Genomic DNA, 136,492 nt, shown 5'->3' on the forward strand with positions numbered 1-136,492 from the left:
ATAGATAGATAGATAGATAGATAGATAGATAGATAGATAGATAGATACATGGTAGGAACTATAGAGCTCATGCTTTCTCTTCCTTTTTCACTCAGCATTATACTTTCAGAGTTGTCCAGGGCTTGATGCACAGTGTTCCATATTTACTTACCCATTCCCCAGTGGTGGACACAGAGCTAGATCATCAAGCGTAATGGTTAGGACTTCATCCTCAGGAAGCAGGCTGCCTGGCATCACACCCTATTCACCAGCTGTGTGAATTTAGCCCATTTACTCCACCTCCCGCACCTCAGTTTTCTCATTTCTAAAATAAAGATAGTAAGAGTATTGAGAAGATGTAAAGTGTTTAGCACACATAAGTACCCAGCAAGTGTTAGCCATCAGCATCAGTATCATCATTGTTTTCATTCCCACACCCAGTGCTGCAATGAACACCCTCATACACATCCCTTTATGAGTCCATGCCTGGGTTTGTCTGGGGTGTAGGCTCTAGAAAGGGATGGTTGGGTCACAGGGCGTAGACACACTTCATTTCACCATGTACTGCCAAATTGCTCTCCAGAATGACTACCCCAGTCTACAATCCCACCATCAGGTCCTGAGCATTCCGGGAAAGACTTTTGCAGCCAGAGAGAGCACAGATTTTTAACGTCTTCCCTCCAGTTGCACTGACATCATCTGTCTGAGAGATTTCTGTCCAAGTTGAATGGAGAAACAGCTCTAAGACACGTGGCTGATGTAGCAGTCTGTGCTATTCTGCACTCTACAGTCCTAGGCCCTGTGGGGATTATGAAACAAGGGGGAATCAGAATCATCCTAATGGGGAGGAGAGGTTCAACGTGCTTCCCCAGGGGTTTCTGACCTGCACACTCTAGAAGGATGTGGACCTCCAGTTCATTCCCTGTGGGTAAAATCCCTGCCTCTGGGAAGCATTGTCACTGATGGATGATGTCAGCCCAGGACAAAAGGCAGAGAACCAAGAAGGGAGAACAGCCCTTCAGTGGCTCAAGGTCCTGGAGAAGTTGGAAGATGCTGATGCAACTTGATGGGTCAGGGGCACTGAATGTCCCTTATTCCAGAAAATTATTCTATTGTCTAAGATCTCTCCACAGCCTGGAGAATACCAGAAATGCCACTGTTTAACTCAGTCTTTGGAATTAAGGCCACATTTTCTCTGGAAGACCATGTACTATCAACCGTTACCTTGGAGGGCTCTGGGCTCAATGCCTGTTAGTACCAGAGAGTGTAAAAGATCTAAGCGGTAGTTGCTGAAGAACTTGGACATCTGATAATATTTTGGTAGGTGAAGCAGGAGATGTGTGTCTCGGGCTCCCTGGAGATAACGAATATAGCTCCGGGAGAGATGCTGAGGCTCATGTAAGTGTGCCATTTAAATCCAGTCTGGCATCCACATCACCATAAAGATATTAAACCTAATAGCTTCTAGTAATACCAAATCTAGGTCTGGAATTAAATACCCTCCAAAATACTCCTTTTTATGAGAGGCAAGTCAGTAAAATTTTGTTTCCTCTGTGTATGTCTCCCTCATAAGAGTTCATTAAACTTCAAAAGCAGAAACCATTCAATTCACCCATTGCCTCATCCACTGGTGAACTGTTTCTTACTTGGTCCTCCTCCCCTTCTAAAAAGTAATGCTCTGGGTCCCAATTGTGCTGAAGCTGCTAGGAAGTGAAATTGACACTTGGATATATGAAGGTTTGTAGCCCCTAGGGATGAGAAGCGGAGAAAGAAACTTTGAATCAGGTGATGAGCAAGCAGCTTCCTGCCTAGTGAAGCAACAATCATGTGATGCTGGTGGGCTCTGGGCTTTCACTCTCTGGTCTCAGCACTGTCTGCTAAGTATTCAAATTTTTGGATGCTAGAGAAGATAGTGAAAAAGGATTTAAATTGGCATAGCAATAGATCATCAATTTTAAACATTGTTTATTTTTCATTACTTTTTATTCCATGTAATTTTTTTCTGTGCAGCAATAAACTGTCATCTAGCAACAGATATTTGTTGATGAGTTAGAAGTCAGTAAAGGACAGGGCTCCTCACTCAGTTCTCAGATCTCACTGAGGGTTGAGACCACTCTCACTTTCCCACATGGCCATTGATACCATAAGGTAAATATAGATTAAAATTAAAGAAATGGGCCGGGTGCGGTGGCTCATGCTTGTAATTCTAGCACTTTGGGAGGCCAAGATGGGCAGATCACGAGGTCAGGAGTTCAAGACCAACCTGGCCAACATGGTGAAACCCCGCATCTACTAAAAATACCAAAAAAATTAGCTGGGTATGGTGGCAGTAGTCCCAGCTACTCGGGAGGCTGAGGCAGGACAATTGTTTGAACCAGGGAAGCAGAGGTTGCAGTGAGCCAAAATGGCACCACTGCACTCTAGTCTGGGTGAAAAGAGCAAAACTCTGTCTCAAAAAAAAAAAAAAAAAAAAAAAAAATTTAAAGAAATGTTGAAATCTGCCGGGCGCGGTGGCTCAAGCCTGTAATCCCAGCACTTTGAGAGGCCGAGACAGGCGGATCACAAGGTCAGGAGATCGAGACCATCCTGGCTAACACGGTGAAACCCCGTCTCTACTAAAAAATACAAAAAACTAGCCGGGCGAGGTGGCGGGTGCCTGTAGTCCCAGCTACTCGGGAGGCTGAAGCAGGAGAATGGCATGAACCCAGGAGGTGGAGCTTGCAGCGAGCCAGGATCCGGCCACTATACACTCCAGCCTGGGTGACAGAGCGAGACTCCGTCTCAAAAAAAAAAAAAAAAAAAGAAATGTTGAAATCTGATATAAACATCTCAGCTGGAGGGTGGTTAAGCTATGGTTGAAGCATTAGTCTGAGGTGTGGCAGGATGGGAATCCGGGGGCCCTGAAACCTAGGCCAACAGCTGGCTTAAGAGGGAGAGAGATCAAGGTCCTGTGAGGACCAGGGTTAGAAAGTGGGTCAGCCTAAGAAACAATGATGCTTACAATGAACCCCTTAAAAAAGGCAGGGATTGATATTGCAAAGGAAAAGATGATTTAAACAAGGAACATCTGATGGAAGAGGCAGGTTGAAAGCTGACAGTGGTGCTGGATTTAGGGGCAGGGATCTGATGTACAGGCAGTGGAGGGTGCTAGGATGAGTAAAATCAAAAGGAATAAAAGAAGTAGAGGCTTGAGATCTGGGTCTAGAAGGAGCTTTGTTACAGTTTCCCCTTGCCCATGTTTTCTCCCTTTATAGCATATTTCATCCCCATCTCCTCCTGCCACTCCTGCATATAGGCAGCGGGGCTCAAGCTAGACCCCATGGCATCCAGAGGAAGGCATCTTCGGGGGGTTTGTCTCTCCAATTTGGTGTCAAATTGATATTAATGAGTGTCCTTGTCTCTACCTTCTGGAACCAGGCCCAGCTGGATTCCAAGCCTCTGGGGCCCTCCAAGTGAGGCCCCCAAACCCACCCAAAGGTTTTCCCTGCCCCAGAATAGACAGGCCCAAGAAGAGAAATTTACCCAATCTTGCCCAGCCATCTGGGTCCTGGACCCAATCACTTTGGCCTCTAATCTATCTCTGACTTTGACCCCTAGCTCTAAAAACTGCGCCAGATTCTTCACTCGAAAACATTGATGGACCTTCTGCTATGAACCAGGCATGCTCCTCCTTCCTCCTTCCTGGAGATAGAGTTGTGAACAAGACTCTGTCCCTATGGTCATGGAGACTGTGGCCTAGTGAGAGACAGAACTCAGTAAATAGGCAATTTCAGGAAGATGTGATAAATACTGGGATGGGGAAGTGGAAACTCTTAGGAGGGCAGGGGGAGGCAGGGTGGGGCAGAAAAGACTTCCTAGAGGAAGTGAGAGCTAAATCCAGATGCAAAGGACCAGTAGAAGTGAACCAAGCAAAGAAGAGGTCTGTGGGTGTGGGCAGGGCAGTGATTTTGGAGGAAGGAATGGCAAGTTCAATGGTTCAAAGGCTAAAGTGTAGGACAGGTTCAAGGCTCTGAAAATCATATGGCTGAACCAGAGGATCATGGAGATGCGGCTGGAAATGTGATGGCTTCCTAGAGAGCTGTGTGGAAAAAGAGTGTCCACTGAGCATCCAGGCTTGGAAAGAAAAAAAGAGTCATGTCTGCCCTGGATTGGACTATAAATTTCTTGAAAAAAACTGCTTATTCATCTCTGCATCCCCAGCACCTTGCAAAGTATGCATAGTAATCCGTCAATAAACTTTCATTCAAGTGTTCAATTATTGCATGGGCTGGCTAATGGCTTTTCTGTCCCTACAATTCCATATGATGGATCACTGCAATGACAGTGTTATGGTTGCATAGTAAGTATTAGAGCAAACGCTAGTCTCAGTCAGTGGTAGTGGTATGTTAAGAATACACAGACTAAAACGAAGATATTCTACATTCTATACATTCAATACATTCCAAGAGGGATTAAAGATATATCAGGATCCTCCCTGCCACCACATAGTACTACACATGGACACTTTTGATTTACATGTCTCTTTTCTTCTTCAGAAGTTCTTTTTTCTACCCCAATTTGAAATGTTTTATAAAAATTATTTGAGGATATTGCAGTTTTGTGGCAGTAATATGGCAATGACTCACCTATATTTCACAATAAAATACTGTAAAAAGCAACACCCACAACTTGCCAATGAATTCCTCAGTTATCTTCTCTATGACCTATGAATGACCTTCTCTATGACCATTTTCTTTAATCATCAGCATAGAGATTATTGAAGACTTTGTCTACAATTAAAAAAAAAAATTCAGCACTAAAATATTAGAACAGAACTGGATTACCTTAGTTTTTAATCTCTAAACACAAATTCCAGATTATGTCAAAACATATAAGTATTCCTGAGTTACTACTAGGGTCATAGAAGAAAGAATATTTCTAGTAGGTTCTAGGAAAGTGATGATTATTAGAAATGAGGTCGTATGCCATAAATAGAAGAAAATGTAAATTGGGGTAACACTAAGCTCTTGGATTTAGGTGACAATTGCTCCTGACCTTCTCAAAGAATGATTACCCACAAGCTCAGGCTACCCTGCTTAAAATTCTGCAAGTCAAGCTGGTTTATTCAGGATACAGCAGGTAGGATGTATCTGAGGAATCTCACTCTGAACTTATTGTGGGTACTGGTTAGGATAGGAATAGGGTGAAAGATGAGGCCTGGCTCATTTGGAGTTAATAAAAGCTGGTGAACTATAAGAGGAAAGGGATGGATATTCAAGCAAAAGATCAGCAACACTTTGGTCTTTGCAACCAAGCAATCATCTTTATATAGCACCCTCTTCTTGGGAAAAAGAAACTGTATTCAAAAGATCAAAAATTTAAATCAGAAGAATTATATGGTTAAGCATGAAATTAGTGTGAAGTCAATGATTAGAAATTCTTCACGTATATTTCTATTTTACAGCAGCATATCTATTTTAAAAGCTATTTAATTCAGAAATGTTTAGATAAGGGATACATTAGTAGAAACTAAACAAACTTTAAAATTGCTGGTGCGGGCAGATTTATTTTCTTAAAACTTGAATGATTTTGCTGCTAATATGTTCTCTTCAGCAGTCCGGAACAAAATAAGTATATAAATTCTAGCTTCAAATAACAGAATTATTACTCCTTGAAAGACAGAAAAACTGAATCAAGAAAACTCTCATGGTTTTTCCCTAGAGCCAGGGAAAGTGGAAGGTTCCCAAACAATGAGAAAGGCCAGCCTGACTTGTTCTGTGAGAAACAGAACCATGCAGATAGTAGTCAGATGAGGCTTCAGTTTCCAAGAGCCCTACCCTGAGTGCCCTATTTTAAATTGAGAACAGTCTGCCCTGAAACTTCCCATCCCAACCACTTTACTCTGTTTTTTTCCACAGCACTTACTTCCTTCTAACATGCTATTTACTTTTGATTGTCTGTCTCCACTCACCAGAATGTAAGTTCTACAGAGGTTAAGGATTTTTTTGCCAGTTTTGTTCACTGATGTATCTCACCTTCTTAGAACAATGACTGGTACATAGTAGATACTGAATTTGTCCTTATGTAATCAAAACTGGGAGACAGTAGACTAAAGAAGGAAGGTCAGAGTATTAAGGACAAGTGCTAGTGCTTCAAACTAGGTTATGAGCAAATAGTGAAATACCTAACAGGGAGGGGCCAACAGTTAAAATTCAGTGAGGCCCAGGATAACAAGCTGCTCAGAAGCTTTAAAGTCCAAAGTAAGTCAGCAAAGATTGAGAGTCCAGAAGACATTTAATTCTTTGACAGACACTTTAGTTACCTACTCACTTTCCACTTCCCACTTCTACTCACCAGCTGAAACCTTATTTTGGTTATAATAACATTATGCACCACTTCAGATGGGGAGAAATGGACTAAGCCAATTCTGACCATTCTTTTCCCAGTTTCTTAGCTGCTCAGTCCAGGCCGGTGAGAACCAAACAGAAGTCAACTGGGCACATTTTGGAAAATAGAAATTGGTTTTGCTGGTAAATGGAGACGTAAATGATTGGCATAGCCTTTCCCTCTTCGTCCTACCTTGTGCATGGACGTTAGAGCTGGAGCTGTCCTAGCCACCTCATTCTCTTTATTTAATTCACTGTACAGGTTATTTACCTGCTTGTTCCAAAATTTATTTTGCACTCTTACCTGTAAATAAAATTTCCCAACTCCCTTGCCAACTGCCTTCCAGCTAGATATAGTCATTGGCAGCACTAGGAGGAAACTGAGGAATAAGAGGAAGGGAGAAGCCAGGGAATTTATCTTCCCTTCCTCTGCTTCCAGCAGTATCTCCAGTGTTGACATGGTCTTCTCCATAATCCCGGCCAATGGCAACAGGCCGTCTTCCACGGTCCTAGCTCCTACCAAGCAGCCATCTTACACATCTTACACATCCGGCTCCAGGTGACTCTGACTTCCAAGCTCTGGTACACACTATCTCCTTTCTTTGTCCCTTCAGTCCTGTGGGTGGTAGTGGCTTCCTGCTGTTACTAATCATTAAGCTGCTAATCTTTAAGAAGCTCTATTTGGCTTCTTAGCTCTTCCAGTCTTTTTGTACCTAGTGCCCTGTGTTAAATTATTTCTATTGGACACCTGCATGAACTGAGCTTTCCTCTTTGGATCCTGATTTATATTACATCTTATTTGGCTTGTTCATTGCTTGACACAAACCACTTTTCAAATTGACTCAAACCTTAAGAAATAATTACAAATTTCTTATCTTGTGGACTGGTAGATTTTGTAGTCTATCCCCTTTTACAGGGTACTCATGGCCTCAGTGGGTAAGAAGATAGTAAAGACAGCAAGTTGGTGTGGTCATATAAGTGTGGATACATATACACACATATGTTTACATATATACATGTATGTATATATATGTGTGTGTATATATACATATATAACCACATGGTTATATATGTCTTTACTATCTCTGTACCCACTGAGGTCATGAGCACCCTCTAAAAGTCACGGCTGCTCCCTGTCTGGGAGATTCCAAAATCTGACTCTTTCATGTTATACTTGGAACATTCTTTCTTATTTTATCTCTGACTCGCTCCATCCCAATGGCTCTATACTCTGACTCACCCTTTCTGCCAAGCGCCTTAAGACAGATAACATATTTAGATAGTCTATCATCTCACCCCAAGATTTCCCCTCCCCAATTTCTCCCTTGGATATACTCACCTTCAGCCATAAAGCAAATGATGTACTCTTCTACAGTTCACCAGTAGTCTCTTGGAACCAAAAACAGCCAGGACCTAAAAGTATCTGGCCTTCTACCCCTGCAAAGAAAGATCCAAACAGTATGTATGTGTGTATATGTGTGCACATGTATTGCAGGATGAATTTAAAATTTCCTTCTTCTCATGGGTGCAGGACAGGATGGATGCTTTGGAGGATAAACAAATTTATTATTTCAACCAATATATATTTAGCTTTTGCTTTGTGCTTATTCCTCTTCTATAAGCCAGGGATACAGCAAGTGAACAAAGCAGATAAATCTCTGCCCTCTGACCTCCTAGAGCTGATTCTGACTCTCCAGAATGGCAAAGAGAGCCATTTACAGCCAGTAGGTCCTGTTATTAAGGTTATTAAGGTCATGTTTCCATAAGAGAAGGGGTCAAAGTTTTGGTTTCAAAAGGAATACCCTTTCTCCTCATGAGATTAGATAGTGTTTTCCACCCGAAAAATGACTGCTCATTCTAGCAAGGTGTGGCTTGCTTCCTGGGAAAATCAGCAAGAAAATAAACCAGAATGCTAAGTGATAAGTAGACCAAAATAAAGTGAAGTCAACACTTTTACTTTCTCTCATTAGCTGGAATTCAAACCCTCCTCATCTATGATCAGCAACTTGGGGGCTCAGAACATGATACTGCAAAGGATGGTGCCTTGGCATGCTAAGTACTTTGAACTGAAGGAGATTGGGAGGACCTCAGAAGCAAGGTCTCTATGACCTTCCCCCGCCCTCCTGTCTTCCACTTCTCTTTCTTCCCTGAAGGGAGTCAGAGAAACCAGAATTCCTCTTCCCCAAGGCAGATCATAAAAACTAGAACTCCACTTGCCCAAAGCAAGCTATGAAAACTAGAAAGGTCATGCTGTCTCTCTCTTCACCCTGCAAGACCCTCACTCCAGAGGGTCCTGCCCCAGGGAAAGGAATGCTACAGAGAGAGGCCAGAAAGAATCTGAGCAGACAGCCCTTGCTAGGTTTTCCCCTCAGTCTATTATCATTAGATCATACCTTTTTGCCTAGGCATGTTTCTACACAGCTGTCCTTTCTTCATCAAACTTAAGTGTAAAAATGGACACTTTTCCCTGGGTCTTTGGGTCTTCATTTCTGAAAGTTCCCATGTGACATAAGATTTTGTATTATGCTTTTTGCTTCTTAAACTGTCTTTTGCTATAAGAATATTGGTCGTGACCCTTATGATGGGTAAGGAAAGGCATCACACCTTTCTGCCCTGATGCAGTACCTGAGTTAGAGTCTTCATCAGCATTCGGTCCAGGACTGAGGCACCTAAAGTGTGAAGGATGTGTGAAGGGAAAATAAATCTAGGGACACCAAATTCACTAAGCCAAAGTGAAAAGTCAAGCTAGGAATTGCTTTGGGCAAGCTTGTCTCTCATTCTATTTCTAAAAAAGATAGCTACTAAGAAAAAAAAAAAAAAAAAAAAACTACATACCTCCTTCACAATTTCTCCACAAGGCAATTCCTTGCAGACGAAGGACAGACAGGTTCAAAGTTATCCCTCAGCTCACCGAGAGAAATGCACATCGAATTGCTTCCTTTGGAAATACTAATCAGAAACTCAAAAGAATGCAATCATTTGTCTCTTGTCTATTTAAGACCTGGAAGCCCCCTCCCTGCTTCGAATTGTCCTGCCTTGCTGAAATGAACCAATATATATCTTACATATATTGATTGATGTCCTCTGTCTCCCTAAAAATGTATAAAACCAAGCTGTGCCCCGACTACCTTGGGCACATGCCGTCAGCACTTCCCAAGGCTGTGTCATAGGCGAGTCCTTAACCTTGGCAAAATAAACTTCCTAATTTGACTGAGATCTGTCTCTGATATTTGGGGTTTACAGATGCAGAAAGGGACCGTGACAGGGAGGAGGACGACAGAATCTGTTTCTTACTGAGAAAGAGTGGAATTGTCAGAGAAAATAATAAGAGAGAGAAAGAGTGGGAGGGAAAAAGAAAGGGAGAAAAAGAAAGAGACAGAAAAAGAGAGAAGAGAGTGCCTTCATGGGACTGCCTCCTTTTGAAAGCTTGAATATATTACTCCCTCCACAGCGACACTCGAAGATGTCATGCGTCCGTGTGAAGAGACCACCAAACAGGCTTTGTGTGAGCAATAAAGCTTTTTAATCACATGGGTGCAGGCGGGCTGAGTCTGAAAAGAGAGTCAGCAAAGTGTGGTGGGATTATCATTAGTTCTTATAGGTTTGGGATAGGCGGTGGAGTTAGGAGCAATTTTTTGCGGGCAGGAGGTATATCTTCTTACAAAGTACATTCTTAAGGGTGAGGAGAATATTACAAAGGACCTTCTTAAGGGCAGGGCGATAATATTACAAAGTACCTTCTTAAGGGTGGAGAGGGTGTATTGTCACAAAGTCAATTGATTAGTTAGGGTGGGGCAGGAACAAATCACAATGGTGGAGTGTCATCAATTAAGGCTATTTTCACTTGTTTTGTGAAGGTTCAGTTGCTTCAGGCCATCTGGATGTATACGTGCAGGTCACAGGGGATATGATGGCTTAGCTTAGGCTCAGAGACCTGACAGAGGATATGTTCTTTAAAATTCTAGTTAGCATCAACATTCCAGGATCGAAGATCTACAGCAGAATGGAAAAAATCTCAAGTTCATTAACTGGATTATATCTCATTTGATAAGGTTCAACATTTCTTAAGGAAGAACACTGTATTTTTATTAGTTCTCATAAAGAAATAAAAAGTACGTTCTAATTTTCAAAAGTAGTTATGAATTTTATGCATTATATGTCTCAAGAAAGGTCTAAGTTCAACCAACTTTGTTGAACTGGTTTCTATAATCAAGATAAACATTCCTTCTAAAAGTAAAAAATAACTGCTATATTAAACTGAAGTGAGATCTTTGAAATATTTTAATACTTACTTTGCCTTTATGATCTGGCTTAATCTTCACATCTACTCTATGAGGTAAACAGTATTTTAAATTTTGCATTTATAGGTGTGGAGATCGAGCTTTGGAAAAGCTGAATAACCTGCTCAAAGCCACTTTGCCAGTGGTGATGGAGCTGGGATCTGAACTCTGGCAAGCTGATAGCTAGCTATTTATTCCACTATCCTATATTGCCTCAGATACACTAGAGGATGTTAAAGTGGCAAAAGACAGTAAGAGTCTCGAACTGTGCTTGCTTTAATCTTCCCTATGAAATTTAAAACAAAAATCCTTTGTGTTTCTTTTTCTCTAACGAACACATATTGCTTCAGTTTATAAAATGTGTACTTGTGATATACATATCAATCCACTTTCATCAACTGAATGGATATTCAGAGCAGAAAAAAATTTCTAAACAACAATGCCAAAAAACATTTTGAGCAAATAATTGTAAAGCTAAGCATAACTCAAGATACTGTTTCCCAAAACAGACTGCTATGGGTTGAATGTGCCCCTTGAATTCATATGTTGGGAACTTAACCCCCAATGCAACAGTGTTAAGAGGTGAGATCTTTAAGAGGTAACTGGGTCGTGCAGGCTCTGCTCTGCCCTGATGCGGTGATTAACGTGGTTAGGATGAATTCAGTCCCCTTCCACCGTCCCCCGAACTTGTGCTCTCTTGCGTCTGCTTTCCTCCATGTGATGATGCAACAAGAAGTCCCTTGCCAGATGTGGGCCCCAAGACCTTGGACTTCCCAGCCTCCAGAACTATGAGAAATAAATCTTTATTCTTTATTTATTTATTTATTTACTTATTTATTTTGAGATGAAGTCTCACTCTTTGGCCCAGGCTGGAGTGCAGTGGCGCTATCTCGGCTCACTGCAAGCTCCGCCTCCCTGGTTCAGCCATTCTCCTGCCTCAGCCTCCCGAGTAGCTGGGACTACAGGCGCCCGCCACCACACCCGGCTAATTTTTTGTATTTTTAGTAGAGACGGGATTTCACCATGTTAGCCAGGATGGTCTGGATCTCCTGACCTCATGATCCGTCCGCCTCAGCCTCCCAAAGTGCTGGGATTACAGGCGTGAGCCATCGCGCCCAGCCTAAATCTTTATTCTTTATAAATTACCCAGTCTCAGTCAGGTATTCTGTTACAGGGGCACAAAGTGAATCATGACTCAAACAACTTCATATTTAATTAGAGCAGCACACATCCCAACCATATACAAAAACAGCTGTGTGCGTGTTTTCCAAGAGCAGAATCACCATTTTCATGGTTTTATCATCATCACTGAGACACTTAAGAGCAAAGTAGACTATATTATCCAGGTTTCAGAAGAGAGGCAGGAATTTTAGCAAATACTTCCATGTTAAATTTTTGTTTAGCTTACTTACCAGGATTTTCAACCTGCATGGTAAATAAACTTTTTGGATACTGGGCTGTTTACATTTTTCCTCTACAAGTTTGAAAGATGATTTCCTCCAGTGAAATGGATGTGAAAATAATGGATGAAAGAAGTTTTAAGTGCTCCAGCACCTAATGTGAAGGCACCGTAAGATTGTACCCCACACACATTCTGTCCAGGAATGAGCTTATCAGGTGCCAGCCTCAAGGCAACTAGTCTGAAAGGACACTGAAGAGCTTTCCATTCTAAAGACTCTTGTTTTCCACCTTCCTTATCTTTAAGTGAGGAGATAAGTAGCAACAAAACTATGTATATCACTTCCTACAGAATTCTTGCTCCCTTATCCACATAGCTTCATCCAGTTTCAAAAAGGAAATACAACGGACTTTATCACCCTCACTCAATGGCCCCATTGCAGCAAATCTTTGTGGTCTACAGCATAATTTTCCAGATTATTGGAATAGATCTGTTTTCCAGATATTTGTGAACACAGCTGCTGACTGCCTTATCAGTGGGAGCAAGCAACAGGCAGCATAACCCGAGTTTATTTTTTTTTTTTTTAGTTAAAAATAGGATCATAGCCAGCTAGCACTCTGGGGTTGGGATGGTGAATGAAAGGATACAGAAACCACAAAGAAAAGGGGAGAGAGAAAGAATGGCAAAACTCCGCTATAGGGGGCTGGCTTTTAAACAAAATATTTTTTAGTGCCTTTAACCTGACAGCTACTGATCGAGTTTATGAGTTCAACTGCTTCCATCTGTGTTGCATATACAATGAAGATCAGTCCTATCCTAAATTCCCAAACTCCTCCAGCGAAGTGTCATATTCCACAGGTTAGGAGATTTATAGCGCTGGTTCACTAACGTTGTATGTAGAAATTGGGAACGGTGGTTCTCAACTTGACTTATGTAATGGAATCCCTTAAAAGCTTTAAAAACTGCTGAAGCCTGGACCCTCACCCCCAGCATTTTGGATTTAATTAGGCTAGATACAGTCTTGACCTCAGAATTTTGAAACTCTCCCCAACTTTCCTGGTCCTAGACAACAGTGTGAGGCCCAATGCTCTCAAACCTGTTTCTTGAAACCACCTTTGCAAAATTATGACTAAGACAGTGAAAGAGATCTAACTTAATCAATTCCATCCTGCTTCTTACCTCCAAGCTGTCCTTGTTCATTCCTGGGTGTAGGCTGAACTAACTTTGGAATAAATGTAGTTTATGTTTTATAGTTTAAAACAAAAATGATAACAATCCTTTCCCAAAGCAGACCTCCTCCTTGCCTGGGGATTAGATTGCCTTTGTAGGACTAGTGATAGCCACAAGATTAGAAATTATGATTTAGGAGTCATGCCATTGGAGGCTACAAGATTCTGACCCTCCCTAAAATGCACCGAAGATCAGGGCTTGAGATGTTTTGCAGAGCCTGCACTTAATGGATCAGCTGGCACCACCCAGAGCAATAAACCGGATCACCTGATCTTGTGGCCCCACCCAGCAAATGACTCAGCACAAGAAGACAGCTGCGACTCCTTATGATTTCATCCCTGACCAGTCAGCACTCCTGGCTCACTGGCTTCCCCCCACCCACCAAATTGTCCTTAAAAACTCTGCTCCCTGATTGCTTGGGTAATCTGATTTGAGTAATAGTAAGACTCCTGGTCTCGTGCACAGCTGGCTCTGCATGAATTACTCTTTCTCTATTGCAATTCCCCTGTCTTGAAACGGCTGTCTAGTCAGCGGGCAGGGTGAACCCCTTGGGCAGTTACATTCTGAGGCCCAGACTCTCTACCTGAAAATCAGGATTCTTTGGGACACAGTAAGGATTACACAGGTTGTCAGTGAATATGGTCTTGGCCATCTGGGGGTCTCCTGTGGCTCTACAAGTCACTTCTTTAAATGAAGACTGGGGCTTTAGGTCAGAAGTTTCCTCTAGCATACCCACAGTGCTGCACTTTCTTTTTGTTTCTTTATTTTGAGACAGAGTCTTGCTCTGTCACCCAGGCTGGAGTGCAGTGGCACCATCTCGCTCACTGCAAGCTCCACCTTCAGTGTTCATGCCATTCTCCTCCCTCAGCCTCCCGAGTTATGTGGTACTATAGGTGCCCGCCATCATGCCCAGCTAATTTTTGTATTTTTGGTGGAGACAGGATTTCACTGTGTTAGCCAGGATGATCTTGAGCTCCTGACCTCGTGATCCACCTGCCTCGGCCTCTCAAAGTGCTGGGATTACAGGCAGGAGCCACCGCGCCCGGCCTAGCACTTTCTAGCAATATAAAACCTCACAGATTTGAGTCAAAGCTACCAGGACTAATCAAAGCCCGCCCATCCTTCTATCAATAGGTAGACACAGTAGGCCGAGGATGACTTCTTGGCCTGCTGTTTTCTTCTTGGACATGATATTGAGTCAGGATGAATTTAAACCCATAATCAAATAATGAGAGTTCATCCTCTGCCCCATAATTCCTGTTGACCTGGAAAGTATATTACCTCCTTCCTAATTGCCATGCAAATCACATGCATCTGATGCTTAGAGGAGTGAGGGTAAGACCAGGATTTCAAATCTCAGAATTTGAGGTACATATGATTCAAATTTAAAGCATTGCTGAAATTATGCATTTAGCAAAAAAACATGCTATCTCTCCCTGCAGTCCCCCTGAGAATATGTGCATAATAAAGGTATCATCCATTTTACATGCAAAGCCTTTGTGGGGTTTTCCAGTGTCTCAAATCTAATCACAGTTAAGCCAACAAAGGGATTACAGCTTTATCGGGAGTTTATTTTGCAAGACTGCCACGTGGTTCTGCAAGATATGGTATCCTGTTTTTCCCACTATGCTGAGTCCAAAAATCCCATTAAGGAAAGTTGAACTCTTCAGTTATGCAGAAATATAAACAGTCTGCTCAGTGTGGCTTGGTATTATATTTTCATTTAGGAAAAAAATAAATGTCTAATACTAAACAGTGTTGACCCCTGTAACTCAGAAGTTAGAATATAATAAAAGGAAATTCTAAAATTTCACCAGAAGAAAAGGCACTACATAGTCACATACACACACATGCACATGTTTTGCCATTTAATGTACCATAGCCATAGAATCTACTTGCTAATCAATGATGCCTGAAGCTTTTCAGTGGATAAACTAGTGAGAGCATTCTACACCCCTTTGTAGTATGAAACAAACCCAGCAGAAATCTTTATAGCATCAAATCTAAACTATTTTCTTGATACATAATTAATTCAGCCCAATCTGAACATTTGGTATTGTGTGGGCTTGGTAACAGAGTGGCTGGAGAAAGATACAAATAGGGTGGCACATCTCCACTGTGTAGGTTTCCATAGGCTAAAGATCTAATACTGCCATGGTCCTCAGTAGGCCAAACCAGTGGAATAGATTGTCCAGGCCCAGGTATGATTAGATTCAATGAACCTTTTTAACTAAAACAAGATTATTCTATTTCCATGTAATACTGTGAACTTAAATCCCAAGGAGGAAACTTATTATATACCTTCAGACCTCCAAACACTCTTTCTACTAACAGTCATAGAAATTCAAGCCACATCTCCTCAGGTGCATTTCCTTTGATGCAATGATGAATGATATGGTAGGAGATGGTGGCAATGGCAGAAGATTGTGGAATTGCTTCTTTTGAAAGGACATTGATAACCCCATTCTACATTGGATTTTTGTTCACTCACATAGTTGACTCTGGCTGTTACCTCCACATAAAGGGAGATACTGCATTTTCCAAAATGGCTGCAACAATATCTCCATCTTTCCTGCTCTTATTATGTGATCTCGCCACTCCCCTATCTTGAAGGGAGTCTAATTCTCCTCAGTTTGAATCTGGGAAAAGCATGTGGCTACTCCTACTAGTGGAATACAGCAGAAGTGATGCTGTGTGACTTCAGAGACTGGGTCATAATAGATAATGTAGTTTTTGCCTTGTTTGCTAGAATGTTTACACTTGGAGTCCAGAGCTGTTGTGTAAGAAGTTCAACTACCCTGATGTCACCACGATGTTAGGAAGCCAAACTCCATGGAAAGACTATTAAGTGGGTACTGCACTTGACAGCCCAGTGTCATTCCCAGCAAACAGTCAACACCAACAGCCAGCCTTGTGGGAGAGTTGTCTTGAATGTCTAGACCAGTCTAATCTTCAGAGGACAGAAGCCCTGTGACATCTGACTCCAACTGCTTGAGATATCTCATGCCTGAAACACCCAGCCAAGCTCTTCCCAAATTCCTGGCCCCAAAGAATTATTAGCAAAATAAAATGGTTGTTTTAAGTCACTAAGTTTTAGGGTAATTTGTTAAGAAGTAATAGTAGCCAAAACAGAATTATTTCGTAGTCACTTTTATTTCCTATTTTTACAGGGCGGGGTGGGGGGGTCCTTTTTCTTAGAGCTCTCAAGATGGTGGCGGGCCACTTCCAAGATGGCAGCAAGCCTCTTGTTCTTTGACCTGGGGTTCTTGGACTCACACATTCCAAGGAATGGAATCTTGGGCCATGCAGAGAGTGTTACAGCTCTATCAGAAGCCATGGGTCACAGAAGAGAACCATGGAACCCAGCGACTAGTGTTCAGCTCGATTAGGATGAACCCAGGCACTCAGCTGTGCAGGAACAATGGCAAGTCTTTAGCCTGATCAGGAGAGGCAATGGGCGCCTAGCTGGATCAGAAGCACAGTGGACACCAGGCTGGATCTAGAGGGGTGGAAGTCAGAGGTGGGTCTGCGATGGCGGCAAATAGCAGTGCTGGACGGCGAGCAAAAGCTCAGCTCAAGCCATAACAAACACAGACCAGAAAAGTGTGCAGTTGCAAGATTTAATACAGTGAAAACAGTGCTCCCATAAAATGGGAGGGGACCCAAAGTGTGTTGCCCCTGCTGGCACGAATGCCTGGATTTATATCCCAATTATTGTCCCTCCCTCTGTGCTCTCAGGCAATAGATGATTGGCTATTTCTTACCATCTGTTTTAGCTTAATTCGCATTTTAGTGAGCTCTCTTTACTACCTGATTGGCTGGGTGTGAGCTAAATTGTAAGTCCCATGTTTAAAGGTGGATGCTGTCACCTTCGCAGCTAGGCTCAGGGATTCTTAGTTGGCCTAGGAAATCCAGCTAGTCCTGTCTCTCATTATTCAGGCTGTTTCCAAATTTAAGAAAATCAGAAGTTTCCGGTCACCCTCAGGGAAGGAGCATCTTTTCTAAGATACTCGACTGCTAAACTTTCCAAAATTGGTGTTCCTAGAATCTGCTAACAGCCAATGGCCCTTATAAGCAGCCGTATTATTAGGGAATTAGGCATAGAAAATTACATTTACCAACACTCTTCGAAGAGAAATTGCTCTGTATATTTGGGAAAACACACTTTGATCAACTACATAGCAGGGATGAGATGAAAGTAGGGCAGAATGAGATATTCAAGTCCATTTTCAAGTAGTAACAGTCACTAAACTTCCTTCTAAGAGGAGGAGGGAGTCATATATATTGTAGATCTTTTTGCTTTGTTGAGCACCTAGCTAAGTAGGGATTGCAAATTTAGGAGAAGAACTGAATTACTCAGCAAAATAGAGGAAACTGGACCGTGCTTGGAAAAAGCAAAAAGGAGAACACCCCATTTGCTGAGTAGCCATAATGAGAACTTTGGGAAACAGAGATATTTAACAATATTTTGAAAGAGTTTGCTGTGGAGCATATAAGAAAAATGGAATCCCCTCTTATCCTTACCAGAGTTTCAGTAAATAATATATTGTTCAATAATTCTTCTGTTGCTAGTGGTTTAGGGAAATGCAAGGGTATTGAAGTTAGCAAGGGGATGAAAAAAAGACTATATTCAGGAGCCATCAGAAAGCTAGGATAATCCCATACTGGTAAAGATGTAGCAGGGACAAAACCTTTAAAAAAAAAAAAAAAAAAAAAAAGGATGAGGCTGAGTATAGCGACTCATGTCTATAATTCCAGCAGTTTGGGAGGCCTAGGCAAGAGGATCACTTGAGGCCAGGAGTTCAAGACCAGCCTGAGCAGTATAAAGAGACCTCATCTCTACAAAAATAAAATTAGCCTGGCACACACCTGTAGTACTATTGGGGAGGCTGACGCAGGAAGGTTGCTTGAGCCCAAGAGTTCAAGACGTAGTAAGTGAGCTATGATGATACCACTGCACTTTAGTCTAGGTGACAGTGTGAGACCTTGTCTCTAAAAAACATAAAAGTTTTCAAAAATTAAAAAGAGAATGAAAACTGCAAAAATAATAATTTGCCTTATGGTATCACCCAGTTATGGAAGGTATTTTTTAAAAGAAGAATTTTATGCACACCGTCCTCTGAAGATTGGAAGAGAGAACACAGGAATTCTTATGCATTGATCAGTACTTTTTTTCTCCAGATACTAATGATTATTTGGTTTTGAAGGATAAAGAGACTTGTGGAGAAAGTTGGAGTATAGATAAATAGAAAAAGTCATATACCAGAGTCCCATAAAAATGGCTCAATGTTTCAACCATTACCAGTGAGTCTCCATCTCTTGCTCTTTTTTAACCTTTTCAAAGTCTTCCGCTCATCTGTCCCATTTTCAGGGAATGAGTTTCAATGTGAGTCTACCCTGATGAAAAAACCTGCACTAAATTGTCACCCACTGAGTCTATTTTATGTATTTCAGCTCCCAGGGTCCTGTGCATTTGTAGCCTATACAAACCTCTTACTCCATAAAGTTGGGTGTAAGAGAAGTATTTCATTTCTTTACTTCCTTCAAATTTAATCCAAATTTGAGTGTGAAGAAATGCTGAATATACCATTGTGAAGAGATTTTTTTTCTTGAGCTCTCCTTAGCTGTCTTTTTAAAAGCAGAGCCTCCCCAAAGAATTCAATGATTATAAATCCCCTCCTTGAGAGTTAACCAGGGAAGATTGACTCCTATGGCTAGAGAGGAGAAGTTGGCGCAAGAATAAGAATTTCTCTAAACAAACCTGGCCAGAAAACTACCTTTGTCTCCCATCCATTCTCTTAAGGGCCAGTTCACCTTTCCTAAAAGTCATTCGCTTTCCTGTAAATGCCCTTTCTCCCACTCCCCTTCCCCTACTAAAGATTGTACATAATCTTTAACACTTTAGATTTAAAGATTTAGCATTAATCTTTAACCACTTCCTTGAGTCACATTTTGCTACAAACTTCTGTGTGCATTCATGCATACAATTTGTCTTGTCTCTTGCCAATTCGTTTTTTGTCAGTTTCATTGGGAGGGCACCAAGTACTAAACCTATGAGGGTACAGGAAAAATTTTTCCTGCCCCGCCAGCCTCCTGCCTTCTAAGGTGTAGAAAAATTCAACCTCTCATTACTGGGGTTGACGGAGAGGAGTCTTCTCTTTAAGCTCCACCTATAATGTGGGAGACTCAGGCTCCAACTAGAATGTAGGAAATAGAAGGAGAACTGAAGGGAGGCCTTCAGTTCACCCTGATGATGATGCATGCTCATTGTCCGGGTTTCGCTGTTCCAGGATACTGCAGAGTCTGGCGTCTATAGAATCCCCTGCTGTCTGTGGGCAGAGCCCTGTGCTAGCGTCCAGCCGCCTTAGCTGCAGCTTTCTTCAGTCCTGTCTCCTTCCTGGGTCTCTTCATGGTGCAGGGAGCACATCCCCCCAGTCTCCATGCAGATTTCCATTCACTCCAGTCTTAGGGAGTCACCCTTCTCAAAAGACACTTATTTTTCCCCCATCTCCCTGGTACAATCTACTCAAAGGGCTCAGTTATTGGGAACAGAAGATCTAGAAAGATCCATGGTTTATAGTAATTTTTGCTTCCTATGCCCACTACATAAACCTCTCTTGAGGCAAGGGAAAGGCTCAGAGGGCAAAGCTACCTTCCTGGGAGAAGGAGAGGAAAACACAAGGCAAAAAGAAAAGAGTGATGTCTCAACAAAACACTCAAACACATATTTAACAAGTTATTCCAGAAGCAGCAACTACTGCTAAAAGTAGCCCTATTTGAACTCAACGGAATGGACCCTTTAAAGTGAATCCTCTAGTTCCTGCGGGTCAAACCACAGCCTCTCCACAGAAAGGCGACACTCCATTAAAACACAATCCACATGAGACAAATCTTGAGTTTAGGCATGTTATTCTTGGAGACATAGTTCTCGTCCTATAGCAATGCTTGTGGGGCTTTCATTTCCCCTCAGCAGAAAGTTCCGAACTCACATGGTCACCTTGAAGGTAACAGCACCCACAACAATCTTGGAGTCTCTGATCACAATGTCCTTGCTTCTTTCTAAGGCGGGATTAACCGACCTTCCCTCTTGAGTTCAGTTTCCCTGCCCACCGCAGTCTCCACCCCATAAAAGATGAGACCTGCCTGCCAGGACATGGGCTTAAATGACCTCTGAGAGGTAAACACTGAGAAGACACTTTCCTGCCCCAGACCCTACCCTGCAGGAGCATGTCAGCAATGATTTTGATGTTAGTGAGCCAAAGGCAGCCCTGTCCTACCTGGCTCCTGCCAGAAGCAGCTGCCTTTGAAAATAGCAGAAAGAGCTTTCTCTGTTAGGAGGAAGCAACAGAACCCCTGGCAACAAGCAGACCTCATACTTCTCTCAAGTCACTTGTTTACAGACGGGCCCAGAGTAGGGAAAATGAGGTCAAGGAGCAGCTTCTGTTTCCCGATTTACTGGGCCTAGGTGACCTGTGAGATGACCTTCAGAACCAGATACCTTTACCTACTGCCTCGGTGCCTGCGAGACTTGTGATATCAGCGGGGTTCTGCCAAGACCCCTTGTTATCCTTCTGAGGATAACACAAGTGAGAAGTCTTTTAAAATGATATAGATTTTCATGTGCAAACTAAGAGATATATTCTGGAAAAGTGCAAGCTATATAGTTTTCTTAGGGCACTTCCCTGAATTCACTTTGATCAAATAACCAGCAGCCCAAGTCTTTACTCTCTGTATTTATACTTCTTTTAGCATCCTCACTTTATAAATGAGGTAAACTGAGGCTCAGAGGGATTAAGTGACTTATTTCAGGTCCCACAGCTAGTAAATTATACAGAATCCCAAGGATTCCAAGCTAAGGTTTCTGATTCTCTTTACCCATTTGTAGTCTTTTCAGATGTGTATTTCACCAAAGCATTTTTAGGTTTATTTGTTAGTTTAAGATAGACGATTTAAGACTGAAACTTTCTAACATTAAGAGAGTCTGAATCCCTGTTAGAAAAACCAGGCATATATTTACGAAATTCTAAACAAATTATGTGTCTCTGGGAGAAACCAGTAGATCACAATTGGCAAAGGAAATCTAAACCAGTCTCTCTTAATTATGTTACCAAGAGTTGCTTTCTGTGTATAAGTCATTAGTTCAATTTAAGCATTAGTGTGTACAATGGGTGTGTTTGTGTGTGTGTGTATTAGAGGCATCCATGGGACAGACAAATAAGCTTTAATATAGAGCAGGGTAAAGCCAAATAATAAGTACATTGTATACAACGGAACAACTAGAGTGTTCTGTAGCTTTGAAAAACATTGTGGCCAAACAAAATGTTCTGCCAGGAGCAACATGGGCTAGGTCTCTATCATCCCAATATGAATGGGTCATATTTTCAGGTTTTGTTGGCCTTTGAGGCGCAGCCTACCACACTATGTTCTTGTGTAGCTGAGTTGCTTAACAAAACCAACAGTTCCATTTGAAGATCAAGAAAGAAAAAGTTAATTTTCATTCCCTTTCACAGAACTGTACCTTTTTTAGAGAAATTCTTAGTTCTCAACAAGTGCCTCTAAAGAGAATAAAAAGAAGCATGTTTCCTTTGAGAAGCTAAAGCATTTTTAAAGTATGTTTTCAACTGGATGAAGGTTTCATTACAACCATGTAATAGTAACTACTGTTAATTGAATGTGCAGGTACAATACAGATGTTGCCTAATTTAACCACCAAGAAAGGCTCATGACAAAGGCAGCATTTGTCATATTTTCAGATTCAGAACTGGGGTTTAAGTATTTTAAGTAATTTGATCAAAAAGGACCTGTGGAAAGTGATGGAGCTTTCCTACCACAAAGCCTTAGCCACTATGCTATATTGCCTCTCAATTTTATACTAGGGAAAGGCTAAGTTATCCACACAGGATAGATGGTAGTTAGCACTAGATGACCAAGAACCAAGCTGTGAGGAACAGTCCTTGTAAATTAGAGGATAACTTTAATTTTTATTTTTGCTTTGAAGGGAACTCACCCCAACAAGCACACTCCAGTTTTTAGGTGGTTACATTTGTTTTAAAATATACTAATATTTAAATGCCTTGTTAAAAACACAATTCCTCTCATCTTCTGAAACAAGAGAAAAAAGTCACATAAAATTATATCCAAATTATTCACATGTAAAAACTTCTCTTGAGCTGATTACATGATTATTTTGTCCTAAAGGAAAATTACATGGAAGTTCAAATGTATCTAAAATGGAGACCTCTATGGAAGCTTCCCTATAAGTACCAGTGACATTGATAATTTTAAATCACAGTAGTCTTCATACAAATTCCATTGTAATGTTCTTGAACAGTAAAAATGATAGCACCAAAAATTATAAAATAGTGATTAATTTTGTGTACTTGGCATTGCTAATGCTAAAGTCAAGATACAAAAACAATTACAGATAGGAGAAGTTACTTGCAATGCGTACATCGATAAAAAAATTATAGCCTGAATATATAAAGAACACTCATAAATCAAAAGAAACATAAATATGAACAATGACAAATGATAGCACAAGAAAAAAATGGCTTATGAACAAATGAGAAGCCACTCATCCTGACTAATAATCAAAGATATGTATTTTAAAATCATGAGATGTTCTTTCAGTCCTTCAGAGTAGCAAAAGATAAAAAGTCTAACAATACCAAGTATTGGAGATGGTATTAAAAAATAAAACCATTAAAGTGTAGGCCAGGCACTATGGCTCATGCCTGTAATCCCAGTGCTTTCGGCGGCCAAAGCAGGAGGATTGCTTGAGACCAGGAGTGTGAGACCAGACTGGGTAACATGGCAAGATTCTGTCTCTACAAAATAAAATTAAATTAAATTGTAAATTGACACAGTCAGTTAGGAGAACTAGGTGTTACAACATTTTACATCTCACTATGTACATGTCAAGAGTTTTTTGTTGTTGTTTTGTTTTGTCTTTGTTTTTGTTTTGAGAAGGAGGTTCATTCTTGTTGCTCAGGCAGGAGTGCAGTGGCTTGATCTTGGCTCACTGCAACCTCCGCCTCCTAGGTTCAAGCTATTCTCCTGCCTCAGCCTCCCAAGTACTTGGGATTAGGCATGCACCACCAAACCCAGCTAATTTTGTATTTTTAATAGAGCCAGGGTTTCACCATGTTGGTCAGGCTGGGCTCAAACTCTTGACCTCAGGTGATCCACCCGCCTCAGCCTTCCAAAGTGCTGGGATTACAGGCATGAGACACTGTGTCCACCTCAAGAGTTTTTTACAGGGATAATCCTTGAAATAAAATTGTTAGGAAAGAAAACTCAATTTTAGTAAATATAGCTATATTTACAAGAAAAACTCTTGACATATACATAATAAGACATGTAGGATTAGCAGCATTATATGTCACAGAAAAAGTGGAGAATATCCATCAATGGTAGAATATCTAAATAAATAGTGATATATTCAAACAATGGAATATTATTTAGCAATGAAAATGAAAGAAAAACAGCTACACACAGTAACATGGATAAATACTTCAGACATGATGAGAAGCAAAAACTATAAATTTCAGGAGAATGAATAAATATGAAACCATTTATATAAAATTGAAAATATGCAAAATTTAAAAATATATTTTATAAGTATACAAACATATGTGGAAACTATAGAGAATTTCAAGACAATGACCCATCTTGAATTCAGGAGCATGGTTATCTCTAGAAGGGAGAAAGGAGATGAAATCAGGGAGGAGCACGTGGAGAGTTTTAACTGGGTTTGTCAACTTTTGTTTCTTAAGCTGAGAAGTGGATGAAGTATTTCTCTTTTACTGTTTACATCTTTTTTTAAAAACAACTCTATGGGGAAAAAAAATCTAGTTTGTTCAAAAAATGGGCAAAAGATTTAAATAAATATTTCTTAAAAGAAGACAAACAAATGGCAAACAGGCATATGAAAATGTGCTCGACAGGCCGGGCACAGTGGCTCATTCCTGAAATTGAAGCACTTTGGAAGGCCAAGGCAAGTGGATCACTTGAGGTCAGGAGTTTGAGACCAGTCTGGCAAACAGGGTGAAACCCCGTCACTACTAAAAATACAAAATTAGCCAGGTGTGGTGGTGCATGCCTGCAGTCCCAGCTACTCGGGAAACTGAGGCAGGAGAATCACTTGAGGCGGGGAGGCAGAGCTTGCAGTGAGCTGAGATCCTGCCACTGTACTCCAGCCTGGGCAACAGAAGGAGACTCTGGCTCAAAATATATATATATATATATATAAACAAAGAAAAAAGTGCTCAACATCATTGATCATCAGATAAAAGAAAATCAAAACTAAAACTATAATGAAATATCATCTTACCCAGTTAAAATGGCTTATTTATTTATTTATTTATTTATTTATTTATTTATTTATTTACTTTTTGAGACGGCATCTCGCTCAGTGGCCCAGGCTGGCGCATCTCAACTCACTGCAGCTCCGCCTCCCGGATTCACACCATTTTCCTGCCTCAGCCTCCCGAGTAGCTGGGACTACAGGCACCCACCACCAAGCCCAGCTCATTTTTTATATTTTTAGTAGAGACCAGGTTTCACCCTGTTAGCCAGGATGGTCTCGATCTCCTGATCTCGTGATCTGCCCGCCTCGGCCTTCCAAAGTGCTGGGATTACAAAATAGCTTATATTCAAAAGAGAAGAAATTACATTTTATAAATTTTTAAAGTACCCCCAGAGACCAACACCCTCTCTCCAAGTGGGCAAAGTGAAGGGCTGTTTGTCAGCTTTGGAATGCATCTCTTCCTTTTGACCATGGCTGTGACTGAGCTCCCAAGAACTTCCATTTCAGATAGAAGAATGAAGACAATTCCGAAGCGCATTCTGGAAGAATGAGAAACTCTCCCAAAGTTTTACCCTGAACTCCTTTTTCAACAATACTTCGGAACCCACTAGTGTGGATTCCATGCTCTGCCCTCAGCGTGGGAGCTGGTGTGAAAAGAAGAACTAACTTTTAAAGGCAGAGATGGATTTGGGTTTGAATTCCAGCCTTGCCGCTTTCTAGCTTCAGCTTCTTCATCTATAATGTGGAACTAATAAGACAAACCTACTTCACTGGGTTTTTATGAGGATGGAGTTAGTTATTTCCTATAAAATGTCTGGTATACGGAAACACCCATAAACGATGTTGTCATGATTCATACAAGTCAGCAGTCTAGGAAAGTAGTCTATTCTTATTCTCTTTCCTGCTCTTTTTTTCTCTAAGATGTCTGCCATTTTCAAATTTGCCCTGTAACTAAATATTTTCTTTCAAATTCCCTTTCTCGAGGTTTATGGTGACATGCATCCTAATTCACTGTTAGTCAATTTTCTAGTTATTTTTAAACGTAGAAAAAAAAGAAAAAATATTAGAATGTTCTATTTACTCACGGTTCTTACTCCCTTAAAAGCATTGGTGGAGGTCATTAAGACCATTACCTCAGAGTGCTCAGACATTACTAAAACAAATTACTCTGGGTCAGTATAAGGAGAGCCTTAACATTCATTCCAGTAGAGGAGGTTAGGAGGCCCCCTGAGAAGAAGTGAAAGAATGGACCTCTTGTTGGCTCACACATGACATTATTTAGAAATGGTTTGTTTTTCTAATATGACCAGATGGCTCCTAGCCACATACAAAAACACTCCAAACTACAGTGATTTGCTTGACAAGTGTCCTACAACATGCAGTTAACCTAGACTGAAGGGCATGTGTCTGTCTGGGGCTAAACCTTATTCAAGGTTTGTATTGTCTGCTGATGAGAGCTCTTCCTTGAGAGTATTAAAATACCAGTGTTAGAAGGAAAAGCACTTAGTTGAGCCACAAGTTGTATTTTCACTCCACTACTTCCTGGTGAGGGGGCATGAGTAAACTGTTTTCGTTTCTAGGCCTCCATTTCTTCATTTGTGAAGCAAAGATTATAATACTGTAACTCACAGAGTTCTGATAAGATTTAAAGGAATATTATGAAAGACTCTGGAATAGAGCCAGATGCCTAGTAGGCACTCAACAGATATTAGGTAAAGTATCAGCTGACAGTAGGTCAACTTGGACATGTGTCTTCAAATTTTATATCCAAATTTCAAGATGGAGCATAATGGAATAGAAAAAAGTTTTAGACTTGCTGCCAAGGGAAAAACTAAATTGAACTTGCTACTGGCTGGGTGACTCTGAACAAATTTCTCACCTTTTCTGAGTCTTATTTTGTTTTAATTTTAGTAGGTACATAGTAACTGTATATATTTATGGGATACATGAGATGTTTTGATACAATCTTGCAATGTGACATGAGTCTTATTTTCCTGATGTACAAAATGGGGTATCATAGTATCTTCTCTCTCTACTTTCTAGGGTTGTTGAAGGGAACAAAGTTTGTCTTTGTGTGTCCCCAGCCTTCACACTCTGTGTGCCTTCTGTCTCTAAAAGTAATTACCATTGTTAAGCATGTATTTGTATTTTCTCAAATTACTAACTTCTGAATGGAATAGATAGTCTTTTAAAATTTCGGTGGAAGAATTCTAGCTGGGCTTTGGAATTCCAGTCTTCTCTCAGGGAGCACTTTATATGTAAAGGCAAACAGCAACTCCGCAACAGAACACTAGTAACAGTAGTGATCAGGATAATTATTTATCTCTGGAGAAATGCCACCATCTTCTGTGACCTTATGCTTGCAAGTTCAATCAAACGAAATAATTCCATAATACTTTAAACCCCAGAACTGCCTTTACTCAGAATCTGAGAAATAGTTTCTGAATACTCTAGAAATCAAATGGTATAGCCACTTGGCTGCATTGTTGGGTAAATCAAAAGACAAGGCCTGTAATAGCCTGAGTTCTTGAAGGGTTCAGAGTCAGTGAGTTGGATGGTTCTAGCACAGGGCGTATGCATGGAAATTCATATCATGTGACTTGGAGGAAAATAATTGTTAGATTTGAGTTTGGCTGAATGGGAAATATTCAACTTTATTGTCTTATCTCCCTTTAAAAAACAAACAAACAAAAACTTTCTTTAATGTTTACATTATACATGAACACAATCTTACTAAAAAAAAATTCTATGGATAAACTTTATGTCTCCTTAATCACTGCTCCCCTTCTTAAAGGTGACTACTATTACCAGTTCATCGTACATCCTTCCAGAACATTTTTCTCTGAATTTCTTAGCACATGTATGTGCTATAGAAATACATAGTTTCATGAGTGTGTATTTGTACATAAATAATATAAATTATTCTATGATTAGCTTTTTACTCTACAGTGTGTATTGAGGGAATTCCATGTCAGATTGCAGATAGCCACCTCATTCTTTTTAACTGTTGTATATACTCTGTAGCATGAATGTGTTACTTTTTTTTTTTTTTTAAGACAGAGTCTCCCTCTGTCACCCAGGCTGGAGTGCAGTGGCACGACCTCAGCTCACTGCAACCTCCACCTCCTGAGTTCAAGCAATTGTCCTGCCTCAGCCTCCCAAGTAGCTGGGATTACATGCACCATGCCACCACAGCCTGGCTAAGTTCTGTATTTTTAGTAGAGATGTGGTTTCATCATGTTGGTCAGGCTGGAATGTGCTACCTTTTGTTAACCACCTTCCTATTGAGTTATAAGTGAGTCATTTCAAATATTTTGCTCTTATAGATACTGTTGCAATGAATATATTTGTTCACTCCTTCTTAGGTACATGTATAGATATGAAAAAAGTAATTACTGATCTTAGGATATACACATTAAAAGCTATAGCCCTGACAAATTACCTTTCCACATGCCTGTCCCAGTGTATATCCTCATCAGCAGTGCATCATGGAACCCATTTCCCTGTACTTTCACCAAGATTTGATAGCAAATATTTCATTTTTGCTTAATGAGAAGAAAATGTTATCTTATTGTGGCTTTTATTTGTATTTATTAGATTAGTAGAAATATTTATTACCTTTTCACGAGTGTATTGCTTATGTGTATTTTTCTTCAATAAACTACCTGTCAATATATACATAAGTCTTCTCTGGACTTCATTCTTTGAATCTATTTGCATTTTTCTGCATAGATGCCACATTTGCTTAATTAATCTAGCTTTTTAATATGCTTTAATATTTTGGGGAAGGGAACCTTTTTCCATTTATATCGACCATTTTACTTGCAAATTACTTACACAAGAAAATATCTAATCTCACATTACACTTGTCACCAAATGATAGATACTATTCTCCATTTCTTAGAAATGATGAAATAAAACCGCAAAATGTACAAAGTCAGATCTAAAACCCATACCTTTGGGTCCAGACTTTTCTTCTAAAGTTCTGCAGTTACACCCAGATGCTGCAGACACATAGGATCTTAGAGGGGAAGTAACTTAAGTAAGAATTATCTAATCTAAACTCCTCCTTCTACAGATGAGTAAATCAAGGTGTGGGAAAGCTAAGTACTTAAAACCTAGTACTAGAACACAGAGCTTCGGTTTTTGGTCAGTTAGGTTTCTATAATGGCAGTATTTCACAAACAAATTCTAGTGGGTTTTTTTCCCTATCGCTGTCCTGAAAGAGGAAAAAATCTAGAACCATTGTCAGACTTTCAGTTTTTTTCAGTTTTTAAATTATGAAATAAAGGGAAATAAATGGTTAAAGTTGAGACTGGGCACACACGAGTTCAAACTCAGGAGTCTTTTATATGTTTATACTAACTCTGGGGGAGAGACAGGGAGAATAAAAGCATTCTCAGTTGTAATAATGAATATATTCTGTTCATCTACTGCCCACCTCCTGGATATCTCAAACATTTCATGGATGGTGCTGCCCCTGTAAGCAAGGAGGGGCAAATGTGTCCAGAACAAGCAATTGTAACTATTGTGAGGCCCCATCTGGAACAGAAGGTGATTCAAGCTCTTCCTTTCATTGGAATCTTTTGTACCTTGGTTTTCAGCATTCTGAGCTAGGACACATGTGAATACTGAATTTCAACAGCGATCTCATTTCACCTGACAGTACTTTTCTTTGCCTGGGCAAAAGAAAAGAACAGTTTAACCTGCATTACAAACTTCAAAAGAATTGTAACTACTCCTGGAAAGAGAGAGATAGGAGGCTGCTCATGCTTCAACATCCTCTGGATTTTGAGCCAGAATTAAAAAAAAGAGGCAAACAACACTTTGATAGAATAAGTTCTAACAAAGTCTGGGCCCACAGTCTCAGATCCTCTGAGTTACACAGCAGGAAGGAAAGAGTCCCCTATGGGGTCATGAACCACATCGCCTGATTGAATAATTGGTGCTTATTTCTGGGTCCTCAACTTGGCCATCGAACAGCTTGCATGTGCTCTATTTACCGTCCTCAGGCAAAGTCTTTAAGCTTTTGGGTTGCATTTTTCATTTCTCTTGGTTATAAATAATAAGTCAGGACACATGTCTTCAATAGCCTAAGATCTAAAACGTATGTTTGTGCAATGAGACCACAGAGGTAGAACTATAGAACTTGAAGCCAATTTTATTTTTAGAAGAGACTTTAGTTGTCTGTTCAACATATTTATTTTAAAAGTAATTTTTGTTCATCCAATATGCCATGCTATTAAGAAACATACCAGATAAGAAGGCCAACTTCCTGCCCTCCAGGAGTACATAATCTCATTCCTCAGTGCCCCTTCTTCATGCTCAAAGAGTACCAGCTTGAAGAACTGGAGGTCCCAAAAAAGGTAATAGGAGTAAGGTGAAGTTGAAGGGGAGCACACTTTCCCTTCAGTCAGTCTCAAGCCAGTGAAAAATCCCTACCAATTTTCTTCGGGCCCTTCAGCAGGAATGTAGAACAGCTGTACGGACCTCTCAACTATACATGATAGCTTTGGTCTAATTTATAAAAATGTTCCTTTGTTCCCTCTGAGACTGCAGTTCTCCTATCTGCTCATACACTTTCCTGACTCTGCAGCAGAAACTTAGTTACAAGACCCATTTCTTAGGTCACTCTGTTTTCCTCTTTGGGTGAAGAAGTTTCCTTCTCAGATATTCCTCCAGTGAACTTTATGTCTTTCTTCACTAATTTTGCAGACACTTTCCTGATCCTTCTGGAGATTTCTGGTCCTAGAACAATTCCACTACTACTACTAATTCTTCTTCTTCTTCCTCCTCCTTCTCCTCCTCCTCCTCCTCCCCTTCTTCTTCTTCTTCTTCTTCTTCTTCTTCTTCTTCTTCTTCTTCTTCTTCTTCCTTCTTCTTGTTCTTCTGCTTCTCCTCCTCCTTCTCCTTCTCCTTCTTCTTTCTTCTTCTTCCTTCTCTTTCTTCCTCTTTCTTCCTCTTGTTCTTTCTTTCCCTTTTCCACTTTCTAGAAAAATAAGATCTAAGAGGTAATGATGTTGTGGAACAATCCTGAGTTACGATCCTGACTCCACCACTTAATAATTGGAGCTTCAATGTTTTTGACTGTAAAATAGATGAAAACATTAACACCTACCTGCCTCAGCAGATTGATGAAATGATTAAGGTATATGAAGCAGATGCCTCTATAAGTATTGGCTCCATTCTCCTTTTTAAATCCCAAATTGCTCTTTTAGGCTATATACCATGCAATTCCAGTATGTAGTCATCTTTCCTACTTTTTAAAAAAGTATTCTTGGCTTTAATCCCTGAATTTCTCCCTGGACCAATTTTCTCTGTCCTGTGAGCATAGCCTTCAGTTGGCCAAGCCAGCTTTGTCTCCAGTGACGTTCAGCTTCCCCCACCACTACTCCCACCACTAGGTTGTTGTAAACTGTAGATCATAGGACCATCTTCTAAGACATCCCCATCATATACGTCCTACAGGTCTTGTGATATGTCGATTAGTTGCCTCTTTATTGACATGGGTGAAAAGGGAACCCTGATTTGCAGTGTGGTGTAAGTATTCTTACTATGTCCTACTTCCAGCTACCAAAGGTTTAATGATCAGCTTACAAATATCCTGAATATTTAATAATAAATCTTTCAACCTATCAAGAGCTGGCTTTAGCATACAGCTGACACAGGTTCCAGCTAAATGTTCCTTTTGGTTCAAAGGGATCTCCTTATAACTCTGTAACGATCAGATTTCACAGGACCTTCTACTATGTCTTGCCTCCACCATTAGTTTGTAGCCCATTTGCAGTGCTGAAATGATTGACATACCATTGAACTCAGCAAATTCCCCAGCTTTTCCTGAACTAGAATGCCTGTCACCTCAGATGGTAAACCATTGTCTCTGCCCTGAAGAATTTAGTCATTGGGATGTATTTTCTTTCTTTTCTTCTTTTCATCTTAAATGTGATGTTATTTATTTAAACCCAAAGAGACACATGCTGTAGGCTATTTGCGTCCCCGTAAAATTCATGTGTAGAAATCCTAACCTCCATTGTGATAGGATTAAGAGGTAGGGCCTTTGGGAGGTGACTAGGTTGTGACTCTTTTATAAGAGACTCTGTAGAGCCCCATTGCCCCTTCTCCTGGAGAGGACACAGCAAGAAGATGGCTTCTCATGAACCAGGAAGCACGCCCTCAGACACTGAACCTGCTGGATTATTGCTCTTGGGCTTCCCAGCCCCCAGAACTGTGAGAAATAAGTTTCTGTTGTTTATAGCCACACAGTTTATGGTATTCTCTTATAGCAGTTATAGCAGCCCAAACAGACTAAGACAGACATATATACAAATAATTTTACTTAGAGCCAAGAAGGAGAACCCTGTCAGAATTCTCCCCATTTCTCAGTTGATCTTGTGAGAGCAGCAGCAGAATGAGAAGAAACTGAGTTAAACTCATGAGAGTTAAACAAGAAAAAGACTAAGACTTGTCCTAAAGCTTGCAAAACAATCTTTATCTTTTAAGCATCACTGTCTGAAACTGCATGATGAAATACAGTTCTAGATGAAAAGAATCTAATACTTTAAAAACTTTCCAAACAGCCAAATGATGCTCAAAAAGAGCACTTCTTCTTAATTTTCTAATTTCTCATTTTATTCTGACAATTTTTGGAAGAGGACCAGGAAGTATCTTTCAATAAAGAATTTCCAAATTGGCTTTAGTTGAAAAAAATTCTTGATTCTTTTTGTGACACATTTGAATTTCTGGGTTTTGTTTAATCATTATAATTTAATGGATTCAACAAAGCTTTTGGGATTCAAATCAAGTCAAATCAAGGATTATGATAACCTCCTTTGTGTCTATATATCCCAGAGTCACATGGGTAGTGGATCCATTTGAATCCACTACCTTTGTGAAATGAACCAGGTAATTCACAAATTTCTATTTTGCTTTGGCTTAAGTCTGCCAGCTTCCAGTGATCCTCTCCTCCTGGTGTTCATGCCCCAGTGTAATTCTTTTCTACACTGATTAGGAATGACTTGTGTTACCAGTAGAATACTGCACAGAAATAGAAATGTCTTTTTTTTTTTTTAAGATAGAGTCTCACTTTGTCACTCAGGCTGGAGTGCAGTGGCACAATGTCGGCCCTCTGCAACCTCTGCCCCCTGGGCTCCAGCGATCTTCCCACCTCAGCCTCCTGAGTAGCCAGGCCTATAGGTATGCACCATTATGGCCTGATAATTCTTTTTTTTTTTAAATTTTTATAGGTTGAGGTCTCACTATACTGCCCAGGCTGGTCTCAAACTCTCGGGCTCAAGCAGTCCTCCTGGCTCGGCCTCCCAAAGTGCTGGGATTATAGGTGTAAGCCACTGCGCCTGGTTGAAATGTCAGTTAAAAAAAACACTGCAGCTTCTACTTTCTTCTCTCTGGGATCACTGACAGCTTCCACATTATGAGAGCCCCATGAGAGCATTCAAACAGCCCTATGGAGAGGTCTATGTTGTGAGGAACAGAAGTCTCCTGCCAACCCTAGGCATCAACTATCAGCATGTGAATAAGCCGTCTTTGAAGTGAATCCTGAAGCCCAAATCGAGCTTTCAGATGACTGCAGCCCGGCTGACATTTTGACTGCCATGTCATGAGAGCTCTCGAGCCAGAACCATACAGCTAAGCTGTCACTGAATTCCTGACCCATAGAAACGGTGTGACATAATGCTTACTTTTATTTTAAGCTGCTAAATGTTTAGTTAATTTGTTATGCAGCAATAGAAAACTAATACATTTAGGTAGAAATTTAAAACCCAATATTAAGTGGGCCAGTGTTTTATAAGCCTCTCAGGGTCAGTAGGTGCAAAAAGATTCCACTTTAATCTTTGTGATAGACAATACTGAGTTTTTAAGACCCTCTTGGCCTTTGAACTCCCCTTCACTGTTTATGAATTCTCTACCTTCTAGGTCTTGGTGAGAGGCTGAGCATTTTCTTTCATCCTGGACCCAGAAGAGGCAAGATGTGCACTTGCCAACCTAGGATCTTGAATCAAGCAAGAGCTAGTGATGCAAACAGGTAGACAATGAGAGGTGGAGCAGTGTCCAATGCCCAGTGGCCACAGTGACAGTAGACCAAGCTACAACCATGGAGATTCCATGAGCTACCTTATATTCCTTAATACATGTGCTTTGTGCTTAAATCAGCATCTTCTGTGTGCATACTACATCATGATAGGTGCAACTGAAGTCACAATAGAAGAATCAAACACATCAAACGACTGTTGTCAACAGTAACTACCTAAAAGAGAGGATGACCTCATTCTGGCCAATTGAATCTCTCTTCAAAAGTATGAGTTAATTGACAGGAAGAAGCTGAGTCACAATATGGAACAATAAAGGTTAAAAGGCACTGTCTCTAATAGAGACCATTAAAGATAAGCATCAGTACACCTGGAGTCTGCGATCCTCACGCATTGGTGATTTAAAAATGAAATGTTTTACAAAATCTAAGTTCTTTTCCTTCAGTAGCTTTATATTTAAATTTGTATTAACTTACTAAAAACAATTTCAAATCTTTTATAAACTTCAAGAAACAGAAGGCATCAAAATATGAAAAACAAAATTAATTTTAAGTGAATACTAGCTAGAGCAATGACACTTAGAAAATAAAATTTAACTTGCACACAATTTAACATGCTTGGAATTGAAACCAGCTATAAAAGTCTGAGATGGTCATAAATATCAGATTTTTAGATTGTTTTCCCAAATAATTAAGAAGAAATAGCCATGACAGAACTTGAATTTAATGTTTCATCTTTCTCCTCATATGCCTTTGATTAATTTTTGAGTTATAAATTCTCATAAATTTTGATATTTAGGCTCCCAAACAGATCTGTAGGCAGGCCAGAAAAATACTACAGGAAAAAGAAACAAAAGTGCAGAATCACAGCTTTTTGCGAACAGTATTTGGCCAGCTGCATCCCAGCTTCATTTGGATCTACTCTTAGTAGCCTGTCAGCTCTAACCTCAGTCCCTCTCCGTGGCCTCAGCAACCCCTACAACTCTTGCTCTACCTTTTGGCAAGAAAGTATGTTGGATTGTTTTACTTTCTATTTTTTGGAAATACTTATTCTTAATAACACAAAATACATGAATACATTCTTGGTACAAAATTCAAACATTACAGAGCAAGTCCCTCTTCACCACCACCCACTGTCAATGCTTGCAACCTTCCAGACATTTTTCCATGTACATATTAAACTATATACATACAGGTGTAAAAGCCTAGTCTCAACTCTGATTTGTAAGAGAAACTATTAATATTTAGAGGATGTATTATGCATTATGAAGCTAGCTTCATGAAAAAATTACTCCCAGTCCATCAGTCCCTTCTATTCTTCCCTCCATCATGGTTGCATTTAAATTTGGTAACGGTTAGAAAAGTATCTGGTCCTCCAAATCCTCTGTGCCGTAGGCATTTCGGAAGAAAACTCTTGTTCCCATCTTTTCAGCTCTTTAGAACTGGAGACTGCCTTTGCCACATTAAGGTCGGAAGAGTAAGAATCAGTCTTCTATCTGCAGTGCTATTATAGCAAGAGAATTCCTGCAATGCCATCCAGGTTCTTTTCTGCTAAAACTCCCTTTGGGGTCTTTCACTTTCTGGGTACTGCCTGGGACAGATAGCTTCTCTCAAAGGAATCCACAGTCCCATTGCTTGCTCCATTTGTCCTACTCCTCTCAGTTCAAGGAATTTTTATTTTGTTTTGCTTTTTAGGCTCGAGGGTAGGAGGGGAGAGAAGACTCAGAATTCCCTCTGTTCCCCTAAAACTTGGATGCTTTTAAAAAGCAGAGGTAGGAAGAGACATATAGGTGGTATTTCCACCTTTTGTCCACTTACATCTTTCTGCTGAGGTAATGCATCTAGAATAACCACGTTAGAAACAGGAGGGAACGAGGAGACAGTGAAATTATTAGAATAATATTACAAAAAGAAATCATTTTGTACTTATTCTATGTGAATTATATCATCCTATATGAATTGTTCTGTAAATTTATTTTTCTTCTTATCAATATGCCTTCGTGAGTTTTCGATGTTGCTATATATAGTTCAACATTATTCATTCAATAACAGCTTATTGAGTCCCTATGGTACACCAGGCAATATCTGCTGGAGGCTCCCTATGTGGCACTGGAGAAATGGGCTACATCTCTATTCTCATCAGTCTTACATTTTAGAGAGGGAGAAAGATAATAGCTAAATAAGCATGTGCATAACTAATATAATAACATGAAGTGATAGGTGCTATGAAGACAAAGAAAGTGGGTAAAAGGAGATAGGCAGGACTGGTATTTCAGTTAGAGAAGGCTACTCTGCCGAGGCAAACTCATTGCTTTTAGCTGTTGCATAGCATTACATTTCCCTAAAAAAGGATAGTGAGGTTTATTTCCCATTTTTTTGGCTATTACAAGTCATGTTGTAATATTTACCTCCTTGCGCACACAAACAGTAGTACTTTGAGTAGACACTGAAAAGTGGAATTACTAGGTCATATTTGTAAACTGCTCTCTGAAATGGATATGTTAACTTGAACTCCCATCAGAAACTGCATGTTCCCTATACCTCTCTTAATAGTTAATACTATCAACATTATTAATTTTACCAATGTGATACATGAAAAAATGATATCGCAGGTATTTTTAGTTGGCACTTCTCTTATTACTCTTTAGTTTGAATATCATTTCATATGTTTATTAAACATTTATTTTTCCTATCTTGTAAAATGACATTTTATTTCCTTTGCCCATGTCTTTATGGGATTTTCTGTCTTTTTCTTTGGATTTGTTGGCATTCATGTACTCAACTTGTCTTACACATGTTGCAAATATTTTATCTAATTCTTTGTCATATAGAACTTTATTTATTCATGTCACTGAACGTATCCATGTATCCCTTTAGTGGTCATATATTTCTCAGTCGCTGAGTTTTTAAATTCAAATTCAGTGTATGTTTGTTAAGTATTCCCTATATATAAGACATTGTGCTAGGCAGTTTGAAAGACATCAAAGTAAATGAGATGTGGCGTCTGCCCTCATGAGTCTCACAACTTAGTGGTGGAGACACATGAAAACAAACCCCTGTAAAGCCAAGGGCCTCAATCATCCAGAAAATACCATAAAAAGAATTGCTATGGTAGAGCAATGCCTCAGTCAGAACCAGGCACCTAGGAAGTTTTCACAGATGCAGTAGCTTTGAAGAGAAAACAGCCTTTCGTAAGACAGGGGTGAGAGTAAAGACCTTCATCTTAGGAGAAACAGCGCCAGCCAAGGCAGAAAATCCAGTAAGGAAGGGATACAGAGAAATGTCTAAGAAAGCTGGACAGTGGATGTGTGGTTAGGAATAAAAGGAGTGTGGTAGAGAACAGATTGAAAAGGTAGGATGCAACTATTTCAACTTATACCCATTAATAAGAAATATTGATAAATTCCACACTTCCTAGTCTTTTTGAAAAGCAGTCATTAAAGAAAAGAACAACTAACTGTGAGAAGTTAAGCACAAATCTGGAGTGATTGGGTGAACACAGATAGCCTCGCTCTAGTGTTCGATGACAGCTGAAGATGGATTATCACACAGCCTATGTGTATGCATGTGCACTGCCGGCGGATCTGCTGGTTTCTACCTGGCCAGAGCCCTTGCCCAAGAACAGCTGCAATTTGCAAGTCTTCTTAAATCTGTTTTACCATCCTGCAGAGGTAAGAGTTGGATAATTTATGCACTATGACTTCACAGTCCTCTGGGGAGGCTGCCAAGGAAAGCATGTTTTGGATAGAAATCTGAAAAAAGGCAAAACAAAAAAAAATGTAAAAACCTAAGCCCAGTTTGGCATAGGGCTAAAGTTTCACATCCAACTCCTCCCTAGGATCTGCCATTTAATCATCCTCCAGGATGCAAGGGCTGCCATGGGTTACTGGGGATAGCGATTAGGCATCCTTGGGCCACATCAGCAAACACCCTCTCCTGATAGGCAGCTGGAAAGTAATGGGATTTGGGTTTTGGTTGTGAGAGAATGGTGGAAAATGTTACAAACAACTGACCTCCTTTGCCCCTGCTGAAATAGCGGCCTTCCTCTGCACATTTTTATGTTGCTTTGGAGAGAGTGACAAAAGACAGATGCTTCTTGCTGGAATGCCAGTTGTTTAATCATTCTTTCTGGTCCCAAGACATTTACTGTAGCTTCTTGGAGTTGACATCTTGGGCCGCTCCTTGGTTTTCAATGTCTTGTAAATTGTGTTGCAATTTTCCATTACATGGAATATGGGAAAGTTTGTGGGAGAGTTTTTTTGTAGGTGTTATGTCGCAGATGGTGTCCTCAGGCAAAAAGCCTTAAAGTTGGGAGTGCAAGAATTGCAAATAAACTGTAAGCTCTGTAGTGAGACACACACAAAAAAGACCTCATCTGGCTCCTGTCTCCCACACAGCTTCAGTCAGGTCCGCAGAAGTATTTATGTCCATGCCAAGGCTCGCCAGTAACATCTGAGATTAATCTTCCCAACAGCATGACCTGACCACACAGTGCCCACGGCAGAGGGCACCTGCTTCTTTCTCCAGGTTCTGTGGCCCCACAGCACCCCAGGAAGCAGCATGGTAGATAAAATGTCCTTCAGAAGTATAGTAAACTCTCATCTTAGCCACAGACTGCCCTCCTCAGCAGGTCTCTTGCTGTTTTCAGAAAGATAACATTAAGTTTTGAGAAACTGAAAAGTTTTGATGTAGTCAGGCATTTTTATTATGTTAAGAAACAGGAGTAAATGATTAGTCTCATAATCACATACAACCTGTTTCCCAGGAGGATGGCATGTTTAGGAACAGGCAAATCATGACAGTGATTTGGAAATACATCCATATTCTTTTCCCTTAAAAGTCATAACATTTGGTTGAACTTCACGATTCCTCTTGTTTTAGTGTATCTTGTTAAATTTATTTTTTCTGAATGTGAGCCTGTGAATGTTTTTTGTCACCCTCACGTCATATTTACAAATTCTCTTGATTAGCCCCATGACCTCCTTCTCCTGTGCAGAGATGCTTATTTCTTTCCTCCTTGGCGACTACTATACTCTGAAGAGCTCTCTCCTCAATGTGTGGGAACTTCAAACTGAAGAAGTCACAACTAAATATGTTGTATCTGTGTGTTGGCCCCCCATGTCTTAGAGAGAAGAGACATTCTAGGGAAGAACACACTCACATTTTGTTGGTGTACCAATGTGCGCATGAGGAGCATTTGGAAACAGGTAGGATGGATAATAAGACTTTGTGTTTCTATGACACTTTTCACATGGACATTTATAAACATATAAAGATTATCCCCCAAACCCTCTCTTCAGCTGGGTTAAGAGCAAGAATAATTTTCGTATTTTATCAAGAAAAACCAGAATAAGGAGAAATGTCTTCACTCTGCCAGCTTTACCCCGTTCAGAAACCAAGTCCCACCCTTCTGAGAGTAGAGACATCGTCTGTCAGACTCACTGCCTCTCTCCAGCCTCTCTTTGGTTCTCTACTTTGTATAAACCAATGCTCTTGGCTCCTTATTTAATCTTAAAATCAGTGTTGGGTGAATCAGTCAGAATATTTGGACATTCTGTTCAGAAAACATTATAAATTGATCAAGATTTGCTTGTCCTGCAAAACTCTCTTGGCATTCTTAATAGCAGTCTTCTGTCCTCGGATGACTTTACGAAATGTAGAGTTTGTGTGAGGAGACGATATGGACAATTTCCCCGTTGCCCTGAAAGAGACACACCCTGTTACACCTCTTTGCCTTCATCCATACTGTCCTCTTTTCCCAGCATGCCTTTCTTCCCTGCCCGCATCCGCCTGCAATGTTCTTCTGTGCCTTCTAAAATTAAGTTTGACTGTTATCATCCCCCTCATCAAGGCTTCACACGCATTCTTCATTTCTCCTTCTTAACAAAGCCCCAGTTTTGTTCAAGTCCCACTCACTCCTCTCCCACTAGATGTGTGTCTGGTGAAAGGTGTTGATCTTAGTCCCACCTACATGAAAGGACTAATCAACATAAACACAATCTCAGTCCCTTTGGCCAGGATTGGCTAAAGAATTGTCATGTGGTCTTGGCCAATCAGACAGGAGGGAAAGCACTTGAAGCGCTCTCAGTCCTCATTAGTAAGATGAGGACCAAGAAAGAGATAGTCAGCCCTCTTCCCCTAGTTGTGCCATGTCTGACTGTGGCCTTAGGGTAGCTGCCCACCTCTCAGCAGCAAGCCAAGTAGGCCAGCTGGCTTCTTAGTAACACTCCATGGTCACTTAACTCTGAGAGTCTCAGTTTCCTCTTTTTCAAAATGAGGAAGTTGACCTCATTTATCTGTAGCTTCCTTTTAACTTTAGAATACCATACATGCCTCTAAAAGATGATGGGGGAGGAGATATGGAGGAGGATCTAGGAAGTGAAGAAGGCCAGTTAACTTTATTTGTAGCTCTAACCATCTGCTGCCATTAACATGAACAAGCAGTTATTTGCATTTTATGATTGAGTGATCTCAACTTTCCAGTTTAAGAAACAAGTACTAATCTTGGTTTAACCACTAAGATAAACTCACATTTCCCATTCCCTGAAGTGAATCTATTAATATCTCTTTATCTTGTATGGTAAACAAAATGTTTTTACTAACATTAAATGAAAGGGGTAGTACAATTCAAGTTTAGGAACTAAAACAATTTTTTCCCCTTAATTTCAAGTCAAATCATTTTATCATCCTTCATTTATCTTCCTTCTGTAATTGTTCCAAAACCACCCAAGAAGACCTAAAGAATTTGTAAATGGAGAAGAAGTATGGAAAAAAATTTTTTTAATGCAGGATTACATTGCTTAAGGTTAGTAGATCTTAGCTTGCTTCAAAATGTTAAGAGACTTAAGTTGAAGCACCATCTAGTGGCTCTCAGTTGTGTTCTGCTAAAAGTTGCTCCCAGTCTCCCTGTATTTAGGACCACAGTTAATTTGTTGGGCATGTATATCATTGACCCTTGAACAGCAAGTTGAAAATGCACAAATCTATTTATATGTGTATTTCTTCCACTTCTGTGGTCCCGAGACAGCAAAATTAACTTCTTTACTTCCTCCTCCTCTTCAGTCTACTCAATGAGAAGACAACAAGGATGAAGACCTTTATGATGATTTACTTCCACTTAATGAATAGTACATATATTTTCTCTTCCTTATGATTTTCTTAATATTTTCTTTTCTCTAGCTTTCTTTATTATATATATAACATACAAAATGTGTGTTAATCACTGTTTATGTTATCAGTAAGACTTCTGGTCAACAGTAGGCTATTAGTAGATACGTTTTGGGAGAGTCAAAAGTTATATGCAAGTTTTCCACTGCATGGAGGGTTAGCATGCATGTTAACCCCCATGTTGTTCAAAGGTCAGCTCTATATGAACACGTATGAGTGTTCAGGAAAAAAAATGTGGAGTTTTTTTATCTTTATATAGGAGTGGGAGGATGGGGATAGTCGCTGTAGCTTTTTACTCTTTCAATCTAATCATGGCAGTGACAATGGGATAAAGAAATAACATGAATTCCCATAAATCTCTTCTAGAAACAGTAAAGTCCATCCAGTGGAAAAAAGAATTAATACAAATTTAATACAAAGAAAATTTCATAGATTTCAGTTCTCCTGTTTCTCCTACTCACATTCTCTCTAAAAGCCCATAACAGTATCTTTATCTTCCTTCTGAATTCCATAATGTTGACATGTTTTCACACATCTAGGGATTGGCCATTAGATCATTTTTACGTATCTCCAAGTTCTCAAGCACAAGCCCAGAGCATCCCTTGCATTTATATAACCAACAATTTTTCTTGAACTGTCACAGAGATAATACTCATACCTATGATTCCTATCTTCTGAAGTTACCTCTTTTCATTACCTCTATGGGCAGAATGAAAATAGACCATAACAACTGGACATGAGTAGGAATATCTATTTCATTGTCACTAGGGGAAGAACAAAAATTGGACATGAAAATGGATATGAGTAGAAAATAATTTGTAGCAAGATTGACGCAAGCCTTCAGATTAACAAACTAGGTATTTGTATCAATTAGGATTAAGTTTAGCTACGTGTAGAGTAAAACCTAAAGTAACACTGGCATGAACAAAATTTTATTCACTCTCACACAAAAGAAGTCAACGAATAGGTGGTTGCGAGTTTATAGGGAAACTTCATGGTCATCAAGCCTAGGATACTTCTTCCATCTTTCTTTTCTTCTATCCTACTGAGTGGCTTCTATCCTCAACATCATCCATGGCCCAAGTTGACTGCTGGACCATCACTCACCTTACCAATGTTGCAGTCTAGGAGACAACGAGAAGAAGCAAAAGAAGACCCTTCTTTCCTCTTTAAAGAGATTTTCTGAAAATATTACACAAGATTTGTATTTACATCTCATTTTCCAGAACTTATGCAAGTGGGCATACTCAGCAAAGGAAACTGAGAAATGCCTTTTAGCTAAGTACATTCCAACAATAAATTAAATTGGAGTTATGCTATTAATCAATGTGTCAATTACCTAAGACACCAAGAATGCTGTATAACAAACAACCATAAAACTTCTGTGGCAACAATTGCTTATACACCTGGGATCAAGCGGAGGTCAGGTCTTCCCATCTTGACTGAGCTTCCTTATATATTTAGGGAATGGCTGACTATTGCATCTTCTAGGTTGGCCTCAACAGAGAGTTAGGGATGGTACTGAGGGGACACAGCTCTGCTTTACATGGTTCTCATCCTCCATCTGACTGGGCCAAGCATGTTCTCATGGAGTAACAAGTAGAACAGAAGTTCTTGAGGCCTGTGCTCAAAACAGGTACACCAACACTTCCACCTCATTTTATTGGCCAAAGCAAACTGCATAGGGTGGATAAATATGTACTCTCTGTATGGAAAGAACTCTACAGTCAACTGAAAAATTATATGGATAGAGGGAAAGGTGAAGATTCAGAGTCATGGATATACTCATCTGCCACAAGGAGAAAGGGGAGGATGGGCATTGGACTAGTGATATGGCTTGGCTGTGTCCCCAGCCAAATCTCATCTTGAATTGTAGCTCCCATAATTCCCATGTGTTATGGAAATCAATTCCATATTGTAGCTCCCATAATCAATTCCATAATCAATGGAAATCAATTCTAACTGTAGCTCCCATAATTCACATGTGTTATGAGAGGGATCTGGTGAGAGGTAACTGAATCATGGGAGCAGGTCTTTCCCATGCTGTTCTCATGGTAGTGAATAAGTGTCATGAGATCTGATGGTTTTATAAATGGGAGTTCCCTTGTACACACTGTCTCTTTGCCTGTCGCCATGTAAGATGTAGCTTTACTCCTCCTTGCCTTCCACCATGATTATGAGACCTCCCCAGCCATGTGGAACTGTGAGTCAATTAAACCTTTTCCTTTATAAATTACCCAGTCTTGGATATGACTTTATTAGCAGCATGAGAACAGACTAATACAACCAGGTAACAAGTAATCCCTGCCACAGTATTTTTTTAGTCTGTTATAAAATTGTATTAATGGACTGCTTCCCATTCTATGCCCTGTCTTAAACATAAGGGAATTATAATAAAAAAGAAAGGCACACAAGAGCTTACATCATATTATATATATGTATATATATAATTTCCTAATTTAGTTATTTTTTACTCATGTTCAATTACAAAAAGGGTAAGTGTTAATGTTAGTATTTGTTCTATTCTTTATTATGGGCAGAGACTGGGCTAGATGTTGCAGTGAACCTGATTCCTTTTCTTCCAAGTCAGCTAGACTACATTTTCCAGCCTCTGTGGATGTTCATAGAGCTATGCTACTAAGGACTAACCAATGGAATGTGAGCAGAAGTGATTACTACTCCAGGCCTGGCCCATAAACACCTCCCACATAACATCCTCCATTCTCTCTCCCTGTTTCCTATTCACCAGCTGAACTAGATAATATTCCAAGAAGGGCAGAGGCATAGGATAAAATGATAGCTTAAAGCAACACTTCTCTTCCCTGCCCTGCCTCAGCCCCACCAACTGCAAAGAGTGGGATGTGAGCAAGAATTAAATTTTTGTGGTGTGAATACACTGAGATGTAGGGCCTGTTTGTTTCAGCAATTAAATAACCATATGCATATAATATCATCCAATTTATGCATTCATTTTTTCCTTTAGGGCTTTGCTAAAAATAAAAGTAATAGACCAAATCATCTATTTGTTTTCATGCTGCTGATAAAGACATACCCAAAACTTGGAACAAAAAGAGGTTTAATTGGACTTAGAGTTCCACATGGCTGGGGAGGCCTCAGAATCATGGGGGTAGGTGAAAGGCACTTCTTACAGAGTGGCAGCAAGATAAAATGAGGAAGAAGCAAAAGCAGAAACCCCTGATAAACCCATCAGACCTTGTGAGACTTACTCACTATCACGAGAATAGCACAGGAACCGACCCCCATGATTCAATTACCTTCGTCTTGTTTCCTCCCACAACACGTGAGAAATCTGGGAGATACAATTCAAGTTGAGATTTTGGTGGGGACACAGCCAAACCATATCAACCTGCTACTTTAAATAAGAAATGTCTTCTTTTAAATAAAAAATCACTTTTTAGTACAGGATTACCATCTGTATCAAGTGAATATAGGATCTCAGTTTACAGTGGCCCTAGAAGATATAAGGATTTCACCAATGTCTTACTCTTACCATCATTAAACCATCCAACTACTACAACCTAGAGTGTAAACAAGAAAGGGAACTGAGACATTAGAGCTCTAAAAGGTAAGGGGACCTTCAATGTCATCTTCAATGACACTGACATTTCCTTAATTGAGATCAACTTACAGTTTCTGCTAAAATGCAAATACTGCTAAAAATGACTCAGCCATTTGCTCAATGATCAGTCCAAACATGCAATGCTACTGCCCCACTAATTGCTAACAAGCAAGTAATGGATGGAAGGTCAGCTACTAGCTGACTCGCGGACAGTGTTTGCAGTGGCTCCTGCCATTGCAGCACTGATTAGCAACTCGGGTGTGCAGAGGAGCCAAGAAGCTGTGAGGAAAGCAGCATTCAAAAAACCCAAAGGGTGTAGAAAAACTGCCCAGCATCATTATTTGCCTTTTGCTGAGCCATCTTCTTCTTTATTTTGAAAAGCAGTTGTGTCACATTTGCAAACAGAAATTTACTAAGGAAAATGCAAAAGTAGATAAAGTATCCTAGGCATTTATGATGGCTGGCATGAAGCTTTTCCATGTGTAGTTACACCGTATGCTGAGTCTGAAACAGGTCTTGGTAATTGTATTATTCCATCTTCCCATTGCTATAAAGAATTCCCCAAGACCGGGTAATTTATGAAGAAAAGGGTTTTAACTGCCTCTCAGTTCCACACAGCTTAGGAGGCCTCAAGAAACTTACAATCATGGCAGAAGGCGAAGGGGAAGCAAGGCATGTCTTACATAGCAGCAGACTGGAGAGTGAGCAGGGGAAATTGCCACTTATAAAACCATCAGCTCTTGTGAGAACTCCCTCACTGTCACAAGACCCTCATGGGGGAAACCGCCCCCAAGATCCAATCACCTACACCAAGTCCCTCCCTTAATACATGGGGATTACAATTTCAGATGAAATTTGGCTGGGGACACAGCACCAAACCATATTAGTAACTATCACATCGAGTCACAAAAGAAGTTAAGCTAGACTTTGAACCTGAAGGCTTATTGCAAATGACTGCTTTTTTTTTGCGATGTCTCATCAAATATAAATTGACATTCAGCTCTTTTGATTTTCATTCTTTAGGGAAAAAACCCATAAAATATTTAATTAAGCAGGAATGAACACAAGCCCTTTACAGAGAAATTTGAAAGTAAACACTTGAGAAGCCCCAGAAACTTTCCCCCACCAAATTCTCAAGACGTGGGCTAGGCCACTTCTCTCCTAGACTAAAACCACAATGAAGCACTTTCACAGTGAAGTTCTTGCCCAGTGCTGCAGGCACAGCTGCCTGGGCTCTCAGTTGTTAATGATGCCTTCACATTAAAGAAGGGGCTGGAGGGAGAATACAACATAACCAAAAAAGTGTCAAGCTTTTCCCAGTACACTGTAAACTCAAAATGTTACAATGATTTTTTTTTTTTTTTTCTACTGTGTCTTATGCTTTTCAGTCTTTAGTTCCTACCTGACATGATTTATCCTCTGGAAGAAAACAAATCCTGTGATGACCAGAACGACCACAAAAAGAGAGAGTTTCACATAAAGAATGATCAGTAAGTCCAATGCTGGAGATCCTGAGCTTCTGAGACCTATAAATACAGACAGGGGTAAAAAAATCATTTCAAGGATTCTTCCAATTACAAATTAGAGTCAAACATTTTAAAGAACATTTTAAAATATTCTAAAGAGTTTACAGACTGTCATAATCATGAAACCTTCTAACTTACAACTCAAATGTTACTGATACATCATTCTTCCATGACAGAGTTTAGGAACCACGTTTGTGTTTTATACCTTGTAGGTTTCCGACAAATATTTTCTGAACAAATAAATGCACACTATGCATTGCTAATACTTTCCAATTTTATAAGAAAGGCAATATGTCAAGCTTTCCCCAGTATATTCCAACTTCCCATGCAGATATTAGCCTTTGAAAGAACATTACTCTTGATATTTGGGGTTTGATCTGATAACACTTTCCACACATTGAAGTGATTTTCTTACTAAGTTGATGTAACCTCTTTAGCAAGGTGTTTTACGTCTTCCTACTTTCATTTTATTTATCTGTGAAATGGCCCTAGGAATTATTGAAAAGATAAATCAAACTAATTAGGAACATCATTTTTTTTTTTTTTTTTTTGAGATGGAGTCTTGAATTGTCTCTCAGGCTCTAGTGCAGTGGCACGATCTTAGCTCACTGCAACCTCTGCCTCCTGGGTTCAAGTGATTCTCCTACCTCAGCCTCCAGAGTAGCTGGGATTACAGGCATGCACCACCATGTCTGGCTAAATTTTGTATTTTTAGTAGACACGGGGTTTCATCATGTTGGCCAGGCTGGTCTCGAACTCCTGACCTCAGGTGATCCACCTGCCTCAGCCTCCCAAAGTGCTGGGATTACTGGCATGAGCCACCATGCCCAGCCAGAAGCATAATTCTGAAGTCTCTTATCCTATGAAATTGACTACCTAGGCAGGGTGCGGTGGCTCACACCTGTTGGGAGGCCAAGGTGGGTGGATCACCTGAGGTCAAGAATTCGAGACCAGCCTGACCAATATGGTGAAACCACGTCTCTACTAAAATACAAAAATTAGCCGGGTGTGGTGGCATGGGCCTATAATTTCAGCTACTCGGGAGGCTGAGGTAGGAGAATCGCTTGATCCTGGGAGGCACAGGTTGCAGTGAGCCGAGATCGCACCACCGCACTCCAGCCTGGGCGACAGAGTGAGACTCTGTCTCAAAAAAAAAAAAAAAAAGAAGAAATTGGCCACCTAAAGAATGTGTGAACTCTAAATACAAGTCTGACTCCTGGCTCGAAGAAGTTATTCTATCCCATTAAATAACCTGCTCAAAGACTAAACTAGAAAAATGTCAGACAATCCTAGGCATTGTGAGGAAATAAGAAAATGATATGGTTACAGTTCTCAAAATATCTCATAATCTAACTGGAGAAGTCAGACTCATACAAATGAAACGACAACTTATATGAAATAAAAATAAAAGCTCAAGACCCCAATTCACTATGCCAAATGGGAAAAATTAAGCTGAAAGCTGAGTCATGCAAGCAACTGCCTTTCCTTTTATTCCTAAGCACATAGCTACATATAAAACATAAATTTCTCCACAGGTAGCTACTCTATGTTCACCTTATCATAACTGACTATTCCCCTACCTGCTCCTTTTCTCTTGCAACTTATAAATTACCATACCTTTCCTCTTTCCCCTTCAGTGCACTTTTGCCCTTTAAATATTGAAGCTCTCAAAGTCATCTTTGGAGAAAGACACAGATCACTGACTGTTTCTCAGACTCTGTGGTGTTTTTTTATTTTGTTTTGTTTTGTTTTTATCTGTGCAAATTGTCCTAAACCTTGGCAAAATGAACTTCTAAATTAATTGAGACTTGTCTCTGATACTTTTTAGTTTAAATGTACAATTGAGAAAACAGTGCTCGATGAACATTACAGATTATAAATCATCTAAGGAATAAGAACGTTTAATCAACTCTAACACGGAGGTCAGGGAGAAGCAGGACTTGAACTGGGCCTTGCTGGTCTGCAGGACTGAATAGGTTAAAAGAAGGACTTTTCAAGATAAAGAAACAACTTGAGAAAAGTTTTAAAGATGAGTTCACCTAAGTCATATTTGGAGTGTAGAATGGAATATGTAGAGATGAATCTGCAATGATTTGAACCTAATTCTTCAGTGACTTTTATGTGTCAGCTACTGTGCCAGACTTTAGGAATGCAAAAATAAAAAAAAAAGTGGTTCCAACTCTCAAGGACCTTATGCTGTGCTGAGAGTCACAGAAGTAAATGGCTGTAATATCATAAGAAATATGTATGTATTTGTTCTTTGTCTCCCAGTTCCTGGCACACTTCCAAGGATTTTTCCTAAACTTCTTGGAAGTTCCACAGTGATCCATCTTTTGTACGCTAATGAGATGAGTGGTGGCTGGGAGCCTGAAGACAGCTTCAGGATGGGGCTGATAATTAGAAAGACCAAGGCATGGCTAGAGGGTTGAAACTTTCAGCCGCATACCACCACTGTCCCCTTCCGCTGACCTTCTGGGAGGGGAGAGGGGCTAGAAATTGAGCTAATAAGCAATGCCCAATAATGTAATCAGTCACACCTATGTCATAGAACCTCCACAAAAACTCTACATGACAGAGTCTGGAGAGCTTCTGGGTTGGGAGATTTTCTGAGCTGGTGAACACACCGAGGGGCTGGGAGGTTGGCACTCCCAGAGACATCACAGAAGCTGCCTCCTCCATACTCTGCCCTACGCATCTCTTTATTTTCTTTTTTTTATCTGTGCCTGAGTTGGCCACTTTATAATAAATTAGTAATAGTAAATAAAGTGCATTCCTGAGTGTGTAATTTAAAAATCTAAGCTCTTGGAACTTTAAAACATTTTGAACCTTAACGGAATGTGATTATGGGACCTGAGTTACGTAAACAAGCAGCTACGACCTAGGCAGCCATAACTTTAATTTCCCTGATTGTACATTAGCCTTTTTCCTTGCTTACATTGTGTTGTAAACTGCTGTAAATGACTAAACGGTGCAGGGGAAGACCCCTTCCCTCTAAACTGTGGTCTTCATTATTGATTAACTTCCTTCTTTCTTCTCTCACACAATAACTATCACATTGCCTAACATGAAATGTTAACTGTACTCTTAAAATTGGAAAGGAAATGAAAACAAACTGTACAGAAAAGAACAAACTGTAACTTTAATTAATTAAATCATTATAACTCATAAACCAGCCTTGTATGTAAAAAAGGTATAATCCTATTGAATTTCTTTTCTGCCTCTATAAACAAGACCTTAAGTTTGAATTTTGAAGCACTGACCCCATTCCTTTGGAGTCTGTGTTACCCGAATGGCTGTTCTCAGACTTCTGCTTAAATAAACTCTTTTAAACTGGATTCTGATCCTTTTGATTATTTCAGGTTGTCACGAGTTCTGTGAGCCATTCTAGCAAATTATTAAACCTGACAAGGGAATCGTGGGAACTCTCTGAAATTATAGCCAGTTGATTAGAAGTTCAGGTGGCAATCTGGGGCTTGTGACTGGTGTCTGAAGTGAGGGAGGTCTTATGAGACTAAGCCTTTAACCTGTGGGGTCTGTGCTAAGTCCAGGTAGTTAGTGTCTGAATTGAATTGTAGGACACCTAGATGGTGTCTAGAGAGTTGGAGAATTAGTTGGTTTGGGGAAAAAAACTCACACACATCTGGTGTCAGAAGCATTGTGAATGAAAACAGTGCTGGGCAGTCAATTACAGGGCTGTGGAGGTGCTCTGACAGAGGCATGCATGAAGCATTCTGAGAGCACAGAGGAGGAACAGCTAACCGAACTTCAAGGCCGGAGAAAATCATCCCAGAGGATTAATGTCAAACTAAGTCTTAACACTTCAACAGGAATTGATCAAATGTAATGGAAGAAGAGAGTATAGGGAAAGAAGTGCCTTACAGAGAGGTAGAAATTGCATTCAAGGCCAGGCACCGTGGCTCATGCCTGCTAATTCCAGCACTTTGGGAGGCAGAGTGGGGCGGATCACAAGATCAGGAGATCGAGGCCATCCTGGCTAACACAGTGAAACCTCCTCTCTACCAAAAATACAAAAAAATTAGCCGGGCATGGTGGTGGGTGACTGTAGTCCCAGCTACTAGGGAGGCTGAGGCAGGAGAATGGCGTGAACCCAGAAGGCAGAGCTTGCAGTGAGCCGAGTTCGCTCCACTGCACTCCAGCCTGGGCGACAGAGCGAGACTCTGTCTCAAAAATAAAAAAATTAAAAATTAAAATTAAAAGAAATTGCATGTAAAAGGGAACAGAGGAATAAAAGCACTTGACACTTTTGAAGAGCCCAAAGAGGCCCACATGCATGGGGTACAGAATCATAAAATATATTATTAAAAATCTAATAAGATATTTAAAATTAGTAAATATATAAAATTATATGAGACATTTAAAAGTAATAAATATTATGAAGAAGCTAATTAAGTGAACAAAGAATGAAACATTCATATTTTATTTGGCACTTGGGAGATGCTTTTTATCAGAGCATTTTCTGCGCAGGGAGACACAAATGAGTTAAGGAATAGATGTGAGGTGATAAAGAAGAGACAATGAGTGTAGGGTCCTCTTTTAAAAATATTCTTGGATATGAGTGGAAGCCAAGAGTTAAATGTTTGAGGAAGTCATAACACCAAGTTTTTGGATACAGAAGAAAAATAGGCATGTTTTATGAGCAGCTTTAGAAAAATAATTTAAGGAATGAAAAACTAAACAAAAGAGAGAGGAGAATGAAGCAAAGCTCCTAAGGAGATAAAAGGAAAAAAAGGCTTAGAATTTGGGTTGAATGTTGGTATACAGAAGGGAAGATCAAGTAATACTGAAAATAAATGCACTGATCTATAGATAAGACGTATGAAGTAAGAACCTAGACTTGATGGGAGATTAATCATGGAAAACACAGCTAACGAATACATGGTTTCCTTTTGGGGGTGATAAATACGTTCTAAAATTGATTGTAGCAGTGGTCACAAAAGCATTGAATTGCATGCTTTAAATGGGTGAAATGTATGGTATATAAATTATATGTCAATAAAGCTGATGCAAAACAGAAAATAAACATGAAAGATATTATGAGGAATAATTAATATGATATTTCATATTAGTTGTAATAATTATCACAATAGCTAATTTTTATTAATACGATACATATAATAGCCAACATTTATTAATATAAGGAAATCTAGTGACTAAAATTTACTGAGTGTCAATTATGTAGTAGATATATTAATACAATTATATGTACAGCATATTTATATGTATATATATATATAATTTTATTTAATTAACCCAATAATCCTGTTAGGTGGATCCCATTGTCTTCATTTAACAGATAAAGAAACCATGAGATAGAGATGTTAAATACTGTTCAAGTTCATATAGCTGGTGAACAAAAACCATATGAAGTAAAAGGCTTTGCTCCTAAACACCAGATTATCCTGCCCAAAACAATATAAAGATGTGGACCTTATCTTTTCATCTTTGCATCACCAGCTCCAAACTTATAAATAGCATTCCATAAGTATTTGCTGAATTAATTAATAGATTGCTTTCAGATGATGAGATGGGAAGAATTACTTGTCTCTTACTCAGGGTAACAAAGTAATAACTATCCAATAAATAAAATCAGGAAGAAAATAACTGCCATTCTGGGCTATCTACTGAACAAAGATTGTTAAAACTATATAAAACTCATGATATTTCATATCAAGAATTAATCTCAAAGTAAGAGCCTATAGATCACTAAGTTAACAAAATCTGTTTTTATGGCTGTTCCACTAAAAGACAGATTCTAGCATCGTAATGCATTTCTCAGTTTTGGAGAATATTTTCAAGCTAGGAGCTCAAATTTTCTTACCTACTGTTTGGTTATTCATTATTTTCTATGGAAGAAAAAGTTGAGCATCAAGTTTACTCTTCTACAAGAAACAGGCACTTATGTGAATTCAACTTTATGTACAGACTTTTATTGCCAGTCAAATGGGAGACATGGCAGGTCACGGCAGACACATTGTGGCCCTCCCAGTGGCACATACTCTTAACAGTCACTGTGCCATTGCCCCAGTATTCTTGCTTAGTGGCACAATCCCCCTCTGGGATCCAGGAGATCTGAGCAGCTGGCTTCCCTGCAACTGCCTTGCATACTGCAGTTCTATTCCTGCTTTCAAACAGGGTCACTTCAGGTGTAACTGCAGAGAGGAAAGGGGGAAAAATGCTTCAGTTTTCACATAAAGTGTATGGAATTCAAAGAGATGTTTGTTTCAGTCACAGATCTGGTGATGTGAAATACCACAATATATGATGCTCCTTACCTAGCACTTGGAGGTGATATCCACGATGGAAAATCCCATCAGGAGTTACCATCATACATCTGTAATACCCGTCATGAGTGATGGCCACTGGGTGAATCTGAAGGTCCGAATTCTGATCAGGTGTGGAGACCCAGGTTATTCTCTCATCAGTACAGTTGGCTTCCTTGGTCTCATTTGTTTCTTTCCTGTAGGCTTTTGTGCAGGAAGGCTGGCCTCTTATGATTATTTCCCATGTTATTACGATCAAATTTCTGAACGCAATAGGAGGGCAACAAAGCACAGCATTTGTATCCATCAGTACAGGCCATGAAATGTTAACTGGACGCATACATGAAAAGAGAAGGATAAAAGAAAAGCTTGATAAAGAACTTCATGTGTTACATTTATCCACAGTATATTACATGAAGTCATATTAGAACATAAATTTGCTGATCTTATTCCAGAAATATTAGACTTATGTAAGAAAATAACATTCACAAAATATAAATGATATATTGAACCCAATCTAAAGATTAACAAACTTTCTCCAGTATTATGTATTATTACAAAAACAATATACACAACATTGTATTCTGAAATACAATAAAGTATTCTGAAATTAATTCAGGAGTTTTAATATTTAGAAACAGAGAAGAAAACAGAATTGTAATTTAAACAACAAAGGCAATGCTCTAAATCTAATCTTTAGGTGATAGAGACTACTGCATTTATCATACAAATCATGTGCCTTGGAAAAGAAAATGGAATAACTAGTGATGTGAGTGTCTCCTCCTTTGTTTTGGTGAGCACAAGAAAAATTATTAACATCAAAGTTAAACACCTGTCTCTAAGGTTGTTATTTCGGACAAACATAAATGTGGAAAGTTTATGGTTCTTTCATTAAAGAAACTAATATGGCATTCAGGTGCAGCTAGCTGGACATGTTTTATTTAGATAATTACATGTTTTATTTAGAGAATTATACAGTCAGTGAGATCCATAGATCTTTAAAAAAATCTTTAATTTTGCCAGTTAAGCCATCCCATGTAAGTTAAAAAAAATGCCTATTGATAAGATGTTTAGAAATATTTATTTCTAGTTTAAAAAGTAGTGTGGCATATAATTTTTAAAAGCTTTATTTTCCTTTGGACATGTATCATGAAAAAGTTTTACTGCAAATTCGTGACATTGTCAAACAGCCTTTGGATATTTTCCTTCCTTCCCGTTTAGTCACACATATAATCCCAGAGAGTTCAGTGGTAAACTTTCCTCATAGATTTTATTTCTATATATTCAATCCAATTATCAGGTGTAAATGTGTAAGTCGACTCCTTTCTGTCCATCTTTTAAAGTAAAAATTAAGCCCTGCATCCTACAAACATCTTCCAACATAGATTCTCATGCATCTCATAAGCCAACACAATGTTTCCACAACTGATCAGGGTTTACTGAGAGGTACTTATTCTGCCAAAGTACCTGTCACTACTCACCTGTAACAGAGATGAGTGTCAGAGATCTCATCACGATAGCATAAGTTACAGAGGGGCAAACCTTTATGCGGATGAAGCTTGTTTTTGCTACACCCTACATTTAATATCTCTCCTCTCCTGTTTTGGCGTCACTTGTCTCTTAGGTGGTACTTCAACCCTTATATTTCACAGTCAGATAATGATCACATAACCAGATACAGAAAGAAATAGGACTTTAACGCAGACCTGAAAGGTCATTAAATCCGTGCTCCTTCCGCCACTCCACCTTAGCAAATGTTCAGAGGTAAGCAAGAACATGGCTTGTTTGGAGAACTAGAGACTGGGACATTCAGGGTCCCTCGTATCACAGCACTCAGATCAACACATTCTTCAAGTAATCACAAGGCTGGCCCCCAGCCAGGCCATCAGCTAATGATTCTACCGAAGTTCAACTTTCCATCCCTCAGTGTTGGCCACTACTAAGGAAGCATATTACCTTCTGCAACAATTTTTGAATAATTCTGTGTCACCTGCTTTCCATCCACACATGAACTGCTTGAAGCTAGAAAATATTTAGAGAAGAATAAATGAAATCAATTTTATGTGCTCAGAGTGGAAGCCAGTGTTCCCCTACAAAGTCTTACTCAACATAAAGACAATTAGTTAACCATAACTAAAATTATACAAAAATAATTGTAAAACAGAAATTAGAAGTTATGCCATCATTAGAGGAAAAAACCTGTTAACATCTTAAAAATTATACTTATAAGCAATTAATAATGATTTCTCATTCATGAGACGCTTTGTTTAGTCAACTAGTTTGTATGAGGTAACCAAGCCTCCCCCTATTCCTCCTTCCCCAACCAAGGAGATGGGTCCATGTGGGAATCTCATATGAGCTGGTCCAATTATACTCCTTTCTCCAAATGCTGGAGACATCATCTTTAAATGAAATTTCTCTGTACATTTCTTTTTTTTTTTTTTCTTTTTAACCTAACTCCTCTAAAAGAGTGAAAGAAATGAACACAAAACTGGAATAATGGCTAAACAGGAAGTAGCTCTGTAGTCACTCTTGTTGCCACTCAAGTGTGCCTACCATGAGCTCATGGTAGGCACATTGTGGCCCTCCCAGTGACATGAACTCCCAATAGTCACTGTGCCATTGCCCCAATATTCTTGCTCGGTGACACAATCCTTGGGGTCCGGGAGATCTGTGCAGTTGGCTTTGCCGCAACTGTCTTGCACACCACAGTTCTATGCCTGCTTAGAAACAGGGTCATTTCAGGGGGAACTGCAGAGAGGTAAAGAAAAAGTGCTTCAATCTTAACATAAAGAATATGAAATTTAGAGAGACATTTGTTTCAGTCCAAATCTGATGATGTGCAATACCACAATATATGATGTTCCTTACCTAACACTTGGTACGGTTAGGATTAGGTACGTCAGTGATGGCCTAGGGGAATGACTGTTGCAGTAATTCTCAAAGCGTGGTTTTCAGATGGCTACGGATAACCAAGACCTTTTCAGTGGACATCATCGTGGGTGATATCCATGACGGAAATTCCCATCAGGTATTACCATTATTCACCTGTAATACCCGTAATGAGTGAGGACAACGCGATCAATCTGAAGGGCAAGTTTCTAGTCAGGACTGGAGGCCTACGTTATACTCTTGTCATTGCAGTTGTTTTTCCATTGTTTCATTTCTCTCCTGTAGGCTTTGATGCAGGAAGAATTGTCTCTGATGAGTATTTTCCATGCTGTTACCATCACACTTGTCAATAGGATGGGATGGCAACAGAGCATAGCCTTTGTATACATTCGTAAAGACAGTAAAGTGCTAACTGGACACAATAAGAAAATGAAAATGGCAAAAATTTCTACATGCCAATTTCTTCCACTGGGTCTCATTTAAAGTCCCATAAAACCCTTATTTATTTATTTATTTATTTATCTATCTATCTATCTATTTATTTTTATTATTTTTTGAGATGGAGTCTCTCTCTGTCACCCAGGCTGGAGTGCAGTGGTGCTATCTCAGCTCACTGCAAGCACTGCAAGCTCCGCCTCCCAGGTTCATGCCATTTTCCTACCTCAGCCTCCTGAGTAGCTGGGACTACAGGCGCCCGCCACCACGCTCAGCTAATTTTTTGTATTTTAGTAGAGACGGGATTTCACCTTGCTAGCCGGGATGGTCTCGATCTCCTGACCTCGTGATCCACCCGCCCCAGCCTCCCAAAGTGCTGGGATTACAGGCGTGAGACATCACACCCAGCCAAAACCCTTCTTTTTCTTAATGAGTGAGTATTTTGCCCACCTTGGATGTAAAAAGGTGGTTGGAAAGAGTTCAGCTTGCAACTCAAACATTTGATACAAATGCATTTCCTCAAGATAATCATCATGATTTGGTATGCAACAAAAATGCGTTAAATGTATTTCCAATTCGATCATGTAGAATACTTAAAAGATACTGTATATAACGCTTGAGATTTAATACATTAATACTTTTTACTGAATCATCAAAGACATTCTTAGGCAATGTGTGTGTGTGTGTGTGAGTGTGTAAAGAATACAATGACTATTGGTGCAGCTTGGTGCCTTTTATAGGCTGAATTATATATCCGAAAATTTATATGTTGAAGTCCTAACCCTCAGAGATGTGCTCTTATTTGAAAATAAAATCGTTACAAATATAACTAGCTAAGATAAAGTCATACTGGAGTGGCGTGAGCCCCTAATGCAATACAATTGGAGTTCTCATAAAAAGTGCAAATTGGACACAGATATGGATACAGGGAAAGCACCATGTAAAAACTGGAGGTATGCTGCACAAGCCAGGAAATACCAGAAGCTAGGAAAAGGGCTTGAAACAGATTTTTTCGTAGTGCCTTCAGAGGGAGAATTGCCCTGCCAACACCTTGATCTTGGAGTTTTAGTTTCTAGAACTGTAACATGATACGTTTCCGTTGCCTCCACCTTTCACTTTATGGTTCTTTGTTACAACAGCCCTCGCAAACTAATACAGTACTCTGCACTTTATTCATGCTAAGCCACCAGTAATTTTAAACAACAGTTCAATTGCACTTTCAGTGAAAATATCAGTAGAAAGGCAAATAACATCACTGTATTATCATTATTATTATTGTTGTAACTCATTTTTACCTAGGGGACCCCTTGAAAGGGTCTTGATTATCCCCAGCCATCTGAAAACCACACTTTGAGAACTGTTGCAATAGTTATTCCCCTAGTCCTTCACCAAAGAACCTGTGACCATGTGTTTAGGTAACCATAACTGGGGAAAAAGGAATACAAATATCTTTTGAGGGTTATTTGAATACTAATCTGAATTGATCCTAATACCCAAGAACACAAAGACCATTAAGGGCCTCCTGTTAGAGTAGAAACATATCAGAGTCAGGGGATAAAAGAAATCCTGGGCCTGCTTTATATCACAGTGCACCTTCAAAGTCCACAGACTTATCCAGTGGTGGTTTTTCAGTTGCTGAATATTTAACTAGAATGAACATGCTTAGCAGCTTGCAGACCGTCTTGTTGATTCCTTGATCTGTAAAGAGCTATTATAATAGGAAAGACCAAGACAAATCCCCCAAACCACTCACCTTGGCGAAGATAGTAAATAAATATTAATATTGAAGACCTAAGTATGAGTCTCCTTTCAGAGACTTAAAGTGTACTAAAATAGTGGTTCCCATTATGTCTCCTACTTAATTTACCAGTTCAATCCCTGCAAAACACTAGATGGTGAATTATAGTAGACCAATGCAAAATTACCAAAGTATCAGCCCCAACTGCAGCTACTCTGCCAGATAAGCTATCTTTACTAGAGATACTCCAGTTGCAATATGTGGTTATTGATCTGGTAAATACATTATTTTCAATATTCACCAGGAAGGAACATTAAAAGTAAGTTTGTATTCCACAGGACAGTAAACAGTATATAAATATGGTCTTGCCTTAATTTCTACTTTCATGTACAGTGTAATCTATAAAGATCTAGGCTATCTGGGCATTCTGCAGAGACCATCACATTGGTCTACTCTATTGATGACATCCTATCAATTAGATCTTCTGAGCAAAAAGTGAGGGTTATTATGAATACCTTAGTCAATCACATGCATTCCAGAGGTGAGAAGTCAATTCTACAAAGATTCAGGGCCTGACACATTACTGAAGTTTCTAGTAGCCCAGTGGTCTGGACCCTACCATATATCTCCTCCTGAAAAAAGGACAAATTATTTAACCTTACTTCCTACCACTGAGTAGCATAATACTTGGTTTTGGAGGCAGCCTGCTGTATATTTGCGATTACTGCTTTGACCTTCTAATAGGATGCTTGTCCAATGTGCTCCAGGCCAAGAAAGGAATCTGTAACAGGTCCATGCTATAGTACACCAGCCCTGAAAATAAGTTCATAAAATCAGGCAGATCTGTGATACAAGATTCTGTGATAAAGATGCATTGCGGAGCCTCAGACAAGTCCAGTAGGACAGTCAGTGCAGGCCTAGGGTTCTGGGGTAAATCTATGTCATCTGAAGCAGATAACTAGTTGCCTTTTTAAAAATAGCTCATGGCATTCTATGGGACCCTGATGAAGACTGAGCATCTAATCAAGGGATATGAAACGATCAGGCTCCTAAAACAGCCCATTGTAAGCTGCATACTATTAGACCCACAAAATCATAAAGTAAAGTGGGTCCAGCAACATTCCATTATAAAACAGAAAGAGAGAACACCAGTCATTTGAGTGAACAAATGGTCCAGGTCCCCACTTCATATACTACTGTTACACTGTCATCTCTCCCTCAACTCACATCTAAGCCCTCCCTGTGAGTTCCCTAGGACCAAAATCCAAAGCTTAGCTTATGGATGGGTTGCCTCAGTCTGTGATATAAGCCAAAAGTAGACTGTTGCAGCACTGTAGCCCCACTGTGTTCTGGCCCTGAAAGACAGCGATGATGAAAAATACTCAAGTAAAAAATGATTCAGTAACAAAAGAGATAAACTCATGAGCAGTGGCAAATGGTTTGACGTGTTTGGTCAGAGACCTGGAAGAGTCAAAATTGGAAGGGAGAGGACAAGAAGGTGTGGGGTAGAGGCATGCAGATGCATTCAGAAATTGCCAGCTTGGTGGAGCACTGGCATAGCCTCTTGAAGGCACAACTGAGGTTTGGGAATTACATCTTATAAGGATGGGACACCACCCTTTAGGAGGGTGCTGTGTCCCCAGTTCCCCAGTTCATAGAATAAACTGGATCTGAGAGACAAGGAGTAGAACTGGGGTAGTCTCACTCACCATCATTCTTTTTTTATTATTATTATTATTTTTTTGAGACAGAGTCTCGCTTTGTTGTCCAGGCTGTAGTTTAGTGGCATGATCTCGGCTCACTGCAACCTCCACCTCCCTTCACCATCATTCTTACTGACTCATTTAGAGAATTTGTGCTTCCAAATCCCAGTAATTTTAGATTTGTGAGTCTAGGATCTTGAGTTTCAGAGGGGAGATACTTCTACCAGGAGACGCACCAAGAGTTCCTCTAAGCTATAGCTTTCCCCTAGTATACCACTAGGCACAACATGGAGTTGCCTTTTGGCAGGGGTAATTTAAGCCTGATCATCATGAGACAATAGTGTTACAGGATCTTTGGGATGTCACTTTGCCAGCTGGAAACCTTTGTGGCCAATGGCACCTTTGCCCAAATTTTGCTGTGGCCCACTGGGCTCATTCTGCCCATTTGACCTGGCAGGCTGCACTTGGCTGGCACTATTGGCCTGGATCCCAATCTGCCAAGGATGAGCCAGGCACAGACCAATAAAACAATGTATGAGTGAGCATGGGATCTGGCCACTGCACACAGCCCGGCACACTACCTGCAGAGCAGTGGGCAGCTCCAGGTGCTGGCATGGGTGCCAGCTCCTTGCAAGGCTGCAGCTTGACAGGTGTACCATAAACAGCTTCTGGGGAATGTGGTGGTGCCCAGAAGCTTGGAGACACCAGGAACTGCAGAGCTGTAAAAAGGGTGTCACAGCCCTGGCTCAAGGAGCTCCTAGGTCTGGACTCCCCAAAGTGCCACAGCTCTTCTCTCCTTCTCTCTTCTCTCCTTGTCACCCACAGTGTGGCAAGCAAGGGGCGTGTTTCAGCCCGGTTTGTGTTACAGCTCTTTTAACCCTATCATTTGGCAGGCAGTGAGTTCTTGTCCTGTGACTAGGAAGAATGAGGTACGCAGAGAAGTGGAGGGCGAGCAAGGTTAAGAGGAGTTTTACTGAGCAATAGAACAGGTCTGAGGAGACCCGAATGGGGAGCTCCTTTCTGCAGCCAGTGTGTCCTGGTGAGTGAGTGGTTCCTAGCAGAGAAGAAACCCTAGAGTGGGTAGCTCCTTTCTACAGGCAGGTCATCCCATTGAGTGTTCAGCTCCTAGCCGAGAGGAAACCCTATAGTGGGCAGGTCCTCTCTACAGGCAGGTTGTCCCATTATCTATTCAGCTCTCAGCAGAGAAGATACTCCTCTCTGCAGCTGGTTGTCCCATCTTCTCTTCAAGTCTTTCTAAATCCAGGGCTTTTATGGGCCCCAGAGGGGAGAAAGTGCATGTCAGTTGATCCATGGGTGCCCATAGATGGGCTCAGAAAAAGCACCACAAGTTCCAATTTCAGTTTGTGGGACCAGTAGCCCAGCCCCAAGGCTTCAGGCCTTCCTGGCTTGAAGGCGGGGTTTTACCAGGGACCTGCGCCTTTCTGCCCTGGAGCCTCTCCACCTCCTGCAGCTCTTCATGGCGCCCACGCTGTTCATGCCGAGGAGAACCTGCAGGCTAGCAGTAAGCTGCCCTCAGCAACCCCCTTTGGCCTTCCTCCCGTGCTTATTGGTGCCCAAAGTCTGGAGGGGGTCAAGGTGGCAGGGCTCCTGCCTGTTCCCAGCTCCCAAGAACACAGGGGTGCCCAGGTTGAAGCCACAGCTTGGGTGGCTACAGTTGCACCTGGGGAACTCCTGCTCTGCTGACTTGGAAGGGGCAGGGCTTCCACTTGTTCCCAGCTCCTGTTGGCTTCATGGAATGCACAGCCCTGGCTGCACCTTCTCTCTGTGTTTTCCCCACAGCAGCAGTGGGCAAAGAGCAGGTGGCATGGTGGCCCCAGCCAACCCTGCACAAAGGAATCCAGTGCGACCAGGGCCAGCAGTGTGAGTCCTGACTGTGCCTTCAGCCAGGTGCTTGTGGGCTCCCAGGATGAAGCAGGGGATGAGGTTAAGGCCATAGTAAAGGCTCAGTGCCTGGGAGTGGGTGCTGCCTGACCATGTGAGGGTGGGGGTAGTGCGGTCAGCTGCCTCAGGACACGGAGCACAGAGGTCCCACCACCACCACTGCTGCTCTCACAGCCAGTCCTGCTGCCACCGCCCGCACCTCCCTTCTGCAGCTGGCATGATGGCCGTGGCCACTCCAGACAGCCCGCTACTGCATCAATAGGACTGTTTTTATATAATGGGAGTAGGGAGAAATATGCTTTTTGTACTCTCATAACCAGCTTTAATTGTAAATCATTAAGTATGTGTAAATCAAGAAGGTCTTATAAGGGCCTGGCAACCAGGCCTCAGACCACTCAGGGGTCTATGCTTAAGACTCAGTCTCAGTCATGCCGTGGATGTATCTTTGATCCTAATTTCACTAGGATGTTTTATAAGTCATCCGCAACAAATTTATCAAACACCTTTTTGACATGTACTGAACAGTTTGTGAGATTCTTTTTCTCTTTAATCTAAAATTAGGTAAAGTGTATTAGTAGATTATTTAATATCAACTATTTTACATTTCTAAAAATATTACCTTGTTGTTGGTTTAATTCTTTTAGTGCACTATCGATTTGATATGCTGATATGTGGAATCTTTGCCTCTGCATTTACAAGTGAAATTAGCTTAGAAATTTTTTTGTATACTAACTTTGTCAGGATTTAATATCTGAGTTATACTTTTAAAATTTAGAAAACACTTCTCCTTTCTCTAGTCTATGGAAAAACTGAATGACATAAAAATTATCTGTTCCTTAAAGGCTTAAAGTGATATAAACTATTTCTCTTACATAGCAATCTAAGGCCACACATTTTTTGGCAGTAATTCTCAATTTCTTCTATGGTTCTCTATCAATTCACGTTTTCCATCTCATCTTGAGCCAGTTGCTAATTTAGTTTTCCACTAAAAAATGTATTTCATGGAAGTTTTCTAATTTAATAGGAGAATTTGTACAAAATATTCTCTTACATTTCTTTGGTTTCTTGATATTTGTTGTTAATTGTTGATTTTCTCCCCATATTTTGTGTATTTTTTTCTTTATTTCCCATTTAGAATAGTCTTTATCCCATTAAAAAAATCAATTCTTGGAATTATTTATAAATGCTAGCTTTCCACTTCTTAATTCATGCAGTTCTTCTTTTGACTTTATTAGTACCTTTCCGACTTCCTTCCGCTATTTGAGTACAACTTGACTTTCCAGGCTCTGCTCTCACTGCAATCCAGCATGCACACTAAACTCCTCCCACCCCAGACTGCTTCTATTGGCTGAACATTTTATGTGCCTTTCTACCCTGTACTTTAGTCCACAATGATCCCCTCACCTCTTTTTTCCAATAATTTATGCCTTCTGAAATACTTCTATAGCCTGTGGAAAAGCTACTATCTGTAATACACTGATTTTGTATTACAGTGCTCATCTCATTTTACCTTGTAATATAATTCTGTGTCCTTGTCTAATTCCAAGACCAGAATATGTAGACTACTTGAAGGTGCTATAAGTTTTCTTCTTTTTAGCTTCTATTTTACCAAGCACATTTTTGTGTGCTACTAAGAAATCTACTTGTTTGTTTTTTGTTGTTGTGGAATTAAATTGAGTAAGTAGGTCCTTTCTTGGTCTTCAAGCAATAGTGTGCAGAGAGGTATCTGTTGCAATTGCACACAAGACAAATGACCATATAAATGTTTCTGCTGATGATCCAACCCTCCCATCAAACTGGTTATTAAGTAAGTGAGCATTTTACTTTCATTAAGAAGTATTCTCTGGCTCTGTATTTCCAGTTGTGTCATCAGATAGGAATTATTATCTGAAGCTAGAAAATATTTAGAGAAGAAATATGGAGAAAATTAATAAATTTTATTTACTGAAATGGACTAGAATCCCCTGATTTCATTTATTATGATCACAGAAAACAACATTTCAATTCCTTAAATGAATTAATAATCACACCAAAAATCACAAAAACCTCTACATAAAAGAAATCACAGTGAGACCATAACTAAATAAATGCATGTACATCAGGATTTTGACATTTCTTTTGTATTTATGAATAAATGATTCATCCAATATTATTATAACAGATCAGTCTCTACCAGTCTTTTGCCAGCCACACCCACTTCTAATCAGTGGAAGAGTTCAATGCAGGGCCCGGGAGTAAAGTTTCATTTCCAGAACTATTATAGAAATGATAGACAACCTCCCCCACTTCAAAAAAAGCTTAGAAGTATAGGATGAATACAATTCCTGTTCCAAATGCATGGCTGAATTTGCAAAAAAGGTAAGGGAAACCTCTCAAGGTAAAAAATGACAAGGAGACAGGAAACCACGAGATCATTTGCTGGTCTCAATAACAGAAAGCCTTTTTAAAATAATTATTTAGATAAATTTAAATTTATTGTGATTTGTTTGATGGCTCATTTAATGGTCTGCCTTGGTAAATATTCTGTGTTCCCCTGAAAAAAATGTGTATCCTCCTGTGATAGTTAGTTTTATGTGTCAAGTTGGCTAGAGTATAGTAGTCAATCATTCAATCAAACACTAATTTAAGCATTGTTGTGAAGGTATTTTGTATGTGATTAATAACTACAATCAGTTGATTTTAAGTAAAGGAGATAATTCTCAATAAAGAAGACGGGCCTCACTCAATTGGCTGAAAGGCCTTAAGAGAAAAAGTGATGTTTTCCAGAGTAAGAAAAAAAATTCTTCCTTAACACGGCAGCATTAGTTGCATTAGTTTCTGCTCAAAAGTTTCCAGACTACCAGTCCACCCTATAAATTTCAAACTTACAAGCTTCCACAATTTCAATAATCAATTCCTTGAAATAACACCCACACACATACACACACGTACATATACATACTTTCTACTTATTACGTTTCTCTGGTGGAACCCTGACTGATACAGATTTGGTACCATAAGTGGTCCTCAAGAAACAGAATATTAAGGATGAATTTTCAGAATTGGTTCAGGATTTTCTGAAATTGGTCATCTAATCTAATTAGATTTAAAAGCACTAATGACTGCATTTCTAGTGCTAGAGGGCACACTGATAGTCCATGGAATGAAGTAACAGTAGAGATATGCAAAAATGTCACCACTGGATAATCCTAGTCAAATATTTATAAAAGGCAAGGTCTGAGTGATTATGTGTTTGGTACTTTAGGACATTAATATATAATGAGATTGACTGGTTTCTCCTAATTTGCTGGGTAAATGGATAAAGAAAAAGATGAGTTCAGGGCTTCAAATTCTCAACTTAAACTATATGAATGAACTGGAAGTTTCTATGTCTGCCATGAAAGAACCCCTTATCTTCTCAGCAAGGCTGAAGTTTCCAGATACCAAAACTTATCCCATAAGTGGTTAAATGACAACACAAATTGAATTCCTAACTTGTCAGGGTATCCTCTGCTAGAGTGGGGTTATTGATTGGAAAGGAATGGGATCCTGAAAATTGGAATGTGAACATATAGGCAAAAGCTGAGGAAACTGAGCGTGTAAAATCTCTAAAGTCTCCTAAGTCTTTGCCCATAGAAGCAGCCCTCCTACCCCTGTTTGAAGTGGTTAACCCCCTGCTTTGCCTGAAGAAACTATAATGATTTTTCTTCAACTAGTCGCCTTAAAAGACACTTTCTATTCTCCTCAGGATCTTCCCTCTCACTCCTCTTTGCTTCCAGACTTATAACCAGACTTGAGTCCCCACAGAGCCCAAAAAGTGAGATACAGTGTGATCCACAAGGAGTTACACCACACACCAAAAGAGCTATATGACTTTTCCAATGGATACAGTTATAAATCTAGACAATATGTATAGGAATGAATATTAAGGATGTGGAATAATGAAAAAGACAAAGCTGAATGAGGCCAAATTATTGATATGAATCCAGTTAGGCAGAGATTCTAGATTCAATGCTATAGCTCCAGGCATTAGAAAGGGCTCTGTGTGTGTTGGTCAGTTCTTGCACTGCTATCAAGAAATACCTCAGACTGGGTAATTTATAAAGAAAAAAAAGGTTTAGTTGGCTCATGGTTCTACAGGCTGTACAGGATGCATGGTGGCATCTGCTTCTGGGAAGCCCTCAGGGAGCTTTTACTCATGGCAGAAGGCAAAGCCAGAACAGGCATGTTCACATGCCCAGAGTAGGAAGAAGGAGGTGTGGGTGGGAGATGCTACACACTTTTAAACAACCAGATCTCAAAACTCACTCACTATCATGCAAACAGCACTGAGGCAATAGGGCTAACACGCTCATAAGAATGTCACCTCCATGATCCAATGACCTCCCAGCAGACCCCACCTCCCACACTGGGGATTACAATTAGACATGAGATTTAGTGAGGACACAGACCCAAACCATATCACTATTCATTTGTTTAGTGAGCTGAAACATTGACCAAATTGTGGTCTACACTAAATAAAAATAAAATATCAGAACTACTTCAGTATATGGAAAAATGAGAGTGCCAGAGGAAAAAAGTTCCAAAATCTGCACATAAACTCTCCCCACTTCTTGCTAGAATTCTAGGTAGAAAACCTTTGAAATTGTTTGCTGAGTGTTAATACATGAACAATGTCATTTCTTCCTGGAAAAAAAATATGCTGATTGTGACTGTGATTATTATATAAATCATATACATATTTTATATTAATTATTATTATCATTATTATTATTTAAAAGTAATGGTTGTTGTTTTGATTCTTAGGAGCTATTAGCATCACACAGTCCAAAGTTATTTCATAACCACAGATCTGCCCCTTAATCCCAGTCAGGGATACAGAATGTATGTTAGTGATAGCAAGAGAAAAGAGGAAAAATATATTGATAGTTTGATATAGTTTGGTTTCCCACCCAAATCTCATTGTAAATTGTAATCCTGAGGGGAGCCTGATCGGGGGTGACTGGATCATGGGGTGGTTTCTAATGGTTTAGCACCCTCCCCCTCGTGCTGTCTCACGACAGAATTCTCACAAGATCTGCTTGTTTAAAAGTGTGGAGTACCTCCTCACCTTCTGCTGGCCATTTGAAGACATGCTTGCTTTCTTTTCACCTTTCCGCCATGATTATAAGTTTTTTAAGGCCTCCCCAGTCATGCTGCCTGTGGAACAGTGAGCCAATTAAACCTCTTTTCTTTATAAATTACCCATTCTTGGGTAGTTCTTCATAGCAACGTGAGAATGAACTAATACATGGTTACTTAATACCCAAAGAATAGGCAGAGGCACAGCTCAAACCTGTGTGGCACCTAGAAGATTTCTCATGTGGGGTAGGTGCAGCAAAACACAACCATATACAGCCATCACCAAGGTTTGTCATCTTTTTCTGAGTGATTCTAGCCCTTGCTGACTGCCAGGCTGGCAGAAGGAAGGGTTGCCTTTCCCACAGGACTAGGGTGTATCTAATCTACCCTTGTTCACCAGCCCCACCCAAGGCCCATGCCTGGCCACTCCTGAAATAGCATGCACACAGCTATTTCCCCACCTGAGTGTTTTGCAGTGGCCTGGGAGCAGTTTGACCTCCCCAGCACAACTGGTGCTCAATCTTGAGGTGTCAGAGGATAAAACCATGCACTCAATCCCAAAGTCCAGGGTTCAAGCACACCACCCAGAGGTATCAAGATGAGATCTGTAGCCTAAGTTCAAGCCAGGGAGGAGCCCCCACTCACAGAACACTGAGAAGAGTGAGGAGTAGGTTTGTGTTTTGGCATGGTAGTTGGGCATCCCTTTATCTGTGAGACTGATCGAATAAGGGTTTAGCCTATTGGCCATCTGCAGCTTCTGCCCAAGGAATCTCCACAGCCCACAACATCTGGAACACCTCAGTGATCTGTTCACAAAAGGCTTGGGACAAAACTAGCTGGTTGCGCCTGCTCCTGGGACTGACACCACAGGGAAAACTGGTCAGGAGAGCACAAGCTGGGTGGTCTTCACAACCATGTTCTGGGCAAAGAATCCAGGCTACAGGCACCACACCAGTGTTGCGGTAAGTCAGGAACTCCAAATGGAGGGACCGACTGGAGCCATGGAAGAGGAACATAAATTGTGAAGATTTCATGGACATTTATCAGTTCCCAAATAATACTTTTATAATTTCTTATGCCTGTCTTTACTTTAATCTCTTAATCCTGTTATCTTCATAAGCTGAGGATATACGTCACCTCAGGACCACTGTGATAATTGTGTTAACTGTACAAATTGATTGTAAAACATGTGTATTTGAACAATATGAAATCAGTGCACCTTGAAAAACAACAGAATAACAGCGATTTTTAGGGAACAAAGGAAGACAACCACAAGGTCTGACTACCTGCAGGGTCGGGCAAAAAGAGCCATATTTTCCTTCTTGTAGATAGCCTATAAATGGATGTGCAAGTAGGAGAGATATCACTAAATTCTTTTCCTAGCAAGGAATATTAATATTAATACCCTGGGAAAGGAATGCATTCCTGAGGGGATGTCTATAAATGGCTGCTGTCGGAATGTCTGTCTTATGTAGTTGAGATAAGGACTGAGATATGCCCTGGTCTCCTGCAGTACCCTCAGTCTTACTAGGGTAGGGAAAAAGTCTGCCCTGCTAAATTTGTGGTCAGACCAGTTCTCTGCTCTCAAACCCTGTTTTCTGTTGTTTAAGATGTTTATCAAGACAATACATGCACCGCAGAACATAGACCCTTGTCAGTAGTTCTGCTTTTGCCCTTCGCTTTGTGATCTTTGTTGGACCCTTATCAGTAGTTCTGCTTTTGCCTTTTGTCCTGTTTCCTCAGAAGCATGAGATCTTTGTTAGACCCTTATTAGTAGTTCTGCCTTTTGCCCTTTGAAGCATGTGATCTTTGTACCTACTACCTGTTCTTACCCCCCTCCCCTTTTGAAATCCTTAATAAAAACTTGCTGGTTTTGAGGCCCAGGTGGGCATCACAGTCCTACTAATATGTGATGTCACCCCTGGTGGCCCAGCTGTAAAATTCCTCTCTTTGTACTGTCTCTCTTTATTTCTCAGCTGGCCAACACTTATGGAAAATAGAAATAACCTACGTTGAAATACTGGGGGCGGGTTTCCCCAATACACCAGTGCACACCTGCAGCAAGAGTCTTGCCCAGGGATACTCATCTCTTTACCCACTGCATTGCCAGAACACCCACAGACATACCCCACAAGCTGCTCTGATTCTGCCAAGCTCAGAGGACCAGCAGGTCCCCAAGGAGTTATGGGCCTCCTGGTAACCTAAACTTTGCCCTAGACAGGAAGAGAAAGTCAGCAACTTAGAAAACAAATTTGAGGATATAGTCAACAAAAATTTACCCAATCTGCCTAAAGAGGCCAACATGCAAATTTGAGAAATTCAGCCAACTGCAAGATATGACCATCCCCAAGACACACAGTCATTAGACTTTCCAAGGTCGATGTGAAATAAAAAAATCTTAAAAGCAGCTGGAGAAAGGGGCCAGCTCACTTACGAAGGAACCCCATCAGATTAAAAGTAGACATCTCAGCAGAAAATTTATAAGCCAGAAGAGATTGGGGTCTATTTTCAGTATCCTTAGAGAAAAGAAATTCCAACTAAGAATTTCATACTCTCCAAACTAAGCTTCATAAGCAAAGAGAAATACAATCTTTCCTAAGCAAGCAAACACTAAGAGAATTCACTGCCACAAGGCCAACCTTACCAGATATCCTTAAGGGAGTTCTAAACATGGAAATTTAAGAACAATACCTGTTACTACAAAGACACACTTAAATACATAGCCCTATAAAGAAACTACACAATCAAGACTACAAAGCAACTAGCTAACAGCATCACAACAGGGTCAAAACTTCATATATCAATATTAATCTGAATTAAACAACCTAAGTGCCACTTGAAAGGCACAGAGTGGCAAGTTGGATAAAAGAACGAGACGTAACCATCTGCTGTCTTCCAGAGAACCATCTCACATGTAACAAAACACACAGGCTAAAAGTAAAGGGTTGGAAAAAGATCTATCACACAAATGGAAAACAAAAAAGAGCAGTGGTCACTATTCTTATATCAGACAAAATAGAATTTAAGCCAACAACAGCAAAAAAAAAAAGGGGGGGGGCAAAGAGGAGCATTACACAATGATAAAGGGTTCAAATCAAAAAAAGAGTTAACTATCCTAAATATATACATGCCCGACATTGGAGCACTCAGAATTAAAAAAAAAAAAAAAAAAAAAGTATTTCTAATCCTATGGAAAGACTTAGCCACTTAATAATGGTTGGAGACTTCAATATCCCACCAACAGTGTTAGATCATCAAGGCAGAAAACTTAGAAAAGAATTCTGGTCTTAAATGTAGTATTTGATCAATTGGGCCTAACAGACATCTGCAGACTACTCCACCCAAAGATCACAGAATATCCACTTTTCTCATCTACATATGGAACATACTCTGAGGTCAGACACATGCTCAACCATAAAACAAGTGTCAATAAATTAAAAAATGTCAAAATCATGCCAACCATACTCTCAGACCACAGTGGAATAAAAATAGAAATCAATGTCAAGCATGTCTCTGAAAACTCTACAAATACATGCAAATTAAACAACTTGATCCTCAATAAGTTTTGGGTAGACAATAAAATTAAGGAAGAAATCAAAAAAATATTTAAAATTAATTAAAACAGAGACATGACATTAAAAAAACCCTGAGATGCAGCATAGTGTTAAAAGTTTATAGTGCTAAACACCTACATCAAGAAGTTCGAAAGATCTCATATTAACAAATCTAACATCACACTTAGAAGAACTAGAAAAGGCCAGGCACCATGGCTCACGCCTGTAATCCCAGCACTTTGGGAGGCTGAGGTGGGTGGATCACAAGGTCAGGAGTTCGAGACCAGCCTGGCCAGCATAGTAAAACCCTGGCTCTACTAATAATACATAAATTAGCCAGACGTGGTGGTGGGTGCCTGTAATCCCAGCTACTCAGGAGGCTGAGGCAGGAGAATCTCTTGAACCCAGGAGGCAGAGGTTGCAGTGAGCCAAGAAGGCACCACTGCACTCCAGCCTGGGCAATAAGAGCTAAACTCCATCTCAAAAAAAAAAAAAAAAAAAAAAAAAAGCAGAAGAAGAAGATGGAAAAGAATTAGAAAAATGAGAATAAACTAACCCCAAAGCCAGCAGAAGAAAATAATGACTAAAATCAGAGCAGAACTGAATGAAATTGAGATCCAAAAATCTATACAAAGGATCAACAAAACCAAAAGGTGACTCCTTGTAAAGACAAACAAGATCAATAGAGTACTAGCTGGATTAACAAAGAAAAAAAAGAGAGGAGGCCCAAATAAGTACAATCAGATATTACACAGGTGACATGACAATTGATCTCATAGAAATACAAAAGATCCTCGGAGACTATTATAAACACCTCTATGTACACAAACTGGAAAAATCTAGAAAAGATTGGTGAATTCCTGAAAATATGCAACCTCCCAAGATTGAATCAGGAGAAATTGAAATCCTAAGCAAACTAATAAGTTATCAAATTGAATCAGTAACTTAAAAAATCTACCAACAAAAGAAGCCCAGGACCACTTTTAGGTCACAAAATTTTAGTTTTACTTCAATCCCAGCCCTCAATTACTCTGAATTCAGCTAGTCACCTAGTCAGTATGCCATTGAGATAAGGTAACTCAGAAGGAGTTTTGCTGGATAATGTACACATTTATCACCGCTGCTAGGACAAGTCAAGAAACACCTTATAAGTAAGCAGATCAAGAGTATCCTCATAATCATTGAAAGAAAGCTTTATTTTCAGCTGAAAATGTCACAGTATCAGACTTACCAGACACCATGATAATGATGGAGATCAGTAATCTTAAAGCTGACATCTTTCCTAAAGTATGCATTTGGAGTGGTTTTCTACTTAAACATAAATCTACTTTAAATCAATCAACAGACTCAGTGAGTCTGTTTCTCTTGGTCACTTTTGCTTATTCTCTCTTCAACAGGATTGCAAAACATATTTCTTCATTATCTTGCTTATCTTTAACTTTTGCTTTCATTTTATATGTTTTTGACTGATAAGCCACGGATGGGAAATGTCAGTGAGTTTTGCTGAGTAATAAAGCAAAAAAGCCAATGCTTACAACCCATTGCTTCTCCCACAGCATTGAAGTAGGAAGATAAATTATATAACAATTCATTTAGAAAGTAGTATTTTGAGAGTAAAAATTAAATATGGTAAAATGAACAAACCTTGAGTGTACAGCTTGATGAATTTCTACATATATATGCACTTATCTAATTACTTCCAACACCAAGGTGTTGATAATTTTTATTACTCAGTGTCCTTTGTTCCTTCTCTGCTAATACCCTCTCCTCCAAAGACAAACACAACTCAGACTTCTAATAGCATTAATTCATTCTGACAGTTTTTGAACTCACATACATGAAATTCTTTGCATAGTTCAATTTTTAATGCTGTATAGTAAATTTTTAATAACTATGTCACAATTTATTCATCCATTTCTCTATAGATTTAGATTGTCCCAGTTTGGGGCTAACATAAAGTTTCTAAGAACATTCTTGTTTTGTACATAATTTTTGGTCTATGTGTACATTCATTTTCTTGGATATACACCTAGGAATTAAATTGTTGGGTTATAAGATAGTCACATGTGTGTCTTTAATAAATACTTTCAGTCATGGGTTGAATAGTGCAACCCCCGCCCAACATTTATTTGTTGAAATTCTAATAGCCAGTGCCTCAGAAGATGACCTTATTTGGAAATAGGGTCATTGGAGATATAATTAGTTAAGATGTGGCCTTGCTGAAATAGATTGGTCCCTAATCCAATATGACTGGTGTCTTTGGTTTTTTCTTTTTTTCTTCCTTTGTACTTCTTAGCTTCTTATGGTGTCCTTATAAAACGAGGAAAACTGGGCGCATACACAGGGACACCATGTGAAGATAAAGGCAGAGATCTGAGTGATGTTTCTTCTACAAGCCAAGGAAAACCAAAGGTTGCCAGGAAACCACTAGAAACTACGACAGAAGCAAAGATTCTACCCTTCTGTTTTATAAGATTAAAGATTCTTTTAATGACAGGATACAACACGAAAACTCTTGGATAGATGAAAGGCAAACCTCTTTGTTACTTATAGCTCCAAACAAGAGAAGAGTTCCATGTAGGGCCACAGAGCGGTTGTACACCGGGACAGGGTAACAACACACTGGAGCTGTAGAGAGCACTTATACACGGCAACTGGAGCAGAATTAGGTTCCCTGAGAACCCTGTGCATTAGCTAATTTGAATAACTTCAGAAGCTCTGGGACATAGCTGTCCATGGGGCTGTTTGTAGTTGTCTGGTACTTGGCCCTGGGCAAGTAGGGCAGGTATACAGTGACAAACAGTGTGAGATCCAGATAAGGGAAGTGGTTGGAGGGACTTAAATCAGATATTCAAGAAGGGGAGCTGACTAACTATTAGGGGCTTAAAACTGGGACTAGAAGATTTTTTTTTACATGAAAACTATTAAAATTGACTTCTTGATCTCCACATTAGTGTTAAGCTTGATTACTTGAAGTATTTGAGTGGCCTAAATTGTAGAGAAGACTTTTAGTAAGTAATGCATACATTGCCCTAAATTGCATGCAAAAAAAACCATTTTATTATTTTCTCCTTAAAAAGGAGAAAAACAAGTAGGAGTATAAAGAGTCCTTGTAGGCTGGTTCATAATCAAGTTTCACATCATATGGCCTTAGCCAAGAAGACAGATCCGGGATTTCTAGGATCTCTAACACTATACTGATTAAGTTAAAGTATGTTAAAACATGAGCTATATTTTTGTGTGTGTGATAGTAATCTCTTGGTACATTCCAGGGCTCAAGGTGGCAGGTCCAACAATTACATTTTTGGAGAGTATGAAGTTAGTTAAGTAAGGTATATGTAAAGATTAATGACGTTTGTAACCTGGGGGAAGAGGTAGCAGCTGTGGGTCATGGATGCAGGACAGGATGTTGTGGTGGCAAACTGGAGTGGAAAGTGTCAGAGGAGGTAATGGGCAATGGGAGGTCCTCTCTCCAGGGGGTTAAGGGGTGAACCCATATGAGACAGTTGCTTCCTCGGGAAAGCAATAATCTCATTAATTATTAGAATGGCTCAAAGAGTAGTACACTGTACCAGATTTTCCTTTAGACACAGAAGTATAAAGAGGTACATTTTGGCAGAGAACAAAAGTATAAGCTAAGCAAATGGTGAACTCAGGAAATGAAACAGAATTTATTATATCAAAGGAAGTAAAATGATAAATGTCCTATGTCCAATTTTTTAGATCCGTAGGAAAGCCAGCCTATGGATGTTGCTGGGGTGGTGGTCTCAGTGTCCTGGGTGAAATCATTTCTGGGGAAAAGGGCAAAGTCATCTTCAAGGTCAAAGTCTTGGGCCAAAGCAATATCATTTATAATGTGAGACTAAAACTGGAACTGTGATGTGGGACATCCTTTTCAAATGATCACAAACTTGAGTTGATATGAGTCTTATTTTTGTGGCTCTGTGGTACTACAACGAGGCTGAACCACATGTGGAATATGAAGGCAATGTTAAACTTAGGGGCTTGATATGCAAATATCATTTAAGTCAAGGAGCTTTGAGGTGCACGGTTAGCAAAGGTGAGGTCAGTATCCATGATACTGCTGTAATGTATCAAAGCACCAGAACTGAATGGCATAATTAAAGCCTCAATTAAGTGTGGCTGAATTTAAAATTCCCAACAGCCCAAGGTTTTGAGTTATGAAATAGGTTTTGCTTCAAACAAGTCTTCATTCAGGGGATTTCTCCTCCAAGATGGTCAACTAGAAACAGCCAGGAGGAATATCTTCCACTGAGAGACCTGGATATTGGAAAGGCTGGCACACTTCTGCCCTTCTTCAGAGGCAAGGCATTAAGAGTAGATGGAGAGAAGAAGCAGAAGCTGGGCTGAAGGGGTAGGAAGATGGGAACTCTGCATGGAGCTATGGAACACTAGAGCTCATTCCTGGCCTCCAGTGACTCCTACAAAGTGATGGGTTAAATAGGCAAGGAGCAACCCAGTTTCACCATTGGCCTCTGCAATCTCAGCAGGATAAGACCCCTGGACCACCACGGGCACTTGAACTGATAGAAAGACCTGCTTAGAGAAGTGATAGAAGCAGAGCTCCTGCTGGTGTGAAGCCCAGAGAGTTTGGTTCTAGAACATCTGTAGTGAAGCACAGCCAGGGTTACCCATGCCGCTAGGCTCAACTTGCTGCCACAGGAGACATTAGCCCTAGGGGAACTGTTGGACCTTAACTCTGTAGGGTGGTTTTGCCCATGAGATGGGGCTGGTTTGATCTGAGCACCTTTTGGTCTACTGGCCTCTCCTAGGGCTCCAAGTATCAGGTACCTCTTGGGGGCTCAAATCATAGCTTCTGCAATGGTGGACCATGCCTGAGTGGCAGAGTGCTCCAGCAGAGCAGTCTCTGCAGAAACACAACAGCTCGCCTGCACCCTCCCCCATCAATAGGCTCACTTGTGTCACTTTGCTGCATGCATTCACCCACAGCCAGCCCTCCCCCACCAATATTACTTTGCTGGTGCACGTGTGCACCAGGGGATCTTCCCTTCCTTACATACTACCATGTGTGTGCACACGCACCCTTCCCTGTCACTGCTGCAAATGTGAGTGCACCACGCCCCTACCCCTTGCTGAGCATCCATTGTCACTGGAGCATTGGCAGGCACAGAGTATACTAGCCCTGCCCTCACCTGCAACTACCCTGTTCTGACACTGCCACCAGAGAGAAACTATAGAGGCAGAAAAGCAGAACCACCCCTGTCCTAAGCAGCCTCTCACAGAGGGCACACACAGTCCTGCATCTGCCAGTAACCTGCCCCCATGCTAACACCATGAATAGCACAAAGGAGTGCACAGACACTGGTAGAGGCCCTACACCCCTGAGCTATGATCTCACCATACTGCTGCAAACAACCACATGAAGGCTGGCAGCTTGGCGCCAGCCAGGGCTAGTGTGCTCTGTGCCTGCCAATGATCCAGTGACAATGGCTGCTCAGCAAGGGGTAGGGGTGTGGTGCACTCACATTTGCAGCAATGACAGGGAAGGGTTCATGTGCACACACATGATAGTGTGTGTTAAGAAGACTTAACTAACCTAATTATATAGCACCCTGGTAAAGCCCATGAGTGTGCACCCTGACATGCTGCCACTGTCACTGTTGCTGGTACATGTGAACCAGGATGGATCCCGCTGCTACTGCCCTATGAAGTGCTTTGGCTGGCACCACCCATTAAAGTGTTGTGACCATTAGATTTCTGTGACCAGCTTGGAGCACCACGGCCCCTCCAGTGCAGCAGCTTCCTTCCTAACCTCAAGAAGCCAAAGGACAAAACCAAGGCCCAATACCTGAACCCTAGAATTAGAGCATGAAGTTCAGGGGTCCTGAGCTGAGCCTTAGACCTCTAAAACATTCCAGAAATGAAGCCAGTTGATTGAACCCACCTTACACCACAAACAAACCCCTAATATCATCAAATAGGATAAAAGAAAAAGAAAGCCCATCCAAAGGACAGCAGCTTCAAAGACTGAAGGAACATTAGTGGACAAAGATGAGGAAAAAACAGCACAAGAACTCTGACAACTACAAAAGCCAGAGTGTCTTCTTTTCTCCATATGATCATACTAGTTCTTCAGGAAGAGTTCTTAACTCAGCTGAGATGGCTCAAATGACAGAAAGAGAATTCAGAATGTGGATAACAACAAAGATTGCTGAGATTAAGGAGAATCTTGAAACTCAAACTAAGAAAACTAAGAATCACAATAAAATGGTACAGGAGCTGACAGACAAAATAGCCAGTATAGAAAAGAATGTAACCAACCTAATAGATCTGAAACCACACTAAAATAATTAAATAATGCATTCATAAGTATGAAAAGCAGAATACAAAAAGTTGAGGAAAGAAACTTAGAGCTTGAAGACTGGCTTTTAAAAGTAAGACAGACAAGAATAAAAAGAGAGAGAGAATGAAAAGGAACAAATAAGCCTCCAAGAAACATGGGATTATGTAGAGAGGCCGAATCTACAATGCATTGGCATCCCTGAAAGAGATGGGGATAATGGAAGCAACTTGGAAAACATTTTTCAGGATATCATCTATGCAAATTTACCCAATCTAGCTAGAGAGGCCAACATTCGAAATCAGGAATGCAGAGAACCCCACAAAACACTTCACAAGAAGATCATCCTCGAGACACATAATCATCAGAGTCTCCAAGGTCAAAATGAAAGAGAAAAATGTTAAAGGCAGCTAGAGAGAAAGGACTGGTCACCTACAAAGGGAAGCCCATCAGAATAACAGCAGACCTCTCAGCACAAAACCTACAAGCCAGAAAATATTGGGGGCCTATATTCAACATTCTTAGAAATTCCAACCAATAGTTGCATATCCAGCCAAACTAACCTTCATAAGCAAAGGAGAAATAAGATCCTTTTTAGACAAGCAAATACTGAGAGAATCTGGTACCACAAGACCTGGCTTACAAGAGCCCCTAAAAGAAGCACTAAATATGGAAAGAAAAGACTGGTTATCAGTCTACAAAAACACACTTAAGTACACAGACCAGTGACACTATAAAGCAACCACACAAAAACCAGCATAATAACAACCTAATAACAATGACAGCATTAAAGCCACACATTCAATACTAACCTTGAATGTAAATGGGTTAAATGTCCTAATTAAAAGGTATGGAGTGGCAACCTGGACAGAGAGGTAAGACCCAGTGGTGTGCTGTCTTCAAGAGATCCACCTCACATACAATGACATCCATAGGCCCAAAATAAAGGAGTGGAGAAAAATCTACCAAGCAAACAGAAAACAAAAAAAAAGCAGAGGTTGTGATCTTAATTTCAGACAAAACAGACTTTAAACCACCAAAGATTTAAAAAGGCAAAGAAGGGCATTACATAATGGTAAAGGATTCAATTCAACAAGAAGACTTAACTAACCTAGTTATATTAAACATACACGCATTCAACACAGGAGAACTCAGATTCATAAAGCAAGTTCTTAAAGACCTTCAAAGAGACTTAGACTCCCAAACGATAATAGTGGGAGATTTCAACACCCACTGACAGTAATAGATAGATCCTCCAGGCAGAAAATTAACAAAGATATTCAGGACCTGAACTCAATATTGAACCAAATGATCCTGACAGAGATCTACAGAACATTTCCCAAAAAAACAACAGAATATATATTCTGCCCATCACCAGTTGGCACATACTCTAAAATCGACCACACAATTGGACATAAGACATTCCTCAGGAAATGCAAAAGAACCAAAATCATACCAACCACTCTCAGACCACAGCATAATAAAAATATAATTCAAGACTAAGAAAATCAATTACCACCATACAATTATATGGAAATTAAACAACTTGCACCTGAATGACATTAGGGTAAACAATGAAATTACAGTGGAAATCAAGATATTCTTTGAAACTACTGAGAACAAAACTACAACATACTAGAATCTCTGGGACACAGCTAAGGCAGTGTTAAGAGGGAAATTTATAGCACTAAATGCCCACATCACAAAGTTAGAAAGATCTCAATTTAAAAACTGAACATTACAACTAAAAGAACTAGAGAAGCAGGAGCAAACCAACCCCAAAGCTAGCATAAGACAAGAAATAACCAAAACCAGAACTGAACTGAAGATGGCCTTGGAGACACAAAAAATTACAACCAAAAAAGACAAAAGGAATATTACCACTGACCCCATGGAAATACAAATAACCATCAGAGACTACTATGAACACCTCTATGCACACAAACTAGAGAATCTAGAAGAAATGGATAAATTCCTGGACACAAACACCCACCCAAGACTGAACCAGCAAGAAAAGGAATTCCCAAACAGATCAACGACAAGCTTTGAAATTAAATCAGTAATAAATAGCCTACAAAACAGGAAACACCCTGGACCAGATGAATTCATAGCCAAATTCTACCCCATGTACAGAATAGCTGGTACTATTCCTACTGAAACTATTCTAAAACATGGAGGAGGAGGGACTCCTCTCCAGCTCATTCTATGAGGGCAGCATCATCCTGATACCAAAACCTGGCAGACAAAATGGAAAAGCAAAAAAAGAAAACTTCAGGCCAATATCCTTGATGAACATAAATGCAAAAATATCCAACAAAATACTAGCATACCAAATGCAGCACACAATAAAAAGCTAATCCACCAAGATCAAGTAGGCTTTATCCCTGGGATGCAAGGTGGGTTCAACATACACTAAACAATAAACACGATTCATTACATAAACAGAACTAATTACAAAAGCCACATGATCATCTCAATAGATACAGAAAAGGCTTTTGATAAAATTCAACATTGCTTTATGTTAAAAACTCTGAAGAAATTAGGTATTGAAGGAAAATACTCAAAATAATAAGAGCCATCTATGACAAACCCACAGCCAACATCATACTGAATGGGCAAAAGCTGGTAGCATTTCCCTTGAAAACCAGCACAAAATAAGGATGTCCTCTCTTACCACTCCTGTTCAACTTAATACTGGAAGTCCTGGCCAAAGCAATCAGGCAAGAGAAAGAAATAAAGGACATCCAAATAGGAAGACAGGAAGTTAAGCTATCCCTATTTGCAGATGACATTATTCTATATTTAGAAAACCCCACAGTCTCAGCCCAAAGGACCTTTAAGCTGATAAACAACCTCAGCAAAGTTTCAGGATATGAAAATTACTAGTATTTCTATATAGCTACAACAACTAATCCAAGAGCCAAATCAGGAATGTGATCCCATTCACAATTGCCACAAAAGAATAAAATATCTAGGAATGCAGCTGCCCAGGGAGGTGAAAGATCTCTGCAATGAGAGTTCCAAAACACCACTCAAAGAAACTGGAGATGACACAGACAAATGGAAGAGCATTACATGTTCATGGATAAGAATGAGTATCATTATAATGGCTATACTGCCCAAAGCAATTTATAGATTCAATGATCTTTCTATCAAACTACCAATGACGTTCTTCACTGAATTAGAAAAAACTGTTTTGAAATTCGTATGGAACCAAAACAGAACCCAAATACACAAGACAATCCTAAGAAAAAATAACAATATGGTAGACATCACGCTACCTGACTTCAAACTATACCACAAGACTACAGTAATGAAAGCAGCATGGTACTGGTATAAAAACAGACACATAGACCAATGGAACAAAATAGAGAACCGAGAAATAGGACCACTCATATACAACCATCTGATCTTTGACAAAGCTGCCAAAAACAAGCAATGGGGAAAGGACTCCACTCAATAAATGGTGCTGAGATAACTGACTAGCCATAAGCAAAAGATTGAAAGTGGACCTCTTCCTTACACCATATACAAAAATCAACTCAAGATGGAATAAAGACTTAAATGTAAAAACCGAAACTATAAAAAACCTTGGAAGACAATGTAGGTAATACCATTCTGGACATAGGAACTGGCAATGATTTCATTACAAACACACCAACAGCAATTGCAACAAAACCAAAAATTGACAGATGGGATCTAATTAAACTTAAGAGCTTCTGCATAGCAAAAGAAACTATCAACAGAGTAAACAGATGACCCACATAATGGAAGAAAATATTTTCAAACTATGCATTCGACAAAGGTCTAACATCCAGCATCTATAAGGAACTTCAATCAACAAGCAAAAAACAACCTCATTAAAAAGTGGGCAGAGGACGTGAACAGACAGAAGACATAAAAGCGGCCAACAAGCATTTGAAAAAAAGCTCAATACCACTGATCATTAGAGAAATGCAAATCAAAACCACAATAAGATACCATCTCACACCAGTCAGAATGGCTGTTAAAAACTCAAAAAGTAACAGATTCTGGTGAGGTTTCAGAGACAGGGAATGTTTATACACTATTGGTGGGACTATAAATTAGTTCAACCATTATGGAAAGCAGTGTGGTGATTCACTACAAAGCTAAAAACATCATTACCATTCAACCCAGCAATCCCATTACTGGGTATATACCAAAAAGAAGATAAAGTAAATGTAACATGTTCATCATAAAGACCCATGTACACGTATTTTCACTGTAGCTCTATTTACTATAGCAAAGACATGATTATTTACTAACCAGCCTAAATGCCCATCAATGATAGACTGGATAAAGAAAATGTGGTACATATACACCATGGAATATTATGCAGCCATAAAGAATGAGATTATGTCCTTTGCAGGAACATGAATGGAGCTAGAGGCCATTATCCTTAGCAAACTAACACAGAAATGGAAAACCAAATACTGCATGTTCTTGCCTATAAGTGGGAGCTAAATGATGAGAGCACATGGACACAAAGAGGGGAACAACAGACACTGAGGCTGACCTGAGGGTGAAGGGTGGGAGGAGGAAGAAGAGCAGAAAAAATAACTATTAAATATTAAGCTTAGTATCTGGATAATGAAATAATCTCTACAACACATCCCCATGGCATGAGTTTTGATACATAAAAAATCTACACACATATTCCTTAGCCTAAAATAAAAATTAAAAAAAGATTTTCAATCATATGGTCTAATTGTGTTCATGTTTTTAATAGAGGACCGGTTGTTTGCTAGTTAAAGTATCTGTGCTTGAGATTGGAGCTCCAGACTGTAGCGACACCCTTCCATTTAGCCAATTACTCTGGGCCCTTTGACTCAGTTTTCAGTTTCGTTGGTGATGGGCAAGCCAGTGAGGTTTTGGGGCTACAGGGTTTGCATTAGCCAAACTCAGTGGCATATAGGCCTCAGTATTTGTCATGTTTGGTTGAAACAATAGCTTATTTGAAGGGTTTGAGTCTTTTGATTACCAAAAGCACTGAAACCAGTATTAACAAGACCAATAGTCAACAAAATGATGTGCAGCTGCCCTTGAAAGTCTTTTGTTGTCTGATTTTAATTTTTTCAGCACGTTTTATCACCAAGGAGGGGTTGTCTGGTTTTATAATTATAGTATATGGTTAATTTTATTACTATCTCCAGATGTGATTTTTATTTACTAACTAGAGTTTTCTATATCCCTTCTTGGCAATGCACACTGTGAAAATGACCTTGAAAACACTGTGAGAATTCCCCTGAAGGGAAACAGACAAAGAGCCCAGATTAATTACCTCTTATGACCCAAATATTAAGGAAGGTTTTTTGGGTGGTGGAAGTTCAGGCATAAATGGGTCCCCTATCAGATGGGTAGGTACCTGGCCTTGGGGCAATCCATGATTAAAAGGCCCCAGGAGAGTCTATGTCTTCCATCTGACTTCCAGCCTTTATGAGATGTGGACAGGATCAAAACTCCCTAAAGACAGAGGTGGGGAAGACATTATTAAAGGGTCTCAGGTATAATGAGTCATTATATACTAGGATATGAGACATAGCCCCATTAAATATAGGAAAGGGTAATTTAAAACTTTTTTAAAAATTGGTATGAGGTGTAAATTGGCTAAGGAGACTTGAATTAAGGAAGATTATGAGGCAAGATAGACCCATTTAAGAGTTTATTTGCCAGAGAGGACTTTTAAAAAGTTGTTTAAGGAAACCATTGTGTCTCTCAATTAAACAGACTGTCTGGGGAGATAATGGCCATGGATATGACAGCCCAGATAAAGGAAGTGGTTGAGATTTGGCCTCATTCAGGTGCTCAAGAAGGGAACTTTCTGGCCTATAGCCAACCAGGACCTCTAAACTGAGTCAAGACAGCATTAAAAACAGCAATAACAACTATATTAACAGTTCTCAGAGTGCACTAGCCCTGCTGACACCTTGATCTCAGACTTCTAGCCTCCAGAGCAGTGAAACAATACATTTCTGTTGCTTAAGCCATTTAGTTTGGTAGTTCTCTTTATAACAGTAGCCCTAGCAAACTAATACACTTCCAAACTAGCAATGCCATTTTTCATGCCCATTAGTTGCAAAGGGCAGCTTTTACCACACTGTCACCACATCTCCCACCCCAGTTTTCCAAATTTCTGATCACAGCTATGACTATCCTCATTTTAAGCGGTGAACAGCCCTTGTGGTTAGTGCAACATGTTAGTCACCACCATTCCATTAGAGCATAGTTCATTTGTATGGTCATTATGATGCTCTAAAATTTTCTGATAATATATATTTTTCAAAAAGATAAAGTGTTTAATCCTTTCTCAGACCTTGAGAATATTACCAAAGGTTATTCCAAATTATTTTTCATCATATAATTTTAAATGATATACAACTTACAATGCAGCCATCAAAATATACACAAGTTTCTCATTCTTCTGTATTATTTACTCAAATTTTCCAGTAAAATTTAAATAAGCTGCTACACCATAACTTTAATAACAACATGGAAAACAAAAGATGAAAATTTTATTATGTCATTTATCAGTTCCCTAATGATTATTCTTTTTTCTCTCTTTCTCTTAAATGTTATAAGTCACTAAAATGCATTTATTAACCGCATAGAAAAATCATTTGACAAAATTCAACACCAATTTTCTTATTCTGCCCAGGCTGCTATAAAATACCAGAAACTGTGTGGTTTAAACAACAGAAAGTGATTTCTCACAGTTTTACAGGCCAGAAGATCAATGTCAAGGTGTCACCAGGGTTGTTTTCTGGTGAGGTTTCTCTTCCTGGCTTATGCAGAGAGAGGGTGATCTCTAATGCCTCTTCCTTGTCTTATAAGAAAACCAGTCCTACAGAATTAGTTTCACCTTTATAACCTCATTTAATCTTAATTACTTCCTTAAAAGCTTTATCTCCCAAAATGGTTATGTTTGGGATTCAAGCTTTAACATATGGATTTTAAGAGGACACAATTCAGTCCATAACACCAATTCATAATGAAAACTCCCAGAAAAATAGGAATAGAAAGGGAGCATCTTCAACTTGATAAAGAGCACCTGTAAAAACCTATAGATGACATTGTATTTAATGATGAAAAACTGAATACTTTTCCCTTAAATGGTGAACAGAGCAAGAATGTCAGGTCTCACAACTCTTATTCAATGAAGTATTGAAGGTTCTAGCTAGTGCAATAAAGTAATAAAGGAAATAAAAGACATACCAGTGAGAAAAAAAGAAATAAAACTGTTCCTACTTGGAGATTACATGATGGAAATGTTACCAGGAAGTGTGGGGGTGCTCGGTTCTTGTTTTACTTCAGAGAAAGAATTCAGCCAAGAGACAATTCAGCAAAGAAAGCAGAGAGTTTACTGAAGGTAAATAAAGTACACTCCAAGGAAAAAGTGGGCTGGTCTGGCTGGAAAACAGCAGCAGTAGCAGCAAAGTTTAAGTAGTAACAGAGTTTATTTAAAGAGGCAGTAGACCCCGAAAGATGAGGCAGAGCAGGCTGCTGAAAAGAGAATTGAGTCATCAGCCCCTAGACTTCTGCATTGTGGTTTTTATTATGTTATACTCTTGCTTAAAGTTCCTCCTCTGTCTCAAGTCTCCACTTTTGTCTTTATCCACTTTTCCACTTCTGTGTTAAGTCTCCACTTTGCCTCCATCCGTCAATGCTGAGATCCTACCCCAAGTTTGTGGGATTCCCCCTTGCAGTCAGTGGATGCACATGTGCAGGACTGATAATCAATACAAATCCTACCTAACGGTCCATTGCTCATGACTGCTGCTCCAGGAAGGTCATAGTGTGGTTAAATCTGAACTTACTGTATCTGCATATCTCTTAGGAATTTCCCCTTTGTGCTTTTTTTCTTCTTATTAGCAAGGAGCTAGCTATATTCTGACAGTTTAACAGCAGAATGAGCAATTACTGGGTGTCTTAAGGGGCATTTCTTTCTGCATGGGTATCTCTCCTTCTTTCTACTCACATTTGACTAATTGCCCACCCATTCCAACATTAGAGATGTTAGTAGTATGCAGATTTGCAGTGATCCCTGGGTGGGTGAGGCTTCCTAGATCTCCCTTTCTCACAGGCTCCCTCTCCTGCTATCTGCCTACTCTAATAGAAATGTTTTCTGTCTTAACTGTGTCAGTGTCAATATCTCGATTGTGTTATTGTTCTAAAGTTTTGCAAAATGTTAGCATTGGAGGAAACTGACTTAAGGGTACGTAGGCTCTCTCTATATTACTTCTTATAATTACCTGTGACCCTACAATCATCTCAAAATAAAAAGTTTAATTTGAAAAGTTAAAGTTAAAAACAAATTCTGTTATCTGTCACTTGTAAGTGTTCATAAAGATTCTTTTTCCAATAAAAAAAAAAATTAACTAAGAATGGTGGTGTATGCCTGTAGTCCCAACTACTCAGGAGACTGAGGTGGGAAGATCATCTGAGCCCAGAAGTTTAAGGCTGCAGTGAGCTATCATCACACCACTGCACACTAGCCTTAACAACAGAGTGAGACTCTGTCTCTTAAAGAATAAGAAGATTATTTTTCCATCCTAGATGTTACAAACAACTAAGGTGTATTTTTATTGCAGAAAATACATGTAGCAGAAACTTTACTATTTTACTCATTTTAAGTTGTACAATTCACTGACATTTCATACATTCACAATGCTGTGCAACCATCACCACTACCAAGTTCTAGAAGATTTTCATCACCCTGAAAAGAAAACTTGTACCCATTAGACAGTCACTCCCCATTCCTCCTAACCCAGGCCTTCATAAACAGGAATCTGCTTTCAATCACTATGGATTTTCCTATTCTGGGTATTTCACACAAGTGGAATCATATACCACTTAGCCTTTCTGTCTGGTTTCTTTCACATGGCATAATGCTTTAAAGGTTCATCCATTTCGTAGTGAGTATCAGTATTTCATCCCTCTTCATGTTTGAATAATATTCAGTTGTATGAATATGTCACATTTTGTTTATACACATATCACCTGATGGATTTTGGGGTTGTTTCTGACTTTGGCTGTTGTAAATAGTGCTGCTATGAACATTAGTGTGCAAGTTGTTGTTTGAACATCTATTTTCAATTATTTTGACTATATAGTGAAATTGCTATACCATGTTGTAATTCCATATTTAATTTATTGAAACTGTGGTTCACAGTGGCTTCATCATTGTACATTCCCACCAGCAATATATGAGGTTTCCAATTTCTTCACATCCTTGCCAATACTTTTTATTTTTCAATTTAAAAATTATTATTATTGGACGGGCGCGGTGGCTCACGCCTGTAATCCCAGCACTTTGGTAGACCGAGGCCGGTGGATCACCAAAGGCTGGGAGTTTGAGACCAGCTTGACCAACATGGAGAAACCCCATCTCTACTAAAAATACAAAATTAGCTCGGCATGGTGGCACATGCTTGTAACCACAGCTACTTGGGAGGCTGAGGCAGGAGAATCACTTGAACCCAGGAGGTGGAGGTTGCAGTGAGGTGAGATGGTGCCATTGCACTCCAGCCTGGGAAACAAGAGTGAAATTTTGTCTCAAAAAAAAAAAAAAAAAATATATATATATATATATATATACACACACACACACACACACACACACACACATATATACACACACACACATAATTATTGTGGCACCCCTGGTTGGTGTGAAGTTGTATTTCATTGTGGTTTTGACTTGCATTTCCCTAATGACTAATGACGATGACCATCTTATGCTTGTTGGCCATTTCTATGTCTTCTTTGGAGAAATGTCTATTTGAATTTTTTACCTATTTTACCGGATTGTTTGGTTTTGAATAGTATGAGTTCTTCATACATTCTGGACACTAGAACATTATTAGGTATATAATTTGCAAATATATTTTCACATTATATGTGTTGTCTTACACTCTCTTGATGGGCACACTTTGATGTACAAATGCTTTAATTTTGATAAAGTCTATTTCTTTATGTTTTCTTTGGATGTGATATAGTTTGGATGTGATATAGTTTGGATGTGATATAGTTTGGATGTGATATAGTTTGTATATTTGTACCTGTTCACATTTCATGTTGAAATGTAACCCCCAGTGTTGGAAGTGGGGCCTGGAGGGAGGTGTTTCGTAGGAGCAGATCCCTTATGAATGCCTTGGGCCTCTGCTTGATGATAAGTGATCTCTCACTCTGAGTACACATGAGATCTGGTCATTTAAAAGTGTGTGGCACCTCCCCGCTCCACTCTCTCTTGCTTGCTCCTGCTTTTGCCATGTGAAGTGTTTGCTCCTGTTTCACCTTCTGCCATAATAAAAGCTCCCTGGGGCCTCCCCAGAAGCTGAGCAGATGCCAGCACCACACCTCCTTTACAGCCTGCAGAGCCATGAGTCAATTAAACCTCTTTATATTTATAAATTACCCAGTCTCTGGTATTTCTGCATAGCAAAGCAAGAATGGCCTAATACTTTGATGCACAAATGGTTTAATTTTGATAAGCCCATTTCGTTATGTTTTCTTTGGATGCTTGTGCTTTCGGCGTCATCTAAAAATCACTGCCAAATCCAGAAAAGAGTAGATGTTTCCTTCTAAGAGTTTTACAGTTTTAATTCTCATACTTAAGTCTTTAGTTCATTTTACATTAATTTTTGTAAATGGTGTGAGGTAAGAATCTAACTTCCTTCCTTCACATACAGTGATCCATTTGTGCCAGCACCACTTGTTGAAGAGATTATTCTTCATATAGTCCTATTTTTAGTTTTTTGAGAAACCTCTGTACTGCTGTCCATAATAGCTGTATTAATTTACATTCCCACCAGCAGTGTAGAAGAGTTTCACTTCTGGCTGGGCATGGTGGCTCACTCCTGTACTCTCAGCACTTTGGGAGTCCGAGGCAGATGGATCACTTAAGGTCAGGAGTTTGAGACTAGCCTGGCCAACACGGTGAAACCCCGTCTCTACTAAAAATACAAAAATTAGCCAGGTGTAGTGGTGGGTGCCTCTAATCTCAGCTATTTGGGAGGCTGAGGCAGGAGAATTGCTTGAACCTGGGAGGTGGAGGTTGCCGTGAGCCAAGATTGCACCAGCATGGGCAACAGAGCGAGACTCCGTCTCAAAAAAGAAAAAAAGAGTTTCACTTTCTCGTCATCTTCACCAACATCTGTTATTTTTTGTCTTTTTGATAACAGCCATTCTAACTGGAGTAAGATAATATGTCACTGTGATTTTGATTGGCATTTCCCCAATGATTAGTTATGTTAAACATTTTTTATATGCCTATTGGCCATTTGTAAGTCTTGTTTTCAGATACAAGCATTCAGATTCTTTAGCCACTATTTAATGGGATTCTTTGTTTTTTTGCTCTTGTCTGAGTTCCTTGTATATTCTGAATATTAGTCCCTTGTCAGATGGATATTTTGCAAATATTTTCTCCCATTCCATAGGTTGTCTTCATTCTGTTGATTGTTTCCTTTGCTATGCAGAAGCTTTTTAGATTAAGATAGTCCCATTTTTCTACTTTTGTTTTTGTTACTTGTGCTTTTGAGGTCTTAGCCATAAAATCTTTGCCTAGACCAATGTCCTGGAGTGTTGCCTCTATGTTTTCTTCTAGTAATGTTATAGTTTCAGGTCTTATGTACAACTTCAATTTCAATCTATTTTGAGTCGATGTTTTTAAATGCTGAGAGATAGGAACCTAGCTTCACTCCTCTGTACATGAATATCCAGTTTTCCTAGCACCACTGATTAAAGAGAATGTCTTTTCCCCAGTGTATGTTCTTGACACCTTTGTCAGTTGGCTGTAAATATGTGTATTTATATCTGGGTTCCTTAATCTGTTCCAATTGGTGTATGTGTCTCTTTTCACACCAATAACATGCTGCTTTGGTTACTATAGGCTTGTAATAGATTTTCAAGTCAGGTAGAGTGATGCCTTCAGCTGTGTTCTTTTTACTCAGGATTGCCTTGACTCTTCAGGCTCTTTTTTGGTCCACACAATTTTAGGATTGTTTCTATTTCTGTGAAAAATGTCATTGGTATTTTGAGAGATATTGCATTGAATCTGTAGATTTTGGGGGGTAATATGGTCATTTTAACAACATTAAATATTTCAGTCTATGAGCATACGATGTCTTTTTATTTGTTCCCTCTTCAATTGTTTTTCATCAGTGTTTTGTACTTTTTCTTGTAAAGGTCTTTTACCTCCTTGGCTAAATTTATTCTTCGGGGTTTTTTGGTACAGATTTTAAATGAGATTGCTTTATTGGTTTCCTTTTTAGCTAGTTTGTTATTGATATATAGAAAAGCTACTGATTTTTGCATGTTGATTTTGTATCTTGCAACTCTACTGAATTTATCAGATCTAAGAGGTTTTTGGTGGAGTCTTCAGGTTTTTCTAGATATAACTTCATGTCCTCTATGAAGAGGAACAATTTAAATTCCTCTTTATCAATTTGGGTACTTTCAATTTCTTTCTGTTGCCTGGCTGCTCTGGCTAGGAATTCTAATACTAGACTGAATAAGAGTGGTGAAAATGGGCATTCTTATTTCAACTCTTTGAGAAAAAGCTTTCAGCTTTTTCCCATTCAGTGTGATATTAGCTAGAGGTTTGTCATCTATGGCATTTATTATATTGAGTATGTTCTTTCTTTGCCTAGTTTGTTGAGTTTTTATCATGAAGAGACGCTGAATTTTATCAAATGATTTTTCTGCATCTACTGAAATGATCATGAAGTTTTAGTCCTTCATTCTGTTGATATGATGTATTACACTTATTGATTTGCATACATTGAACCATTCACGCATTCCTGGGATAAATCCCACTAGATAAATCCCATGTGATCATAGTGTATGATCTTTGTATTGTTGGATTTAGTTTGCTAGTATTTTGTTGAGAATTTTTGGGTCTATGTTGATCAGTGGTATTGGCCTGTAGTTTTCTCTTTTTGGTTTGTCCTTGTATAGTTTTGGTATTAGGGCAGTTCTGGCATCATAAAATGACTTAGGAAGAATTCCCTCACCTTCAATTTTTTGAAATAGTTTGGTAAGAATCGGTGTTAATTATTCCTTATAAGTTTGGTAACATTCAGCAGTAAAGCCATATAGTCCCGGGTTTTTTTTTTTTTTTTTTTTTTTTTTTTCCTATGAAACTTTTTATTACTGATTCAATCTCATTACTCGTTATTGAGAACTTCAGGTTTTATATTTCTTTCTGATCCAATCTTGGTAGGATGTATGTGTTCGGGAATTCATTTATTTCCTCTAGGTAACCCAGTTTGTGAGCATATAGTTGTTCATAATACTCTCTGATGATGTTTTGTATTTCTGTGGTATCAGTTATAACATCTCGTTTTCTGTTCTTAATTTTGTTTATTTGGGTCTTCTCTCTTTTTTTCGTGGTTAGTATAACTAGCAGTTTATCAGCTTTCTTTCTCTATTTAAGAAACAACTTTTCATTTCATTCATCATTTATATTTTTTGAGTCTCCATTTCATTCAGTTCTGCTTTGATCTTTATTATTTCCTTTCTTCTACTAATTTTGGCTTTGGCTTAGTATTGCTTTTCTAGTTCCTTGAGGTGTATCATTAAGTTGCTTATTTGAAATCTTTCAAATGTGAAAAAAAGTTTTTCACATTTGAGGTTTTTTATTGAGGTAAAATATACGTATACATTTTATCATCTTTACCATGTTTTTGATTTTTAATTTTGTGAGCACATAGGAGGTGTATATATCATGGGGTATAAGGGATATTTTGATATAGGCATACAATGTGTAACCATCACATCGGGGTAAGTGGGGTATCCATCAGCTCAAGAATTATTCTGTGTGTTACAAACAATCTAATTATACTCTTGTAGTTGCTTTTAATTAAGTTACATCTTATTCATTCTTTCTGATTATATTTTTGTACCCATGAACTATCCCCACTTCCCTTCCACCTCCCCCCACACTACCCTTGCCAGCCTGTAGTAACCACTATTCTACTCTCTATCATCTTGAGTTCAGTTATTTTAATTTTTAGCTCCAACAAATAAGTGAGAACTTGAAAAGTTTGTGTTTTTGTGCATGTCTTATTTACTTAACATAATGGCCTCCAGTTGCATCCATGTTGTTGCAAATGACAGGATATCATTTTTGGTGGTTGAATAGTATTCCATTGTTTATACATTCCACAATTTCTTTATTCATTTATCTGTTGACAGATGCTTAGGTTGCTTTCCAGATCTTGACTATTGTGAATAGTGCTTCAATAAACATGGGAGTGCAGATATCTCTTTGATATACTGACTTCCCTTTTTTAGGGTATATACCTAGCGGTGGGATGTCCGATCACCTGATAGCTCTATTTTTAGTTTTTTTGAAGATCCTCCAAACCATTCTCCATACATACAAATTGACATTCCCACAAACAGTGTATGAGGATTCTATTTTCTCCACATCCTTGCCAGCATTTGCCTTTCTTTTGGATAAAAGCCATTTTGACTGGGGTGAGATGATACCTCATTGTAGTTTTTATTTGCATTTGTCTGATGATCAATGATGTTAAGTACCTTTTCATATACCTATTTGCCATATGTATGCCTTCTTTTGCAAAATGTATATTCAGATCTTTTGCCTGTTTTTGAATGGAAATAATAGATTTTTCCTATAGAATTGTTTGAGCTCCTTATGTATTCCAGTTACTAATCTTTTGTTAGATGAATCGTTTGTTAATATTTTCTCCCACTCCGTTAGATGTCTTTTCACTTTTTTCATTGTTTCTTTTGCTGTGCAGAAGCTTTTTAACTAGATGAGATACTATTTGTCCATTTTTGCTTTGGTTGCCTGTGCTTATGAGGTATTACTCAAGAAATCATTGCCCAGTCCAATCTCCTGGAGAGTTTCTCCAGTGTTTTCTTTTAGTAGTTTTATATTTTAAGGTCTTTAGGTATTATATCCATTTTGATTTGGTTTTTGTATATGGTAAGAGATAGGGATCTAGTTTCATTCTTCTATATATGGATATCCAGGTTTCCAGCACCATTTAGTGAACAGGCTGTCTTTTCTTCACTGTATGTTCTTGGCAACTTTGTGGAAAATGAGTTCACTGTAGATGTATAGATTTGTTTCCACATTCTCTGTTCTGTTCCATTGGTCTATGTGTCTGCTTTTATGCCAGTACCATGCTGTTTTGGTTACTATAGCTCTGTAATAAATTTTGAAGTCAGATAGTGTGATGCCTCCATCTTGGTCCTTTTGTTCAGTATTGCTTTGGTTATTCAGGGTCTTTGGGGGTTTTATATACATTTTAGAAATTTTTTCTATTTATGTGAAGAGTGTCATTGGATTTTGATAGGGACTATATTGAATCTATTGACTGCTTCTGGTGGTATGGACATTTAGATTCTTCCAATCCATGAACATAAAATCTTTTTGTATTTTTGTGTGTGTCCTCTCAATTTCTTTTATCAGAGTTTTCTAATTTTCCTTATATAGTATTTTCACTTCTCTGATTACATTGATTGCAGCATATTTCAGATTTTTTGTAGCTCTTAAAAATGGAATTGCTTTCATCATTTCTTTTCAGATTGTTCATTGTTAGCATATGTAGATGCTACTGATTTTTCTATGTTGATTTTGCATCCTGCAGCTTTACTCAATTTGTTTATCAGTTCCAACAGTTTCTTGGTGGAGTGTTTAGTTTTTTCTAGTTATAAGATCATGTTGTCTGCAAACAAAGCTAATATGACTACTTCCTTTCCTATCTGTATGTTATTTCTTTTTCTTTCCTAATTGCTCTCTATAGGACTACCAGTGTTATGGAAAATAAAAGTGTTGAAAGTGGGCATCCTTGTCTTGTTCCAGTCCCAAGAGAAAAAGCCTTCATTTTTCCCCATTCAGTACAATGTTAGCTGTGGTTTTGTCATACATAGCTTTTATTATTTTGAGGTGTGTTTCTTCTGTACCTATTTTGATGAGGGTATTTATCATAAAAGGATGTTGAATTTTATCAAGTGCCTTCTCAACATCTATTGAAATAGTCATGTTTTTTCCCTTGGTTCTGTTAAGGTGATGTATCACATTTATTGATTTGTGTACATTGAACCATCCCTGCTTCCCTAGGATGAATCTCACTTGATCATGGTGACTGATCTTTTTAATGTCGTGCTGAATCCAGTTTGGTAGTACTTTGTTGAAGATTTTTGCATCTATGCTTGTCAGTGATATTGACCAATAGTTTTCTTTTTTGTGTTACATCTTTGTGTGGTTTTGGTATCAGAGTAATGCTGGCCTCATAAAATGAGTTAGGAAGGATTACCTCGCCTTCAAGTGTTTGGAATAGTTTGATAAGAATTGGAGTCCATTCTTCTTCATAAGTTTGATAGAATTCAGCATTGAAGCCATCAAGGCCTGGGCTTTCCTTTGATGAATGAGTTTTTGTTACAGTTTTGATCTCATTACTCATTATTGGCTTGTTGAAGTTTTCTATTTGCTCTCTCTTATTTAACCTAGCTAAAGACTTGTTAATTTTGTTTATCTTTCAAAACACCAACTTTTCATTTCATTAATTTTTTGCATTTTTAATCACTATTTTATTTAGTTATGCTCTGATCTTTATCTTTATTACTTCTTTTCTTCTACGAATTTTGGATTCAGTTTGTTATTGCCTTTTTTTTTTTTTTTTTTTTTTTTTTTTGTTCCTTGAGGTTCATTGTTAGGCTGTTTATTTGAAGTCTTTTTACTTTGTTAATGTAGACTTTATTGCTATAAACTTCTCTCTTACTACAGCTTTTGGTGTTTCTCAGAAGTTTTGGTAGGTCATGTTTTCATTTTCATTTGTTTAAAGACATTTTTTATTTCCTTCTTAATGCCTCCATTGATGTAATGGCCACGCAGGAACGTGTTGTTTCATTTTCATGTATTCGAACCTTTGCAAATTTCCTCTTGTTATTGATTTCTAGTTTTACACCATTGTGGTTTCAGAAGTTAGTTAATATGATTTTGGTTTTTAAAATTTGTTCAGACTTGTTTTGTGACCTCAGGCATTATCTATTCTGGAGAAGACTCCATGTACTGATGAGAAAAATGTGTATTCTGTAGTTGTTGGATAAAATGTTCTGTAAATGTCTTTTAAGTCCATTTGGTCTGTGATATAGTTTAGATTCAATGTTTATTTGTTGATTTTTTGTATAAATAATCTGTCCAAGTCTGAGAGTGGGGTTTGAAGTCCCAACTCTTACTGTATTGTAGTTTATCTCTCTCTTCAGGTCTAATACTATTTGACCTGGGTGCTCTGGTGTTGGGTACATATATATTTAGAATTGTTATATGCTCTTGCTGAATTGATTCCTTTATCTATAATTATATAATGACATCTTTGTCTCTTTTTATTATTTTTGGCTTGACGTCTGCTTTATCTGATATAAGAATAGTTATTCCCACTCACTTTTGGTTTCCGTTTGCCTGGAACATCATGTTCTATTCATTCATTCTGCATCTTTACAGGTGAAGTGACTTTTTATAAGCAGCATAGGTTTTTTTTTTTTTTAATTCAGTCAGTTTATATCTTTTAAGTATTTAATCCATTTACATTCAAGATTACTATTCATTCCTGAGGACTTATTCCTGTCATTTTCTTAATTGTTTTCTGGTTATTTTGTATATCCTTTGTTCCTATCTTTCTCTTGTGTTGTTTATTATTGTGGTTTGGTGGTCTTCTATAGTGGTAACATTGGAGTTCTCTTTCTTGTTTTTGTATATGCTCTACCAGTGAGTTTTATACTTTCATGTGTTTTCATGATGGTAAAAATCATTCTTTTGCTTCCAGGTGTAAAACTGCCTTAAACATTTATTGTAGAGCTGATCTAGTGATAATAAATTTTCTGTTTTATGTGTGTCTGGGAAAAACTTTGTTTTTTCTTCATTTATAGAAGATAACTGCTGGGTACAATATTCTTAATTGGCAGGTTTTTTTCTTTAAGCCCTTTGAATATATCATTCCAGTCTCACCTGGTCTGTAAGGTTCTACTGAGAAAGTCACTGTTAGTCTAATGGGGATTACATTATATGTGACTTGACACTTTTCTCTTGCTGTTTTTACAATTCTCTCTTTCTCTTTGATTTTTGATAGTTTCATATAAGGTGCCTTGGAGGAAAACTTTTTGGGTTGTATTTATTTGGGAATCTAAGAACCTATTGTATCTGTATGTCTAAATCTTGCAAGACTTGGGAATTTTTCTCCTATTATTTTGTTAAATAGGTTTTCTATAACTTTGCCTTTCTCTTCTTCTGGAACACCCACAATTCAAATTGTTTTTATGGTGTCCCATATACCACAAAGGCTTCCTTCACCGTTTCTTCTTCTTCTTCTTCTCCTTCTCCTTCTCCTTCTCCTTCTCCTTCTCCTTCTTCTTCCCCTTCCCCTTCCCCTTCCCTTTCCCCTTCCCCTTCCCCTTCCCCTTCTCCTTCTCCTTCTCCTTCTCCTTCCTCTTTTGTCTGACTGAGCTATTCCAAAAGACCTGTTTTCAAGTTCTGAAATTCTTTCTTCTGCTTGATATAATCTATTGTTGAAGCTCTTGATTGTACATTTCATTCATTGAATTCTTCAGTTCCCAGATTTCAGTTTTTATATCTATCAGTTTGCTGAATTTCTCATTCATATCATGAATTGTTTTTCTGATTTCTTTGTATTGCTTATTTTTGCTTTCTTGTATCTCACTGTTCAGTTGTTCATGTGTTGCTATAAAGAAATACCTAAGGCTGGAAAATTTATATAGAAAAGAAACTTAATTGGCTCCTGGTTCTGCAGGCTGTTCAGAAAGCATGGTGCTGGCATCTGCTCAGCTTCTGGGGAAGCCTCAGGGAGCTTTTACTCATGGTGGAAGGTGAAAGGAGAGCAGTTACAAAGTGCCACACACTTTGTAACAACCAGATCTCACAAGAACTCACTAATTGTCACAAGGACAGAACCAAGGCAATGATGCTAAATCATCCATGAGAAATCTGTCCCTGTGATTTAATCACCACCCACGTGGCCCTATCTCCAACACTGGGGATTTAAATTAAACATGAGATTTAGAGAGGATACATATCCAATTGTATCACTCACTGAGCTTCTTTACTATTATTTTTAATTTTTTTTCAGGCATTTTATAATTTTGTCTTCACTGGAATCTACTGCTAGAGAATTATTTTTTCCTTCAAAGGTGTCATGTTTTCTTCCTTTTTTATGTTTCTTGTGTCCTTACATTGATATCTATGCTTCTGATATAATAGTTCCTTATTCCAATATTTTGGATTGGCTTTTGTAGGGGAAGACTTTTTCCTGTAATTTTATCTGTGGTGACAGTTGGCATGTAAGCTTTTATTCTGAGCGCATGCAGTAATGTAGTCTTCATATGATTTCTCTGGTTGTAAATGGTCTCAGCGGTGTCTGTGATTTCCTTAGTGGCTTAGGCTATGTTTGTTATTGAGGCTGTGTTCGGCATAAAGATGCCAGGTGGGCCAGTTCTCAGGCCTCACTGGTGGCAGCAGCAGGCTGAGTGTGCTTGTCCTTGGGCCCCAGGCAGCCAGTATTACATGGACACCAATGTTACTGGGTCCAGGCAGGCCAATTCACAGGACTCCAAGTGGCTTGCTCCAGCATCTAGCAGTGGTAACATGGGATGGGTAGGTAGGCAGGCCCTTGGGCAACATGTGTGACGGGGCAATGGCAGTATTCATCGTAGGAAAACCCTCTGGCTCCCAGGAAGCTCCTGGTGGTGTTAGTTGTGGTAACAAAGGGCTGGGGAGGTCCATCCCCAGATATCCAGGTGGAACATGCAGGTGAATGCCAATGGTGGTGATGGTGACAGGCTGGGAAGGCTCATCCTCAGGCCCCTAGAACTGCACAGATGCCAGAAGTGGTGGATGATGTGCAGCAGATGACACAGCGCAATCCCCAGGCCCCCAGGCAATGTGCTCAAGCACTAGGAGGGACAGCACCAGGTAGAACCTTCCTGTCCTTAGGCCTGCACAGATACAGGCTATAGTGGGTGAATCAGAGGAATCTCCACGACCCCTTTGGCATGCTCAAGTGGCAGCAGCAGCGGCAGCATTGTTGGGGAGAGCCTATTCTCAGGAGCATGTGAGTGTGCTGAGGCCCTGCTGTTAAGGAGAGTTTCTGTTAGTGGCAGCTACCCTAGGCAGGCAGCTTTCAGGCTCTGGGGAGTATGCCCTTCTGTTCCCTTTGTCCTGGAGGCAGCCTGTCTGGTGAGACCCAAGAAGCTGGGGATCCCACTGGGGATCTCTCACTTACCTTTTTCTGCACAAGGAGTCTTTCTGGGATCCCAGCATATCCCAGCCAGGCTGGCTACCTTATTTCTCTCTTTTTTCATGCCTTATTTCTATTATTTCCCTGCTAAGTTTCAGTGATCTCTCTTTGATTCTCTATTTGAAGTGTGATTATCTACTTACTGCTTTGGTTCTTCTTAGCAGAGGACAAATGTCAGGTGTCTCTACCTAGCCATTGAAGACCATCTCCTGTCCTTCTTTTTCAATATTGTTTTAACTATTTGAAGTCTCTCGCAATTCCACATGCAATTAAGGATTTCCCATTTCTGCAGAAAAGGCCACTGGGATTTTGATAAGGATTGCATTGAATATGTAGGTCTCTTTGGGGAGTATTACCATCTTGAGAATATTAAGTCTCTATTGCACGCACAGAGAATGCCTTCCCATTTATTTATACTTTCTCCAATTCCTTTTAGTACCATTTTGTAGTTTTCAGTGTGGAGGTCTTTCTCCTTACTTGAATTTATTCCTAAATATTTTATTATTTTTGATGCTATTATAAATGTAATTGCTTCCTCAATTTCCTTTTAAAATTGTTCATTGTTGGTGTATAGAAATACAACTCATTTTTGCATGTTTTTGTATCCTGTAACTTTGCTGAATTTGTTTATTAGCCCCAAGGAATTTGGGGTCTTCTTGTGGTATGTTTAGGATGTACATCGTATGTGAATAGAGATCATTTTACTTCTTTCTCTCCAGTTCGGATATTTTTTATTTATTTTTATTTTCCTTGCCTAATTATCCTGGGTAGAACTTCCAGTATAATGGTGAATAAAAGTGGTGAAAGTGGGCATTCTTGGCTTGTTGTGCCAATAGAGGGAAGCTTCCAGTCTTCCAAAAATTAGTATGCTCTCCTTAGCTTTGAGTTTTTTAATAAATTCCCTTTCTTGTGTTGAGGAAGTTCCTTTCCATTCCTAGTCTTTTAAGAGTCTTTTTCATGACAGAATGTAAGATTGTTGTCAAATGCTTTTACCCATCAATTGAGATCATGTGACTTTTTTCTTCATTCTATTAATGTGGTTTATTACACTGATTGATTTTCATACGTGGAACCAATTTTGCATTCTTAGGATAAATCCCACTTTTATGTGATGTTTAATCCTTTTAATACTCTACTGGATTTAGTTTGCTGGTATTTTGTTGAGGATTTTTGCATCTATATTCAAAAGGAATATTGGTCTGTAGTTTTCTTTTCTTGTGATTTCTTTGTCTGGCTTTGGTATCAGGATAATGCTGGTCTCATAGAATGAGTTAGAAAGTGTTCCTTTTTCTTCCATTTATTGAAAAAACTTGAGAAGAATCAGTGTTAACCATTGTTTAAATGTTTAATATACTGTATTCACCAATAAAGTCATCTGGTCCTGGGCCCTTTTTTGTTAAGAGATTTTTTATTACAGATTCAAGTTCTTCACTAGTTACACACCTCTTCAGATTTTCTGTTTCTTCTTGGGTCAGTTTTGGTACTTTGTGTGTTTTAGGAACTTTCCCATTTTATCTAGGTTATCTAGTTTATTCGTGGACAAATGCTCATAGTATTCTTTTATAATGCTTTTTATTTCTATAAGGTCACTAATGTCCCCAATTTCATTTCTGACTTTAGTTTAGTAATTCAAGCTCTCTCTCTCGGTTTCTGTCTGTCTCTCCTCCCCTTTAAGTCACTTGGTCCATTTTATTGATCTTTTCAAAGAAACATTTTTGTTTGTTTGTTTACTGCCTCAATTGTTTTTCTATTCCTTATTTTGTTTATCTCCACTATAATGTTTATTATTTTCTTCTTCTAACGTTGGGTTTTGTTTCCTATTCTATTTTAGTTCCTTAACTTAGGTTATTAATTTGAGACTTTTTTCTTTTTAAATGTAGGCACTAGCTGCTATAAATGTCCTTCTGAGTATTGCTTTTACTATATCCCATAAGTTTTGGTATGTTGTTTCCATTTTCATTTATTTCAGTATATTTTCTAATTTCCTTGTGATTTCTTCTTTGACCCATTTGTTATTTAACGTCCATGTATTTGTGAACTTCTCAACTTTCCTTCTGTTGCCGATTTTTAGCTTTATTCCATTATGATTACAGAAGATATTTCTTACAATTTTAATCTTTTTAAATGTATAGAGGCTTGTTTAGTCTATTCTGGAGAATGTACCATGTGCACTTAAGAATAATGTGTATTCTGTTGTTTTGGGGTGAAGGGTTCTGCATGCATCTGTTAGGTCTAGTTGGTTTATAGTGTTATTTGAGTCTTTTATATATAGATAGATAATCTGTCTAATTGTTTTACCTCATTATTGGAAGTGGGACATTAGGCCAGGTGTGGTGGCTCACGCCTATAATCCCAGCACTTTCAGAGGCTGAGGCGGGTGGATCACCTGAGATCAGGAGTTCAAGACCATAGTGAAACCCCAACTCTACTAAAAATACAAAAATTAGCCAGGCATGGTGGCACACACCTGTAATTCCAGCTACTTGGGCAGCTGAGGCAGGAGAATCTCTTAAACCGGGGAAGCGAAGGTTACAGTGAGCCGAGATTGCACCACTGCACTCTAGCCTGGGTGACAGAACATGATTCTGCCTCAAAAAGAAAAAAAGAAAGTAGGACATTGAAGTCTTTAACTATTACCGTAGAACTATTGATTTCTACTTTCATTTCTGGCAATTTTTGCTTCATATATTTTGATGCTCTCTAGTTAGTTGTGTATATTATCATTATATCATCTGTTATATCCTCCAGATGGACTCTTTATCAATATGTAATGTACTTTTGTATTTTGTAATAATTTTTACTTAAAGTTTATTTTGTCTGATATTGGTGTAGCCAACCTTGTGCTCTTTTGGTTTCTATTTTTCAACCTATGTGTCTTTAGATCTAAAGTTAGTCTCTCATAGGCAGTATATTGGTGAATCATGTTTGTATTTCCCCTGTTATGCTAATCTTTGCTTTTTAATTGAAAGTTTAATCCATTTACATATAACACAATTACTGATAAAGAAGGACTAAACATTTTACCATTTGTTTTCTCTATGTCATTCATCTTTTTGTTTCTCAGTTCCTTATTAATGCCTTCTTTTTTATCTAATTTTTCTAGTATAACATTTGGTTTTTGTCTCATTTCTGTTTGGTATATATTTTGGTTATCTTCTTTGTGGTTATGCTAGAGATTATAATTCAATCTATAAATTTATAACCATCTAGTTAAAAAAAACTCTACTCTTGTATGACCTGAGCCTTCCCTGCTTTTCTCTTTAATTGCTATTGTCACAAATTACATCTTTATATGTGTGTGCCTATTTACCACAGATTCATAGTTGTTGTCTTATGAATTTGTCTTTTAAATCATATAGGGAAAATTACAAACTAAAGTAAAATAATACTGTCTTTTATATTCACCTATGTAGCTACATTTATTGGTGTTCCTTGTTTCTTCATATGGCTATGAGTTACTGTCTAGTGTTCTTTTATTTTAGTCTAAAGGATTTCCTTCAACATATCTTTCTAGGGCAAGTCTACAGAGAATAAACTCCCTTAGCTTTTGTTTATTTGGAAATGTCTTGGTTTCTTCTTCCTTTTTGAAGGATACTTTTGCCAGATTGGAGATTATTGTTTACAATTTTTTCAACACTCTAAATATGTCATCCCACTACCTTCTGGGCTCTAAGGCTTCTTCTGACAAGTAATTGGCCAATATTCTTACTAAAGAGCCCATGTATATTATGAGTCACTTCTTACTGCTCTCAAAATTCTCTTTGGCTTTGGCTTTTGACAGTTTGATTGTAAAGTGTGGATCTCTTTGAGTTTATTCTACTTAAAGTTCATTCAACTCTTGGGTGTGTAGATTAATGCCTTTCATCCAACTTAGGGATTTTTCTTTTTTTTTTTTTTTTCTTCTTCATTGTTTTTGAGATGGACTCTTGCTCTGTCACCCAGGCTGGAGTGCAACAGAGTGATCCCGGTTCACTGCAACCTTCACCTCCTGAGTTCAAGCAATTCTTCTGCCTCAGCCTCCTGAGCAGCTGGGATTACAGGTGCATACCACCATGCCCAGCTAATTTTTTGAATTTTTAGTAGAGATGGGATTTCACCATGCTGGCCAGGCTGGTCTCAAACTCCTGCCCTCGTGATCCACCCACCTTGGCATCCCAAAGTGCTGGGATTACAGGTGTGAGCCACCATGCCTGGCCTAACTTAGGGATTTTTCAACCATTATTTCTTCAAATATTCTTTCTGCTTTCTCCCTCTCCTCACCTCCTTGGACTCTCATTATACACAGTAGTATACTTGATAGTGTTTCACAAGCCTCTCTAATCATTTTACTTTATTCTTTTTTCTTTCTTGTCTTCAGACTGGATAATCTCATTGATCTATCTCAAGGTAGCTGTTTTTTTCCTTCTTACTGTTCAAATCTCCTATTGAAACCCTATAGTACATTTTTTTATTTCAGTTTTTGTATTTCTCAGCTCCATAATTTCCACTCACTTTCTTTCTTACATTTTAATCTCTTTGTTGGTATTCTTTATTTGATAAGATTGTATTTTGGTTTTCTTTAGTTCTTTCCAAATGGTTTTCCTTAGCTTTTGAGCTGGGGTGTGGGAGTTGGTAGCCAGGTATGTTAAAATATGGTCAATAGATTGCAAAATTTTTCTCCCATTCTGTAGGTTGCCTGTACACTCAGATGATTGTTTCTTTTGCTGTGCAGAAGCTCTTTAGTTTAATTAGATCCCATTTGTCAATTTTGGCTTTGGTTGCCATTGCTTTTGGTGTTTTAATCACGAAGCCTTTACCCATGCCTATGTCCTGAATGGTATTGCCTAGGTTTTCTTCTATGGTTTTTGTGGTTTTAGGTGTTACATTTAAGTCTTTAATCCATCTTGAGTTAATTTTTGTATAACGTGTAAGGAAGGGGCCCAGTTTCAGTTTTCTGCATAAGGCTAGCCAGTTTTCCCAACGCCATTTATTAAATAGGGAATCCTTTCCCCATTGCTTGCTTTTGTCAGGTTTGTCAAAGATCAGATGGTTGTAGATGTGTGGCATTATTTCTGAGGCCTCTGTTCTGTTCCATTGGTCTATATATCTGTTTTGGTACCAGTACCATGCTGTTTTGGTTACTGTAGCCTTGTAGTATAGTTTGAAGTCAGGTAGTGTGATGCCTCCAGTTTTGTTCTTTTTGCTTAGGATTGTCTTGGTTGCACAGGCTCTCTTTTGGTTCCATATGAAATTTAAAGCAGTTTTTTCTAATTGCGTGAGAAAGTCAGTGGTAGCTTAATGGGGATAGCATTGAATCTATAAATTACTTAGGGCAATATGGCCATTTTCACAATATTGATTCTTCCTATCCATGAGCATGGAATGTTTTTCCATTTGTTTGTGTCCTCTCTGATTTCCTTGAGCTGTAGTTTGTAGTTCTCCTTGAAGAGGTCCTTCACATCCATCTGACAAAGGGCTAATATCCAGAATCTACAAGGAACTTAAACAAATTTACAAGAAAAAAAAAACAACTCCATCAAAAAGTGGGCAAAGAATATGAACAGACACTTCTCAAAAGAAGACATTTATGTGGCCAACAAACATATGAAAAAAAGCTCATTGTCACTGGTCACTAGAGAAATGCAAATCAAAACTAAAATGAGATACCATCTCATGCCAGTTATAATGGCCGTCATTAAAGTCAGGAAACAACAGATACTGGAGAGGATGTGGAGACACAGGAATGCTTTTACAATGTTGGTAGGAGTGTAAATTAGTTCAACCATTGTGGAAGACAGCGTGGTGATTCCTCAAGGATCTAGAACCAGAAATACCATCTGACCCAGCTGTCCCGTTACTGGGTATATACCCATAGGATTATAAATCATTCTACTATAAAGGCACATGCATTCGTATGTTTATTGCAACACTGTTCACAATAGCAAAGACTTGGAACCAACCCAAATGCCCATCAATGATAGACTGGATAAAGAAAATGTGGCACATATATACCATGGAATACTATGCAGCCATAAAAAAGGATGAGTTCATATCCTTTGCAGGGACATGGATGAAGCTGGAAACCATCATTATCAGCAAACTAACACAAGAACAGAAAAACCAAACATCGCATGTTGTCACTTATAAGTGGGAGTTGAACAATGAGAACAGATGGACACAGGGAGGGGAACATCACACACCAGGGCCTGTTGTGCGGTAGGGGGGTAGGGGAGGGATAGCTTTAGGAGAAATACCTAATGTAGATGACTGGTTGGTGAGTGCAGCAAACCACCATGGCACATGTATACCTATGTAACAAACCTGCACATTCTGCACATGTGTCCCAGAACTTAAAGTATATTAAAAAAAAAAAAAATGCTGTGTTACTCTCTTGCTAAAGTTTAGCAGCTTTTCTCTTCAATAAGCATTCCCTTGGTGGTGTGAGTTTTTAAAATTTGATTTCAGAGCTCCAGAAAAGTTTATTCTGGCACTTTTTGCCAGATTAATTCTTGCTTTAGTGGAAGAACAGAGCTTTGGAGTGCACTACTCTCTCATTTTTTATTGGTGTCACTGAATATATTTGCTTTTAAATGGTGTCTGACCATTTCTATGTGACAGTTTATAATTACTCTTTGCAGTTTCTGAACACTTGGAACCTTGTTCTCAAAAGTCATACATTTTCATTTCCATTACAGATAACCTAGTTCCTGTATGCCAAAATGTGTTTACTTGCACGGCCACTCTTAGAGCTCTTACAGGCTTTCACTGAGTAGAGCTTCATCTGCTTCTGCTTGAACATGTCAGGGCCTACAGGAACACCATCTACAACTAGTTTGCTTCACCAATCCCAAGTGCTCCGGGTAGCCATTTCCCCACTTCTCCTCCCTCTATCTCTCAAAAATGAACATTTAACACTGAAATGACTACCCAAAAAAATTACCTGTTCAGACTGATATTATCACAGACATTTCAACCATAATACAAATATTTTCTTTAATAGCTTTAATTGAGCAACTGCAAATACAACCAATACACACAAACTGATATTAGGTTCTCACAATGTGGTCAGTTGTGGTTGTTTTAAGCATCATATCTTATAATACACTGTCCTTTGTTTATGTCTCATCTGAACCACAGGCAAGGTGGTTTGAATGCTACAGCTTCTATACTTGCTCTAACATTTTGGAAATATATTGTTCCATAATTGATCTCCAAATAGATTTTTTTTCCTTCCATCTTCTATTTTAGGTTCAGCAGGTACAAATACAAGTTTATTATATTGGTAAATTGCATGTTGCTGGAGTTTGGTGTACAAATTATTTCATCACCCATGTAGAGAGCATAGCAACCAATAGGTTGTTTATCCAGTCTCACCCTCCTCTCGCTTTTCGTCCTCAAGTAGGCCTCAGTGTCTACTGTTCTCTTTTTTGTGTCCACGTGTACACAATGCATAGGTCCCATTTATAAGTGAGAACATTAAGTATTTCACTTTCTGTGCCTGCATTAATTTACTTAAGATAATGGCCTCCTAAGCTCCATCCATGTTGCCGCAAAGAAAATGATTTCATTCTGTTTTATGGCTGCATAGTATTTAATGATGTATATGTGCCACATTTTCTTTATCTAGTCCACCATTGATGGGCACCTCTGCTCATTCCATGTCTTTGCTATAGTCAATAGTGCTGCGATGAACATAAATGTAAAACAGTTTCATTCCTTTGGGCATATAGTCAGTAATGGAATTGCTGGGTTGAATGGTGGTTCTAAGTTCTTTGAGAAATCTCCAAACTGCTTTCTAGAGTTGCCGAACTAACTTACATACCCACCAGTGGTGTACAAGCATTCCCTTTTCTTCACAGCCTCACCAGTGTTCTTTTTTGTCTTTTTCTATTAATAGCCATTCTGATTGGTATGAAATGGTATCTCATTGTGGTTTTGATTTGCATTTCCCTAATGATTAGTGGTGTTGACCATTTTTTTCATATGCTTGTATCCAGATGTATATCTTCTTTTGAGAAGTGATTATTCACGCTCTTTGCCCATTTTTAAACAGGATTGTTTGGTTTTGTGGTTGTTAACTTTTTAAAGTTCCTTATAGACTCATATATTAGACCTTTGTCAGATGCATAGTTTGCAAATATTTTCTACCAATCTGTAGGTTGTCTGTTTACTCTGTTGATAGTTTTATTTGTTTGGTTTTTTTGTTTTGTTTCATTTTGTTTTGTTTTGTGTGTGTGTGTGTGTGTGTGTGTGTACAGAAGGCCTTTAGTTTAATTAGGTCTCACTTGTCAATTTTTAATGTTGTTGCCATTACTTTTGGCATCTTCATCAGGAAATTTGCCAGTTCCTATGTCCAGAATGGCATTTTCTAAGTTTTATAGTTAGAGAGCTTACATATAAGTCATTAATTCACCTTGAGTTGATGTTTATGTATGGTGTAAGGAAGGGGTCTAGTTTTAATCTTCTGCATATGGCTAGCCAGTTATCCCAGCGCTGCTTATTTAATAGGGAGTCCTTTCACAGTTTCCCGTAATTGTTGACTTTGCCAAAGATCAGATGGTTGTAGATGTTCAGCTTAATTTCTGGGTTCTCTAAACTGTTCCATTGGTTTATGTGTCTTTTTTTTGTGCCAGCACAGTGCTGTTTTGTGTACTGCAATCTTGTAGTATAGTTTAAAGTGGTGCAGTGTGATGCCTCTAGCTTTACTCTTTTTGCTTAGGATTGATTTGGCTATTCAGGCTCTTTCATTGTTGTTGTCGTTCCATATGAATTTTAAAACAGCTTTCTTTCTAATTCTGTGAAGAATATCATTGGTAGTTTGATAAAAATAAAATTGAATCCATAAATGTTTCTCCTTTTGTTTGTGTCATCTCTGATTTCTTTCAGCAGTTTTTTTGTAATTCTTCTTGTAGAGATTTTTCACCTCCCTGGGTAGCTGTATTCCTAGGTATTTTATTCTCTTTGTGGCTATTGTGAATGGGATTGCATTCTTGGTTTGACTCTCAGCTTGAACATGTTGGTGTATAGAAACACTCCTGATTTTTGTAAAATTATTTTGTATCCTGAAACTTTACTGAAGCTGTTTATCAGTTCTAGGAGCCTTTGGGCAGAGACTGTGGTGTTTTCTAGGTATAGAATCAATTACATCTGTGAAGAAAAATAGTTTGACTTCTTCTCTTGCCATCTGAATACCTTTTATATGTTTCTCTTTCCTGATTGCTCTGGCTAGCACTTCCAGTATTATGTTGAACAGGAGTGGTGAGAGTGACTTTGTCTTGTTCCAGTTCTCAAAGGGAATGTTTCAAGCCTTTGCCCATCCAGTAAGATGTTTGTTTTAAGTTTTTCATAGATGGCTCTTATTATTTTGAGATATGTTCCTTTGATGCCCAGTTTTCTTTGGGTTTTTAACATGAAGTGGTGTTGAATTGTATTGAAAGTCTTTTCTGCATCTATTGGGATGATCATGTGCTTTTGGTTTTTAGTTCTGTTTAAGTGTTAAGTCATACTTACTGATTTGTGTATGTTGAACCAACCTTGCATCCTAGGAATAAAGTCGGCTTGATTATGGTAAATCAGATGTTTTATATGCTAATTTGGTTTGCTAGTATTTTGTTCAGGGTTTTTGCAATTATGTTCATCAAGGATACTGGCCTGAACTTTTCGTTTCTTATTTTATCTCTGTCAGGTTTTTGTATCAGAATGATGCTGGTCTCACAGAATGCGTTAGGGAGCAGCCCCTTTTCCTCAATTTTTTGTAATAGTTTCAATAGGATTGGTACCAGCTCTTCTTTATACGTCTGGTAGAAATAAGCTGTGAATCTTCTGGTCCAGAGCTTTTTCTGGTTAGTAGGCTTCTTATTACTGATTCAATGTCAGTGCTTGCTATTGGTCAATTCAGGGTTTCGATTTCTTCCTGGTTTAATCCTAGAAGGTTTTATTTTTCCAGGAATCTATTCATCTTTTCTAGGTATTCTAATTTGTGTGCATAGAGGTGTTCATAATAGTCTCAGGGATTTTTGGTATTTCTGTGAGTTTGATGGTAATGTCATTTCTGATTGTCTTTATTTGCATCTCTCTTTTCCTTTATTAGTCTGACTAGCAGTCTGTCAATCTTATTTATTCTTTCCAAAAACAAACTTCTGGTTTCATTGATCCATTGTATGGATTTTTGCATCTAATTTCATTTGTTCACATCTGATTTTGGTTATTTCTTTTCTACTGCTGGCTTTGTGGGTGATTTGCTCATTTTTAAAAATACTCTAATTGTAATGTTAGACTGTGGTTTTTTTTGTTTTTTGTTTTTTTTAGAGACAGAGTCTCACTCTGTCACCCAGGATGGAGTGCAGTGGTGCAATCTTGGCTTACTGCAACCTCTGCCTCCCAGGTTCAAGCAATTCTCGTGCCTCAGACTGCCAAGTAGCTGGGACTACAGGCACCCACCATTACACCCAGCTAATTTTTGTATTTTTGGTAAGATGAGGTTTCACAACGTTGGCCAGACTGGTTTCAAACTCCTGATCTCAGATGATCCACCCTCCTTTGCCTCCCAAAGTGCTGGGATTACAGGCATGAGCCACTGCACCCAGCCTAAATTGTTAATTTGAGATCTTTATAACCTTTTGTTGTGGGTGTTTAGTGCTACGAACTTTCCTCCTAATGCGGATTTAGCTGTGTTCCAGAGATTCTGATATGTTGTATCCTGGTTTTTATTAGTTTCAAATACTTTCTTGTTTTTTGCTTTAATTTCATTGTTTACCCAAAAGTCATTCAGAAACAGATTGTTTAATTTCCCTGTAATTGTATGGTTTTGAAGGATCTTCTTGGTATTGATTTCTATTTTTATTGCACTATGTTTTGAGAGTGTAGTGGATATGATTTTATTGCTTTTAAATTTATTATGAATTACTTGATGGCTGAGCATGCAGTCAATTTTAGAGTATGTGCCACATGAAGATGAGAAAAATGCATGTTCTGTTGTTGGCAAAAGTGCTCTGTACATGTCTTTTAAGTCCATTTGGTCAAGCATTGAGTTTAGTTCCCAAATATCTTTGTTAGTTTTCTGCTTTGATGATCTGTCTAATATTGTCAGTGGGGTATTGATGTATCCCACTATTGTGGTGTGGTTATCTACATTTCTTTGTAGGTCTCTAAGAACTTGTTTTATGAATCTGGGTGCTCCAGTGTTGGGTGCATATATATTTAGAATAGTTAAGACTTCTTGTTTAATTGAACCATTTATCACTATGTAGTCCTTTGTCCTTTTTAATCGTTGTTGGTTTAAACTCTGTTTTCTTTGAAATTAGTATAACAACCCCTATTCTTTTTTGTTTTCTGTTTGCTTTATAGATTTTTCTCCATTCCTTTAAGACTATGACTGTCATTGCATGTGAGATGGCTCTCTTGAAGGCAGCATACAGTTAGGTCTTTCTTCTTTATCCAACTTGCCACTCTGTGCCTTTTAAGTGAGGCATTTAGCCCATTTTACATTCATTATTAATACTGATATTTAAGGATTTCATCCAGCCATTGTGTTGTTAACTGGTTGCTACACAGACTTGATTGTGTAATTGCTTTATGGTGTCAATGTTCTATGTACTTATGTGTGTTTTTTTGGTGGTCAGTAGTGGTCTTTTGTTTCCATCTTTAGCACTCCCTTAAGGTGCTCTTTTAAGGAAGGTGGTAATAATTTCCCTTAACATTTGTTTGTCTGAAAAGGATTTTATTTCTCCTTGGCTCATGAAGCTTAGTTTGGCTGATTATGAAATTTTTGGTTGGAATTTATTATGTAAACATGTTGAGAGCCCTCAACCTCTTCTGGATTGTAGGGTTTATGCTTAAAGGTCTGCTGTTATCCTGACATGGTTCCATTTATAGGTGACCTGCCTCTTCTCTATAGCTGCCTTTAATATTTTTTCTTTTACATTGACCTTTGAGAATCCAGTGGCTTTTTGTTCTTGGGGATGGTCATCTTGCATAGCATCTCACAGGATTTCTCTCCATTTCCTAAGTTTGAATATTGATCTCTCTAGCAAGGCTGGGAAAAATTTCATGGACAATCCTCAACTTTGTTTTTCAAGCTTGTTATCTCTCCCCAACTTTCAGGAATACCAATGGGTCATAGATTTGGCTCTTTACATAGTCCCTTATTTCTCAGAAGTTTGGTTTATTTTTTTAAATTATTTTTTCATTAACTTTGTCTGACTGAGTTGATTCAAAGAACTGGTATTCCAGCTCAGAGATTCTTTCTTAAGCTTGGTCTATCCTGCTGTTAATACTTACAATTGTATTATGAAGTTCTTGTAGTGAGTTTTTCAGCCCTATTAGATCAGTTTGGTTCTTTCTTAAAATGGCTATTTCATCTTTCAGCTCTTGAATAACTTTACTGGATTCCTTAGATTCCTTAGATTGGGTTCAACTTTCCCCTGAATCTCAATGATCTTCATTGCTATCCACATTCTGAATTCTATGTCAGTCATTTCAGCTATTTTAGTCTGGTTAAGAACCATTGCTGGGAATCTAGTGCAGTAATTTGTAGGTAAGAAGACACTCTGTCTTTTAGAGTTGTTAGAGTTCTTGCAATGGCTTTTTCTCGTCTGTGTGACCTAATGTTTCTTTCATCTTCAAAGTTGCTGTTCTTTGGATGGGTCTTTTTCCTTTTATATTCTTTGATGCCCTTGAGGGTTTTGCCATGGCATAAGTTGTGTTTAGTCAACTATCTTTGTTTCTGGATGATTTCAGGGGGCCAAACCTCAGCTTAGCACTCTTGGGCTACATGCTGTAACCCTGGGGATCCCCTTCAGGCCCATGACTTTTCTCTCTGGCTCCTTGAGGTTAAGCACCTGGTGCATTAAAGGGACTGAGGTATTCCCAGTCCATTGACAACAACACTCTTATGTAGGGTCCTGGCAAAAGTACTTAATCAGGGTGGTGGGGTCCACACTTGCATGCACATGCTGGCAGCAGCAGGGCAGCAAGGTCTGCACTCACACAGAGGCTGGTTGGGTTGGGGACAACATGAGCTCCAACCATGCATGCACCAGCAAAGTGGTGGGGGGTGGCTGCAGGCAGGTGTGTGCTGGCAGTGGCCCTCTGCAAAAAACTCTCTGATGGCTAGGCAGGGTCTGCCAGTGAAAGAGCTATGGAGGTGGCCACTGGGAAATGCCCTGGTTAGGCATCTGAGGATGCACTGCCTGTGGGTGCAGCCAGGAAAGGATCCTGGAAGAAGCTAGAAGACAGCAGAGCACTCACATCTGAATGGCCCCATCCCACAGGCAAGATAGTTCTGGTCTGTCTAGGTCCAACAGTCAACAAAAACCAAAGCCACCTAAGGGAACATGGCAAGCTTTGAGGGATGGATGTCCCTTGCTGTGTTCCACTGCAGTCATTCCCATGCCAAACCCTCTGGGCTTCACACAGACTAGAGTGTTGGGAACAGTCCCCCAAATCTGGCCATAAACACTCTCCAAACTGGCCATAAACAAAATCTCTTCAGCACTGTGACGTGCTCATGATGGCTACAATGCCCACGCTGAAGGTTGTTGGTTTACTGGAAAGAGGGCAAGGAACACCTGGCCCTCCCAGGGCAGGAAAACCACTTAAGGCGTTCCTGAACCACGAACAACAGATGAGCGATCTGTGCCTTAAGGACATGTTCCTGCTGCAGATAACTAACCAGAGCCCATCCCTTTGTTTCCTGTTTTAGTTAATCTATAATCTATAGAAACAATGCTTATCACTGGCTCCCCTGACTCCCACTCCTCACTCTACATTTCTGTGTGTGTGTCTTTAATTCCTCTAGTGCTGCTGGGTTAGGATCTCCTCGACTGAGCTGGTCTCGGCACTGGAGTCCTAGTCCCTGCCAATTCTCCAAGCAGCTCTTCCTGCCAGCTCAAATGTTCATGAGGGTCATGGGGTGTCCTGCACCAAGGATTCTGGAGGTCCATGGTGAGAGTGGGCCATTCCATAGCTACTTAACTCACCCCTTCCTTAGGAACCACTTGGGCCCAGGAATGAATCCCAGTGCTCAACAACCCTGTGTAGAGTTTCCAGCTTTCTCTCTCTTTAGCCCAGTGTCTGCATCCTCCCTCCATCCACTCTCAAAGCCTTCCTTCCAGAGATCTGCTCAAAGTGTGCTGGTCTTCTTGACAGTTTTGTCTGTCAGTAGGAGAAGCTCTTCCTGGCTCTATCTAGTCAACCATCTTGGCTCCTCTCCCAAATAACTTTAATAGTAAGTCAGAATTTGTTTTGCTTTGCTCCTGAGGCTTTTTTTTTTTAATCACTCTGAATGAAAACCTGTCCTGCTAAATAAATCGTATTTAAATTGTCAGATAAATCCTACTACATATTCAATTCACAGAGAGAAATAGACATTCTGGACTAGAGTGAGCTATGATGGGTTGGATTTCATCTTACCTGTAGATCTGTACCAAAGAAGACAAGAATTAAAACACAGATATAAACCTTTGGTTTTTTTTTTCAACACTTTCTCTTCCCTCTTATATTTCTCTAGCTGTAAAACAAATGACAAAATACTAGATAGTGATATTTCATCAACCAAGAGATAAAATAAGAAACTATGGTTGGACATTTAAATATATAGTTAAGACTACACATGTGAAGGAATTATTACTAAAGAACAGAATGCAAACGCTTTAAACTTTCAAGATGTGAAAATAATATATAATTAAAATCAGAAAGTGATAAGAAAGGAGGTTTGGAGAAATATAAAATCATTATGATCTCTTATCTTTCATGACACAGAGTCAGCAGGCACTGTGTTACAGTGAAAATATTGTATCTAAAACGTACAGTTATATCATTCTGTTAATATTGCTCACAATCTTTGTTTTTTTTTTTTTTGTTTTGTTTGAAAGACTCTTTTAGAGATTAGTATCTCATCTGATAAGGACATCTTTTTTTCCTATGTGTAGGGGGCAATAGTCCAAACCTATTGGAATAGACACTTATGCAGATTTTCTTTTCCTACTTTGCTTGTATTTTTAAGTTTACTTTTTTATGGAAAGCCAGAAAAGGCAGATGAACAGGAGCTCATTTTTTAATATAGACAGTTAACCCTTGAACATGTGGTGGTTAGGGGCACTGAACCCCTGCTCAGCTAAAACTGTGTGTATAACTTTCGACTCCTCCAAAACTCTACTAATAGCCTACCACTGCTAACCAGAAGCCTTACTGATAACATAAACAGTTGATTAATACATATTTTGAATATGTATTATATGCTTTCTTCTTAAAGAAAGCAAGAGAAAAGAAAATGTTATTGAGAAAATAATAAGGGAAACAAAACATATTATTCACGATTCATTAAGTGGAAGTGGATCATCATAAAGTTCTTCATCCTTGTTGTCTTTGCAGTGAATAGGCTGAAAAGGAGGAAGAAAAGGAAAGATCGGTCCTGCTGTCTCAGGGCTGGCAGAGACAGGAGAAAATTCACGTATAAGGAGACACTATTCAAACCTGCGTTGTTCAAGCGTCCACTGTACAGTCTTTTCTTTCTAGACAAGCTTTAGATTCATAGCAAAATAGAGTAGAAAGTAGAAGGCATTCTCATATATCCCCTCCCCACACACATGCACAGCCTCCCCCATCATCAGTATTCTCCACCAGCATGTACATTTGCTATAATCAATGAACCTACACTGACACATGATTATCATTCAAAGTCTATAATTTACATTTGCTTTCGCTCTTGGTGTTGTATATGGTGAAGACATTTTTATCTCAAGTTTAATAATTGCTTCAGTTTCTTTCTCTAATTTAAATCAAGTAACAATTATGTAATATTTTTATTTAAAGTAATATGTTTATATAAAAGCATTTTTGTGAAATGTCTTTTTTTTTTTTTTTGAGAAGGAATCTCGCTCTGTCACCCGGGCTGCAGTGCAGTGGCGCGATCTCGGCTCACTGGAAGCTCTGCCTCCCGGGTTCATGCCATTCTCCTGTCTCAGCCTCCCAAATAGCTGGGACTACAGGCGCCTGCCCCCACACCTGGCTAATTTTTTTTTTTTTTTTTGTATTTTTAGTAGAGATGGGGTTTCACCAGAAATGCCTTCTATCTTTACTTATTTTTATATATATTCATAGAAGAGTTTTTAGCTAATCCTAACAGTGGTTGTTTCTAGGTGGTAGAATTTTAACCATTTATGTTTTCCTGTATTGCCTGAACTTCTTAAAATAAATACGTTTCATTCTTATAAAAATAAATTGTCATAGTTTTTTCAAAAACTTAGAGGAAAAATGTATGTCTAAGGGATCACTAATAAATATTTTCACAGTAAATGTTAATTCTGATTTATAACATTTGGCAATAATCATCTTAGAAAGATAGCTTGGAAACCAGTAAGAGTCTTGACAAATCCTAGAGGAATCCTAACATGCAAAATTGAGAGCACAAGAGTGGGATAAGTGGAGTAATTTAAATGTTTTAATTGTTTACTTAAGCTAAAATTAGTAAAGTATTTCCATCAAATACGACCCATATTTAAAGTAGGTTAAACCAAATTTCATTTTGCACTAGTCTTTTGCAGCTGCCATAACAAAAGACTGGGTGGATTAAGTACATGGTGTTTGTGCAAAAGGCAGATGGAAGGTGTGTGAGTTAATAACTAACAAAAACCCAAAGTTTTGTTTGTGTTAATTTTTTAAAAAGTCCCCAAATGACTTTATTTGTAAAACAAGACAAAAACAGAGCAAAATGAAGCACACTCTGCAGCCAAGTAATGAGGCTGAGTCTTCACCAACCGAATTTGCATGAACCTTTTTATAACTAAAAACGAGACCCACAGACAGGAACTTTATAGCCAATTAGGGTAAACCAAAGATACAATTTATAAATTTTTATTAATTTTTTCACATATAATAATATATTGTAACTTTATAAAATATTTAAAGTAATGTTTCCCAAAGTGAAAACTGATTCAATCCTTAGTAATTCTAACATATTTATCTTGTTTTTTTCCATTACATTATTGAGGGTACAGGTGGTTTTTGGTTACATGAGTAAGTTCGTTAGTAGTGATTTTTGAGATTTTGGTGCACCCATCACCCGAACAGTATACACTGCACCATATCTGTAGTCTTTTATCCCTCGCCCATCTCCCACTCTTCCCCCCAAATTCCCAAAGTTCATTGTATCATTCTTTTTCTTTTTTTTTGAGACGGAGTCTCGGTCTGTCGCCAGGGCTGGAGTGCAGTGGCCGGATCTCAGCTCACTGCAAGCTCCGCCTCCCGGGTTCACGCCATTCTCCTCCCTCAGCCTCCCGGGGTAGCTGGGACTACAGGCGCCGCCACCTCGCCCGGCTAGTTTTTTGTATTTTTTAGTAGAGACGGGGTTTCACCTTCTTAGCCAGGATAGTCTCGATCTCCTGACCTCGTGATCCGCCCGTCTCGGCCTCCCAAAGTGCTGGGATTACAGGCTTGAGCCACCGCGCCCGGCCATCATTGTATCATTCTTATGCCTTTGCATCCTCACAGCTTAGCTCCCACAAATCAGTGAGACTAGATGAAGTTTGGTTTCCATTCCTGAGTTATTTCACTTAGAATAATAGTCTCCAATCTCATCCAGGTCATGGCAAATGCTGTTAACTCATTCCTTTTTATGGAGTTTGCACACCAGATTTGTGCCCTCCCCCAAGTTCTGGCCAAGAGGCTTCTCACCCCATTCAAATTATTGCAAAGTTCAGCTAGAGATTTCCTTCTCCCTGTGGAGTTTTACCCCTGCTCCTCTGGCCGCCCTCCCAATGGATCCCTGTGGTGCCAGGCAGGAATGTGCTGCTAGGGGACCCAGCCAGCTCCCAGGGCCTTTCTCATTGCTTCTTTACCCCTGTATTTCACTTGGCTCTCTAAATTGACACCGCTCCAGGCAAAGTCCGAAACTTCTCCCGGAAACAGACCTTCAGTTTCTTCAGTGGGGGTGTGTGCTCAGTAGAGGAGGGTCTCTTTCCCACTTCCACAGTTGTGGCACTCACAGTATTTGGGTTGTCTCCGGAGTCCTACAGAAGCAGTCTACTCCCTTCCGAGTGTCTGTGGGTCCTCTCGGTATTTCTGGTTTGTTCTAGCAGTTGATCTGGAGCTGAAATTCACAATGCGAGCCTCCGCACACTGCTCTGTCGGGAGCTGCAATCTAGTCCCGCCTCACATCCGCCATGATGATCCCGATCCCTAACATGTGAAATCAGTGAAATCTTACCAGCTAGAACAGCAGTTCTCAGATTTTTTTGTCTAAGAATCTTTTACACTGTTCAAATGTATTGATGATTTCAAAGAATGTACCTCAGAAAAGCTAGGAAACACAGAACTACACAAGTACTCATTCCACAAATCATCAAAGCGATAATATAAACATCTTCAATGTAGCATCTAGAAAACGCCATTGTGCACTCATGAGAGAATGTAAATGCAAAAAGCATGTCGCATCTTAGTATCACTATGAAAATAAAAGCAACTTTGAAGACCTCCTGCAAAAATCACCCCAATTCCAATTATTGCACCCCACCCCACTTATAACAAAGGTGCTATAATTTTGCCAAATTCTCATTTTTTTCTAAGCATGTTTTTAATTAATACATAACATTTTGTATCTGCTATTTTTTCTTATTAATCTACTAGCATATCTCCATGTTTGTATCAGATATTTGTAAATAGTAATTTTGCATAGGGTGACATCATTAAGAAATAATCTGTTTACATATGTTTTAAGAGAAAACTGGTAGCTCAAGCAAGCTCAGCCCCACCTGGAAGAGATGATCAAAACTTGTGGGTTTGAATGAGTTTTCATGATAATTTAAAAAATATTACACTGCATATACTTATGACCCAAATAGGGATGATATTCATGGAATTTGGATGGAGACAATTATGTAAGAGACCTAGTTAGACATCCTTTGATGCCCTTTCCCACTCTAGAATTTTGTGATTCAGTATTCATTCATTACCAATGTCATTTTACTTCTTCTGGTCAGCCCTTAAAGGAACTGCTATTTAAAATAATCTATAAGGAAAAAAATAAAACTCTTGAAACCAGACACTTTATGGCAATTTTTTCACTTTTTTCCAGCTTTATTGAGTATAACTGACAAATAAAAATTGTATATATGTAAGGTGTACAACTTGGTGTTTTGATATACATTGTGAAACGAAAACCACAATCAAGCTAGTTAACATATAGATTACATCACATAGTTAGTTACCTTTATTTTTTAATTTCTGGTGAGAACCCTTACAATCCACTCTCTTAACAAATTTCAAGTATAAAATATAGTATTGTTAGCTATAGTCACCATATTGTACGTTAGATCTCCAGAATGTATTCATCCTGCCTAACTGAAACTTTGTACCATTTAACAGACATCTTCCCATTTCCTTCTCCCTGCAGTCCCTGGCAACCACCAGTCTACTCTGCTTCTATAAGACTGACTATTTTAGATTCCACATATAAGTGAGATCATGTCGTATTTGTTTCTCTGAGTCTGAATTATTACCATATGATTCAGCAATCCCACTTCTGGTTATATAACCAAAAAACTGAAATCAGTGACTCAGAGAGATGTCTGCACTCCTACATGCACTGCAGCATTACTCAAAATAGAGAAGCTATGGAAACCACCTATGTATCTCTTGATGAATGAATGGATAAAGAGATAAAGGACATGTAGTGTATGTAATATTATTCAGCTTTGAAAAGAAGAAAATCTTGCCATTTGAGAAAATGTGGATGAACGTAGAGGATATTATGCTAAATGAAATAATCCAGACTTTGTGACAATTTGGGGTGACTCTGAGTTATGCTACAAGGACGTCTCTGATAAAACAGACATGTTATTGTTTAGTGGGTACAGAGTTTCAGTTCAAGAAGATAAAAAAATTCTTGAGATAGATGGTGAAGTTTACAAAACAATGAAGATGTACTTAATGCCACTAACTGTATGCTCAAAAATTGTTAAAGTGATCAATTTTATGTTACATATATTATGCAATAAAATTTATAATTACTAAACAATCAAAGAAACCAGAAAATAAAATCCATAATGCAGGGGAAAACCAATCAATCAAAACCAAACTAGAATTGACACAAATGCAAGAATTAGCAGACAAGAACCTTGAACAATCATTATAATACAGTCAAGGCATGGAAGACAAAAAGTAGGACCCAAATCAAGTTTCTAAAGATGAAAACCTGCAGAAAATAAGGTGAATAATGCACTAAATGAAATTAACATCAGATTATAAATTTCAGAAGAAAAAATATATAGAACTTGATAAAATAGAAATTTTCCAAAAAGAAACAGAAAAAAGAGAGCATTAAAATGTAATCATATTTAAAAACTAACAATAAAAAGATTATCTCAGTAAATACGGAACAAGCTTTGACAAAAATCTAACATTCATTCCTGTTAAAAACCCTCAAAAACTTAGAATAAATAGAGACCTCAGCAACCCAATGAAGGGCACCTACAAACAAACAAACAACAGCTAACATCATATTAACAGTGTAAGTCTGAATGCTTTCCCCCCAAGACCAAGAGTAAGGCAAGGATGTCCATTTTCACTAGTTCTAGTCAACCATATACTAGAGGTTTTAGCCAATGCAATAAGTAAGTAAAAAAAATAACAGTCATCCAAATTGGAAAGGAAAAACTAAAACTGTCTTCACTCGTAGATGTTGTGATCCTCTATGTAGAGAATCTGAGTCTTCAAAAAACTATTAGAATCAATTAATACATTCAGTAAAGTTGCAGGACATAAGGTCAAAATGTCAAATGCAATTGTAGTTTCATATAATATCAAGAAAAAATTAGAAATTGAAATTTTAAAAAAATGAGGCCAGACATGGTGGCTCACACCTGTAATCCCAGCACTTTGGGAGGCTGAGGTAGGAGGATCACTTGCAGTCAAGAGTTCGAAGCCAGCCTGGCCAACATGATGAAATCCCATCTCTATAAAAAAATAAAAAAATTTGCCAGGCATGGTGGCAGGAGTCTGTAATCCCAGCTATTCAGGAGGCATGAGAGTCGCTTGAACCCGGGAGGCAGAGATTGCAGTGATCTGATAGTGTGCCACTGCACTCCAGCCTGGGTGACAGAGTGAGACTCTGTCTCAAAAAACAAACAAAATGTACAATACAATGTACAATAACATCAAAGAATATGAAATATAATATTTGGGATAAATCTGACAAAAGATGTGCAAGAGCTGTATGTAAAAAGGTATAAAATAATATTACAGAGAGAAATTAAAGACCCAAATAAATGGGAGATCTTCTATGCTCATGGATTAGAAAACTCAATAAGATATCAATTCCCCTCAAATTGATATATGCTTCAAGACACTTCAATCAAAATACAAGCAGACATTCTTGCAGACATTGACAAACTAATTCTAGGATTCATGTGGAAATGCAAAACCAGTATAGCCTGAACTATTTTGAAAAAGTATAAAGTTGAAGGGTTAACACTATCTAATTTTAAGACATATAAAGCTACAAAATGGTGTGACATTGGCAAAAAAACAAACAAATTGTTCAATAAGACAAGGCAGAAAGTTCACAAATAGACCTATAAATAGAGGTACAAGTGATTTTCAATGAAGATTAAAAGGTAATTTAGTGGTGCTGGGATATCCATATTGATATTCGTATGCAAAAAAACCATTAAATTCATATTTCATGCCATGTATAAAGATTACTTCAAAATGGATCATAGACCAAAGTGTACAACCTAAAACCATAAAGCTTCTAAAACTTCTATAATAAAACATAGGATTACATTCATGATCTTGGGTTAGGGAAACATTTCTCAGATGTTATACTAAAATCACCGTCCAAAAAAAGGAAAACAAAATGATAAATTGCTCTTTATCAAAATCAAAAACATCTCTTCTTCAAAAGACACTGTATCTTGAATGAAAGGAACTTGTATTCAGAATATATGAAGAATTCTCAAAAGTCAATTAAGAAACAAACTAAACAATTCTTTAATTGACAGTTAAATTTTAATTTGTATGGCAAGATGGTCCGCATCATTAGTCTTTTGGGAAATACACATTAAAACCACAATGAGATAATAACATATGCTTATTGAAATGTCTAAAATTAAAAAGTCTGACTATATCAAGGGTTGGCAAGAATATAAAAGGGCTAGAAGTCTCGTACACCGGTGGGGAGAATGTAAAATTGTACAACCACAGAGAAAAGTAGTTAGGCAGTTTCTTTAAAAGTTAAACATCCACTTACCGTATGATCCAGCCAATCCTCTCATCAGGATTGACAGAAGCATATGTCAAAAAACACACAAGAATGTGTATAGCATCTTTTTCTTCCTAACAAAACCAAACTGGAAACAACCCAAATGTCCATTAACAAGTGAACGAATAAACAAACTGGTTTATCTATACAATTAAATAATATTTAGCAATAAATCGAATGAAGTATTCATGTGTGAATGTATCTCAAGATAATTATACTGCTGCCTTGAAGAAAAGGACTCAGTCCTAGCAAGATTCATCGCCTGCTGACTAAACAGCTCTTGGGCCCTGAAAAATTCACAGTGGTAGCCAGGCAGTACTTGCTGTGGGGCTCGGGTGAGACTGAGAAGTGCTGGCTTCAGGTGTGACTCAGCACATTCCCAGCTGTGGTGGCTACAAGGAGAGACTCCTTCTGCTTGAGAAAAGGAGAGGAAGAGTGACGCGAATTTTGTTTTGCGGTTGAGGTACCAGCTTGGCCGAAGTAGGTTAGAACACAAAGCAGGCTCTTGGGGTCCCCAGTTCCTGGCCTCAGCACTTGGACAGCATTTCTAGACCTGCCCTAGGCCAGAAGGGAAACCATCTGTCCCTGAAGGGAGAGTCCCAGGTCTGGCAGCGTTCACCTCAAGCTCCATAGTATAATTTGAAGTCTGGTAATGTGATTCTTCCAGTTTTGTTCTTTTTGCTCAGGATAACTTTGGCTATTCTGAGTCTTTCATGGTTCCATATAAATTTCAGGATCTTTTTTTCTACGTCTGTGAAGACTGTCATTGGCATTTTGATAGGGATTGCTTTGAATCTTAGATTGCTTTAAATAGTATGAATATTTTAATAATATTAATTATTCTAGTCTATGAACATGGAATAGCTTTTCATTTTTTTGTGTGTTCTCGTTCCATTTCTTTCATCAGTGTTTTATAATTTTCATCGTAGAGATCTTTCACTTCTTTGGATAAATTAATTCCTAGAAATTTCATTTGTAGTGATTGTATATGGGATAACTGTCTTCATTTCTTTTTCAAATTGTTCACTGTTGGCATATACTGCAGTGGTACTAGCATAAAAACAGACACATAAACCAATGGAACCAAATAGAGACCCAGAAACAAAACCATATATCTACAGTGAACTCATTTTCTACAAAGGTGCCAAGAACTCATAATGAAGAAAGGATAGTCTCTTCAAAATAAATGGTGCTGGGAAAACTGGATTCATTCTTCTATATGTAGAAGAATGAAACTAGATCCTTTTTTCTTGAGTGCCTCTTTGAGTGGTATGAAGTTAAAACCAGGTACTGTGATCACTCATTTGATTTTTGATTCTTAGGAAGATGCTTTTTTGTGTGAAGATTTGTTCCATTTGGTGTTCCTGCAGAGAGGATGATTAGTAAAGGCTTCTATCGGGCCATCTTGCTCCTAAATAATATAATTTTTATTATAATCTTCTGTCATACTAGCTAACTGGTTAATTAAAAAGGAAAAACTGGAATTATGGAAGTGGGAATTGCACAAATATTAAAATAAGTTTACAGAGAAAGGCACATTCAAGCAATGCTGGAGGGAATGTAAACTGACACAATTTGACATATCTAATGCATTTTTGTGCCTTTATTATCATAGATGTGATAGTATCTGTCATATTATCATAGACATTATGATAATATTATAATATTATCAAACCTGGCAATCCCTCTCAAGAAAATTATCCTAAAAATATACTCCAACAAATACAAAGAGATATGTTCACAAGAAACATTCTGTGTGGTATTTTTAATACCACAAACAAAACTTACTGCAAATGTCCATCACTATGGTTGTGATTAATTAAATTATGACACAAACATACAATAAAATTTTATGTAGCCACTAAAAAGAATGATGTAGCACTGCTGGGTTGATATGAAAAAATCTATCATATTATTAGGTGTACAATCAGATATAAAATATATATATTTTAATATCTTATTATAAGATGAAAATATCTATTACATTATTAGCTTTTTATAAGTACAGAACAGCATTACAGGATGCTCCCATTGGTATCATGACATATACATCATGGATAGATAAGTAGATAGAGAGATAGAGAGATAGATAGATAGACATATAAATGCACACATATGCCACAGGCATATAGAAATGTCAATATAAATATAATTTTTCTGTAAAGAAACATAAGAAACTGTTGATTGTTCCTTCTGTAGAGTTATTTCTTGAGGAAATCGTTTACATTATGTATTGTACTGCACAATTTAAGTATTTGACCATGAGCATGTCTTTTCTTTGTTTTAATAATATCCCATTTCTTCAGAGAACTAGCTGGTAGTGGCTAAGAATCTAAAATTTCAATTATAGAAGAATCTGAATGAAAATCCATTAGGATGTTTTTGGCTTCTAAGAATGCTTAAGAAACTAAATTCAATATGAGTCTTTTGTTCTATAAATGTAAGTCAAAGTAATAATTGTAATGTATCCTGATTCATTTCTCCTGGTGTTAGATTACAATAGCTTATACAATATGGAGGTCTGTGCTATCAACTTCTGTTTATACTGCCTAAGACATCTTCACCTTGTTTGCAGTATCATAGTGTGCTGTTCTTCTCTTTAAAGCTGGTGTAGGGTTGCATTTCATCCTAAGAAAAAAATCAAAGTCAAAATCAGTTCAAAAAAGGCAGAAATCATTTTGGAAACTACCTGTTTTTTTTATAGTAGGTGTACACAGCTTTTGGTATCTACCAATAGTGCTTATATTTGTGTTTCTGGGCTCGTGTGAACATAAGAGCAAGGCTTTGTTCTAATATTTTATTGGAAAATATTTGTTAATTACTTAAGTCTCTGTGAGAGATGATGGTTGCATGAAAGTAGGAATAGAGATGAATGAAGTGATATGAGAAGTATTCCAAAGGAGAGAGCCAAAGACATAGTAAGCTACTGGCTTAAGAGATTCAAGGGCAGGATGTGTTTTAAGGGTAAGAGGAAAACAATGATGGTATTGAAAAATAGAAGTCAAGGTTCAGAGATGCTTTCCTGTGAATGGAAATGCCAATTCAGTTTCTCCAAAGATTACAGTTCAAAAGAGATAAACATCATGTGTATTAGGACATAGTTCAGGAAATGAAAATGTGGATCTGGGTGGTCTATACATAGTACTTGATAGATAATTAACAAAATAATTGCATCTATTTGCGTTGTAAATCAGGATTGTATTTCAACTAAAACACTAATATTGCTACACATTACAAATTATGTTACTGTATTTTCACACTATTGACTTAAAAGTTTGTAGATATTCTTTTTTATTTTATCTTACCTCTTCAACAACTAGAGTAGCTTCTGTTTTATTCAATTATATTTTCTATAAAAATAAAATAAGCTGGAGTCACTCGGCGCCATGACTCACGCCTGTAATCCCAGCACTTTGGGAGGCCAAGGCAGGCTGATTGCCTGACCTCAGGAGTTCACAACCAGCCTGGGCAACACGGTGAAACCCAGTCTTACTAAAATACAAAAAATTAGCCAGGCATGGTGGCATATGCCTTTAGTCCCAGCCACTCAGGAGGCTGAGGCAGGCGAATTGCTTGAACCTGGGCAGCGGAGGTTACAGTGAGCTGAGATCACATCACTGCACTCCAGCCTGGGTGACTACTCCGTCTCAAAAAAAAAAAAAAAAAAAAAAAAAAAAAGCCTGGAGGCAGTGGAGGTAGTATTGTTTAGATTGAAAATTGTAAAAAGAAGTGTATTATTGACAATTGTGGTTCATTTTGATAGAAGCCATAATAAATCAGAAAGAAACGACCAGAAATGAGTGAAGAATACTGCTTGTAGCTAATACACTCATAGAAGAAAAGTCTGGATTTTGAAAAAGGAAGTGAAATTATTGAATAGGAGCTTGATGCAATTGAATATATGTAGCACCTCCTTTCTGATACAAGAAAAGAATTGTAATTATTTACCCAAACTAAAAAATCAGCATGCACTGTCTCTCCCAAGATCCTGCCCTAAAAGGCCTAATTTGCCATGCTTGCATGCCAGAGCAACCGAGCAAAATCACTCACATCTGTCAAGGTAGTTCAAGTCTAACATCTTCAGGATATTCTGTGATTATGAGAGATTTGATGCTAGCATTCTAATTTATCAGTCAATTCCGTATTTCTGGCTCTTTTCTAGTGCAATAAAGCTGAAGAAGTAAAAACATTCATCAGTCAATACCTTTAGCCACTGATTTTCAAAACCCAAAGCAATCCCACAATGTTCAAAATAAAAATAATAAAAACAATAGAGTGAATACATAGTTTTCCTGATGTTTTGATACCTGTAATTATAAACAAAAATATATGATTCCAATGTGGCGCATTCCAACAATGATATATGATTTGGTGCTAAAATAAAATGTCTGAACTATCAAGCTGTGAAAGGACATGAAGGAAACTTCAATGCATACTGCTAAGTGAAAGAAGCCAATCTGAAGAGGCTACATACTGTGTGATGCCAACTATATGACTCTTGGAAAAAGGCAAAACTAGGGAGACGGTAAAAAGATCAGTGGTTGCCAACTGAGAAAGAGGGAGGGAGCAATGAATGGAGCAGAGAGGATTTTTAGGGCAGTGATTCTATTCTGTAGGATACTATAATGGCACATGCATGTCATTATACATGTGTGCAAACTCATAGAATGTCTAATACCAGAGTGAATCCTAAAGTAAATGGCTTTTGGGTGATGATGATGTGTCAGTGAAGGTTTATCAATAGTAACTAATGTAACACTGTGTTGCAGGATATGCAAGCGGGAGAAGTTGTACCTGGGTATAGGCAGGGATTATGTGGAAACTTTCTGTGCTTTGCGCTTAATTTTGCCATGAACCTAAAACTGCTTTAAAACATAAAATCTATTAAAAATTTAAAGTTTTATATATATATACACATATACATAAAATTCATTTCTGTAATTTTACTTTAAACAACTCTGATCCAATAATAGTTTGAGAATTCTTAAAATAAAATTGCTTTATCCATACAACTTATGGATAAAGCTTTATCCAGAAACTAAAGCTTTATCCAGACTTGAGAGTTTTCAGCAAGACATTAAATGACATCAAGATTTCATTGCTGCCAGGCACGGTGGCTCAAGCCTGTAATCCCAGCACTTTGGGAAGCCTAGAAAGGCGGATCACGAGGTCAGGAGATCGAGATCATCCTGGCTCACATGGTGAAACCCCATCTCTACCAAACAAAATACAAAAAAACTAGCCGGGCGAGGTGGCAGGCGCCTGTAGTCCCAGCTACTCGGGAGGCTGAGGCAGGAGAATGGCGTAAACCCGGGAGGCGGAGTTTGCAGTGAGCCGAGATTGTGGCACTGCACTCCAGCCTGGGCAACAGAGTGAGACTCTGTCTCAAAAAAAAAAAAAAGATTTCATTGCTTTAAGCCTTCATAAGCGGTGAATTCCTATACAAGAGATGCGAAACTTAGATCTCTCTGTTACAGCGAGTGTTTCTGACCTCCAACACTCACAAGTATATGAGGAATTATAAAGCAGGTTGTTGGAAAAGTAACCCTAATTCCAAAATAACCTTTCTTCCAAAGCACTGAAACTAAAATGAATGCATAACAGCAACTTTATTTATTAGCTGCTGGAGCAATATAAAGCTCTATCTGATAACTGTGCAAATCAACAAAGTAATTCTCAGCTCTAAGGGGCAATAGTTTACAACTGTGCTCCTGGTCTTGCATACACATGGCTCAGAGGAAGCAGAAGAGGTACTATAGAGACTGAGCAGACTAGCGTCTGGTCCTTACACTATCCTCCCACAGTTGATGTTTTTAAATACTGGATTTCTCCATATGTTGTTTGAAAAATAAAAATTTGTTTTTTTTGTTTAAAAAAATATTTTTCAAAACACTCCCTGTCAAACTAATGAGCTCTCTTGCACTGGCCCTGTACTGGCAGAGGCTGAAGGTTCACCGTGCAAGGAAGACAAAGAGGAGATCCCTGGATTAATGGGAGTTTGGATGAGACAATCCCCTCAGTTCTTAGATGCTATAAATAAGACGTATTGTAATACCAGATGGTGAGATTTCATACATAACCAAGCACAATTATTCTTTTCAGTAAATACTACTTAACTCTTTTTTTCAAAAAACAGTATCACTTTAAGAATGGATATTGAAAAATCTGTTGGAAACGGTGGTTTCAAAACATGAGATTTTCTCTTCTTTCTTAAAACTTACTAAAATGTTAGTAAAGAAATGTTTTAAAGTATAAGCCTGCAAAGATAAAGAGAATAGAGATGAAGACAAGAACAGATACAAAGACTTCTAAACTTCTTTGGGGTGAAAAATGAACAGTAGAATGGCAAATGATTTATAAACTAGAAGAAGTAAAAACCTTAGTGCCCACAAAACTCCAGGAAGACTCTAGAGTAGGAAGTGATCAGTATACTGAAAAAGGAGTATGTGGAAGGCTGAAGCGTGGGGTTAAAAGCTGGGAGCTTCTTTGAACATCTGTCTTGAAAACAGGTAGTTTGCCAAGTCTCCTGCTCCACCCTGCGCAGCACACCTTCCCCAGCCAGCAGAAAAAATGATTGGCAGATTGGTCTAGAAAGATTTCTGGAGAGACGCTAGAGTCAAGGATTCAGACATCATGGAGGGTGGGAATAAAGTGCTACCCTGAAGAGAGCTACTAAAGAAAAGTCTTGGTTTTCAACAGTGGCACACTTACACACATACACACACTCCCCTCTCCCTTCCCAGAACACTCATGATCAGGCTTACCTCTCCACGGCTAGAGACTAGTGAGTTATTTGCTGCAGACCCTGAACATTCCCAGAGAACAGGCCTTAAGATACATAACGAATTCCCTATTATAAAAAATCATGTAACTCCTTTTCACTATATTGAAGCTAATTAGTTGAAAACCTCCATCATCAGTGAGTAGAGCTTCTAATAAGCTCACTAGTGCTCACTTTAAAAGGAATCCATAGAACAGCAGGAGTGTTAATATGCCTGCTGTTGCTGGGTAAAGGGTGGAAGCAATATGAACTCTTCATTCACTCACTGTGTGTTCTATGATAGCCATTTCTCACTGTTTGTGCACTTTCTGTTCTTCATGTCTTCATATCACATGCTGTTGCATTTTAAAGCATTTTCATAGTATGTGGTTTTACCTATTAAAGCAGTTTCGTAGTAAAATATAAAATAAAATAAACTCATACCCAAGAATTATCAAAGAGTAATAAAACTTTTACATATACAAGAAAGAGACTAAAATAAACAAATGTCTGGAAAGCAGATGAAAGTCAGATTAAACAAGCACAGAATCAAGCAAACGATCAAGGCAAAGAGAATGCCCAAGACAATAAGTGTGTAGCAAGTATAGTGACCAACCAGGACAGATTAGACAAGAGCATGAAAAAATGCAAGAAGGGATGTCTTAAAAAAAATGGAACTCGTATGTTACATAACAAATCTGACCATGTGAAAAATAATACTAAGGGGTTCTCCATTAAAAAGTGGGTAAGAGACATGAACAGACATGTCTCAAAAGATATACATGCAACCAACAAATATAAGAAAAAAAAAAGGCTCAGCGTCACTGATCGTTAGAGAAATGCAAATCAAAACCACAATAAGATACCACCTCATGCCAGTCAGAATAGCTATTACTAAAAAGTCAAAAAGTGACAGATTCTGGTGAGGTTGCAGAGAAAAGGGAATGCTTATACCCTGTTGATGAGATTGTAAATTAGTTCAGTCATTATGGAAAACAGTGTGGTGACTCATCAAAAAGCTAAAAACAGAATTACCATTCAAAGCAGCAATCCCATTACTGGATATAGACCCAGAGAAATATAAATTATTCTATTATAAGGATACATGCATGCGTATGTTCATTGCAGCACTATTCACAACAGCAAAAACATGGAATCAACCCAAATGCCCATCAACGATAGACTGGATAAAGAAAATATGATATATATGCAACATGGAATACTATGCAGCCGTAAAAATGAACAAGAGCATGTCCTTTGCAGGGACATGGATGGAGCTGGAAGCCATTACCCTCAGCAAACTAATCCAGGTACAGAAAACCAAGCACCGCATGTTTTTACTTATAAGTGGGAGCTTATATGTAAACGATGATAACACATGGACATGTGGGGAACGAAATGCACTGGGGCCTATCAGGGGATGGTAGTGGGGTAGGGAGAGCATCAGGAAGAATAGCTAATGGATACTGGGCTTAATACCTAGGTGATGTGTTGATCTGTGCAGCAAACCACCATGGCACATGTTTACTTATGTAACAAGTCTGCAAATCCTGCACATGTACTCCAGAACTTAAAAGTTGAAGAAAAAAAATAGTAAGGGGTTCTCTAGTTTTGTCAATGAGTTTAGTGATAATTCACAATAGGTACATATCTTTTTAAGGAAAAAAGAAAGCAATTATAAAATCAAAAAATGCAAAAGGTATTCAAAAAAAGAAAGCAAGAATTTATTTATTGATTCAGTATTTAATAATATTTATACTATAAGTGTCACATAAAATGTATTTTGAATATTTATTTATTCAAAATAATGGGGAGACAGGCTATCTTGTATAATGAAAAATTGCTATATTACAGCATATGAAGGATGAGGCAACGAAAGAAGATAATGTAGAATCCTCACCCACAATAAAAGGAAGTAGGACCCAGTGGCGTGGGTTTGTGAGTGGGATCTGCTGATCTGTGGGTTGCACAGTTCCCCGAAAAACCACCGTTTCCCCCAGCTGGGTAGCATGCTCACTCACTGCCTCCCTTGGCTGGGGAGTGAGGGCTTCCCTCTCCCATGTGGCTGTCAGGTAGACCACCAAAGCACACTGCTCTTCCTTCCTGTCGGTGGATCACGCCAGCCCCCAGTCAGTTCAGATGAGAGAACCCGGATATCTTGGTTGCCGGTGAAGGATTCACATGCTTATTATTGTTCTTTTTGACGGGAGCCTCAGATCATCAGTGTTTCTAGTTGGCCATCTTCCCTTGATTTTCTTATCTAGAAAACTCTACATGAAGGGATGAACTAAATCAGTGGTTCTCAGAATTGTTCCAGACCAGCAGCATCCACACTAATCTTGTTCCTTTTTATAGCTGCATGGTATTCCATGGCATATGTGTACCACACCTTCTTTCTGTGGTCCATCACTGGTGGGCATTGGGGTTGATTCCATGTCTTTGTTATTGTGAATAGTGCTGCAATGAACATATGCATGCATGTATCTTTGTAATAGAATGATTTATATTCCTTTGGGTATGTACCCAGTAAGGGGATTGCTGGGTCAGATGGTATTTCAGTTCTAAATCTTTGAGAATTAGCCACATGTCTTCCACAATGGCTGAACTAATTTACACTCCCACAAACAGTGTAAAAAGTGTTCCTATTTCTCCAGAATCTCATCAGCATCTGTTGTTTCTGGACTTTTTAATAATCGCCATTCTGACTGGCATGAGATGGTATCTCATTGCAATTTTCATTGGCATTTTTTTAATGATCAGTGACATTGAGCTTTTTTTCATATGTTTGTTGGCTACATGTATGTCTTTTTTGAGAAGCGTCTGTTCATATCCTTTGCCCACTTTTTAATGGTGTTGTTTGCTTTTTCTTGTAAGTTTGCTCAAGTTCTTTGTAGATTCTGGATATTAGAACTTTGTCAAATGGATAGATCACAAAACTTTTCTCCCATTCTGTAGGTTTTCTGATTGCTCTGATGATCGTTTCTTTTGCTGTACAGAAGCTCTTTAGTATAATTATATCCCATTTGTCAATTTTGGCTTTTGTTGCAATTGCTTTGGGCAATTTCATCACAAAATCTTTGCCCATGCCTATGTCCTGAATGGTATTGCCTAGATTTTCTTCTAGGAATTCTATAGTTTTGGGGGTTACATTTAAGTCTTTAATCTATCTTGAGTTAATTTTTGTATAAGGTGTAAAGAGCAGGACCAGTTTCAATTTTCTGCACATGGCTAGCCAGTACTTCCAGCCCCATTTGTTAAATAGGAAATCCTTTCCCCATTGCTTGTTTTTGTCAGGTTTGTTGAAGATCAGATGGTTGTAGATGTGTGGTTTTACCTCTGAGTTCTCTATTTTGTTCCATTGGTCTCTGTGCCTGTTTTTGTACCAGTACCATGTTATTTTGGTTACTGTAGCCTTATAGTATAGTTTCAAGTCAGGTAGCCTGATGCCACAAGCTTTATTCTTTTTGTTTAGGATTGTCCTGGCTATATGAGCTTCTTTTAGGTTCCATATGAATTTTAAAATAGTCTTTTCTAATTCTTGAAGAATGTCAGTGGTAGTTTAATGGGAATGGCATTGAATGTGTAAATTGCTTAGGGCAGTATGGCCATTTTCACAATGTTGATTCTTTCTATCCATGAGCATGGAATCTTTTTCCATCTGCTTGTGTCCTCTCTGATTTCCTTGAGTAGTTCTCCTTGAAGAGGCCCTTCACTTCCCTTGTTAGCTATATTCCCAGGTATTTTATTATTTTTGTGGCAATTGTGAATGGGAGTTCATTCATAATTTGGCTTTCTGTTTGTCTGTTGCTGGTGTGTAGGAATGTTTGTGACTCCTGCCCATTGATTTTGTATACTGAAACTTTGCTGAAATTCCTGATAAGTTTAAGAAGCTTTTGGGCTGAGTGAATGGGGTTTTCTAGATTTAGGATCATGTCATCTGCAAACAAAGATAATTTGACTTCCTCTCTTACTATTTGAATACACTTTATTTTTCTCTCTTGCCTGATTGCCCTGGCCAGAACTTCCAATACTACGTTGAATAAGAGTGGTGAGAGAGGGCACCCTTGTCTTGTGTCAGTTAAGGGGAATGCTTCCATCTTTTGCCCATTCAGTATGATATTGGCTGTGGGTTTGTCGTAAATGGCTCCTATTATTTTGAGTTATGTTCCTTCAATACCCTGTTTACTGAGAGTTTTTGACATAAAGAGATGTTGAATTTTATTGAAGGTCTTTTCTGCATCTTTTGAGATAATCATGTGGCTTTTGTCTTTAGTTCTGTTAATGTGATGAATTACATTTATTGATTTGCGTATGTTGAACCAGCCTTGCATCCTGGGAATGAAGCCAACTTTCTTTTTTTAGTGGTTCAAAGACATGCTCTAAGAATTATCACAAAGTCACAGGACTCTCTTTTCAAATAACAAGACTTCCTTAAAACCTTGCTATTTCAAATGTGCTTGGCAGATCATCAGTAGCAGCAGCAGCAGCATGTGGAAGCTTGTTAGAAATGCAGAACACTAGGCCCCCACCCAATGACTTTTCTAAACTTCTTAGCCATGAAAACAAGAAAGAGAAGGATAAAACTGAGCATTTTTAAAAAATTTTTTATTTTCATAGGTTTCTGAAAAACAGGTGGTATTTGGTTACATGAGTAAGTTCTTTAGTGGTGATTTGTAGGATTTCAGTGCACCCATCACCTGAGCAGTATACACTGAACCCAATTTGTAGTCTTTTATTCCTCACCCCCACCTCCTACACTTTCTCCCAAGTCCCCAAAGTCCATTGTATCATTCTTATGCCTTTGCATCCTGATAACTTAGCTCCCACTTATGAGTGAGAATATACAATGTTTGTTTTCCATTCCTGAGTTACTTCATTTAGAATAATAGTCTCCAGTTCCATCCAGGTTGCTGCAAATGCCATTAATTCATTCCTTTTTATGGCTGTGTAGTATTCCATAGTGTGTGTGTGTGTGTGTGTGTGTGTGTGTGTGTGTGTGTGTATCACAGTTTCCTTATCCAATCATTGACTGATGGGCATTTGGGCTGGTTCCACATTTTTGAAATTGCAGTGTGGAGATTCCTTAAAGAACTAAAAGTAGAACTACAGTTTGATCCAGGAATCTCACTACTGTGTATCTGCCCAGAGAAAAAGAAGTCATTATATGAAAAATTATTCTTACATGATATATGTACAACTAGCCTGTACAATTTTCCCTGTAGTTTTCCATTTTCTATGTACCAACATGGCTAAACTAATTTTTAAAAATCAATTAAATATATATTGAGCAGCCCCTTTGTTCAAGGACAGCTTTGCTATAAGGTATATAATAAAAGAACTGTTATAAGTCAATCAATGACTGACTGAAATTTTAATTTTTCAGTATCAATTGCTTTATAGGAATGAACATATACACACAACTAATTTAAGCCCACTATGCATGAAACTAAACTCAAAAAGTATGAAAAGTGGAGCAAATGTAATGATGTTTATATATTACCAAGAGTTGAATCAGTGAAAAAACGAAATAACAACAATTGTTTGGTATCTAAAACCTGAAATTTTGTCTATGTAAATAGCATATAGAGACAATTTATCTCTCTAAAATAATAGAAATATTGCCAAAGTACCACTATACTAGCCATTGGCATGTGGGAAATTCTTCTGGTTATTTGTTTCTGTGTTTCCTTTCTTAAAGACTAATTATTTCTATTACACATCAACTATTTATCATATCAACATGGACTTTTTTTTAGAGACAAGATCTCACTATGTCATCTAGGCTTTAGTGGAGTGGCACAATCATAGCTCACTATAACCTTCAATTCCTGGTTTCAAGCAATCCTCTCATCTCAGCTGCCTAAGTAGCTAGGCTACCGGTATGGGCCATTATACTCAGCTAATTTTTTTATTTTTATTTTTTGTAAAGATGGGGCCTTGTTATGTTGCCCAGGCTGATCTCAAACGCCTGGCCTCAAGCAATCCATTGGCCCTGGCCTTCCAAAATGTTGAGATTATAGGTGTGAGCCAACGTACCCAGCCCAATAGAATACATCTTAATTAACAGAATGTTATCTGTTCTTTCTCCTTTCTTTGCTTCCTGTACTAGATGCAGACAACTTCAGAGATGAAGGCAAGTATTTAAGTGGAGGATTTTAAAAGAAATTCACTATAAAATTATGGGAGTTACAGGTACAAGAATTAGTAAGCTGACCATTGTCTTGTTTTTACTCTGACAGCTTTGCTACAGTCACTGTATTCTCCACAAATGGAACTATGTACAGAAGTTACAACAACTAAAGTGGATTTCCTGAGAAATGTAATTTTGGATAAATAAATAAAACTGAAGGATTTATGAAGAGATGATATTAACAGAGGCATAGCAATGTTGCATTTGAACTGATACAACAAACTGATTATGAAGAATCATAGTGGAAGAAAATGATATTCAGAGGAATAATAAAAAGTCATTTGTGACTAACTAATCTGAGTTCTAGTTTAAATTTATTTCCAGATATCTTTACTCTCCTGCTCCAATCCTGACTGGTTGCTTTCTAGTTCTATTTTATGATTTGTTATTCTGGCACGCACTTTTGATATTTTCCTGGGAAATCTCAGCTGTCTTCTCTATTGAAGCCCATGTTTCCAGAATCCTAGCTGCTTCTTTACTGGTTTTCTCCCTATTTGAGACTTTACATGCCTGAAAATTTCTTTGAATCTGTAGCATGTTCTCAAGGGTCTTTCAGTTTCTGCCTTGAAAGTTGCTCAAAGTCTTGTCCCAAGGATGTATGTGTGCCTGGCTGTGGGTATTTGGGGACCTGGACAGGGAATGAGGGCTGGCAGGGATTGGGGGGGTGTTTCTCTGATAAATATATAGATTCCACTTAATCCACTTATTTTCAGCCCCATATCTCCTCTTGAATCTTTCTGTTCCTGTCATCAGTAAGTCTAAATTCTTTGTGACTCATGTTCTATAAGGAATAAATCTCAAGTCTGAGAATTTGGAAGGGAATGTTGAGGCTTTTCAGGGTTTAACCACCTTTTACACAGAATTTCAAATGATTCTCTTAATTCCAGACCTGGGTTCATGCTCACTTTCCACAAAATCCAATTCTTGAGCCTTTGCAGCTTGGTTCTGTTTCCTCCTTCTGAAGAAACATGTTTAGCTTCCTCTATTCGCCTGGGTGATCAAGCTTTCCATCCTCCAAAATACGTTGATGTTTCCTAATCCCCTGTGTCTTCTCTCCTGTCATTTTAATTCTTTTAGGCCTATATATTTTAAATATTATTATTGTCATATTAATAGGCATTCAGGAGAGAATAGAAGTGATACATCTATTCAATTCACTATGTCAAACTAGAAATCTCCATTTTTATTTAAAATCCTGCGGCATTATTTTTTTCTTTATTTTTTATTAAGAAATGTTTTGTCAAAGGTAATTTTGGCAGATATATAATTAATTAATTATCTTTCTTTGTTAAAACATAGCGATTAAAATAAGAGTAGCATTTTCTATCTTTGAGCTATTTTAAACTGAGCATTTTAAAGGACACGGAAAAACTCTAGTGGAAAAATATACTAATGTATTTTTCTAATTATGGTTTCCTCTCTACTTCACCCAACATCCCTCAACCTCCCCACAATTTGGCCAACAGACTCACCAGCTATGAAAAAAAAAAAAAAAGATGTGAACAGTATCCCAAAAGCTGAAGCCATCTTCCAAAGGGAGTTATTTCTATTTTTTTCCTGTCTTTGTCTCTGTTTTCTTCCACTGCATAATAGGCCTAGTTATGGTATTTTACTTCTCTTGCTCTGCTTTATTAGCCCTGGTGAGAAATCCCCTGCTCTCTTAGACGGTTGTATTTCTGGCTCATGAGCAACTTAAAAAGAAGCATTTCCTGTTTGCACAGTTGAGGTGATAATGACTGAATTTTCTGTTTGTGCTTTTATATGTTTACTTATTTCAAGAGAAGCATGTATATTTGAACCATGGTTCAGATCCAGTTGTAATTGATTGAGCTATGTCCCAGATACTGTCAAAATGATTCTTATGAGGCATGTATAGTTATATTTATTTTTATAGATAAGGAAGTAGAGATTCGAAAAGGTTAAGAAACTTATCCTGAGTCAATTAATGATACAGTAGAAGAAGAACCAGCATAGAAAGAAAGACCTTTTCATAAGTAATTTTCCTTACCTTCTACTGCATTTTGTATGTGTGTCTATGTATATTTTTTGGTATTTTGTTGTGTGGTTTCTTTAACATAGAAATCACTGAGGCCAAAAGTGTTTAAAAGTAACATGCTCAAAAAGAGCATAATACAAATAATTCTCCACCTAAATTACTGTATTAGCCTCTTCTACTTCATAATATTTACTTAATGTCTCTTTTCATCTCTGTTCAGTTTGTTTTTTGGCTGAAGCAATTTAGGATATGCTCTTTCCTTCTGCAAACTCAGGGTTGCTACATGGGTTGCAAAGGTAAAAACAGAGAGTGCTGACCAGTAGTCTGAAGTTTCTGCCCGTAAATTCTCCTTACATCTTCCTGACCACACAATAATCCTGCCCTTGGATTTTTCTGTGTGTTCACCCCACTCACTTCCAGTGGTTCATACTGGTTTCAGTTTGGCTAGGCAAAAGGAATGGTTAGTGATAATTTTGTATGAAAAAGATGGATATAATTGTGCACATTTTTTAACTTTCTAAACTATATAGTTATCACCAGGATCAAATTCTTGTCTCCAGATAGATAATTCCTCAACACATTTGAAGGTGAATTTGGGATTTTTAGTGAAATAACAAAGTAATTATACCCTCTATTTCTTGCCCACCCTCTATTTAGAGTTGATTTTTGTGTAGGCTATAAGATAAGGCCCAATTTTATTCTTTTGCATAGGGTTATTCAGTTTCCCCAATATCAGTCGTCAAAGAGACTATCCTGTCCCCATTGTGTATTTTTGGAATCCTAGCTGAAGGTCAGTTGACCATACATGCATGAATTTACTTCTGGGATCTCTATTCTGTTACACTGGTCTATATATGTCATTATGCCAGTAGCATACTGTTTTAATTACTGTAGCCTGGTAGTATATTTTGATATAAGGAAGTGTAATGCCTCCAGGTTTATTCTTGGCTGTTTAAGGTCTTCTGTGGTTTCATATGAATTTTATAGTTGATTTTCTATTTCTGTAAAAATGTCATGGAATTTTGATAGGAATTGAATTGAATCTGTAGATCTTTGTAGTGTCTTAGCCTATTTTGTTGCTGTGACAAAATACCACAGACAGAGTAATCTTCAAACAAAAGAAATTTATTTCTCACAGTTCTGAAGGCTGAGAACTTCAAGATCAAGGCACCAGTAGACTTGGTGTCTGATGAGTGCTACTATCTGCTTCAAAGATGATGCCTTCTTGCTGCATCCTCTGCAGAGCAAGTATGTTGTGTCTTCACGACAGGAGGGACAAAAGGGGTAAACCTGCCCCTGTCTGCCTCTTTATTAAGTCAGTAGTTCATTCATGAGGGTGAAGCCTTTATAGTCTAATCACTTCTGAAGGGCCCCTCCTCTTAATGCTGTTGCATTGAGGATTAAGTTTCAATATGAATTCTAGAGGGAACACAAACATGAAAACCATAGCAGGTAGTATAAACATTGTAACAATATTAAGTCTTCCAATCCATGAACACAGAATGTCTTTCCATTTGTTTGTGTCTTCATTAATTTCCTCCATCAATGTTCTGTAATTTTCAGTGAACAAGTATTGCACTTGCTTAGTTAAGCTTATTCACAAGTATTGTTTGATGCTATTGTAAATAGGATTGTTTTCCTCATTTCCTTTTCAGATAGTTTGTTATTAGTATATAGAAATGCAACTGATTTTTGTATGTTGATGAAAATTCATAAATATGTGGAAATTAAATAACACATTTTTGAACAACCAGTAGGTCAAAAAGATAAATCAAAAGGGGATATTAAAAAACCTGACACAAACAACAATGAAAGTACAACATACCGTTTATTGAGGCACTATTCACAACAGCAAAGACTTGGAATCAACCCAAATGTCCATCAATGACAGACTGGATTAAGAAAATGTGGCACATATACACCATGGAATACTATGCAGCCATAAAAAAGGATGAGTTTGTGTCCTTTGTAGGGACATGGATGCAGCTGGAAACCATGATTCTCAACAAACTATCGCAAAAACAGAAAACCAAACACAGCATGTTCTCACTCATAGGTGGAAACTGAACAATGAGATCACTTGGACACAGGAAGGGGAACATCACACACTGGGGCCTATTGTGGGGAGTGGGGAGATGGGAGGGATAACATTAGGAGATATAACTAATGTAAATGATGAGTTAATGGGTGCAGCACACCAACATGGCACATGTATACATATGTAACAAACCTGCATGCCGTGCACATGTACCCTAGAACTTAAGTATACTAAAAAAAAAAAAGAAAGTACAACATACCAAAATTCCTGAGATACAGCAAAAACAGTGGTAAAAGGGACATTTATAGCAATGAATGCCTACATTAAAAAGAAGAAAAACCACAAAAAAAAAAAACCTAACTCTACATCCCAAGCAACTAGAATAATAATAACAAATTAAACCCACAGTTATCAGAAGGAAAAAAGATTAGAGCAGAAATAAAGAAGACAGAGAATAGAATAACAATAGAAAAACATTAATGAACCTAAGGTTGGCTTTTTGAAAGATAAAATTGACAAACCTTTAGCTAGACTAAGAAAACAAGGAGAAAAGACAAATAAATAAATAAAATCAGAAATTAAAGGGGAAACATTCCAACTGTTGCCACAGAAATAAAAAGATTACAGGAGACTACTGTGAGCAATTTCATGCCAACAAGCTAGACAACCTACAAGAAATGGATACATTCTTAGAAACATATCACCTACCAAGACTCAATCATGAAGAAATAGAAAGACTTACAACTAATAATAAGATTGAAGCCAGAATCAGAAAACTCCCAACAAAGAAAGGCCCAGGACCTGATGCCTTCCCTGGAAAGATCTACCTAACATCTAATAAATAATTTGTACCAATTGCTCTCAAATTATTTCAAAATATTCAATAGGAAGGAACACTTTCAAACTCATTTTATGAGGCCAGTGTCACCTTGATATCAAAACCAGAACAAGACACCACAAGAAAAGAAAACGATAAGCCAATATCCTTGATAAAGATAGATGCAAAAATCTTCAATAAAATACTAACAAACTTAATTCAACAGCACATTAAAAGGATCATACACCATAACCATTTGAGATTTAACGCTGTAGTGCAAGGATGGTTCAACATACAAAAATCAATTAATGTAATATACCAAATTAATAGTATGAAGGGTAAAAAAA

At 38.6% G+C, this 136,492-nt stretch overlaps 1 protein-coding gene and 1 long non-coding RNA gene across 6 annotated transcripts; one reads left to right on the forward strand and one right to left on the reverse strand.

The window, feature by feature from the left end:
• Positions 1-9,880: 9,880 nt before the first annotated feature.
• Positions 9,881-70,899, reverse strand: CD200R1L (CD200 receptor 1 like). 5 transcript variants are annotated; one of them, XM_023213213.1, is made up of 6 exons: positions 70,714-70,899; positions 54,115-54,180; positions 52,171-52,488; positions 51,799-52,047; positions 45,754-45,877; positions 9,881-10,337 (listed from the first exon to the last, which is right to left on the reverse strand). In XM_023213213.1, the coding sequence occupies exons 1-6, from the start codon at positions 70,775-70,777 to the stop codon at positions 10,316-10,318; spliced, it is 843 nt and encodes a 280-aa protein (XP_023068981.1). In that variant the 5' UTR covers positions 70,778-70,899; the 3' UTR covers positions 9,881-10,315. The 5 variants fall into 5 exon arrangements, 4 of the variants coding, with proteins under 4 accessions (XP_023068981.1, XP_023068990.1, XP_023068998.1 ...); XM_023213222.1 differs by lacking the exon at positions 9,881-10,337 and adding an exon at positions 40,886-41,895; XM_023213230.1 differs by lacking the exon at positions 9,881-10,337 and adding an exon at positions 40,886-41,953.
• On the forward strand, positions 28,433-46,201 carry LOC111543342. Its single transcript, XR_002731820.2, has 3 exons — positions 28,433-28,603; positions 40,667-40,731; positions 45,740-46,201. It is a non-coding gene; the product is annotated as an uncharacterized LOC111543342 (long non-coding RNA).
• Positions 70,900-136,492: the final 65,593 nt, after the last annotated feature.

Source organism: Piliocolobus tephrosceles, chromosome 2 (assembly GCF_002776525.5).
Source record: "Piliocolobus tephrosceles isolate RC106 chromosome 2, ASM277652v3, whole genome shotgun sequence".
Taxonomy (NCBI): Eukaryota; Metazoa; Chordata; class Mammalia; order Primates; family Cercopithecidae; genus Piliocolobus; species Piliocolobus tephrosceles.

Coding starts and splice junctions, on each gene's coding strand:
- CD200R1L (XM_023213213.1), bottom strand. CDS start 70,777: ATGCATACTTTAGGAAAGATGTCAGCTTTAAGATTACTGATCTCCATC. Junction 52,489..54,114: donor TTCAAAAATTGTTGCAGAAG/GTAATATGCTTC, acceptor GTATGCGTCCAG/TTAACATTTCATGGCCTGTA. Junction 45,878..51,798: donor GTACATAAAGTTGAATTCAC/ATAAGTGCCTGT, acceptor CTGTATTTATAG/GTCTCAGAAGCTCAGGATCT.